Genomic DNA, 144,179 nt, shown 5'->3' on the forward strand with positions numbered 1-144,179 from the left:
CACCTCTGTGCACCCCACCTACCATTCCCCAATGATGGCCAACTGGAAACTCGATTTAAATCCAGTGCATATGCAAAGTGTCACGTAATTTCAATTACACAGCTTCAAAGACAGAGACAGTTGCACTGTGAAAAAATATGTAGTTATACTAGGAAAAATTCTAGGGATTTATTTAAGATCAATAAGAACTGAAAGTTTTAAGTACTCATCCATAAATATTAACCACTTAAAAAGAAAAAAAACATTTTATAAAAATCAGTTTTTCATTTTTCCGCAGGTTTTCCATTGAGAATAGAAGAGAAAAAATAATTTGGCTGTTTCTCCCTCAGCGATAACAAGTTTTATAAACTAAGCCAAGCGACAACGGTGCGTGCCACGCCCCCTAATGCCACAGTGCCCCCTTCTCTACTCCTCTACTGTAAAGTCCGGGAAAGTGGGCGCTCAGAACGCGTGTTGCATGTCAATCGCGGAATGCACTTGCCAGAGAGGGGGGTTAAAAGGCTTGGGCAAGAAACCAAGAGGAGGATATAGAAAAGATATAGAGAGAGGGAAGTGACAAAGCCAACGTCTGACAATGGCCGTGCGGCTTAGTGACCCATAATGCGTTTGCCAAGAGACCAATTGAGTTAGCCCACTTCCTAGGCTTCGTCGTTTGTTACCCAGTTTTCTTGTTCCTCCTCCTCTGGCCAATTGTGTTCCTCAGTTCCTCTTTGCTTTTTCTTACCCTGAAACCTTGTAATCTACATCTTCAACATCGCCTACGCGTTCTATCGTTCTTGAGCTTGAGCTCAAGCTCGACTTTTCCTGTTCTACTTATTGGCCTTGGAGGCTTGAGTACTCTTTCAAGAAGCTTTATTACTTTCAGGGAAAGTTAGAAAATATTTCGATTTAAATATTTAATAGGTGTTATGTAAACTTTGCTTTAAAATCTTATAGCTTGTACATCCCCATCCCAAGATAGTTTTCTTCAAAGAGCATTCTAAGTTTCTCTCTTCCCTAAAAAGGCACTCACCTTCTGGACTTTTTGTTTGCCACCTGCAGTTGCCTCCTCTCTCACGTTCTTTCCTAGCGTAAATAATTGGCTGGCGTTACAAATCCGTTTTAAATGTGACTCGTGTTGCTGTTGTTGTTTGGTTAACTGAGCAGGGAAATTGATTTTGTCTCGTTCGAGCTGTTGTTGTTGTTGTTGTTGCTGTTAAGTCGCTTGACATATGGACTTCCATTGATGGTTACCACCACAGTACGGGCGGCATAGTACAGCAACGGCCATAACCGACATGACCGGCGGCATGTTACCAACAACAAGCGCAACCGCAAAGCCTTTTGTTCCGCTTCCAACGACCGCCGGACATTGCTGCATTGCACGTGTCCCCGAACTCATCTAAAAACAGTAATGGGCCAAAAACACCTGCCTGGCACCTCAATTTGAAGGGCATGATGATATATATAGAGAGAGAGGGAAAGGAGGTTTAGGGAGGAGGGATGGTTCCTGTTGCAGTTTGGGGTACTTAGCGGTTTTCACTGCATCATTAATTTTGATGCGCTGATGTTGATGATGCTGTTGCACTTGCAACAGTTGGTTTAAGGTACTTAGATTTAGATTTTAAAGACTTTTTAATAAGAATTTAGATTTAGTTAGATTAAAAGTAAGAAACTTTCATGATGTTATGTTAAAAAATGATAAGAAGTCCTCTTAAAACAGTCTTTATTTTGTATTATTTTTCTTAAACTTTTTGATTTCACTCTTATACCCCCAAAGGGTACTGAAATGGTACCTTATCATCGCTTTCATTTACCGATTTGGCTGCCTGGACCAAAACTCCACTCAACTGAATATAGCTTTTGCGGTTTAGGTTGATGAACTTTTGGCAAGGTTAAGAAATGGAAGCAGTGGGGCTATGATAAGCTTTGTGGTTTATTAGGGATTTGGCAGCAAAGAGAATTAAAAGATGAGCTATATTAATCCATCTTAAAAGATGCCCAAAGCTTAATAGAAAAATTATTACGAATACTCAAATAATTTTAAGATTTTCTTGTAGCTTTTCCAACTTTTCATAACCTTAAAAACTAGCCTTTAATAATAATCTTTTAATATCACATTCTTAATAATCCAATTAAACGCAATCCTCCTCCAATTAAACCCCCTTTAGCCTTCAGTTATTTTCCCATCGCATCCCCATGACCGACCGATCAGCCAAATCGCTGACAATTTCATCAATTTGCCAGACACGACTCAGCCATACCATTTCGATGGGGGAATGAATCAAAGCCAGCCCGCAATCTGGCCACCAATTCCAATTTTTGCCTTATCACTCGGGCACAAAAGGCGGTTCTCTAATTAGCTGCTGACTGGTTAAGTCCTCCCCCACCCCCCTTTGGACTGGTCATCTACGATTCAGCCAATCCTCGACAGACTTTTCAAAGAGAGGGAAGGAGAGAGAGAAGGCGGCAATGGGAAAGGCATGCAATTGGCATGACATTGCCGTGTACAAGCCTGGGACAAAGCCCAAAAACCGAATTGAAAGCCAAAGAAGTGAGGGCCATGAGGTGAGGCGATGGTGCAGATGGAATAGTTCAGCCATGGCGTTGAGGCTTGGAGTCGCCACCGGTGGTGGCATGTGCGATGCGATGTTGATGCCGGCACGTAATGAGCGCATTACGCACTTCGAGGCGGTCGACGGGGGGACCAAGACAAGAGCTGCCTGATAACAAGGCAGTCCTTACAACCAGCTTTATTCGCAATTTTCACACGGAGAGAAATATAAATGACTCTGTTGGTGAGATAGGAAAGGAAAAGCTAACAACGGTTAGAAGAAAATGAAAGGAAATTGGTTAATTTTCTTACCTTTGCTTCCCATAACTTGTAAAATATTAAAAATTAACTTAATACCTTATATAATATAATATTTTATAGCTTAGAGTTTGTGTCCTTCAGTGCAACACTCCGTTGTCCGAAGATGCCTTGTTATCCTTGCCACATTATCGCCTTAGCCGAATACCTGGCGCATCTTGAGTGTGTAACATTGTTGCAATCAAGTCCAAGTCCCTGTCTATTACCATCTCTTTTTCGCCTTATTGCAGCCTCCGTCTGTCTGTCTGGCGTTTGTTGTTGTTGTGCACGCTCCGCTTTTCAGCCTGCGGTGAGGCTAAGGACAATGTCTTGCAATTCCCCTCCCCCATCATGCAACTGCTGCAGCCGCCCTCGTTCCACTTACGCGTGTGTGTGCTCAAGTAGCGAAAGGCCCCCGGCAAGAAAATCAAGCGGTGCAACATTTGTTTTTCCCATTTTGCGGGAGTACTTTCGGTTAGAGGGTATCAAAATTATATCTGGCTAAGAAGGTAATTTATATTCTTAAGAAACTAATGTTTAGAATATCATATAGTAATCATAATTAAGTTCTATATAATCTTTAACCTGAAATCTGTCATCATCTTTAGTACCTAAAGATCACATTAAGGGGTATTCCAAGCCTCGTTAGGTTACTTCATATTTATTTTCTTGTTTCTTTTGGATCCCCAACGGATAGTCAAGACCCCTTTTGCTACTTCAAGTTGGCTAGTTTGGCGCTTTGCCAGGTTCCAAGGAACCAGGGAGGTTGGCTTTTTCCCCGAGTCAGCGAAGAAGGAGGAGGTGGCCAGGCCAGGCCAGGCCAATATGTGTGTTGCACTAGTTTTAAGGCCAAAGACGCACAGCTGAGCTGCACATTTTGCAACATGTTTCGGTGCACCGAATGCAATGCCATGCCCCAAGCTGCAATTCCCCCAACTGCATTCTCCCCCCCGCCGTTACCGATCTGGTTTTTGGTTTTCGGTTTTGCGGTCTCTGGAAATCTCGAAATCCGTCGTTTTGCCGCTTGACTCTTGCAGGTGTGCTTCACACGACTTGTCAGTGTCAGCGCCAATTTTTTTTTTTATTTTTTCATATGCTCCGCGCTCTATTTCTTCGAGTTTTGTGGCATAGACAAAGAGTGGCAAGCTGTTTTTTTTCCTCTATGTTTGTGGAATAATTTGTGGGTTAAATATTGAAAGACCCCAAAGGAATTTGCATGGTTGAGGTAGATGGAAGGCAAGTGGGAAATTATGAAAGTATTTTTGGGATGATTTAAGGAAAACTTAATGTTAATATCAAAGAACTTATAAACCTGTAACTAAGACCAAGGGCCTTGACCTCCCACACCTCCTCGTTTAAGGCCACCGACCCTCGTTGCACACATGACACGAGATCGTTTGGCCCGGCCCTTGCAACCGATCTGCATGTGCCTGAAGAGTCACACTCAACCAATTAACTAAACTTCGCCTAATTAAATACTTAATCGAGCTTGAAACTGCCGGCTAAGAGAGCACAAATTGAAGGCAGCTGTGAGCCTAATTAGCTGGAATCTCACAGACAAAATTTGAAAGTTTCTCCACTCATAAATTTATGTAATTTGACAAAACAAAAAAAAAAAAAACGAAGGAAGAAAAAAATCGCACATAATTTCTAATGTGAGATAAAAATCTAAAAAAAAAAGAAAAAAACAAAATCAAAGGCTAGAGCGGCGCTTCCTTAAGTCCCCGAGTCTATTAATTTGAAATGGCCTGAGATAAATTACTAAATGACTGTCGCTTACGTGTGATCCATCCATCAATGCCATCATTAAGCCAAACATTTGACAGAGCGGCAATGGAACGGCCACAGGATGGTAGGTCTAACTTTTCCCCTCCTCTCCTTCGTCTTTACTTTATACACATAATATATATCTCTGCCTATATCTTTCCCTTTTGTGCAATATTCCCAGTTTGAACTGCAAAAGTTCCCAATCTCAATCCCAGCCCCCGGAAAACAACAACTCACTTCTGGTTTGGTCTTAGACGAGGACCAGAGACCCCACAGGTCTGTCTTTCAGCAACTGTCGGGGTCTCAGTATCGGAGGCGACGTCTTCGTCCAAGCCGCTGTCATTCGAAGCTACCTCTGGGATCGCTTTGGGTCTGGATCTCGCGGGCTTCGCTTTTTGCTGGGACTGATACCCTGGAAATGGAGGGCTTTTCTGTTGATCAATCGGAGGTGAACGGCGCTTAAGAATGAGGCAAAAAAGTTTCTAACATTTTTAGCTGACTAATCAAGGTTTTTAAAGGATTAATTTATCACCTAATCTTCCCTAGGTACTCCCCAGGTCGACCCCTCTCCCTCAAAATCCGCCTAGGGTGCTGTCAATAGGCTTCCCTCGCCAAAGGCAAACCGCCGGCACTCAGGCGTGTCCAGGTATTTGTTGTTGATTATGTTGATAAGTGGCCGCCACATATTTTCCAACTGCACTTGTAATAATTTGTTTGCCATTCCGCCGCTCAACCACGCTGTAATCAATGCCGCCAAAAGTGCGGTGGTTGGGGGTGGTGATGGAAAATCAGGGGACAGACACGAGAAGTGGCATTCCTTTAGACGGAATATGTTGGCCTCTGTGGGAGCCGTCTTTCTGTATATTTTTTTTTTTTTTTTGCTGTTGTTTTTCCCTCACTGTCCCCTGTCACTCTTCCCAAGTTCCAGGAATCAAAAGTATTTGGCGTGCGGGTTTATCTTTTTGATTTCGTTTCGTTACTTCTGGTATTTTAATGAGTTTGGAAAAGGTCTCCTCTCCACTCCCCCTTTCTCACATCAAAAAAGTTTATGAAATGGTTGCTATTAGCAGCATTTCCCATCCATCCCTAGCTAACTTTGATGTGAACCCAGCTGAACGCACGTGTGCCCTGAGATTGCCAATATCCGTCGATATATATTCCAGTTCTGTCGATGCCAAGACAATGGCAAAATATGCAGATATGATAATGAAGCATCTTACAAGCGAAACTACTCTAAACCCTAGGCTAAAGCCAAGGAGCCTGATGCATGCCTGAATGGCTGGCTGGCTGGCTGGCTGACTGGCTGGCTGGCTCCGTCATAAATTAAATTATTGTGTACTGAAACAAGAAAAGTGAGAGCTAGTTGTGTAGAAAGAAGGGTGGTGCCCTTGCCAAGCTGCCTGGGAATTGATAAGGAAAAGTATATGCTTTTCTTGGAAAATAGATAATCCCAAGGGTCAGCCCACGGGGGGATACCAACGCTAGGTATCAAATATTAATGGGAAAAGAGTGAAGAATAAAAGTTTAGTTTCTAGTTAATGTATACCATCTTAGGGTTATCTTTTTGGGAATATAACCTTTTCTTTTTTTTTTATAAATATTTTTCTATTTTTAAGCTTATTACAAAAATCCCAACCTTTCCTTTCCTGGCATTTTCTTGCATTTTCCTGCATTTCCAATCTTTATTACCCCTTTAAAGCGGCTGGCTTCTTTGAAATTTGCAAATTTCCATTGAACTGCATTAAAATTCGACATACCCCCACCCAATTGGGAGGGAGACTGACCCACCCAGAAAAGTGGAATCAACTTGCAGTCCAACTTTCGCCGGGCCTAGATCAAGCGACATTCGAACATTCACCCAGGGAAAGGGCGGCTTTGATTGCAATTATTTCGTGTGGACTTGGTCTTTCACTTTCCCAAAACACAAGCCGAAAGCATAAAAAAAGAACTTCGCATAATTTAGTCGCTTTGCCATTTAAATGGAGCACAAGTGTAACTAATCTCCAAGCGACATCCACTTGGCATTTTTTTTATTTGGGTGCCTTTCACAAACAAAAAACCAAAAAAAAAAAAAAAGGAAACCTGAATGGAGTACGTGGCCAAAAAGACTCCAGCCATAGTCGAGGTTGGTTTTTGCCTCCTTTTTCTAGGTTAGCCACATGGATTGGCAGAGTCTGAGAGGAGCGGAGTGGAAAAAAGGCACCTGCGGCCAACAACCAGGCCAACAGAAATATGCCAAAAGCGTTGACATTTCGTGCGGTTTCCATTGCAATTAGAAGCTGTAGAAGCCAACCCAGTGAACTTCGATCTGGTTAGAAATTGAGACGGCACTGGGAGAAAATTATAAGAAAAATTTGTTTTCTTAAAAATTTATTATATAGTTAAAGGTCTTAATAAACTTTTTTTTATTTACTTTTTAAAACTTTTTTAAGCTTAAACTTAAATCTAACAATCAAAACCATAATTTCCCTTAGTGAGTTTAGTTTTTGGGGCATTTCTTTGTAATTGATTTGCCATGTTAGTTGGGCAAATAAAGACTGCCCATAAAATGAAATTAAATATTGGCTCAGCCACTGACCAAAGGCTGTCCGAACTAGTAGTGAAAAGCTGCCGGGCCAGGCCAACATTTAAATTTCTTATAAACAAATCTTTTCCATTATCTGGCCAGGAGAGTAGCACGTGCAAACACGTGCTTTCTGTGGGTCAACGGAGGTCGGGCCATCCATAAAGCTCTCTTATGTGGAGGGAGAGAAGGAGAAGGGAACACTCAACAGCAAGAGCTTGGTAAACTATTAAAAACTTTGACCCAAATATAATAAAACAGAAATTTACTTGGACCAAGAAAGATGTGAGAGTTGTGAGAGATACTCTATGGAAGATGTACTTTTGATATATGAAAAAGTAACTAACTGAATATAGTAACTAACTTTTTTAAGATTAGTAAAGACTAGTGAAGTCTAGACGTCAATATATATGTTTTCTGCAATCTTTAAATCAAAATTTCTTTTGAAATAATCAAAAAATCTCTCAAAAAAAGAGAGAAAAAACTTAACTTTTCCAGGCTGAATAGATTGTAAGTTAGTGCAAGTCGAGAGAAGAGATGCATCTCCCCAGTCATGATGGCTCCCCCAATCTGTTAACAGCTTTTCCCTTTCCAACCCCAACTTCCCCCAATACTTCCGCCTCAACCCAAAAACCCTTTAAAAACTCTCAGCCAAAGTAGAGCAGAAAAAAGTTATGATTTAGAAATTAAAGTTTGCACATAGCAGTAGTAATTTTTTATTTTCTAATACTTTCATATGGGAAAGTTTCCGCTATAGGTAGGTAGGGTAAGGTAGTTTGGAGCAGCGTAAAGCTGCCGTAAAAAAAGAACCCTGGCTAATGACAAAAGTATAAAGATTGTCAGGTTGTTCTGGCTAATCCATATGGAATGCACTCGACGCAGAGCAGAGGAATGCATAAAAGTTGCGTGCAAGTTGAGAATCGAAAACTTTTTCCAGGCAGCAGTAGCAGCAGCAGCAGGTGCTGTCTTTTGGCCGTTTTAAACAAAGGATGGAGCAATGTTGACCGAAATTTAAGGGACTAATATAAAGGGATTGCCAAAAAAGGGGATGTTAGAATATGTTTTTTAACAAGGTTACTTTGTGGTTAGAAATCTAATCTGTAATCATTACTAAATTGTAATTTAACTCTTTTGTAACGAAAAACAAAGCCAACACCTAATATTTGCCCTGACTTCAATTTATTTTAAATTAACAATTGTTTTACTTTTAATTAAAAATAAATTCTGAACAGGCATTATATAAATATCAAAGTAACGGTTAAATATTTACATTTCCTCTAATTTACTCTCCCTATTTACCAGCGTACATAAGTGTTTGCCTTTGTTGATTGAAAATTCGCATTAAATCACCAGTTTTTGGTCCAGCTTTTCTCGTAATGGCCACGAAAGCCACTCGACATTAAAACAATTGTGAATGCATTTCGGACTCCATTTCAATGCCAAAATTAATATGCTACCATAAACTACGAGAATGGGTTGGTCTATGCACTATATTTCCCATCCCGCAGAATGATGCACTGAGGAAAATTGGGTTTACAAAAGATCATAAGATTAGTAAGTCTTAAAAAGAGCTTAAAAACTTGTTTTCTTAAACGGTTTTCTATCAATAAAATATCATTACCATTTAATCTATCAATTTGATAGTTCAAAATATCTCACTATAAATTTCTTTCAGTTCACCAAGGGAAGAAAAGAGCAGGATCCATCCAGCAACCGCAGGAGAATATTCCCCAGGTGAAAGTATGTGAAAGCATGCCATAAATCGCTCGCCTTGTTTGTGGGGGTGTGTGTATGTCTATGTGCCTGTATCTTTGTGTGTTGGCCAGTATGATAGTGTTTGAGTGGTAAGGGAGGGGGGCGTGGTGTCAAGGGGGCGAGGGCATTGGTACTGGTTTTGGCTTCAAGCGATTAGAATTGATGTGGGTTACTAAACAAACATGAAAGGCTATTACGTTAAGCGTTGCGTTGCGTTACGTTATATTATGTTCTGTTACGTTACAAGGGAAATAGGTTTTCACACTCCCTTGCTGTACTCAAATATCTTTACAGTTTTGGTTTCCCTTCTTATCAGAGCTTAATTAAATATTTTGCTAGATGACTGGCTGATAGAAGTTAAGCTAGATTTTGGTTGGGAAAGGGTTATTGATTGATGGAGTTGTGGGAGTAATTTTTAGCGGCTTTCTAGAACAAAGTTTGTCATTCATTGGAATATTGCGTTGTTATTTTAAACTAACTTTTACTTAAAAGATCATTCGTTCTTAGTTTTAATGATGTTATGGGTGAAGAGAAGGTGTTTACCTGTTTATATTCAACGCTTTTATCTTTTTAAAGCTCCTATTTACATGAAAATTTAGTTGTCATATTTATGTACTTATGTGGGAGTAGCAATTATACATACAAAAGTTTATACATATGTATGTAGGAATGCTATATATGTAACTTCCAAAAACATACGAAAACAAAATATCAAAAACAATGAGATGTCTATAAAAGCTAGCAACGAGTTGCCACCTGGCAAAAGAAGAACAAAAACGACGGAGAAGTTTAAAACGACGAAGAGTTGCCACCTGACGAAATAAAATAATCAAAACAACAACGGAGAACCTTAAGGCAAAGACGAGAAGTTAAGCGAAAGCAGTAGAAAACGACGATGAAGATTAAGACGAAGGCGAGAAGTTTAGCGAAAGAAGTAAAAAAAGGACGGAGAAGATAAAGGGATTAAGGATGAAGATTAAGGCAAAGAATTTAGCGAAAGAAGTAAAAAAAAGGACGGAGAAGATTACGGCGAAGATGAGAAGTTCAGCGAAAGTAGTAGAAAACGATGAGAGAAGGAACGAGGACACAAGGAACGAAGGAGAGAAGATCTGGCGAAGTGAAGGACGTGATCAAGCGGAGAAAAAACGACGTGACGAAAGACGGATAGATTTCAATTTGAACATTTTATAAAATAACGAAAACTAAATATTGTTAAAGAATATAATATAAACGTAGTCGTAAAAAACACCAAAATTAATATAACCCAATTTATCTAAAAAATCTGTTTTCGTCAAAATATCTCAATGACTGCGACCCATATTCGTGATTTGTGTGATCCCATCGACCGGAATCCCTTAACCCAGCTTTCGGTACCAAAAAATATTAATTACACATTATTAATTTGCCAGCTTTTGCGGACGCAGCGCGATGAACACGAAGAGGATATGAAAAATGATTTGTTTCCTCCTGTTCTGGCAAAGTGGTTCTGATATTATTTAAATGAATTGTTTTTAGCCAACCAACGTTGGATAAAAACACTTTTTTTTTTTTTTTTTTGGCCCGCCTGGTGGAAAAAGTTCTGTTTCTGCGTGGGCGCACAAAAATCCGTTGGGTTACACCATCAGAGGGGTGGGGTAAAACTCCTCCTTTCCGATCTGACCGGAGGCCTATCTCGATTATTGTTTAATACGCTGTCATTAATCAATTTGTTTGCCATTGTTTGGGGCTGTTTGTGTGTTGCGAGTGTTGTGTGTGAGTGTATTTTTTTCCCCGTTGTTGTTTGGCCAAATTAATTATGGCCCCAAACTCGGTTCTGGACTGATAAGCAACAGCAGCACGAATAACGTACAAAACCAGTGCAGAATAGTGACAAATTTTTTTGGCCAGCATAATAAATGACTTTGTTTTTTGGCCTGTCCATTTGAAATAATTGATTATGCCATCCACAAAACTAGGTGAAAGAGGTGAAAGATGTGGAGCAATATAGATTTGGGTAGGGATTTTCATGGATGGCATTTCAAGGTCATAATTGGAAGGTTTTTTTCGGGAATATTTTGGACAGAAAATTGTAGTTTAAAAAAGATTTAAGGACATATGTATATTTTTAAGCTTAATATAAATATTTCAATTTAATTAAGTCTTAAAATAAACTTGAAACCACTTTCTTTTCATATTAAAAACTGCAACCTGATTGACTAAAAATATTTATAAATATTTCATAAAATATTCGCCATCATAAATTTATGGAAACCTTAAGAAAACCTAAACAAAAAAACTAATAAATCTTATTTTCTTATAGATTTTCTCAAGCCCAAAGGCAATTTCATGGGCAATATAAGCAAAGAAAACTAGCCAAGTATTAATATTAAATCGAACATTTATGACCTGGCCTGGGCACTTCATAAGTTCAAAGAGCGAGTTGATGCATTTGCATTGCATATTTTAAATGCAAATATTTACATCAATTAAAACGATTTATTTGCGGAATGAATAGACTACAACCGACTACCAATAGACACAAATAATGGCATATGTGAGTGGGTGGAAAGGGTAGGAAGAGGAACAAACTAACTCAATTAAATTCGCTCACATTGAAGTGCATCAATTACCTGAAGAGTCCTTGAAAGAGCTTTGAGCTTTGCCAGATTCATTTTGATTTTTGATTTCTCTTTCTTTTTTTTTCCCCCCATTTTGATTTCATTTACCTCAAATGCACTTGATAAATGCAAATCAGTAGCAAATCACTGGTAAAATCCTCATAGAAATATTTGTGCATATCCAACAGATACACAGTTGGAGTATCTATCTATCTTTTTGAGGTTGCGCCTTCAGGTTGAGATTTCTTTTGGCCATTTACAAATTGCTCAATGTCTGTATGGCTGTAATAAATTATTTATGTTATTGCGGCGTTGTCAATAAAGACATAAGTGCGCACTATCAAAGCGGATTGACATCGAGCGGGGGGGGTGGTTCAAATTGCTCCGGGGGAATCGGTTTCGAGCAATTACTATATGCTATATATGCTATAAGCTTTTGGGTTATACCAGCTGCAGCAACACCAACAATGGGGGCCATAAAAGCGCAACCCAAGTGCAGGCCATAAAAGACAAAAAAAAAATGGAAATAACAAAACACAAAAGACCGAAAGAAAAAAAAAAATCCCATTTGACACCGAAATCAAATTAACATACAAAACTTACATTCCACATTACAACCCGGCCAACAACAGACGAAGCTTTTTGTTACCAAAACCAACAAACAATTGAGTTGGGGAAAAATCTGAAAATCACAGTTGGTTGTCGGAGACCTGTCATATAACACTTGTTCAGCTCACTTGCTGGGCATATTTTCTTGCCTGCCACACAGACCACAGAAATTGTTGTTTGTTTTTTTCTCCATATTTTCAGTTTTTCGTTTTTTGGTTTTGTTTTGTTTTGTGTTTTTTGGCATTTACAAAATTCTTGTAGCTGTCGCGTGTAACGACAAATTGGCATTGATGTGGGTGGTGGAGTAGGGGTGGGAGATTGTTGGCCCAAAAGTGCATTCCAACAGGTGTGCGGATTAGCTGACATTAACCAACACTGCCGGCGCCAAGGGGCATATTTATGGATCGATTAATGAACTTCAGTGATGGAGTTAAAGTGCATACATTTCCCATTTTTAACTATGAATTATAGAAATTTAGGTAGTTATCTTTAGATTATATGTTATTTCTTTTTTGGGAGTTTTTTAAGTTTTAAAACAAACAAAATATTGGAAAATAAGGACTTAACTTCTTGAAAATGAAGTCTTAAGCTTAGAAGTTTCTTGAATGCCTCAATTTCTAAGTTATTTGCTGTGTTTGTGATCCTATAAGTGCATCCCCCAAAAATGTGGCATTAAGATGGCTGCATACCGTATCAAAAACCCCCTTTCAAGGACCTTCTCCAGTGCCACTCAAACTGTAATTAAAGCCAACGCTGCTGCTGCTCATCGACTCTTGAAGTCTTTGCAATCCGTTCGCCCAACAATGGGAGTTTAATACTCCAGCCCGAGGCATTTTCAACGCATAATCATTTTTTGTCCCCGAACAGGGATAATAAATATGTCGCAGGCACTTGAGGCAGCAGCCCCTTGCATTTGTGTCGCTGCACACGAAGGAAAATCAACCCCGTGCCACCACCCATACCATGGCATTGCAGGTTCTTGAAACGTGTACGAGGCCTGCACTCTCAATTATGTCTTAATTCGTATCTAATGGATATTTTCTGTGTGAATTTTCATGATTAATCGCTGCCCAAGGGTGCAAGAGGGACAGCAATTACACTGGGAAAGAAAAGGGGATAGAATTTGTTGTTTCAACTTTGGAAAATGTTAAGTTAAGAAAACATAGGATTTCGTTTTTTAAACTTTTCTTACATTTCTTTCCTTAAATTGAGTTTGCAACCTAGATTTAACCTTAGAGGGGACAAATTTCTTTCAGTGTAACCAAAAGGGGGTGGCTTGCCGACTGCAGTTGTTCACACATGTTCACAAAAAGAGTGCAAATATTGGGGGTGGTGGGGCGGACAATGGAAATGCGAGCGATAACTCAACTCCACCGAAGCTTTCCAACTTTCTTTCCCCCTTTGATTTTCACGTTTTTTTTTTTTGAAAATTTACAAGGCGTTCATGCGGGGGTGGGGTGAAATTTGCAATTGCTGGGGTGTGGCATTTCGGCATTAACGGCATATGCACCATATATGTGTTTGTATGGGTTAAATGTATGTGTGCGTAGACGGCGACGTGTTGCAACTTCCGGTGACGTCGACATAGTCGCAAAAAGTGATTACGCGGCATTTGTGGCAGCAGCAAACCGGCGACGGTTTTTGCAAACATTTCCAAGAATGCAACCGCACTTGCCACCCTCCTCTCTCCCCTCCCCGACAAGCACTGCCCACATTTTCGTTGGTAAACAAAAAGCATTTGAAATGCAATTCTCACTTCAGTGGCACATGAACGCCATCTAGCCGCATTTAGGCGAACTATCTGAGAAGGGAGAGAGCGATAGCAAAGAGTGAGATAACGGGAGAGTTTTCCCGAGTGTTTTCTTCCCAACTAGCATTTTTATCTAAACGAGTGAGAGAGGGGCCGCCGGTTCTCTCTGTTTGATTTTTCCTCTCTGTTTATCTTTCACTGCTGCATTTGCATTCTTTTTCGGCTTTGTTGTTATTGTTTTTGCTGTGACCGCTCCCAAAAAATCAGATTTACATTTCCTTATTCTTATTGTTGTTGTTGGCTCTTTTTTTTTATTTATTTATTTTACTTAGCATCGAATCTGATAAGAATGTTATGTGTGTGCTGGGCGAGCAATGAACTTATTGGACAATCTGTGGGCAGGTCTAATTGGGATGGGTCAATGCAACCCGTGAAGGCTAATTAGCTGTGGGCGGCGGAAGTACGTCGTCTTATTGGATTAGAAAATGGATGATAGGACTAATGGAAATCCTAAGATTTTCTTTTGCTTAAGGTTTGATAAGATATCTGAAAAGGTTCTGGGTTCACTTAGCTTTGAATTTTGATTTTCGGGTTTGATTTTTAGTTATCATTAGTTACTGTTCGTTGGAAAGAAGATTTTTAAGGAACTTAAACCATAGAGTTCAAAATTTCATCCCCCCATTGCCATTTTCCAAATCTCCTTTACCAAAGTCCTTTCAGTTTCTCCTTGTGGTAACTTCCAAATTGTCTCCATGCAACCTATTAGCACACCTGTGCGCCTTATGCGGCAACCACACACCATTGTCAAATTGCTTTGGCACACAAATTGAGAGCAAAAAAAAAAGAACGCATTCAACACCCACGGGCCTCATTTTGTGGGCGAAGTTTTCATTTTAGCTTGGTTTCAAACCACATAGCCGCAACTTATCTGACTCAATGAGAGTCCAATTCGAGTCTCACCGGCTGAGATAACTCTGGCTGGCGTTATCTGAGTACCCACCTCGTGCTCTTTGAGAGAGAATTGCATATGATTTTTGCACAAAAAGCCGAAGTCCTCGCTCGTGCCTCGGCTCTCGCACACTATCAAACTTACTTCGTGTTTGCTCTCTCGTTTCTTGTTTATAGAATACTGTTAACCAATGTCGGCATTTAACAGCGGCAGAGAATCGCTGTTTTGACGTTCGTGTCGTACACAGATGCAGATACGACCCGCTCTCTTTGAACGAAAATGTTAAGATACAAGCACGAGTCATACACATATACAATACAGAGTCAATTCGAATCGCTCTCTTTAATACACAGATGCAAGAATCGGGATTTTGACGTTCGTGGCGTACACAGATACAATACACCGTCAGTTCGAAAAAAAACGCGAACGTGTATGGACATGTTGTAGAGCGCACCGTTATTTCCAATCAGCCGTTCATCAGATTCGCGCGTGCAAATTCTCACCCTTCACCCTCCGGCAACATACGTTCGTTCGTTTGTTGTTGTCGTTGTCGTTGTGCGGGCAACTGGCGTTTATTTTTCGGGGGCGGGGCAACGCGGGTCATCGCAAAATATAGTCAAAATCGTCAATCGTCATCGTTAACGGCCTCGCGTAAAAAACGTGTGTGCAGAATTAATGAAATACTCGCGCCGCTTCATCAATGAAAATCAAAGAGGAAGACTATCCGACAAATAGTATCTCAAAGATTGCCTTGGTAGTGTGCTGCTTCTTCGTTTTACGATTTGTGTTTAGGCCAACATTTTTGTTTGACAACAGTGCGTGCTAAACGAACGAAAGGCTGTCAAAAACTGACAGAAAACAATCGCGGTAAGTTTAGCTATTTGAGAATTAATAGCGAAGATTAATAATTTGATGGGTTAATTAAGGGAAGTTTAATATGAAATTTAGTTTGTTTTTTGAATTAGATGTTGATTTCGAGACTTAAGTTAGGTATTACTAAAAAACTTTACAAGTTAAGGTATCTTTTAGTACAAGATATTTGTGGAAGTAAGATTGATTTGGTGCTCGTTAAAGTAATATTATTGTGAGTGTTATCTGATAAGTCTAAAAACCTTCTGTTTTTAAATCCAAACTAAACTCAATTTGTTTTGTAATTATTTAAGTTTAAGAAAAGAAGACAAGCTTTTACCTTTAGATGGTAACTTATTTAGTGAAAAAGATTATTTTCCTTCAAGAATAATCTTACCCCGTTAACCAAAAAACCTTTTCTTAACTATCTATAAGCATTATATATTTAATAGTTATTATTTTTAAAGAGAATCCAATCTATTCTTATTAAATCAAATTAAATATCCAAACCGAAAGATAGCCTTTTTCCGAGATATAACTGTAAGAGAGAGCCAACTTTAAAGGCCTAAAATTGGCTTGACAGCAGCATGACATTCTTTTTTCCTCCTCCTCTGTTGTTGTTGTTTTTTTTGTTTCATGTTCGATCGATAAGTTTTATGAGTTTTCGTTGTGAAATTTTGAAATCATTAATTATGTCTCGGGCCGCAGACTCGGTCGGAGTTTCCGTTCGAATACCCCAGCAGTCTTTTTTTTTTGGGTTTTCTGTCTGGGGAACAGGTTTCGTTAGAGCGAAAAACTTAAAGAACTTTTTGAGGTTTGTGCAATTCCAAGAACTTGTTAGGTGCTGCCTGGACTCGTGTTTGTTCGCCCCTCTTTATGGAGATGTGAATCTTTATGAATGAACGAGGTGAGGCTCGAATCCAGAGAAGCCGCCGTTTGGGCGGTCAAAATTTCTTGTATTTTGTGGGCCTTACTCGTTGACACTCTTGAGGAATGTCCACGGACTAGTTGGCCATTTGGGAATGGGTTGGTTAGACGTGATGTGGCATAAGCCTAAAGATGCTTCGAGGTTCTAAAGTTCGTAGAATAGAATTTTGGAAGCAGAATCAAGAGGAGGTTTCCAAGGAAATTGTAGTAGGAGGTGATTTTACAGGCCTTATTTAGGCTTACATCAGGGTCTATAAGGTAAATAAGCCATATGGAAAATATTTTTAACTAACTTAGTTAAACTTTAAGGTTACAAGGCCGATCAATTCAAAGAAATGATTAGATTTCCTCGTAGTTCTTGCTTATCTTTTCGTTTCGACCTCCATTCTGGCTTTGCCCATCTACTGGTGACCTTCATTATCTTCTTCTCTGAACCTGCTCCTCTTACCCCGAAGCAAAATCTTAAAGCCCCCTAATTAAAGCTGCCAGCTTCCGTTGTTATCAGGCCCACACACACACAAACTCAGAGAAATCCCCACCGAAAGCGCCAAGGCCAAAAGCATAGAGCTACCAACCAGCATTAGCTAAGCAGACATCTGAGCAAGGGTGGGTGGTAAATGGGTGGCTAACAGAAAACTTTTTAATTACCAACAGGAAAAAACATTTAAGATAACAGGCAGGTAAGATGGTGGCAGGTGAGTCTACCTTCCTCCCACCCCTAACTGTCTTTTACATAAATTGAAAATATGGCAACTTCTTAGGCAGAGAAGACTTTATCTGGCTGGGATTTGACTTGTCCAAGCTGAAATCGAACCTTTTTCTACCCTCTCTCACACTCTCTTTTACTGACCCAAAAGTATTTATGAGTTTCGTAAATAAAAAGAAACCGAAGCAGCAGCTTTTAGCCATCTCAGAGATACAAATTTTACGGCTTAAATATATTTTAGCCATTAGATAAACAAACAGAGAGTGAGAAGAGAGGAAAAAAGAGAGAAAAATAAACGAAAATATCTTTCAAGTACAATGTTAGGTAAATATAAACAAAAGTTTACGTCTTCAGAGCCCACACTTCTTTTTACAACCTTCTCGACTCCTCGACTATGCCACCTCTCCATTTGTTGATGCTGCACTTTGCCGTTGTTTTGGTTCCCCTTCTTCGTCTTTTGCTCTTTTTTCCCCGCTTCTTCTAGCTACTTAAAGCTTTTAGAGCAGCAGCAAAATGTAATATAAATTACATTAGCTAAGTGCCAGGCGGCAATTAAAAACAAAAAATACTCCTGAAGTTTTCCACCGCCTTTCTTGTTGCTGATAATGTTGTTAATGATGTTGCGGCAGCATCTTCAGCAGCCTCTACCAGCCCCTACTACCCATCAGCATCCGCATCATCATCAGTGGCATCATCATTAAAGAACATCATTGCCACCATTAGCAGCATCATTAGAACGTCAACTTAATCAAGGTTAAAAAGCATGTGGCGTGCCTGCCCCAAAAAAATCCAAAGGAAAACTCAAGAGATGCGGGAGCTGCCATCCCGCTCTCGCAGTCTCTCTCTCTATATATATATCTTTGATTCTGTAATTATTGACGCCAAGCCAATGATGTCTTCAATGATAGACATAAACAAAAACATATTGCGTTGCCTTAGCTTTGGTAAGAATTTTCCGTTTAATGCGATTAGGAAAAGTTATGCAAGGATTGGGCAAATTATGTTGGCTAATATTGGGTAATATTTCCCAGAGCCATGATGAGGTAATTGTAAACATAAAGAGGAGCTAATTGCAGAGAGGCAAATTAAGAGTGAAAATATTGATTAATGGGAGGGGAGGAGTATGAACAGGAAGAAAATTCTGTGAATTAATGAGTTTTTGGTATCAGTTTAAGGGATTTATAAATGATGGGAATGAACAGTTTAATCTTTAATAAATAAATCAAAAAAATCTTTTAAAAAATCTTTTATTAACTCTTATCAGATTTACTTCTTTAAACCACCATCATAATCATTGCTTTGTGGCCTTTATAAGCCCTGTTTATTTTCCATTTTTCAACCACCAAATCCTAGCCTTTTATCTCCCAAACCCAACCCTATCATCTGGGCAAATCAACTTTATTTTTTGCTGCCTTGACATTTACAAAGCCCAAAACAAATACTTGAAACTCTAATGGCAGCAGAATCATGAAAATCACCCTAAATTACATGTCCGAAAATAAGTTCCACGCCGAATGACCATTTTACAAAAGCAATTATGTGATTTTTTGAGCCAAAGTCAAAGTAATTTGTGTTTTAATAACCAGACCCCCATTAAATTTTGCAATTAAATCAACAACAAACTGCAAATGAACCGAATCGAAATGGTAGAGAACCTGCTCTCCATTATATGGCCATTATTATATAGTATATATATCTGGCTGAGCATAACTATCGGCTCCAATCATAAATTTAATTAGCATAATTGACTCTGGGAACGGATGTTCTTTTTCGATTTGTTTGTGGTTTTAAAATTTCGCTCACGTAGTGGCAATTAAAAATGGGCTGCCAGCTTTTTGGGAGGGTGACATATGGCCAGAGAGTTTTCTCCCAAAAAAGAAAAACAGATTCAAGATTCAGGTGCGGGTAATGTAAAGAGTAAGAAAGAGAAGAAAGGTGTGAGAAATTCTGACAACAGCTGGTGGAACGTGCCATTGACACTTTCGAGTGAAAGACTCTCTTTCTCTATATTTAAATATTCTCATTGCCTGTCTTTCAATTTGCCGCAAATCAAAATAAACTGGCTGTTACCTAGTTCTCTGCTTATTGTTTATATTTGGCTTTTGGACTCGTTTGATGAACCATAAAAACTTAATTTCATTTTTCATTTTCATTTCCTCTGGCTTTAGTAATCAGCATTCTATGCGTCATTTGGCAAATGAGTGTTGAGTTGCCTCGGCTATCTTGTGTTTACCTTTTTGGGGCGATAAGGCGCCAAGCCGATAAGATAATGCCGCACTCTATATCTATGACCCGATAGGGTGTGACTTGGCTTCGATTTCTGATTTTCCACACAAAAAGTAATTCGCTGCATTGATGGGTGTTGTGCAAGCTGCCGCTGCCGTTGCCGTTGCTGTTCCTATTGCTGTCATGGAAATGTAACTCAGAGCTTGGGGGAGTTGTGGAACTAATGGACTGTTTACTTATTTATGGGCTCTGAATGTTGGTCAATATTTGTGGTTTCCCTGGGTATTCAAGGGGCCAAAACAAGGGAACAAAGGCAAACCACTGAGCGAGGAGCAGCGCTGAATGAAAAGACGCCAAAGCTTACTTACTCTGTTCTTTTTGTGGGGGGAGGGGCTGGGGGGAATATAATGTGGAAATAATTTATAGATAGGATAAGCCTACTAAGAAAGAATTCGTTGATTGACAGTACTTCGGGCATAAAGTGAGCTGATGATTCAAGCTTTTCATTTTCTATTGTGAAGGCAGAATGTACATATTTTTAAGGAAATTAGTCATCTTCTGGCTGAAAACTAAGCAAGACTAATGCTTACAAAATTCCTAAACATAAAATAAACATACATTTTCCCACAGCACTAGTTAGTTTCTCCCTAAAAATGAGCTACCATAACTGATTAATGAACTCATTGCTCGAAAGATAATCGTTCGGCTAATTTCGCATTAACTAAACTCACATGTTGTTGAAATTTTCATGGCCAAGTTCCGTCAGAAAACATCTGTGCCAAGTGTCAAAATGTAAACAATTCTTAAATAAAGACTCGCTCTGGCCAAAAACACAACAGAAGAAATCCATTAATATAATACGGAACCATTTAATAGACCCCCAAAACTAGCATGACGACAAACAGAACATGATCCATAAAAAACTGAGATCGGGCGATCCAGCAATTTACGACAAATATGCAAAAATTTTCAACTTTAAAGATAGATAGATAGATAGATAGATAGTGCTGTGACCGCAGCATTGGAGACGCCCACAAAAAAGTTTCTGGGCATAAATAAGAGCAAACGTCACATGAAATGTGAGGCAGAGCTGGTAAATAAATATGAAAATGGTCTGAAAACAACAAATTTTCTATATATATTTACATTTGTTTTGTGTGGTTCTCTTTTAAATTTATGGGCTTATTGATACTCTCATGGGGCAGGCAGGCAGGGTGTCGTCCAAAAAAAATTTGCTTTATCAGCAATGTCAGAAGGCGCAGCAAGAAAAGTCTCAACCTCCCTCTACTGCTCTCAAAACCGCACAATCTGTAAAAATGTTCTCAACGAAATGATTTAGCTTTCTATCTAAGAGTATCTCTGGCTGCCTCTCAGCTTTCCATTGTGTTTTTCTTTCGTGTTTTGAACAATTCTGCCTAGTCTAGCAAAAATATGTCAAAACAAATTGCTCGAAATGGGGCATCAAGGTGTGGAATGGGTAGAGGAACAGACGATGCTAAATATTACATATGTGATAATGAAAAGTGAATTCCTTTTTTTTTTTCAGTTTTTGTGTGATTTAGAAATGTTAGAAGTAGAGCTATAGGGGTATTAGCAGTAGTAGAGAGCAGGTTTCAGAGCTTTGGTTTAAGGCTGGTAAATGCTCTCGATTGCCTGCAATTTCCTATCTTCTAACTCACCCTCCTTTAAGTTCATTGAACTCTGAACCTGATTCCTTGGAAAATCAGTTAAAAAAAAAAAACAAAAACCTTCACCTGCTCAAGCACTTTGGCGTAATTCTTTGGCTAGCACCATTTAGTGGCCATTTGATTTTGCATATCAATTAACGAGATTGAGTTGCCTCGAGGGGCAGTGTATTTTCGGTCTGTTCGGTTAATCAGAGTTGATGGCGATACAACGATTAATTAAAGTCTCAAGTCTCTCACTGAAATGGCTCGTTTAGGGTTTCGACCTTGCTGAAGCCTAGACAAAAACATCATTAGTTAGAGCATCAAATAAAACTGTTTGATTACCCATAATTATAGCTTACCGAAAAGTAGTGGGGAGGGGGAACCCAAAAAAAAAAGAAAGAAAAAAAAACAGTGATAAACATTTTGTCGCCTTTGGTTTTGATGCCTTCATTAGCTGGGGAGAATATATATAGAATAGACATGGCTGATTATGTTGTGCCACACGGCGTATGCATAATCATATAATTAATTGCCATAAATGTTAATTGCGCATACGCCGCGTTAGCTTGAATTTATCCTTTTCATAAAAGGGTTCCCACGCTCACATGTCTCTCTTTGTGTATGTCCTTTGTCCCGAAAGTTTTTGCCAGTTAATTAAGCAAGTATTTTCCGGTTCTTTTCGTGTTTACCCAGTTAATTTCTGTTAAGTTTTGTTGACATGTTCGTTGTTTGGCTATAAGCTAGTTAGCTAGCTGCTACAAATTAACTTGCTTCGTGTTAAAGTTTGCGGTTAAGGCTGGCTCTGAAAAGTTGAACGACTTATTGGATTAGTCAGGTGTGTTTGAAGGGGAGTTAATGGGATTATTAGTAAGGGTAGAAAATGGAAAGGGACAGGCTGTAGCTAAGAAAAGAAATCACTCAAAATTATAATAACAAAACTCATATTAAGCAATTTTTATCTATAATTTGCATACAGTTAGTGATCTAAGTTTTCATCTTATGCACTTCCTCAATAAAACTTGGAATTTCATAATTTTATGAAAGAAACTTTCATACCAGGAAGTAATCTCTGAAAATGTCTGTACTTCAGACCCATTTAAAGTCTTGTCTATGAGCATCGACTATTGCATTGATTGCTTGTTGCTGTTGCTTTTGCTGTTAGTTGTTGATTTAACCCAAATAATTTTCGAGTCAAGCAAACAGAAAATCAACAAACAAACAAACGCTGGCCAAACAAACAAACAAAAATGAACAACAAATCAGCAAAACTCGAATGTAAGTAAAATCAATAATAGGTTTGTTTGCGAGAGGGGTGACGCCTTCTTTTCTATATATCCCCTTCCTCCTCCTATATTACATCCCTTTCCCTAACTATCTATCTATATCTTTGGATTTTCCTAACCCTTTTAAACCCAGCGAAAGAGAGAGAGAGTGAAATTTTTCCGAACCTATTTGCTTTTAATCAAGTTTCACAACATTTATCTAATGTGTGCCCAAGTCGGGCTAATTAATGGGTTAAGGCGGTCTGGATAGTTCATTTGAATATTTAACGATTGTCGGGCAGCGTACCTCCAAAGAGGGCGTGGTCGCTTAAGGGGCGCCACCTGTCGTCCGCCAACAAAATTATTAATCAATTATGCAAAGTTCTCTGTGGGGTAAACTCCAAAATCCAATGTATGGAACTTAAGTCGAGATCTGTTCAAATTCACCTTGACTGCTGGGTAATAGGAAAATCAACAACAACAATAAAAACAGAATGAAGTCATTAGCTGGGCCAAGATTTAGACTGCCAGGCATTTGAATGGCATTTTGCAAAACAAGTTTCGCTTTTGTGAGCTGGAACGAGCCATCAACACGTAAATGTGAAGCGTAACAAAATGCTTAGAAACAAAGTTAATAAATAAATAAAAATATGTGTGAGAAGAAAAACAACGCTAAGTTAAATGCAAATTATACTTTTTTACTTGCTAGAAGGTTGTGAGAGAATTTAGATGATGTAATTTGTGGATGGGTGAGCTCAACTTGAAAAATGACTAAGTTAGGTAAGTTACTGGTTTACTAAGCAGTTAAAATCTAACTTTACTTGGGACTCCAGTTCGAAACTATTAAGAAAAAAAAATGTTTTCACAATAAGATATGACTTAAAGACAACTTTAGATATCTTTAGAAGGCTTTGAACTTAATATGATAAGCTTAACATAGTTTAAAGTTAATTTTTAGTTAATTTCACAAACATTTCTCTCTCTGTACTTAAACCCAGCAATAAAGTCAATTAAAGCTGAAGCCAAAGGCTAACTTAAAGTGTCTCCGAAGTCAAGCATAAATGTGCTAAAAGGTTAGAAGAGCCAGGCAGGAAATCCCTACAAGCTAGAGGATACATATATACAACGCCATGTGAAATAAAATGCTAAAATTATTCATTTTGCAAATAAGCAGAGTAAATATTTAATTAACAACTCAGCAGGCAAACAAAAGGGCGACACAACAAGGCAGAGGGGGGAGGAAAGGGGAGGGAGGGGAATGTGTCTCGCATTTTGCGACGCGGGTCTAAGGTTTCCTCCTCGCTGAGGGTAATATAATATTTATTTATATGCCGCACAGAGCCAAAGTCACCTACAAAACGAGACGACAACGACGACGCTGACGTCGCCGCCCTAGAAATTGCCGCAAATTTTATGTTGTTTCTGTTTCAGTCCCCCTGCAGCTATCTGTCTCTTTCTGTGAATGTGTGAGTGTGTGAGTCAATGACATGTACAAAGCAGAACTAACTTCCTCATGGGATCTAACGGGGGTTAAGGTGAGCGACATAAGAAGAAGGCGATTAGGTGGAGGTTTTTTTTTCTTAAGGGAAGGAGTTTTGGGAGAAGATGAATTTTAACTTTTTTAAGACTTTTAAGTATTTAATTTATGTTTTTAAGTAATATTTATAATTCATATTTACATCTATTTCGCACAGCTTTTTTACTGTTTGTCTTCGGGAGTTAAGGCAGGCGACATAAGGAGAAGACTTTTAGGGGATGGCTTTTTGTTAAAGAAAAAAGAGAAAGAGAAATTGGAGTTCTATCTTCTTTGAGACTTCTTCAATGAGTTAAAACAACAATAACTTAACTGTACTTATAACTATTTCGCACACCTTTTCTGCCTGTTTGTCTCTGCTCCGTTTGCTAAGGGCATTATTAAACATTGTATCGCTTGAAGTCTGATTTCATTTGCCGCTTCTAACTAACCAAAGGAACCCAGACAGGGACTAAATAGCTTACTACCGCCCGACCTGAACTAATTAAATTAGTTTAGTCTGCAGGAAAAAAAAAAAGGTTTTTCCTTGTCAGCGGCGGGGGGGCAGTTATGTTTGTTGTTGGTTTTGGTCTTTAATTGCTTTTGTGATGAAGAGTCTTTAAAGCTGAACTGTGGTCTATAGCCAAGAAGGAGGCTAGCAAAAATGAAGCAATTAATAGCAAATTTGTTTATGGTTCAGCAGGGTGTAGTATGGTGCATACATGAGGGGCGAAAACCAACAGGAAAAGTGTTGGGCTTTCGTCATTGTTTCAATGTTTTATGAGTGCTCGTAAAAAGTAAGGAAAATACTTCTTATTGCTTTTGGGAGGTTTGCGTTTCCTTTACTTTTTCTCTTTTATTTTTTTTTCTTGCTGTTTTGTTCTCTGAGGATTGGGCTAGCTATTAAAATGTCATCATGCACTGGTCTGGATTTCCATCCATGGGAATGGGAAATTGCGGAGGAACAAGTGAACTGTGAGCACGATAAGTCAAGGCACGCAATCTTCCAGGTCCTCCAAGACGACGCCCGTTTTTATCGACTGGGAAAGAGCGATTCCTGGGCGTATTTATTATTTAACACCTAGAAACCTAAGCGGGAAATGGCTATAAAATTGTTGACCTTTTTTTCCCTTAGCTCATCATACTTTTTCCCTCCTTTCCTCCTTCTTTTTTTGGCACACGCATGGAGTCACTCATGCAAAAGATTCCCAGGCCATCTTGGGTGGTCCGAAAAAAGACGTTGGTTTTTATGGCTCTGGCGGTACTCCAGTTCTTTTTACGATTACAGAACATAGGTTGAAATATTTAAAAGTGCGCTTAATTATGCCAGCAAAAAACGAAGGGGAAATAAAGTTCGCATTGAGGCCGAAAAACTGCCAGAAATTCTCAAACGGCACACGGCCATTGGGTAATAAAGTTTATTTGCCTTTGCCTTTTGCTACTGCGGTAATCAACGAAGTCATCAACGGATTTGGTATAGCAAGAGGTAATCCAGGTGGGTGGGATTCTTAGAATAAGAGATTGCTAAGCATAGGAAAGCTTTTAAGCCAATTTGAAAGGGGCTAAGATGGTCCAAAGTAGCTCTTCTATGAAGATTTCTTACATTAACATTAAGTTAAGTTTTAAGCGGGATTACTATTTATTAAAACAAAGTTGTAAATATTAATTTCCCAATTTTTCACATTCTTACAGGTAACAAAAATCTTACCACATTAACCGAAAAACCCGAAAACCAACCTGCTGCATAAATAAGGGTAAGTTCTCAGACAGAAACTCAATTGCAAAACCAATTCCCAGGCATCCAAGGCTGCTGTTGTCGAACACGTTTGCCGGGGGGATAAACTCCATATAAACATATTCCCTCGTTGTTGTTGTTGTTGTTGGCCATTCATGTCACCGATCATAGCAAACACATTTGGAAAAGTGGATACATGACAGGCCGAATGCCAGTCTAAGATCGTTGGTAAATATATGGAAAATTCTGCAAGTGCAGTTAGACTGTGTAGACTGTTCGGCTCAGGTGATATATCTCACGACTCACGAAACTAGTTTACGCAACATGTGGCAATTTTGCATGCCACTGAGAGGCCACAGAGGACGTGCCACACAGCTACAGCAGACTGTGGGTAAAAAAGAGAGCGAAACAAAAATTGACATTTTGACATGCGGCTTGTACCGGGCGGTACTTCAAGATTCGCCTCCGATAAACTACAAATGGTTGCACATGGAACGTTACGTTGAGAGAGAGAAAGACCGGTTCGCCGGCGCTCAAAAGCAATCCGTAAAGTGTCTTTTAAATACAAATGTTATCTACCAAGAACTGTGAGTCAAGAGTCGAGCAGTACTAGTCCAGGCCAAGAAATAAAACCGTACGTGCCGCATTTGTTGTTGTTGTTGTCGCTGGGTAGGATTTTTAATGGATTGACGGCAGACAACGAATGCACATTAGAAATCCAATCCCTGGTCCAGGTTTACTCCCAGAGTCCAATCCTTAGATCGCGGGTCCCCCAAGTCATGAACACACATGGGTCCATCTATGTTCCTGTCTACCACCCTCCTCCCCCTTTTTGCGTGCCAGGAAAATTGTCTTGGCTACTGCAATTTTTCCTTTTTGGCTTTTGCATTTCAATAACTGGATGGGTCAGTGGCTGTGGCACGTACTGTGGCATAAAGTATCTGTCTGGGCTATCGCTTACCATGCTCGCCACGCCTCCTGCCAAAAGGGGCGTTTGTTTTTTTTAGGGGGAGGGGGGTTGCAGTGTCTGCATATATTTGCTTAAATTGCAATCGAGTGTTTGAGTGTTTTCCACTTCAGATACAGATACTCTCGATAAAGCAAACTTTGCATTGGGTTCAGGTTTGGTCAGCTAATTGGCGGGGCCAGTGAACAAGGTGGTTGAAATAATTGGCAAGGGTGGTTGGATAGAGTATAAGTTGGTTAGAAAAGTAACCCTTAAGTTAGTCTTATAGTTAAATAGGCTGTAAAAGTACCCATAACAAGTTTACTAAGCTCTACTACAGATTCAGATTCAGCCCTTTCTTAGTTCATTTAAATCAAAAATTCAACACAATTTTTATTTTATTCCAACAATAACCTCTTTTTTCTTTCTTAATTTCTAATATTTCCCTTCTTTTATTCTAATTTTGTATACAATTTCCATTTAATTACGACCTTTTCAATGCCTAACTTTCTCACTCCACATTCTGGCCAAAAATTTTTCCCAGCCATAGAATATCTCTCTGTCCAAATCAAAGCAGGGAAGGTCGAATGTTAGAATTTCCGTCGTTTTATGGGCGCTAATAGAAACGACCTTCATCAAATCGAATCAAACGAGACAACAAAAAAAACTTTATTGACAAAATGCAAGTCAATATGTCAGGCAAAACCTACCAAATCAGCACCCGAAACGCAGAGAATGAAAATCAAAGTGAAACCGGAAAATATAACCACGCCTGAAATGTCATAAATTCTGTTGATGTCTTTAATATAAATAAATAAAATCGAATCGTTTTCAAATTCAAATTAGCGACAAATCAAAAATGTGTCATCGGCAATGAAGATGGACTGGACCAGGAAGGGAAACTGTACGGGGGGTTACGGGTATATAGGGCTAGAGAACCATAAAAGCTGAACAAAAGGTTTGCAAAACCGACTACCAGCCAACGGATAACAATCACAGACCATAAACTGTGTTGAAAAAATATTTGCATACGGCCATAAAAACAAAAAATGCTGCCACTGCTGCTGTTGCTGCTGCTGCTGCAGGCTAGGAGGAGTCATTAAAACAAGTCAGCGACTATCAAAAACTAACTGGCCGGGAGACAGTTTTTGTCCCGAACTTGATAATCAAAATGGGTAACCCGAGGCCTGATGGGTTTGTCATTGTTTAAAATGTTTTCAAAAATTTAACTTTAAACTTAATTTACCATATAAAATGCGATATAATTGCCCGATTTCCTATTAATATTAACGATGGCATTAAGCTCAGTGAAGCCTGAAGTTCTGTGCTCAAACTCAAACTCAAACTCAAACTCAAAAACATTAATTTATAATTTATTTCTATAATAATTTCCATTAAGTGTTAAATTTATATCATTTTAACCCTTAAAAATCTTTTTAAAAGAGAATTAAGAACATTCTTTATTCGAGGGTATCTCTCATTCCATACCCCATCACTTACCACTTTCCTACTCGTCTTTTTCCAATGTTTTTATTTCATTTTTTTTTTTTGTATTTTTCTCTGTCGTTTGGCTTGTAATTAAAACTTGTTGGCAGACTGTCAGGCAGCGAGTTAACAAGTCGGCAGCTTCACAGATGAGGGGCGAGGTGGCGCGATGAGCAAACTGTGAGTTGGCGAAAATATTATTTAATTGTCAGGCCAGGCGCTAATTAAAGTCCAAGCCGGGCCGCGAAGTCTTTCGCCCGTTTCGGCCATAAAGCCAAACACTTAACGATGCCCCACGACCATCTTCACTCCGATATTTATGTTTATTGACTACTGGCTGGCTGGATCTGCTTGCTAGCTGGCAACTGACATCATCATCAGCAGCAGCAGCATCTGAAGCAGCATCATCAGCTGGCAAGAGCTGTTCCAGCCAAGTTAGTCATAACACTTGGGCGAAGGTCTGGCCGATACTGCCTAGTGGAGATGTCAGGCCGAGTTATGGTAATTGTTGCAAATTATTTATTTATTTATGCACATGGCATCCCAGAGTCGCGTTTGTCGCCTGATTATGTGCTTATTTATAAGAGCCCCAGGTACATACAAGGATAAATGCGGTATCCAGCGACTGCCACTAATGAGATGCAAGCAAACGGCATTCGCGTTGCATATGAATATCAATTATGAGAGGAGCTCCATGGCAGTAATCGCAATTCAAGGGGGCCAGGCACTCCTCCCAGTTTCGCCATGTTTGGGGCTAAAATTGAAGTGGCTGAACAGACGTCTAGACCAGAAGAAGCGATGCGCCTGGTCGTAACAAAGCTTTTAAGCCAAAATGTTTAGCCATTTGCATAGTAACAAAGGCCCAAAAGTGTTGGCCAAATGTATGATAGTGCGGACAGCCAGAAGATAACTGATTCAAATGATTTTAGCTGGAAATATCTAGGGAGCAGTTGGTTTTCGTTTACGAAAAGTTTAGCTTTTTAAAGTGTTAATTTATAGTTTAAGCTTCTTTGAACTAAAAAAAAAGGAAAACTTAAACCTTTTAACTTAAATAACCTTCGTTCGGTCACATTTCCAGTGACATCATCGCAGATATCAAACGTCAAACCTTTTGGGTCATTTCGACACTTGACGACAACGCCCATTGGCAGGATCCTTGGCCTGCCACGCCTCTCCAGCACTTTCCATCGCCTTCTTCTCCTTTCACTGTCCTGTGCTTATTTACAACTTGACATTTCACTTGCGAGTCGCGGGGCACTTTTATGCGCTCCAATTGCATTTTATGACAGACAAAACTGACCTACTTAAGGCTCTCTCCTACGCACACACACACACACACACATCTGCCACGCCCATTTCGTCCTTACTGGCTATTTTTTTTTTTTTCCGCTCTTCATCCTCAATCGCATTATAAATTTAATGGGTTTGACCTTTTTCCCTCGATGCTCGACCGCAATTTCAATAGATTGGCAAACTGAAATCTGAGACCAGCGGAAATCGACATAAAATTTAACTAAAATGTCCTTAAGTAGCTCATGTGTTTAAACGACGGGAGGGGGGAGGTAGGGTGCCTGGGTGTGGGGTTTACTAAGTAAAGGATCCACAAGTGGAGGGGCAAGTAAATTTGAAACTTTTTCCTGGCTTAAAGATGCGCTGGAAACTCTTTTTTTTTTATCGCGCTTTGTTTGCCGTGCGCAGGGTTGTCGCATTTTACGCTCGATAAGCAGAGGCCATGGCCACGCCTCCAGGCAGCCACCGCCGTCACCGCCTCTGCCATTGTCAATATCCTGGCAGCCATTTCCTGCTTTGTTTTGCTAGGAAAGGTCGAACAGTTTTTGCCGCCACTGTTGTCCAGTCATGGGTAAAAATTTTTGTGACTGAAAGTCTCAAGTAACTTGGGTCAAAGAGTTTTTGGTTTTCTTTTTTCTTTTCCAGCCACCCACTACTACACTACTCTGGCATTGAATAAGGCGTCTTCAACTAGAAGCAAAAACATTGAAAATTGTTTTCCCTTTTCCCCTCCTTTTTTTTCGTTCTCTGCCACTCCGGGACCTGTGGCAGCCTGTATTTGGTTTTATTTTTGTTAAATTCTCCTTGGCTGTCATCTTTTTTACTTTCTCGGCTGATGCCACTGCACTTTGGGAACTTTTTGTACTCGCCAAATGTTATTTCAATGCCTGGGCCACTTTTTCTTGCTTTGCCCTCTAGTTTCTATCTGTATTGAAATAAAAGTCCCCGAGATGCGCTTGAATGATTTTTGGTTCGTGCAAATATTTTATTGACTATTATTCAGCCAGCTCTTGAGTTCCGTTCTCGGCCGTCCTTGTCCTTATATTGTTCTCTATGCGAATCCTTCAGGGTCCTTTGTCTATATTTTTTCCTCTCAAGGGTTTATTTTGGTTCTGTTTTTCTTGATACACACACGCTTACCTACTCTTCTATATATATGTTTGTTTGTATTTTTGTTGCGCAATTTCCCAGTGCCAGATAAATATGAAGAAAGCTGAGGAAAAACTCGAAAATGGCATTTATTTTCTTCAAGCTGAGTTTGCTTGTTTGTGCTAACGTAGCAGGAAATTCAATAGGAAGGGTGCTGGAAATTGCCAAATTATGAGGAAATTTATGGCTGAATTTAAATTTATTATACGCAAGGCGTATTTTTGTTTTTAACGTTAAAAATTGCGTTTTAATGTTTGTCATGCTGTTTGGGATTAGTTTATCGCATATTTCGTTGAATTCAAACAATATGTTTAACCTTTTAAATTAACAAAATTGCCGCTAATTCAAAGCGTTTCAAATGTTTTGCACATGCCTGGAGAGTTCCCTTCCCTTTCCTCCTTTCCTCTCGATTCGAAGACCCCAATGAATGGCGGCAATTATAACATTTAGCACGCTTTTCTGTTCAGCCAAAGCCATAGCTCATTTATCATCATGACGGCATGTCTATCGGTGCACGGAAAGAAAAGGAAATGTTTATGTTAAAAAAAAACATAATTTTAGAAAGCTTGATATTTAAGGGGGAACTGCATTAAGCAACTCTTTGAAAAAACATTTCTTACTAAAAGTAAAAGAAAAACTTCCCGCTAGGTTGATAATTTTTAAAAATAAGTCATCAAAAATATTTTCTCTGCATTCAGTATATATAATGCGAATGCAGAATTTTAGAGATATTTTTCCAATATTGGTCTTCGTCTCTTTCCATTTTAATTGGCGGCCTCAAACGGCGCGAAACTAATGAAAAAATCATCATCAAAGAACAGTTGGGGATAGAAAAAAAGGCAATGAATTGGATGGTATGAGGGTGGGGGGCTGGGGTGTAATCGTACAAAAACATGGCATTTTAAAGTCATTGCTACTAATTTTATGAGACTTTCCCTTTGGCACTTTTCCTTTTTTTTTAGCCAGCTTCCTTTTTCCTCTCTTCTCGCTTCTCGTTCCACGCTTTCTTTGTACTTCCGCTTCCTTTCCTCGCCAAATGATTATTGCAAGCCGTAAAAGGAGAAATGAAAATGAAACACAAATGGACGCAGCTGAAATGAAACCATCCTTGAAATCTATTGTCTGTCTGCCAGTCCAGACAATTGCAGAATAAACAATCCGGGGGAAAACTGCCGAAAAAACAGCTAAAAAACAAAATGCGAGAAGGGTGGTGGCGAAGTAGCAGGAGGACCCTTAACATAATTGAAAAACATCAAAATCGAAATGAAAATCAAAGATAGGCCAGATGCAACACGAGTGTCTGTCTGCCGTTGACATCTTCCGAAAAATTTAAATACACTTTTTATGGCGCCCAAGTAGCATAAAAATCAGCATAAATATTTGTTGTTATTCTCGCCATAATGACGGTGTCGATTTTCCATTTTTATCCCCTCTTTTATTGGATACTGCGACTGGAACCGGGGACTTGGACTGCAAATGAAATGAAAACATGAAAAACAATTAAAAACAAACAACAAAATGACCAACAACAACAATGGTTCTGCCAGCTTGTTATTGAAAATCCACCAAGGGGTTAAGGTGGGTGGATTTGGTGGAAGGGAAACAGGGAACAGGGAACAGGGATTAAAACAACACGAGCATGTCGAACACCTAGCCAAAGGTATACAACCCATCAACATCAACATCAGCCGCTAACAACAACAACAATGCACTGCCACAACACAACAGAACAGAATACAACGCACAACAGCAACAACAACAACTCCATTTACTGCGTTGCAATGGTAAAATAAATAAATATTCATGTTGGAAATTTACTTGTAAACATGCAAATTGTAAAGCAGCCACCGCCAATGAAGGACTTGCTGGAAATATCAGGGATGGAAAGCAGCAGTCGATTGCTTTGTTTTTCCATTTTCAAGTGCAGGTCAAAGTCGGGCTCCTAAAATGTGGCAATTTTGAGAGAGAAGTTTGGAGTTGCAAAAAGTTCAATTCAATTCTCTTCTATGGTCCAAAACGAACTGTTCTTTATTATTCCGTTAGCTTATTCTATCCAAGCATAATTTGTACATGTATTGGTGACATTTGCTGATCGTGCGAGAAGGACACTCATATTGTCCGTTAGAATGATCTTTATGGAAGAGTAAGGGATAGAAAAACATTGTGTTTACAACTAAGCGTGTATAGATAAGTTAGTGTGACTGTTTGTTACTCGAGTTAGTGTGACCGCCGGCTACATTCTATTTTTGGATTTAAATTACTTTTGTAAGCTTATTTAATAATGTTTTTAACATAATAAAAATGTAAAAAAATGTATTTTTGGAAAGAAGAATTAAAATTAAAATATACTTTTCTTAAGGAATTTACAAATATGTTTCTCATATTTTTTCGCTTTAAAGAAGAACCATTAAAGTCTTCCAATACCAACGAAAGCTTTAATAGAGTGAGCGTACATATTGCATAAAACCTGCCATATCTTCCTCTATATATATACATATTTTCCATTTAAATAATACACCCAAAACGTAAACATTAATGCCCTGCACACACACACATACACAGACACTACTTTGGGTTGCTCTGTTTCCATGGCCCTTGGGGCGAAAAGCCAAAAACCCACACAAACTGAAAATGAAACTGGACTCCCGGCCCGGCCAACTGCTACGTGGGCTATAAACAAGGACACGTACGCAATTAATTGCAGAATTATTACAAATTTCATTACATGCTAAAATATGCAAATTGTTTGACGTTGCCTGCAGCTCTTCTCAGTCTCGCTCTCTCTCTCTCTCTCCCTTTACTGTCTCTTTCTACCATCCGCCATGCAATTAAATGCATTTGCATACATAATAAATAAATAATGCAGATGCAACATTGCAGCATTAACTTTGCCGCTGATGTGCGAAAAATGAAAAGAGAGCGAAATTTTCTTTTAATTATCATTTTAATGTGTTTATGAACATTTAGAATAGTAAGCGAAAATTGCTCCCTAAATTGCAGGGGCTGCATTTTCAAAAAGGGGGGAGAAGTTGGTTTTAAGGTAAAGGGAGTGTTGTGGGAGGGGTAGGCAGCTGCATTCGTTTGCACTGAAATGCCATAAAATGGCAACAATTTGCACGCAGCTGTCGCTGTCGAGGGGTGTTCGAGTGGTTCGCATTGAGTCCGAGGAATGAGTTTTAGTTCTCACCTCTTACTCCATTCTTTCCTTCTTTCGAATCACTGAAAATATTACAGTTTAACTTTAAATTAAGCTTAAAAATTGTTAAAGTTGAGAACTTTCTAAAGTTAATAAAAGCAAGAATAAATTATTAAGCAAGGTACATAACCTAAAGTTTACTTTTTAAAGGCCATCCAAAACTCAAATGGACCATGACACGGACTTTTAAAGAAATATTGTGGCAGTGGAATTGAAAACAGGAATTTTTTTGTAGTGCCCGCCCTGTCGCTCACTCAGCTGCAAATTGTTTGCAGCCTGTCTACATAAATGTTGCATGTCTACAAAATATTTGGGTTAAAAACATTTGCACAGAGCCGGAAAAAAAGGAAAAAATATATATTTGTATTTGCATGATTGCACAGGACAAGGGGGATGCCAAAAAAAATATAAGAGGGGGAGGTGTAAATGGGGCAGATGGGAACATTAAGCACGGTTCCTGTTGGCTATGGAGTAGGTGGAATTGGTGATGGATTCCGGCCTAGAGGTCACTGGAGACTGATTGCGGGTAATGGCGGATTGGCTGGACTTCTGTTGAGTTAAGTAGGTGTTCCCCCTAAAACGAATCGAAGATTTGCTCTCTGGGCCGTCGTCGACCGCCGTAGTGACCCACAAAGGTCGATGGGTAAGTTCTTCGGATTCTTCATTTTTAGATGAAAACCAGTGAACCCGTTCCCCAGGCTCCTGAACATATGGCTTCTTCTCCTCCTTTGGTGAATCCCTTTCAATGTCGCGATTGGCCCGCATTAGAGTTATTCGTCGGTGGCGTTGGGCTCGTGCTTGGGGTGCGACTACAGGCTCCGGAGGTGGTGGTGGAGGCGGTGGTGGTTGGAACACTGACTGACAATCGGGACCTCCCGAGCATGGTAATTTCGATCGCTTTTCTTGATCCTCATCCAAACGTCCGAATTCGCAGTACAGATCATCCAACTTTCGTTGCAAGCAATTTCGAAGATTATTCTGCCGACAGAGCATCCCCTCCAGCTCTTGAATCTTCTTGCGCTGCGTCTTGATGACCTTAGTGAGTTCACGGCGAACCTGCTGCTCACACTCGCAGCCGCATGGCGGTTGGGTGAAGTATTCCTGATGGTTATCCGGGCAGCATTCCGGCTGACAGCAGGGTTCATCTGTTGGGGAACCAGAGGGTTTCGTGCACTGCTCACACTTGCAGGGACACTCATCTGTGGGATGGTGTCCGCGGCCCAGGAGCAGGACATCCGTGCAGCCGGGCAGGCAGCTGTTGCGGCATCTCCTAACACTCGGATCCTGCTCCTGTTCCGCGTCCTGCATATCCTTCTGAATCTCCTTCAGTTGCTCCTCCTCCTGTGTGGGAGTACGAAGAACGGTGACCTCAGTACCATCGATATCCGGAAACGTGCCTCCTGTGTCCTTGAATTCCGACTCCTGCACAAAGATCTCCGTGTCGGAGTCGTTGGACTCCAATCGTTTGGTTATCTTCAACTCAGAATCTCCATCAGCCGATGGAAGTTGCTTTAAATTCACGCAGGACTGCCCCTTTCCGCAATACGTGGGCAGTGAAGCTCCATTGAGAAGAAGCACATTAACCGAAGGACGATCCGGACCAGGTTCTCCCTCATCGGGACATTGGCAACCTCTTGGGGCATCTGCCTCCGTTTTTTCCTCCCGTTGCCGTTGCTTATCCCGTTCAAGATTTCGCAGTTTTCGACCGATTTTCTTGGCTCTCTTCACAAAATCAGGAATGTGTTCAACGCAAACGCAACATTGATTTTGGATGCTCTCCAGGCAGCAGTTTGTGGCTGCCATGCTGGCCTGCCAGATCCTGGCCTCCTCCTCTGTCTTGGGATACGCACACGCCTCGTTGCCCTTTGCATCCTTCAACGGCGGCTCCTGGCCACATATCACACATATTCGACCGGACATGTAGGTTTTCTTTTTATTAAATTAAAGTATAGGGATAGTATTATTATAGGAATTTTAAAAAGTTATTAACCAAACGGAATTTAAACATGGGAATTTTTAAAGTGAAAACTGAGTTTTGTGAATTTGATGGTTAAGACAAAGGAGATATAAAATAGTAAAAGCCTTAAATGCCTTTAATTTTTTCTAGATTTTAAATTTCATCTTCACTGACTTGAATATTATTGATCATCCAACTTTTTTTGTAGAGAGAGATAGCGAAATAGATCGCGTTGCAATCCATGCTGCTTGCGTAATTGCTTTTCCTTTGTTTTTTTTTTTTGTGCTCGCATTTTTCGCTTTGAATGCTTTTGAGCAACTATAACAACGCACCTTGCGGTTTTTGTGGCAAGTGAATTGGGCTGTGAAAGCCGAGCGCGTTGCATGCGGATTGGGATTGCAGTGGAGTGGAGTGGAGTGGAGTGGAGACGGAGTGCTGCAGAGGCAGGCAGTTGGTTTTACCTGATGGTTGTTATGAGGTGGGAATGATTTCGAAATCGCTGTGGGACAGACCCACTCCCGGACTGCATTTCACGGCTGGTCTCTGGGGCCCCCTGAAAAAAAGAAAAATAGTGAACGGGCTCTGGTATGCCTCACAAAGTGGAGCACCGGCGATTGCTATGCTGCAAACGCATTAAAATCAATTGATTGTGGTGGAAAATTTATAAGATATGTGAAAAATCCGGATCAGTAATTACAACAAAATCTTTAAATTAAATTGTTTCGTGTTGTCGCTGGCGAACGGGCGACTTAAATTGGTTTAGATTTTCTATAAAAATATCTTTATTATAAATTCTTATTTTTGCTCTCCTATTTTTTTTTTTTAATTTTCTGGGTCACAGATAAGAATTGAGCTCACAGCTATGAATACATTTGGGCTAGCAAAATTTAACATCCTCGATAGTATAGTGGTTAGTATCCCCGCCTGTCACGCGGGAGACCGGGGTTCAATTCCCCGTCGGGGAGAGATGAAAATCTTTTTTTTGTTTTTTTTTTACTAAGGATAGAAATTTTTTTTATTTAATTAAATTTAAAAATAATGTTTAAATAGGTAGATTTGTTGGCAGAAACTAAATATTTATTTAAATTTTTTTTTACTTTCCAAAGAGGTCAATAACCTACGTTTTTAAGCGACGGAATAAAAAGACATTTTTTCCGTTTATAAATTGTTATTTATTCCTTATGGTATAAAGCAAATTTAAAAAAAAATGCCAACCAATGGTCAATGCCATTAAATTCCCCCGGGCATACGAGGTGTGTTCAAAAAGTAAGGTGACTCTTCAAATTTCGCGAATTTCAAATTTTTCGATTATCGAAACCTTTTAGAAGTTATACGAGGTGTGTTCAAAAAGTAAGGTGACTTTTCAAATTTCAAATTTTTCAAATTTTTCGATTATCTTCAGTTTTGGGAACAAGAAAAAGTCACATGGGGCCAAATCCGGTGAATATGGTGGCTGAGGCATTATTGTGGTGTTGTTTTTGGCCAAAAAATCCAAATCCTTTGATCCATATTTTTCGATAGCAAAAAATCGCCGAGCTCGCAAAACAACTTGTAACTTTACGCCTCTCACAACCAAACAAAAGAGGATGTTCCATTGAAACTTGGTACAGATGTTAGGGAAGAGTGTACCAATATAACAAAACAAAAAAATCGATAATCGAAAAATTTGAAATTCGCGAAATTTGAAGAGTCACCTTACTTTTTGAACACACCTCGTATATCGTTGGAAAAAAATCCACTAAACTGCCAGAAAGTCGCGCCAACGCCCACTAAATAATAGAGACAGAAAAAAAAAGTGCGTTTCGATTCAGTCAAGCCCAAAAATCTGCGCAAAACCGCAAAACAATAGCTACACAGAGCAGAGCGGAGAATCTATGTCAACCTGCAACAACGACCAACGGCCAGCGGACCACAAAAATCACGTTATTTCAATTTGAATGCCAAAACCATCGGAGCTGGGGAGCCAGCCAGCCACTATCAGAAATGGGTCTATCTCGCCTGGCCTGGTTTAGCATTCTTCAAATGCCTTTTTGTGGGTTAACGCCCACGGGCAGAAATTTGAATAATCTGCTGCCGTAATATCGCCAATTTATCACTGGGCCATTGGTCTCCAATCCCCAAAAACCCAGAGTTCCATTTGCCAACCCACCAGCCAGTCGCCGCATAAAATGAAAGCAAATGTGGGCAGCAGTTCACATTTCACTTTCGTTACCGAATTCGAATTGAGATTCCCATTCGGATATACAGAAGGGAAGAAAATCGCTGTGGGGGGAAAACGCCTCTGCTCTATGGCATTTTCCAATTTATCAATGGGGCAAACACGGAGGCGCTGTTAATGAAGAATTATGTTCATAATTTCCAAATTTATTGTCGCACATCTTCGCTAGCCGAACCCGATGAGGATCTGAGCGATGATCAGACCGCTGATGATGGGGGCTGTCCGACACTTAAGTGTGTCAAAATGTTGTTGTTGTTGCTGCCACATTGGGCATGCTGGCTCTTTCGAAGATCCCCTCGATGGAACCATCATCGTGTCAGTTACAGAGACACATTTCAAATATTTATGATGCGTCTGGTCGTACAGCATACAACATGCAGCATGCATCCAAAAACACTCCAATCCGCGTTCACGGGCATTCAAGGGGCCGCCTTCGATAACTCCATGTTCATAGTTCACAGTTCAAAAAGTCATTTCAAGTTTCTTGTTACAGTTTCCAGTGAAAGTTTTCCTGTTTTCCCCACACATCTTTTTTTTTTTGTTGACTGGGTTTTCTCGGCTATTAATTTTCACTTAGTCAGCGTTCTTGGGAAAGTATTCAATTTCCACTCAATCCTTTAAATCGAAACAGATGCCAAAACATTTTCATTTTGCCATTGGCAACAGTTTTTAAGTGGATTTAATTTGTTTCAGAGATTTCCCCGCGCTTCTGTTTTCCTCTTTCCCTATTTTTAGGTTCTCAACTTTATTTTTTCTGACTGGCTCTCTATCTAATTTAGTGTTCAGCTTGAATGATTTTTTTGGGGGCTGGGTCTAGTATATAGATTTAAGTGCTCATGAGAGAGCGTAAAATTTATGTGACAGCTTATTAAATTTATATGTTTGCTCTTCATTACAGATTATATACCGGCAGAACGTCAGCGGGGCAAAAAGTGATTGGATACACATGTGTTAGCGGGTAAGTGTTCGGATGAATGGCCATCGAGTCGATTTGCTGGATTAAAGAGCTTTGAAACGGGGGCTTAGGTTAAGTTGGCATGATCTCGCACATGTGTCAGCCTGTTGGCAGCCACATTTTGATCTATTTTTGAGAGGTTTTGGGTAGGAGAAGTTCTTCTTAGGTCTATCTAACAACTCTAAAAACACACTCTAAAAAATATACCAAATTAAGTCATAACCCCTCGGTTAGTGGACCATCTGCTATGCATTCATTGGCTTTGAATGCTTCTCTTAAGTACCACTAAATGTGCCTTGCCTTGAACACAAGCCCAACACGCTAACCCCATTCAATCCGTACTTAAATCAAGTAAACCTCCACCCACCTGTCAACTGGTCCGTTGGCACCTTCAGCACATGAGATAACTCAACTTGGCTCAGCTCGGCTCAACTTGCTGCAATCGCTTTATGCCAGCCATCCAGCCAGCCAGCCATCCAGAGCGAGTCAGACCAAAAACTGCAGCAGCAGACTTGATGTGAAAAATCACACTATTCGCGCTTGCTGAAAAAAAATGTCCCCCAAAAATCGTCGGCGCTCTGGCACTTCATTAAATAGACTCCGTGGCGGCGCTTTTCCCCACAAACAGCTCAGAAAAAAAAAGAAACTAAATGAAGTAAAATCCAAATGGAAAAAAATTCATGGATGTCGCTGCTGGGAGCTGACGGCCAGCCACACCCCCCACATTACGTTGAGGGCCCAGCTCGGAAAACTTGCTTATTTTTCACACATGCGCGTCAACAAAAAAAAAACCGAACGAAAGGCAGAAATTTAAGCAACAAATTCGTGGCTTTTTTTGCTTTACTCACATTGTTTATGATGACAATTTGCCGTTGTTGTTGTCGCCGACATGTGGCCATAAAGTTGTCGGTAAATAACAAACAGGCCTTTCCTCTCAACCAACTTTTTTTTCCTTTAAAAATACCGAAACAGCCGCCGCCGTCGTCAACTTTTGGAGTATCCTTTGTAGTCTGTTGAGAGGATTCCAACGCTGGAAATCCTGAGGCTAAAAGCCACTCAGTTTTAAAAAGTGTTTTTTTTTTTGGGGGAAAATGCAACCGCAAAACAGCCAGAGCCTTGCCTACCAATATTTAAAGAGCCATAAAAGGAGAAAATATTATATTTAGGTTGTATTTTAAAATGCTTTTTATGATTTGCAAATAACATTTCTAATGAATTTTTTGGCAAATTATTTCTCAGTCTAAGAAAATTTCAAACTTCTCATAAATAACTTTATGAATAACCAAAAATATTATTTCTAATAATTATCTGACATCATCATCATAAAAAAAAAACCTGTAAATAACCAAAAATTTGGCATTATTTCTGATTTGTTTTTTTATAATTTTTTTTTCGGTTGCTGGCTGAGCTCACCTTAGAAGTAATTTAAACTTGCACTTGACTAAGTGAATGAATTATAGCGCCTCGACCTTGAGGGGCTCGATTTCAGGTGGAAATAATTCCATAATTTGCCATGCTGATTACTCCCCAGCCAAAAGCTGACAACGCAATTTGTTTTGTTTTCGAAAATTCTTAACGTGTAATTGTCATGTTGTCAGCCAAACAATGGACTCCACAAAAAAGTAAAGAGAAGAAAAAAAACAAATACAGGCCGAAAAATAAACAAATCCGCAAACCAAACTTTTGGGCCCCACCCAGAAAACGCAAAAAGACGTCTATTGTTTGACGTTTTTTTTCCAACGGCTTCGGTCGCATAAATAACCAGAAATTAGCAGGCAAATAAGTCACAAGTCGCATGTAAACTCGTTTTGGCATTGAAACACCTGCAAAACGATTCTTGGCTTATTCCGTGTGCTAAATCACCTGGGGCTGGGGTAAAAGTTGAACTGGCTAATTTAAATTTATATACTAGAGATCTAAGCCAAGATGAGGCCCCACTGATTTATGCCCATCCAGATTGTCACTGGCGATAGGGGGAAATGATATATATTATATAGGAAATCCACATCGATGGGAATTGTATGCAAATGCGAAACGCAGATAAAGATTTTGAATGCTGGCATTGATGTAAGCAGAAGCCCTCAACAGGTGTAACCCTTAGCTCTTAAAGAGATATGCTTCGAGTGTCACTTGTTGAACGGATTTGTCATTGGGTTCTCTATCAGTTTTATGCTGAACTTGATTGAAGGTAAGCCCATGATGGTCGAAGCTCATGACAAAGGGGGCGTTCATTTTTGGATTAGCTTGTGGGCTGCTTACTGGAGCTGAACTTGCCTTGATATTGAACTCTCGCTTGGCTGCGGCTGAATCAATCAACCGAGATTCGAGGTAATTGGAGCTACAAAACAGCAGGGGCTGTGGCAGAGCAGTGCAGGCACGTCTAAATCACTCATAAAAAAGAAATTCATCTTCATAAAAAAGAAAAAAAAGTACAAAAACAAAAAGGGAAAACAAAAAGAAAGAGTGATAAAAACCGGCAGCTCACAAAAAAGAAAAACACATCCAGCTGCGAGAGATAGTTTACTTGCGGTAATCACGCCAAAAAATAACCAATACCCCTTGCCCTTCGCCTTCCCCTATACCCACTTGAAAAACTGTTGGAGATTTTCTGATGTACCACTTACAAGTGGATCGAAAGGTTTTCTTTCGGCATCATTCGTTTTTTTTTCATCCGAAAATTACATTTAATGTGTGTCTGAGATTTCGATAGAGGCGTGAACCTGTTGAGATACTTTCAAAAGTATCTTTTCGATGCCGTTCTCAGCTTCGATGGCTCATCTTTGGCTAAGAGGAGAAAAGAAGGTAACATAACAGAATCAAAAAGAGTATCATCATTTGTTAGAACCTGTCGATTTGGCAGCTCATCGACCCTAATCGCATTTGAAAGTTATCGCATCTACGAAAGCTATGGTTTTGTTAATTGTCAGAGAGTTTGGCTTTTCCCTGGGCTTGCTGTGTTGTGTTGTTTTTGCCTTATTCGGCTTTCTTTTGGTTAAGTTGGCTAATTGCCATATTAACCTTTTGGCCCCCTGCGATGATGACGATGATGATAACCCAAGTCCGGCTGCGTGCTCGAGTTGTAACTGCGCCTCAGACTTTGACTTGGCTTATTTGCAAGTTGGATTTGATGACGGGCCCTGGTCCAGTGAAAGTAATTAGTGGTCAGCAAACAGGCAACCGGCAACCGGCAACTGGCAACTGGCAACTGGCCTTAGGGTGAAAGCTGAGCTTTTAATTGCTTAGCTGTCGCTGCTCTTGCCGCATAATCAATCAGCTGCTTGTGTAATTGGGGTCTCTGCTTCTGTAGGCCCGAAAAAGCGAAAGTGTTGGGTTAGAAAATTCTGGTCACAGGGTCAAAGATCGTGGTTAGTAAACTTTAAATGACCTTTAACATAGAAATTCGAGAGGGGTAGTCACCAAACTAATTTCAAGAATTCTTCACAGACTTTTATTCTTAAAAATTGCATGTCTTAAACCAAAAAATAAAAAGGGAAATAAAATATCCCCTGGCAATAATTATATCTCCCGCGATCTGAACATAATTTCCAACCCAGAATCGTCATAAGAAATCGCCAAGAAAACTCCCAGAGCACAAAGCTCTCACGCTCCCTACCTTTTTTGGAAGAATAAGAACAATCTCCCCCACTTGGTTCCCATCCTGGCAACAAACTGGCATATCAACCCCCAGTTCATGGCATTCCAAAGTGTTTTCGAAAAACTGTGCCAAAGATCTCTTACTGCGATCTTTCATTCTGCGATTCTCACCCTCCTCTGCCATGTCGATTATATCGAAAAGTGACCCCATACATAGGCCCTGTTGCGGATACAAGCGATCTGGATCTGGATCGGAGATCAGCAGCACCAGCAGCCACGGAAAACAACAAAACCAAGTCAAGAAATGAACATCAAGCTGAGATGATTGTCATAATTAAGGATGTTGGATGTTGGATGTTGGCATCTGCCAGACGCATGAAGACTGGTGCAGGGGGAGATTCTTCTCCAGCACTCGAGGCACTTGTAAAACTAACAGATAACCGTAAGAACGAGTTTCTACTTGCTCTTCTTTTGATTCACAAAAGACCCGCGCGCACAGAAGACGAAGAAGCTTCCGGTGAAGTTCAGGTTTCTTCTTCTCATGTGTGTGTGTGTGTGTGTGTGCACCCCTCTTCTTTAGATTCTGATTCTTCTGGCTCGTTTGGTTCAAGATCAGCCCGCCACATCTCATAATTGCAGCTAAGCAAAATTATATAGCCCAAGTCAAGTCAAGATCCAGATCCAGATCAGCACAAAGAGTGGTAGAGAGAGGGGGAGAGGGGGAGAGCATGTGTGTAGAGGGGCGATATATATGAGGGTCTCAACTTGTCTGTGCAAATATTTCCAGGCGATCGGTCTTCGGACTCTGTCCTCTCCTCCTCCTCCAGCTGCAATCCACAACAATTACCGGACGACTTGCGGCAATCTCTGTGGCCAGACCAAGGCCTGCGAGAGGGTTAAAGAAAGAGGGTAGCCTCGCACTCGAGACAAATGTATATCATTCATCAAATTAAAAGTTCAACTGCATTGCTACGTTTTGCCAGCCAGCCAGCCAGCCAGGCAGTCAACCAGCCATCCCGGCCTGGCTTGGCCTGACTCTTCAGCTCTGACTGCCTGTCTGCCAGCCGTGAGTTAAATTGATAAACGGGTCGCTTCAGAAGTTCTGAGAATAGTGAATGGCTGATTGATTTATAGTATGGACTATATCAGATATATATATATATATTATAATCTCCTTTAATAGTTTCTTAGCTTTTCTGAAACTTTTGAAAACTTTAAAGCTGCCCCTCGTTGCCTGGCAGCCAGGCTGTCATCTTGAACATGCAACATGACCGCAGCTCTGAGGCAACAACTGTTGCCGCCGACTGTTGCTCTATTTTACAGCCTGTTCTGCGGCGTTCTCCCCTCTCTTTCAGTCACTTACCGCTATAGCCTGGCTCTTTCTGCTGCCAATCATTGGCTGAAGCTTGGGCTGCTCATCTTTCGACTTCATTCACTCAAACATCAGCTGAAGTGGTTTCTCCTTAACCCTGCCACACTTTATCTGCCCCACTTGTTGCCGCCGCTCACTCGCCAGCTCGCTCGAATGCAAGTTTTTTTTTTTTATTTTATTTTTATTTTTATTTTCCTCGAGTCTGGCCAAAACGCTTATTAAAAGGGCTTTTCAACTTGAATGGCTTTCTTCTCCGGGGAGAACTTATACTTACACTCACACATAGTTGGATTATTTTATGTTCCTAGAACGAAATGTCTGCCCTTTGACCCCGAAGACCCAAAACGCTCCTCTGGCATGGTTATTTCTGTATTTGAAAATAACATTTATGAGCTTAAGTTGGCTTAAGACTTTTTATTGGTTATTAGTCTTTGCCATTTCTGCTGCAAAGATGTGCGTGTGTGTTTGTGTGTGTTTTGAGTTCCAGGATTTATGTCTTGATTTTTCGACTGCAAAGAGTTTGAGCGGAAGGTCTACTTGAGGAAGCTACATTTTCCAAAAGAAATCAAGGCTCCTAATAAGCTTAACACGTGCTGGTCATCCATTTCAAGTGACTTTGGTTTACTTTTCCACCCAGCAAGACTTTAATCTTTAATTGCTTTTCTGGGCGCCTTTTATGGGTGGCTATTCCTGTCCTTGTCCCAGGATGTGAGTTTGTTTCCAGTTTAGTTTGTGTTTACCCAAGCGATTTTGGTAGTCCAAGCTAAAAGGAAACAATAAAGGGAGGAAACTAAAGAGGGAGTTAGGAGAATAAACTTAAACCTGTACGTAAGATACATTAAAAGTAATTAAAATACAAAAAAATCTTTAATTTAAACAACTTAACAGCCTAAAGAAATCCCTAACTTTCTTATGTCTTCACTGAATATTCGTTACACCCATAATTATGCCAAAAAAAAAAAATGTAAACCTCCCCTTTGATCGCAGACCATTAATCCGCAACCAGTTTCCCGCCGCTACATCTTTTCGAGATTTCAATGCCGGGCGATCCGTGTGGGATGATTCATCGCCTGGCAATTATCCCCAACATGGCAATTATGCAATTTTCCACCATCGTCCCCGAACACTTGTCGCACTTTAATGGCCAGTTTGCCAGTGGCCATACGACCATATCCGATGATTCACACGCCTCCCGGCCATTTAGATATATGTAGCGAATTCCACATGCCCCAAGATGCAGATATCTACGAACTGAGCACAAATCTTTGCACTTGAAAGAGACGACAATGGAAGTCAGAATGTATCTTTGACTGGTATCCGATAACTTTGGCGACCGCACATGACTAACGTAAAGATTCTAGCTGTGAGATGGAGATGAGAGATGCCAGATGAAGATACATACCTGGAGGCGGTGGAGCGGAGATCAAACAAAAAGCCGCCTTGGTTCGCATAGCTACTCCAGCTATCTGCAGCTAACTGTAATTGTATCTAACAGCTACGTTTGACAAGCAGCGGAGAGGCAGAACACCACAAAAACAAAAAACCAAGCCAAGCTATCCCAAGTTGCAATGGCAACGCGTCGCCCTGGAACTTGTCTGACTTTTTATGGCCATCGGACAACAACGGCATCAACGCGTGCTGGCAGCTTCCATGCTATAGATTCTATAGACCCCCCCTAACCCCCCCTCCAGACTGTAAAACTCAAACTCCACGACGTTGGTGGGGGCCACCCAAAAATGGTCAACGTAGCGCCAGTAGAAAAAGCAAAAAAAAAAAAAAAGAAGTAACAAAACCCGACAGATACAGATAGTTCGAACAACTAGAAGATACAACTTCCCTCCGGCGTTGGACAGCACTTTGCTGGCTTAGATACTTGGCCATCCAGATACATTTGCCCACCCGAACTTCGATTTCTGCCCGTTTGCCTTTGAATTATGGGTTGAAATCAAAAAGTAACCATTATTTAAACCTTAAAAAAGGGGGAGTGTCCTTAGAAAAGAATAAACAAAGCAAAGTTCGTAGGGAACTTCGAATGCTAAAAGTTGGTTGGAAATGAAAAGTCGAGAATGATTGAAGCTACAGCTTTGCAGAGAGAAAAATGTTTTTAAATTATAATTTTATTCGTATTTCAGTTTTAAAGGGGATTTATATGATATCATTAAAGAAAATGTTTAGTTTCCCTATCTTACTATACCGATTTCTTGACTTAACTAAGTTGAAAATTAAGTTCCAAAGACCAATATCGATTCCTTTGATATTCTCACTCTGTAAGTGCAAATTATACATGAAAACAACTGGAAAGAGAGCCCTCTGGACTTGAGGGAACTATCAAGTGGAAAACTAAAATGGAAAAGCAGCCAAGGAGCTAAGGCAGGAGGAGTAGCAGGAAAAGGAGCGAGAGGAGCATAGAGCCCGAAGTGAGGGATAAAGTCAGTTTGGGGAGTCAAGTCAACACGACAACACTTGGCAGGCCGACAACAGCCATGGGGCAGCATGAGCGACGGTCTGCATCGAGCGTCAATTGAGTGGCAAACTGGAGCTGGAGTAGTTCTACATCCTGTCCCTCGAACACTCCACTATTGTCAGAGTAAATAATAACTTATGTGTGGTGTCGGGGACCCAAAATGGAGCAGAATGGCCACGGAAATCCTAGCTGTGTTCGCCTTTCCTGCCCTCTCAATGTGATAGGTAAATATAAAGAATGAGAGAGAGATACCAACTTTAACTTCAATTCACGCTTCGTCTGATAGACCCTCCATCAGTAACCATCCATCGAATAAAACCAGGAATCGATCCTGGGCCCAAGCACATAATGCTAACCCCTCCGAACACAAACTTTTTGCCAGAATTTGTCAGCGGAACAGGCAAAATGCAAAACGAGAGGAGAAAAAAAAGGTTTTATGAAAGGGAATTTTGTATGAAAGTAACTGAAACCAGGAACGAAAAGGACCAAGCCAGAAACTCTGGCAGTTAAGTGCAAATTATTGGTTCGGAATTAGTAGAGCGAGAGGAGACCCTGAGAGCTGGCTAGATGTGGATATGCATAGACCAGGCGAGAGATACAGCCGAGCTTTTGTGGTTGCATTTGCTAATGGAAAACTGTGGCCCCCCTTCTTTTTTTTTCTGTTCTCTCTCCGCTTTCCGCAGTGAACCTAAACGTGGCAAATAAAAACGGGAAAAATTTGCATTGCTCTGCAGATAAATTTTCAACACTTCCCAAACACCAGTTACAGTTACATTTCCCAGGAAAAACCCCGGCGTAAACATTTTCACCAACAGCCGACATTTGATTACTCAATGGAAACTGCGTTTGCCAATGCAGCAGAAACGAAAGTAAACAAGAGGAAGTAGGAGCTAGGAGCAGCTTGTGATTCTTGGTTTCTCAGAAACAATATTTATGTGGAATCGACTTTATCATAGAGTGGTTCAATTTCGGAAAAGCCGGAATGGCTAAGCGCCTTAAGAGTTGTAAATAAAATCAATTGATTTCTTATTTATAAAGCGAATTCAAGAACTGCCACCTACTAAGCCCTTGGCAAACATGACAAAAGAAGCCGACTCAGAGAATCCGAGCCGGAACAAGTAAACAAGACCATAAATAAATTATTTGCTTAGGAGCAAAAGGAGAGTCAGCAGTCAGGAGTCAGAACTAGGCCTTCTTGGGGGGAGGTGTGCAAATATATATAAATACCTACTCCCCTCTATATACATATATATATATATTTATTTTTTTCGTGTTTCCGCTTAGTAAACACAACTGAAATGACAAAAAGGCAGCCATGTCTTCTTGACCAACATTGAGGAGTCCGCTATTCCCATTCCCATTCCCCTCCAGAAACATTATCAAGGCAAACAGCGGCATAATGGAGGACCCAGCCTGAGGACTGCAAAAATAAAAAAAAGACAAACTCGGGAACTATTACGCTGTGTGTGGTCTGGGCTGCTCTCCACCTCGAAGGGCATGGGTCTGAGAATAGGGCTGGGTCATTGTGATAAATAAGTAAATAGCCGGAGACAGGCTCAGACCTCAGATCGATTTATGCAAAGCTTTTCCCTGCTCCTCCTTCAGAGCGACCAAACAGCGCTTTTAGTGACATTAAGGGGCGTGGTCCTAAATGTTTAATGGCCTGCAAATAAAAGTTATGCCATGCCAGGCTGCGGACATTAACGAAGCGGAAGATTATATCAGGCAAAAAAACCACAAAAAAAACGGCTCAAAGGAAATGGAAATCCGCTGATAAGCCCAACTCATTTGGAGCTTAGTATAATTAGCCTAAATCACATGTGACTTGCACAAATATCGAACACTATTCAAAAGTTCTGCTAGTGAAAAATAACTAAAAACTGCACGTCTTTGAAAGCATAAACCAGGGCTGCTCAAATTCGTCTTACGGCAGAGCATTTACTAACACACATACAAGCGTTCTTTGTGTGGGTTTGCAAACTGTGCACTGAGAGAGAGAAGAACATCTTTTACTCGTCAATTTATCACTTATTTTACTCACCCGCCAAATGCGAAATAAACTGTAAATTGCGAACAGCAGGTATAAAGAATGGATTCCAGTGTAAGGGTTCAAGGATGATCGAAAAAGGAGAGCATGAAAAAAACAAGAACAAATTATATTGCAGTTGGCGACGGAATGAGGCGGAAAGAGGAAAACGAAAAATTTGTAGTGGAATAGCGACACCAGAGCTCAAAGCTTATGCAGCGAGCATATGCAAAAACAAATAAGCCCAGGCGTTGTGCACCCCTGGTATAAACCTATTTTAAGCCAGACAAATGATTATCTGAGTGCAAATTCGCAAAATATTAAATTTCAAATAAATGCAAAAATCAAAATCAACAAAAAACATGCAAATTAGCAATGTTGTTTATCACCTGAAAAAAAGTTCAAAGTCAAAATTAATCATTGGTTAACGATATTGTTTGGGAATATGCATGATTTCTGGGGAATCTGTGATAGGTGAAACCAGAAATAAAGCTTAGAGTCTGTGTCTATATATAAATACAGATCATTATGTCATCACTACGCTTCGGTTCGACATATCAGCACCCAATTAACCTTAGCTATAAATTTTATATAAAAATTCACTTTGCCGGCTTATCAAGGGGAACATTCCTCTGTGTTTCTATTTTTGTACATACATACATACATACATAGATAGATGCATGTTTACATAGATTCATTTTGTGGATTTGCATTGGCTGCCGAGATCCGTAATTACGCTAAACGTTATGCGCATTTATTTGCCATTGATTTTGCATTTTAAATTTGACTTCCAATGAAATAGATTTCTGTATGGGTAAAATGTTAAGCGTAAATTTATATAGTTCAAAGTTGATTACTCGACATTTTTCGTCTGCATGTTTTTGTTTAAATATGCAAATCTGCAGCTTGAACAACTTTAATATGCAGCCGACCAAAGAGCCAAAAACTGGTTTATGGTCAACGTTTTTTTTTTTGTTTTGGGCTGCATAATTCCCCTCGAAATGGCTGACCAAATGACTTTTTATTTAGCTCACATTTTATGCTCATAATAAATGAGAGCAAGTGTGGGTGGGCTAGGGTTTTTTTTTTTGGATTTTTGTGGGTCACCCTAATGAGATCCTAAATTTGGTCACTCTACGAACATTTTTAGCCAATATTCTGATGTCGTTCGATTTGTGTTTGCCAGTGTTTTCACTCTCTCTGGACTGCATTGACCCAATTTGTTTATTTATTGAAATTGCTTTTATGGGCAAGCCGAGACAGAGTGTCTACCTCGCCTTCGTATCTCTTCTCAATCTACTATAATTTTCTGGCCTCTCGGCAGACACACACACACACACTCGACTTCAATTATTATTTATCGATTCCAGCTCAATTTGTCAAATATATATTTTCCTTCACTGGGTGGCTGGCCTAGTGGCTATAATTTGGCATTCGATCCGTTGCATGATTCATTGGTACACAATTTGTTCCATCCAAAAGTTACTTGCCACAACAGATCAAATGAGTTTAGAACTGTATCTGGACTTCGAGGACACTCCCGTGGAAATTAAATTATAAATTTACACAGAGATTTATTCTAGAGATGTCCTTAGGGTATGATTCTGCCCGGCTTACCAAATCTCTGACCACCCACAAATCGGTATAAATGACTTTAGTGCCTGAGGGGGCGTTAGATGGTTGCTGTTGCCGTTGATGTTGGATAACATACAACAGCAAGCTATTTTGTGGCATCCAAAAACGTGCTGCTCCCCTTATCCCGCCCTTCCCCATGACATTGTCACCTCTGTCTGTCTGGGCGTCTGCCTCGGCCTGTTGTTGTAATTGCTTAGTCTAATTTATGCCAGCGGACGAAGCAAAGTCAATGTCGACGTACTGTAGGAAAATGAAACTGAAATGGAAAAGAGACTAAAACAAAAAAAAAAAGAAAAACAAACACTGCCCCCAGACAGCGACATGAAAAAGCGTTTATCTAAGCAAAATGTTACCAAAGTCCGTAATTACAATTTATTGCAGGTAATTATGTAATTTTCGTGACGGATTTTGTTGTTTGGAGTTTTCAACGAGGGGAGACAAACTAAGTGCGTGTGTACACAGAGAGAAATACTTTTAAAAGGTGATTCTTAAAGTAGTAATACTTTTAAAGGTACATCTATTATTCCTATTCAAAAATTACCTTAAATGAGCTCCACTTTCGGCTGATTATTTTTCTCTCTGCATGAAAGTACTTTAAAATCTCCATGCGCTCGATGCGTACCTATTTTAAATGAGTTTTCGTTTTCGAAAAACTTGGACGTCTGATTTTTAGGAGCCCATTGCATGTGGCATGCAACGTTGATTGCTGCCGTTGACCATGGCTGGTGTGGCTCCTTGTTTATTTTTTTCCTTCTTTTCTGACTGCCTTGCAAGTTGTTTGATTTCTTGTTTGCTCAGTCAGCTCGTTGTCATTTCCTGTCCGAGGTTGGAAAATGGACATGAGGATGCCGCAAGATGACTGATTTTCCAGCCGTTTATTCTTAACCTTTTTAAGATGTTCTCGTTGGGACCTGAGACACGCATTTCCTGCTGGGATTATTAAGGATGGCGACAAGTCAATCGATTAATCATTATGGGAAAGTGAGTTTAAGTTTAGAGCTGAGATTATCTTTTGCTTGTGTTTTGTGTTTTTATGTTTTTGTTAATAACTTAAGATGTTATTTAAATTTTAATCATTTAAACCCACTAACAAGATTTCACTTCCAAAGTTTTCCCATAATCAATGGAACAAAGCTCTTGGTAAAGGGAAACCTCACACTTAAGAAACATCGTTTCTTCGTTTTTTTTCTGTTGATGTTCGCCAATTAAAACCCGAAAGCTATCTAAATCACATTAGACCCGAAGAATGGAAGAAAGAAATCCCTGTTCAAACCGTTTCCGTTGAAAATTGAAATTGAAATTTAATTTGCGCAGCCAGCTGGCGAAAAATAAAAAAAGAAGAAAAACTTCAGCTCATCAACGGCGGCATTAGTTTGCACATATTCAAATCAGTTTTTTATTTGCCGAACAAAAGGTTGGAAAAGAAACGCGGGGGAAAATCGTTAAAATAAAAACAGTTGAAGAGGTGTTGGGTAAGCGGCGGAAAGACAGGAAATACGTTTGGCCAACTAAACACACGGGGGGAAAATGCCATGGCAAAAAAAAAAAAAAAAACTGGAAATCATTGTGCGCGCGCTCTTCAGGCTTCATTTTTTTTTTTACCCCTGCCCCACCCCGAACCACCTCCTTTTGCGGCATCATTAACATATATTTGAAAACGCAGAGGAATTCCGCTCTTGCCCTCAGCCAGCGGGTTTTGTGGGTCTTGGTCCTGGTCCTCATGAAAATTTGTAAGTATGTTGGACTTGTCACTTGCACACTTCATGACCATATTTGTCACATTTGCGCCATGTTCGCGTGGCCAAGGAGCCCGCGGGGCTACCCAACCAGGGGTCCGGCATTTGGGTCCGCATCCTGTGGCCCCCGAGTACTTGGAGGAAACGTCGTCGTAGTCGTCCACCTCCTCCTTCTCTTCTCTTCTTGTTCCATGGCTCTTCCCTCGACGGGCAAATCAGATGCGCAACTAACGAGCAACAACCACGACAACGACAACGACGACGACATGGAAATTCGTTCGCTTTGCGTTTTGCCATATACTGAGTGGACACAGGGTAGCAAGGGGTATGATGGGGAGTGGCTTGTTTAGAGTTTTTGTATAACTTAAACATTGAAAACTTACATTAACTTTAAGTTAAGATTTGTAAATACATTTCTGGCAAAGGTGCCCATTCCAGGGCATTACCCATTCGACTAACATTCTTAGTTAAGCATTCACAACTTGCTTTTATTGTTTTGCCGGCTGCTGCTACTCCAACTGCTCCTGCTGCTGATGTTGCTGCTGATGCTGATTCTGATGCTTTCTGCGGTTGCCGCAGACGCCTTCTGGCCATATTTGTATGAATAAATGCGTATTTAAGCACATACTTACAACACTTGCCATGTATGGAGGGAGCCAGGCAGGCACCGAAAACGACAAGAGACACAGACTGGACCAGGGGAAAAGGCTCAGGGATTGGGGAGTGTTTTGGGGGACATCCAGGGGGTAGCCAGCCAGACAAGGGACAGTTCCCAGTGGCAATAGGCGAGGCCAGGCATTTTGCATTTTTCCTCATACGATTTTCCACATTTTCAGATATATTTTTGCTGCTGGTGCTGGTGCTGCTGCTTTATGATTTCTGCTTTATGCTGGCTCACCTCAGTGGCTCCTTTTGCAGAATATTAAATTGCGAAAATATTTCAAGGAGGGGGGATAAAACACAGTTGCAGAGCCAAATTGCAGAGCAAACAATTTATTAATTAAGCTTTAACAATTTGTTAAACACCATTTTTAACGGCCAGTGGGAAGTTATTCAAATGCAAAATTGCTATTTGAGTAATTGAATATTAAATAATTATCTAGAGTTGATCTAGGCGAGATAGGGGGATAGGGGAGGGAGTTCAGAAAAAATCTAATTAATGCATGATATTAAATGGAATCAAGTATTTCGGGAAATATGGAAAATGCATATCATAGTTCAATGGAACCATTAAGGCATTAACATAAATAAATAATTAAAATTGAAAATTAAAGAAAAAATCGAAAAAGATGGTAAAAAAAATGTCTGTCGTTCCCAGAGCGATTCCACTTAATATACATTTAAATGAATATTTTAAGCAAATCATAAATTGCCGGCGCACAAACCTCTTTGCCATATATTATTAACAATTTACGATGATGCTGCTGCTGCTGCAGCTGGATTAAATAATTTATGTTCATTCTCTTTTTTTTCCATATTATTCTCGTTGCAGGCTAACGGTTGCCCTTCATCAACAATATGTTTGACAACAAGTTCCGGCATTGGAATTGAATTTAATAAAATAAATTAAGCCAAAAACCAAAGGCGGGGAGTGGGTCAAAAGCACAAAAACACACACGCAGTTTGAATTGTTAATGAGCGGCGGCAAAAAGTGTTAAACGCTGATGAGGCTCCCTCTGCCGACGCCACTGTCGCTGATTCAACAGTGCTGAAAAGTCAATTAAAGGTAATCAAATCGAAACTGATTGCATTACAACATCGGCGACAATAATTTTAATTCGCATTGATGTTGTCACTTATTTTCATTTCATTTTCTGCTAAATACAACAATTAATTGGGCACAGCAGCTCACTGTCAGTCCTATCAACCAGATACTCGTACCCCTCAAAGCACCTTCTCCATGCTTTGGCTGTCGCATTGCGGTTTTAAACGCGCTTTCTGACGAGTTGGCTATTTTTTTGGATTTTTTGGTTTTTGGTTTCAGGTTTTTGTTTTGTTTTTTTTTTAGCAGCTGCATTGAAATTGGAGGATTACGGTTAGGATTTGTTATGTTAAGGGGCTTATAAATTAAGCCTATCACATTAATATGATACAGTCTCGCTGATTTATTTTGTTTACTAAAAAAAATAAACAATGTAATGTAATGTATTAATTACAGATATGATAGATAGGGAGTAATATTTAATAAAAATAGAGAAAAACTCTTTAAAATTTGGAAAAATTTATAAAACAATAGGTATTTGACTTAGAACTTTCACTTAATACCTATAAAGTCCTTAAACTTTACTTTTTCTTAACAAATTAATCAACTACAACTTTTTAGAGGTTTCCCCCAAACCCACTAGCCCACTTACGTGCCTTTTTCGGGGTTAACCAATAACAACTTAAAGCCAACAAATAGCAACAACATATGCACACTAATTGCAAGTTGTTAATGCTGGCAAAACAGAGCGGGCAACTCAATTGAAAATCTTTGGCGACTCTTAAAACTTGGCAAAGTAATATAAATCACCCAAGGGATCAGGGGAATGACCCGGGGAGAACTCGAGAACTTGGGGCTGAAATGGTCGCCGGTTTAATGACGCAAGTAATTGCAACAGCAACAGCAACCGGCAACTAGCAACTGCCAGCAGCAACAGCAGCAGCAGCAACTTGCAACTGGCAACTGGCAACTTGCAACAGCTAGAGATCTGAAAACTGCAAAAGGGGGGCCTGGTCTAGAGACTTAATGAAAATCAAACAAAACAAGCTGAGCAGCAACAACAATAACTCAAAGTCGGTCAACTGTGCTGGGTAGGGGGGGAAACGCATTCGATTCTACCACCCCCCCCCCCACACCGCTTTCCCAAAAAGCAATAATTGATAAACGAACATGGGCGAACAGATGTACAAGTGTTCAAATGAATGAATCAAGCTCAATGACGTTGATATCGGAAGACATGCGAGCCAAATCAATTGATTTATGCAGCTGAAGTTGCCTTTGAGGACGGCATTTCGTTCGCATTTAATTGAAAGCAGTAATTAAATTAATGACTCCCTCTCCCCCGTCCCGGGGAAAAGTCTGGCTTTAATTAAGTCAAGGAATGACGGTTTTTGCAGCTCTAACTAGACAACACACAACACAGTAGACACTCTGGCATGTGCAACAAAATTGTCACGCAATTCTTTGGCTGTAAGGCCAATGCACTCGCAGCTCATTGCTGCATTTGTGAATGCGGAAGTTAATTTATATATTTTTTTTATAAAAACCAGAAACGCGCCAAAAAAATTAAGATGTACTGGGCAATGCGTTTAAAACCGAGCCTGAAACGCGCTCAAAGAATTTAGCTGACAAAACAGTCTCAGAACGTGACTTTTGTGGAAAGTGTTTATAGTATTGATTGCAGTAAACTAATGATAAGTAATTAAAGGGTATTATTAAAGGGTATATTGGAATATAGAAAACCCAACCTAATAATACATCTTTCCATTGTCATTATAGGTTAGGAAATGTTAGGACATTTTCTCTTTATTTTAAGAATATTTTCATCTAACTTATTCACCACTTTTCCATTTCCTTTAAAAAAATGTTAAATAATTTAATAAAATCTGCCATTTTATTGCATTCCTCAGCGGTTAAGTATTTTTGCTGTCTGCGTCTTTCTTCGCATATATCATTCCTCTGGTCGTCTTCGGCTTATGTATTCATAATTAAATTAATTAAATTCTTGCGCTTCAATTAAAATCTTATTAAGTTTCCGTATGCCTAGGCACCGGGGTACTACCACCGCCACACAGCTTTTCCCTTTGAAACAATGGGGGGGGAAAAAACTGAAAAATTGCCGAGAATGGTGGCGAATGAGAGATGAGAGCGGCAGACAAAGAGGAAAAAGCGGGAAATGAAAAACTTCTTACAAAGCTTACTTATTCACACATCACACAGGCAACTGCAGACTTTTCACTCGCAAATACTTTTCCTGTCTCCAGCACACACATACCCTCACACACACACTTACACTTAAACATTTATATACACACACACGTTAAACATTATTCAACGGCCAGGAAAAAATGAGGAAAAATATCGTCCTAGCCCCTTGTTGGTCCTTTTTTGGGTGCTGCCCCAACCAGCACGGGATGCCAAAAACAAACAGGACGAAGAAAAATGCTTGCCGACCATGTGGTTCAGTTGATGTTGCTGCCGTGTTGCTGCCGATGTTGCTGTTGTTGTTGCAGCCGTGTTGCAGTGCTGCTGCTGCTGATGCTGGTGGTGCTGCTGCTGCCGTTGCACATATTGCTGCTGCATTCTTCGCATAAATTTCGCCATCGCACTTAACTCATGTCTCGGGGTCTCTCTTTAAATGAGTCTGGTTAGCTCTTGCCATTCATGCACTGAGAGAAAATGAGTTGAATTTAGTTTACCAAAGGGAAAATCCATTTTCGAACTTCCTAAGGTTGTTTATAGCTAATCAAAGAAGTTAGTTTTTAATCAGTTACTTATAAATTAAAATCCACTATATATTTTTCTTAGTGCTTTTATCTCCTTTTCGCTCTCGCTTCCTCGCTTTGAGGTCGGAGCATAAACAATGGCTCTGCTTAAAGCAAAAAACCACGCTGCCCCTTGCCCCAATGCTCCCTCCAACCCCCCTTCACCATCGCTTTCAGCCACGTAGAGTTCTGCACACATGTGACGCTGTCCTCCGCCCACCGCCCATCGAGACCCCCTTCCCAACGGCCTTGCCTCATGTTAAATTCAGCGGGGAACGCAACGCCACCAGAGAAAGGGGAAGAGGAAGAGCAGTGGCAGCGGCAGCGGCAGCGGCAGTAGGCAAAAAGTTTCAACTTATTTTATACTTTTTTTTTTTGTACTTCATCGTTGTAAAATGTTGAGCGTGGAAATTTAAAAGCAAATGCAAACAATATGGAACATTTTAAATGCACAGTGGAATGGAAAACGAATGAAAATGTTGAACTATTCTGGCCATTCATCCATTTTCCCAATTCTTATCTTTTTTTTAAAGGAAAATTGCCCATTAAAAAGTCCGATTCTGGCTGAAAAGAACATTTCCCCTCAAATATTACCTTCTTTTAGTATATAAAACAAGAAAAACGGATTAAATTCATATCAACTCATTTATTTCAAACCCTTTATAATACAATCTGTTGCCAATTTCATTTGCCCTGCTTCACTGTAGCCCATTATTTTTTTTTTGTAGACGGAACCGACACCGGCCAAGTAAATCACCGCAACTGTGAAACTAAATTTTCAGGGCACTAAATTTACGCACAGCCAACTAAACCCGGAGAGAAACTGAGACCAGCCTGCTGAACCCCAGTTAACCCCAAACCGAGTAGAGCAGTGTAAGCTGCCCGCTTAGATCCCTGTCTCGTTCTTCCTTTACCCCGGCTGTCGTTGTCTCTGTCTTTCTAGCACTTCCTTTCCCTTTTTGTTATATCCTTGCCGTGCAATTTTCACCATTTTGTGGTGCACTTTGCGCCTGGCCGCGATTTTCCGAAAGATTTATGGCCCACGACATGGAAGCGGAAGCGGCGCTGTCCAGGCCACTAAGTCCAGCTGCAGGTGTATGCACCACCCATCGCCCAATGTCTCCATCTAAACACCGACCTCCCCCCCAACCGCCTTGTTGAGTCAGCAACAATGGGTCTGAAGAGGGGGGATGGCATTGTCGCGAAGAGTCCTCTCCTAATGCCTGTCAGCAAATGCCGTTGTAAGGCGCTAAGGCTTTTCCACCACTCTGTTATTCGCAATCCTTTACACAGGAAAAATCATTTTATTTTAAGTGCACTGTTTTTCGGTCCCTTTAAGTCTGGGCTCGTTTTCATTTAACGCCATTTACCTTTTTACTATTTAATGCTTAATTTAAATACAAATCCGATCTGTTTGCTGACTTTTGTCGATAAGCAGGGCCAGAAATGATGGCGAAAGTTGGCGGCTAACTTTATTCCATCTGAAAAAGGAGAAAGAAAAGAAAGGGGCAGCAGAAAAAATCATTTGCCTTGGCAATGGCAATTTAATTTGCTTGGGCTTAGAGCTTGGTAAACTTTTTGGTACTTGAAATGGGAGCTCGACCAAAGGGATCTAAAGTCTAGAGTTACGAGGCTCACTTAAGGTCTTAAGACCTGAGCACACAAATTCAGAAAAGTAAATTGGGGTTATAGTGGAGGGGGAGGTGGAATGAGATCCATTAACTAACCTATGGAATAAGGGAGTAGAAGGTAATACTTCTAGTTAACACGCATTATATTTGTTTACTTTTTTTAATGTTCATCTTATCCGTTATGTCAAAATCAAAATAGAAAGAGGAAGTCAAAGAGGAGAGTTCAAAAACACTTATTTAGTGTTACCAGCTTGCGGTTGTTCAAGAATCTTGTGCTTTTGGAAATATGAAATTAGTATATTTCCATATTGGTTTTCAAATTTCTTTCTTTTCACTAAATCAAACTTAACCTTGTTACCCTTTTTCATATTTTTTCACTTTAAAAGCTCATCAGTCTTCTGCCAACTGCCACCTCTTTCTTAAGCTAACCTTTTCAGTACTTCTTTCCTTTTCCTTAACCGCCTAAAACTTTTTTTTTACAATTTCCTGGCCACCTCCGTGAACCACCATCTCTAAATCTGCCTCCCTTTATCCAATTCCCTTCCCTATTCCTAGAATTTATGTCTGTACTTGGCTAAGCCGTGTTTGTAGTAAAATCTCCACTATCGCGCCTTAATTTTAAAGCCCTCGACGCTAAATGGTCCACAGCCCAACCCAAAGCCGGCATCTACGAACTAAAGCCCCCTTTTTCCAGGGACTCCTTGCCATCTGCATTTGCTAGAGAAGTTTATGTTCGACATGCTGTAATGGCGCCATATGCGCGTTTATCAAAAAAAAGAAGAGAAGGGAAGAGGAAAACAGAAACCGCATCCCACTCTGCTCCGAGATCCGAGAATAAGTCTGGGATATATGGGTTAGTTTTCCGCTTGCCGTATAAATTTGTTTAAGACATATAGCAAGGATCAATAGCTCGGGATTTATTGTCTGCCACATATAACTTTGTCTTGGCTTTAAACTTCCACTTCCAGACACGGAAGTGCTAAAAGGGCGGGGACCAATGCGCTGCTGCCTGGATGGCAAGGTCGATGGGCGAAACTTTTGTTACCTACTTTCGGGTACTGTCGCCGCTTTCTGGGCAGAAAGCCAACCGAGAAAAGCCACCAAAAAAAAAAAGAAAGAGAGATGGCTAGAAAATTATGGCTAAAATGGCGACGTCGTCTGGGGCCGAGGAAAAAACCTCCACGACGACGTCGGCTTGCGGTCGTTTATATGTAAAATATTTGGTTTACTTTATGACTGCTTTGGGTATTACTCTTTACTTTCTTGCAATGCCAATCCCGCTCTCCCTCTCTCTCTCTCTCTCTTTTCCATTTTGGGCCAACTTTTTGGCCAGGCTGTAAAAACAAACAAAAAAAAAGATGGGGGAAAGACCGAGGAGGAGGTGCTAGGAATTATGCCATAAAAGCATCGTCGTAGTTCCAACTTTGCCAAATTCTTGGCTTGTCGTCGACATCATCCTCTTTATCATCCTTGGTTTTCTCCAGCTCCGCGGTCTTCATTGCTGTCGCCGTCTCCTAGTCTCAATGTTCAAGGGAGCCATAAAATACTTTTTGAATCCGAAGCACCGCATTGCTCCTGTTGTTTGCCGGATATTATGGTGGCTGGAGGAGATTACCGGCAAGGGACTTTCCATTCACATCGCCCAACCAGAACAGGACCAACAAATGAGCCAGCTCACTGGGGCGCCTCTTTAACCGCTCATTTCGGGGTGTTGAACTTGCAATGGATTACATTTTGGAATGCCAACTGAGTGGGAGTCCAATTTAGGTGTTGAATTACCACAAGAAATTTTTCAGAATTTGTTGGTCTTTGTTAGGGAAACTTGAAATGTGTCTTCAAGTCTTGAAAAAGAAGTTAACCTTACCAAAAAAAGTATTTTTACCATTCTAACTTATATATATTCCTATGCTCATTGAGGTCACCAAACAGAGCCTTTGGCTATGCAAAATACAATTTGATTACGACCACATCCAATTTTTTCTATACTTATCTTGGGGATTTTCCAAACTAAAGCCTAAAGCCCAGAATTGAGGTCACCTCACTTAGGTTTTCTTTAGGCAGAGCAGGTTCTGTGCATTATTTGAAAGTGATTCCCATTCGCCTTGACTCCCCTCCAAAATTAGCTTCTCTAGCACTGATTATAGGTGCCCCTTTCCCAATTACATCGACTACCCATATCCATGTACATGGCTTTTTGCGGTTCATAAACACAAATCAGCAACAGAAATGGAGAACCAGAAAGCGTTCAATTCGTGCGCCAAATTCCGAATCGAAATCCCAGGCCAAGCCCGGCCCCCGATTCAATTGCTTCTCTGTAATGTTGGGTTTTTGGGAAGGAGGAGTATTGAGGGGAAGCCTGAGACTCAAACTTGTTCCCGATTACCATTACTGCAAAATTGAAGTAACATGTGTGACGATGCGCAATTGGCAAGCGCCCCCTGGCGGCCACTCTCTGGAAGCTGTTTCAGTCCCACCCACCCACTCAAATATACCCAAAAACCACCACCCATCTATTGTATTGTTTCGTTTTCTATTTCACAGACGAGTGGTTGTTGCCGCGGCGACTTTCACTGGCACACAGCCTTCAGCTTTAGCCTTCAGTATGGCAAAGTGGATGTGGGTGTGTGGGGTGTGGGGTGTTGGTGGTGCTCAGTGGTGCCCATGCCCCAAATACCACTACCAATTTGAAGCTAGCTGTGCGTGAGCCTGTCATGTCTTTGTTTTGTCTCCTTGCGATGGCAAATATTTGGTCTGCCCGCGTCGGTAGGAAAAAGTATCTTGCAGTTGCACACACACATACACACACATACAGGCACAAAGTATCTTTGCCCAATCTCCAAGTTGAAGAAGTCGCTGGCTAAAAACTGAAACTGTAAACTGTGCAAATAGTGCAAATGGGGTAGGGTGGGAGTTACTGTGCTATGTACATGTCTTGAGCGGAAACTGTGCCAAAAGACGTATGGCACAAAGCAGGATAAATTTGCCAAGTTTATCATAGCATACGGATGGCTAGGGGGGGTCTAGAGTTGGGTGGGACAGGACTTTGGGGGCTGTTGGCAAAACATGAGCCAAGGCATTGGGCATAAAATATTGTCGGCGATATTTTAACGCGCGCTCAAGCGAAATTGTCATATAAATAACGCCCAGCGAGAAGGGGTGGTGGTGGTACTAAGGAGACGGGACGGAGGGTTTCTGGTTTAAGGTTTTTGGGATATTGGCTGGCGTTACTTTGAAATATTAAACATTTGGCAAACAGGCAAAGTTGAAGTTTATTGCCGACGTTGATGGCTCGAGTTGAGCAAGTTTTTTTTTTTTTTTTTTTTTTGGCTGCTAGGAAAGGAAATTGGGCCAGGCTAGCTGAAACCTGGAAACCATTATGGACCCGTCGATTCCGATGCTATTTTTAAGCACCGTCAAACTTTTGTTTTTTTTTTTCAACTTCCACCACAGATAAAAGAGGGAAATGTGAGTTTGCTGCGGGCACAACTGTACTTGCCAACTCTTTCCCATTTCCCATTTCCCGCTCCGGTCTATTCTTTTTTGTCTACCATTAAATCAGAAACATGCATTTATTTAGCAATTTCCACCAACTACAACAGAAAAGTTGTGGCAAATGATTCTTTTTTCTTGTTGTTGTTGTTGTTGTTTTGGGTGCTGGCAAATTTTCAAAAAGCAAAAAGAAAAAAAACTATCTCTAGACTAAACAAAAAGCAACAACAGAAAGTGTTAAATGGGGGTGGTCGTAAAGGGTGGACGGGGTTGCGGAGCGGAAGTCATAGCGCTGGGCCAAAAGCAAAAGCAAAACCAAAATCCGGGGACCAAAAACCGACAAAAGACGGAACAGAAAACGGCACCAGACAGATACAATAAAAAGAGGTTTGTCCACCCACAACCCCCCTTCTAACTGACCCCACCACCGCCATTCCCCCCTTGGTTTTTGGGCCATGGCCGCAAGGCTGTTGGACTCAAAGCCACACAAAGAAAAAACAATCCTATTTTTGGTTACCATGAATATATATATTCCTTAAAATCTATACAGATTCCCAAAATAGTTTTGTAATTTTCATTTTCATTTGTCATTCAAAGACTTGCCAAGAATTTGTAAAAGGAAAACCGAGTACAAAGGCTGAAAAAGAATTCCTTGCAGAAAGGTAAAACTATAATCAAAAATAAAATTCAATTTAAATGATGATCAAATAGCTAGTAGATGAAAATTTTCTTGTAATTTTGGTTTCACTGTATCGAGTTCAAACGGCAGGCAAACATTTTGCAACAATGGCCGAAAAGATATAGCCATGGCCGGGGGAATGTTGACCGAGAGGGGTCAGAAAGTGCAAGTCGGACATGAACGGAACTAATAAATGAGTTCAGCAACAGCAGCAAACCGAATAAAAATGTCCTAAAAAGGCAACAAAGGCTACCAAATAAAATCTCAGCGCCAGACCATAAAATATTAAGAGCATACTTTCAATGGACGGGGGGATTGAAAGGTTTAGAAGTGGAAATGGAAAACGAAACTTGCAGCGGGTGACAATTTGAAAAGCTATACCAGAGGGGTAGTTAAATCAGATTAAATTATTACACTAAAAACTTCATTTTCCACTATGTTTAAGGAAAACTCATCTTTTTATAGACACCCTAATGTTTTTCCCACACTTTAAAGTGAGTCTAAGATTAATATAAACAGCCTAGAAAAAACCATAAAACATTATCTTATTGCGCTTTTATTCTGAATTCAGTGTAACCTATCAAGGACTCCCTTAAGTTATTTTTTCACTCCCCATTTTCCACATCAGATCATCGCCTTGGGTGCACGATGAACACCCTACCCACCCGACCCAGCCTAACCCAACAGATAACTTCTGAACTTCTCGACAGGTCGTGGCTGCTGGAGCTCATTGAAAACCAGGCCTGCGGTAACGCTTTGGCCATTTAACAGGATTTTAGCAATTTAAATATGATTTTTTCCTCAACCCATATATGCATTCCAAGCAGCTGTGCTGGCATACAAAGGGAAAAACTTCACAGTTTTTGTTTTTATTTCCTCGAAAATGTTGTCGGTTGTTTGTTCTTCGAGACGGAGGAGCCAGTCAGGAGCAGCCTCAACAAGTTGCTTTATGGCATATGCATGATAATGATGAGGAGTCGGAACCGGGACCGGGACCGGGACCGGGACCGGGATAAAGCCAGGAAGGACCCTCCACGAGTGCCATTTTTTGTGGCCTTCTTTCATATGATGGCTGCTCCCGGGTGTTTATGTGATATTTACATAATAAAAAGCGAGAGTTTTCGGCGTTCTGAGAATGGAAGTTATATGCTTTTTGGTAAAGGCAACCTTTTGCCACTCCCCCCTTAGCTCTGAAGTTCTGACCCATATCTATGATTATTTTCATAGCGCCTTTGGGGCCCGGCCACGCCCACACTCTGCGTAAAGTTGAAAAATATGAAAAGAGGGTGGTGACGATACACATCCTTTGTCTTTTTTACCCCTTCAACTCCGCCCTCCAAAAAAATGAACAACAAAGGGAAGAAAAAAAGAATTTTCGCTTTTGTTTTATTTATTTTATGGCCCGTTTGGGGAGCCCAGTGCCGATATCCTTTTTCTGGGCCCCATCCTTGAACTTCTCGCAGTTGCCGCGCTAAATTAAGTTTTGTTTTGCCAGTTGTCCCCGAGATCCCAGCCTCCTTCCTTCCTTCATCAGCCCCGAAGCTGATAAATGTCCCCAAAGCAAACAAAGTGCAAGTTGTTTTTTAAGTTTGGCCTGTCCGGGGATTATCTTTTGGCCTGTCCGGGGATTCATTGGGGAGTGGTTGGTATCTATAAGGAGGGAGCAAGGGGGGTTTTGGGCCTTAAATAGGGGTTGAGTTTGGGGCCAGGGTCTGACTTTGGGGACCTGCCAGTTGACACAAAGGGTTGCTGGGGTTGGCCCATTGTCTGACATGTGTGCCATGACTTGGGTGTGGGGGAAAAAAACTGACTTTGATGACGTTACTGGGGCTGGGTCTTCAAAGGAAGCTTCTGAAGGCGAAGGACTAAGTTCTATAACTAAAACATGTACAATAATTAAAGCTTTTTGATGAGAAATTAAAGAGAACGGCAAAATGGGAGCATCAGTGTGACCATTATGATTAAAGATAAATATACTTATAAATGGTATTTTTAATTGTTGATTAGGGGTATTCCTACCATTACCTTAAGTTTCTAAAAATAAACAGAACTTAAATGTACAAAATCTGGAAGTACCCACAAACAGAAGAATTTCCCGAGGAAATTGTTGGGTCACTAACAATCTGCTTCCATCCAATCGATAACCCAGCCCCTGTTTTCCGATCCAATTCGAGCCAACAGTCTGGCAACCATTAAGTCAGCAACAGACTGGCGGGCAACTGTTAAAGTGAAACTTGCAACAACTTCCATTTGCTTTTAGCCAGTCGCTAATTCCGTTCCTAATGTCCAGGCCGTGGCCATTTAAATTGTCTTCATTTGTTTACTGCCCGACAGTCAAATGGTGGGTATCTTAAGCGGGGAGTATGGAGTATGGATGGAGGTTGGATTGGAGGCTGGGAGTAATCCACAAAACTACCGATTAACTCCCGACGGGGGCAATGCGATTGCTCTGCAGCTCTACAGCTGCCAAATCCAATGGAAATCCAAAAGCCAAGCAATTTTGAACTCTAATGGAAAATCAATTTAAAGCGATGCCAGCTCTAACCCCGCACCTTTTGTTTCCTTCCTCTATTTGCAGGCGAATGCCGGAGGAGTCTGGACTGGAAAGCCATTGGCGAACTTGGCCAGAACGTAGTTAACGTGGTAAAGGAGAGCAGAAACCCAGAAACAGAAAGCCAGTAGAGACAGCGAGCGTGTAATGAGCAGACGACGGGCAATTACCATGTCGTTGGCCCCTCATCTTGGCCTGGCTTTTAGCCTCGGCCTGTGCATGGTTCTAGCCGGATTGCAAGTGGCCCAGGGATTGGCCAACTGCCCGAATGGCTGCGAGTGCGACGATGACACCCTAATGGTCAATTGCGGTGAGGGCACCCTAGACGTCTTGCCCATCGCCCTGAATCCCGCCATCAAGCGACTTGTGATTAAGAACAACAAACTGAAGACCATCGACTCATCCATGCAGTTCTATGCACAGCTAACATTCCTGGATCTGTCATTCAACGACATGCTTACCATACCAGAAAGATCGTTTTCGTATCACGCCAAATTGCAGGAGCTGCACCTGGACCACAATAAGATTGGCCAGGTGTCGAACAAGACCTTTCAGGGTCTCTCAACGATTAGTGTTTTGAATTTGAGGGGTAACTTGATTGCCGAACTGGAATATCGTACTTTTTCGCCGATGGTCAAGCTGGCGGAGCTGAATCTTGGCCAGAATCGTATCAGTCACATCGATCCACATGCCCTGGATGGCTTGGACAACCTGAGGGTTCTTTATCTGGATGATAATACTCTCACCACTGTCCCAGGAGAGCTAACCTTCCAGGCACTGCATTCCCTGGCAGAACTTTACTTGGGCACCAACTCATTTATGTCCATTCCCGGTGGAGCTTTCGAGGATCTCAAAGGACTGACCCGCTTGGATTTGCGTGGAGCTGGCTTGCATAACATCTCTGGAGATGCTCTCAAGGGTCTGGAGGCCCTTCGTTACCTGGATCTGTCGGATAATCGCCTTCCTGCGATACCCACTGCAGCTCTTCAAAATTTAGGACGGCTGGAACAGCTGAACATTGGCCAGAATGACTTTGAGGTGATCTCCTCGGGAGCCTTTTCGGGTCTACGGGAGCTGAGGCACCTGGAGTTGACGGGTGCCCAGAGATTGAGGCGTGTGGAGAGTGGTGCCTTTAGCGGAAACACCAACCTGGAGCACCTAAACCTTTCCAGTAACAAGCAGTTGAACGAACTATCCTCCATTGCCTTGGGTGGCTTACCCCATCTCAGTACTGTGGTGCTGAAGGCCAACCAACTGAGCAGCCTGGATGAGGGTCTAGTGCCCTGGGCTGATCTTCAAACCCTTGATCTCTCCGAGAATCCCTTCGAATGCGATTGCCGTTTGTTGTGGCTGCGTCATCTTCTGGTCAGCCGGAATGCAAGTGGTCAGTATGCCCCAGTGGTCTGCGCCTATCCAACAGCTTTGCGGGATTTACCGCTGGCCCAGTTGGCTGAACCACTTTTGGGCTGTGCCCATGGAGCGGCCAGCAAGCAGGCCATCATTGGAATCCTTGTGGTGGCTTGTGCCGCTCTAATAACCACCTTGGCCCTGATTCTCTACACCTGTCGTCGACGGATTCGGGAGGTCCTTAAGGGACACTCGGCTTTGGGAAGAAAGGAGCGCGAGTACCAGAAGACCTTTTCCGATGAAGAGTACATGTCGAGGCCACCACCCGGCACCGGAGGAGTTCACCCAGCTGCTGGTGGCTATCCCTATTTTGCCGGCAGCAGTCGGCCGATACCGGTTACCGAGCTATAGCTAGAAGCACCACCCCCGCCTCAGCTGCGGGGTCGGGGTGGTGGTGGCGGTGGCGCCAGCACTGCCAGCGGTGCCGTGCAGCAACTCCAAGTGCCCAGTGCCGTGGACCAGGCCTCCAACTCCTTCGCCCAGCTCAGCCACATTCACTACATGACCAACAATGGCCAACAGCAGCAGACCCAGCCCAACTCGAAGATGCACCACTCACAGCAGGATATGCGTTTGTTAGCCTGCAACGGCGGTAAACCACTGAATGCTACCTCGCTGCCGCGCCACCGGCCACCGGTGGTACAGGAGAGCACCCTGTCGCACTACAGCCAGCCACTTGCCAACGGGATTCGTCTCACCCAGGACCACTTTAACCACAACCAGAACCAGAGCCACAACCATCACTATGGAGGAGTCTATGCCAAGCCTTGCGATGCGATGTCTGAGCCCGGATATATCCATAATAATTCGCATTATTCGCTGCCCCTGGATCATGATTTGCCACCCAGTCCCACGCCCACACCACCGCCCCCTGCCCTGCCGCTGAGAAATGGAGTGGGCATGGCAATGATCCATGGTAACACCACCGGTCGCAGATCCTTTAACAATAATAACAACAATGTGTCTACCTTGTCCAACAACAATCATCATGGTGGTGCTGGTGGAGTGGGCGTGGCAGTGGGCAACAACAATGGCAGCCTGAGGCGGTATCACTGATATCCGGCCAAGACGTGCGGTACTTTGGGCCGTACCATCATCAAAACCAGGCCGGATCCGGATATCGAGCTGCATTACTTCTACAAGGGTTAAGAGAAAAAAAAAGGAAAAACGAAGAGCAAGGGAAATCGATCTAATTTAATCGGGTTTGTTTTGGTTTTTATTTTTGAAAAGAATTGGCGGAAATGAATTCATTTTATTTGACATAAAAAAGTATGCAGCTCTAAGAAGTTGCTAAAATTCCGCTAATTCTAATCAAAAACGAAAATCATGGCAATCCTGAATATTCATAATCTAGTTGTATATTCCTACGTTACGTGTATTCAAGCGAAAGCATTTTGTATAAATTAGGATTTAGTTCGAGAGGTTGTCGACCAGTAAAAGCGCAGGAAAAACGCAGGTGTATATAAGAAAATCTTGCGCACAATTTGGCAGGCAGTGCAGGTTGGTCTAAAGAAAATGAAAAACTAAAATATAGTCGGCCAACCTGCCGAGCGGTCATTTCATTTGCATACAGTGATCTTAATTATTAAGTTATGCTAACAAGCATTTCGATTATTGTAAATAATTAGAAGCTTCTTTAATAATTCGACAAGGAAAATCAATAAAATTTATAAACAAAAACTCAAAAAAAAAAAAAAAAACAATTTAAGCCAATAAATAATTTTACTTTATTAAATAACAAAATAAGCTACGCGCTTAAGCACCAGTCATTAAAACTATGTATGTATTTAGCCTAAAGCTATCACAAAAAATATTCCAAAAAAACAATAAAAACGCCGAAAACAAATTGAAAGTAAATATGCAAAAAAAACTAAAAGTAAAACACAACAGATTTTTATAGTTAATAGACTCAGTAAAGAATAAACTAACCATTGGAATAATAAACAAAGAAGATGTTTACACAATGTAAAATGGAAATAGCAGAACTATTGAAAAACTTCGAAATATTCATGTAGAACCTATGCCGCATTCACAAATATGAATAAGCAATTTATGCAACATAAACAAATAAAGAGTAAATCTATATATATATATATACGAATTATGCGTGTAAATAAAAACAAGTAACTATGCTCGAAAAAACATACATTTTACGTTGTTTTTCTTTTTCATTTTCCCAGCTTCGGCTGAAGATTTTTATTTCAGCTTTTGATTTGATTTTCACTTTTCACTGCAACGAGTCGGCCACAGTTTTGATCGATTGTACATATTTAACAACTTAATGGAACAAATTGCAAAACCAATACAAGGGAGTTAAAAGTAACCTACAAATATAAACGAAGAAAACAAACAAAACAAAGATTACCAAAAAACTTATTCAAACGAAAATTTCATATTCATATTTCATAACAAAGCAGATCTTTCATCTAGTTATACGACAAATACACAACTATAAATAAATTAAATCAATTTAAATTAAAATTTAAGCAAATTACAAGGGACAAGCATAGTTAAACAAGTGAAACCAGATCAAATGGTATAAGAATATAAATCAGACATAGAGTGTAGCCGAAACCAAACTAAATTTGTGGATCAGCGTCTAATCGTATCATTAAAACAAAAAGAAAAATGCAAAAACTCAGACAAGGAATTCTCTCAATGTAATGGATAAATGCAAAAGCAAATGCGAAGAAAATTCAACAGTGTTCAAGAACTAGAGGATAAAATCAAATAAAGAACAAATTTAACAATAAATGATAAGTGGTTTTAACTTTCTGGGATCTTTAATATATAATTTATTGTTTTTTTAATATTTTATCCAAGTTGCTTATGAATTTTAAATTTGACATTTGCTTTAGAATGATCGTTTTCGCAAGCAGAATTAAGGGGTAGCGTGGCCGAGCGGTCTAAGGCGCTGGTTTAAGGCACCAGTCTCCTCGGAGGCGTGGGTTCGAATCCCACCGCTGCCAGATGGAATTTTTTTTTTTTATTTTTTTCTATTTCCAGAAATTGCAACTTGTTTAGCAATCTGCTAACGATTCCGGGTGCCAGCACTTGGGGGAACTAGTGTGCGCGCCCAGTAACTGTTTGTCGGTGTCAAATGCAAATACCTAAAAACACTTTTCCATGGCAGTTTAGTTAATGCCGCAGCGGCAGAGTTGAAGCTGCACAGGGAGCGCCTGGCACTCATCTGCATAATTTAATTACATTTAACAATAACAAAAACACGAACTCACGCACACATGCCCCCAAACTCACACGCGCGCAAGCTCCCAACGTGCAACATTTTGCGCTAATAAGCGACAGGGTCACCCTGGGTCCCCCTTTCGACGCGCTTTTGTAACCCCTTCTGCTGATGCTGCTGCCTGGCAAGCTGTCAAGCGATGCCGCACTGCAAAAATCTCAAGCGAACTTCGGGCGCTGAGTTCGTGACACGAACTATGTGAACAAATATTAACAATTGATTTTTAAATAATTATTCTGCAAATAATAATTTTATTGTTCAGTATTGTTAAAAAATATAAATATTTATTTCTTGATGGTTTATTAGCTTCTTCCCTGGATTAATATAGATTTTTTCAGAACACCTTACCTAGTTTTGAGATCTTCCCTCACGATCTCATCGCCAGATTTTACAGCGGGAGAGACCGAGTTCGCTCTGGCATAAACAGTTGCACATTTTGCATGCCCCTCCTGCCCCAGGATGCCTTTGGTTGAATGTTGTTGCTGCTGCTGCTGCTTGTGCATATGCGACATTAGCGCACGCAAACAACGTACACACAATTAGAAGAATTAACAGTAGTTAAGGCAACAACAACACACGCTAAACTTGTTGGCAAGATGTGCATCGGTGTGCAAGGACGAATGAGGTGGCTGAAGGGCAGAGGAAGTGGGTAGTGGGTAGAATCTATCCAACTGCCGGCGGCTGTTGTTGTACTGCTGTACTTGTAATTTAGTTTCGAAACGAGTTCCGCTGCATGTCCGCTGCTGTTGCCGCAACTTATTGGCCACAACATGCCAACTTATTAGGCAAAAGCGCAAAAGTTATAAATTGTTTCACAAGGCGCACATTGTTGCGGCCGTAAATATGTGGATACCAAGTTAAGGACAACGGGAAGCCAGAAAGTTGCCAAGGATGTGCGGTTATCGCTTTAAAATTAAGGTGCAAGAAGATCAGAGTGAAATGGTTTTTGGTAAATGCGAATTTAACAGCAGTTCAACCATGGAGTTAGATAAGCTTAAAAACTGAAATACTTCTACAACTTTATAAAGAATAAAAGAAGTGAAACCAATTAAATTCATAGCCATTCATACTAAGTCCTTTAATCTTTCAACACTGTCTCCCCCTTAATCCTTTTGTTTCCAAACATTGTATCACAATTTCATTAAAGTTCTTCTCTCTATTTTTATTCGCCCTTGCATTCAGCTAAAAACGAATTAAAAAATATTCTTAATAGCCAGCCGTAAATTTATGCCACGAAAATTGTTTTCAAAACAAAAGGAGAGTCCTTCCCTTACAAACCTTCGCCCCAAACATTTTGTCTGCTTTGCTAATTTATATGTTAATTTTTTTTTTGTGTTTTGGTTTCATATTTCCATACACAGACTGAATATTATTTTTGTGCTATTTCATATTTCGTTGATGCGGTCGCTTTATTTTGAATACAAAAACTGTAAAGGATGGCAAAAGCCCCCCAAAAAACAACATAATGCCATCGTCTATTCAAAAAGGCGTTTTCGGTTTGGTTTTTCCTTTTTTTGGGGTTTATTTTGCATGAAATTTTTGCTGAACTGGCACAAAAACAAGTTGGCCAGGGGTTTGGGGATCTGGGGGTTTGGGGTTGGTCAGGGGCGGCAGCTCATAGGCAGCTTTTTAATTTTCAGCATGAATTAGAATAATAGTCAACGGATATTACACAATGGCAGGCCAGGGGCGAGGATTGAGGGAGGAGGATTTCCGGTCAGCTTGGGTTTGGTTTTTGGCCTTGGGGCTTAGGGCTGCTGGCCATTAAGGGAATTGCCAATAGAAGAATCTTTAATGAGAAACTAACGGCTAACAGTATTCCCTTTTTTGGCCAAGGATTAACGAAAGAGTTACCAAAAATAATTTATTACACATTCAAAGCTGGAAATTAGTAAATGTAATTTTTAATGATAAGCCGGTGGCAAGAATATATCCAGGAAAATATGTTCTTTTCTTTCCCCACTTAACATCTCATTTGCAACGCTGTAAGAAATATAAATTCAACAAAGTATTTAAAATAAAGTATCACCCACTTCGTGGAAATGCTTAAAAAAAAAACCAAAAACAAACCAAGTCAAAAAAAAAAAAACGACAAAAACAAGAACGTAAAAAGTGCTGACACCTTTGAAAAATTTTCACGCTAATAAAACACAAAACATGCCAGAGCAATGTGAAAAGCGTGAAAAGCGTGGAGGAGTCCACAGTTCCCTGCAAGGAGGCCACCGAGATGGATGGCGATAAAGTCGGGGAAGGTCCAGGTCCAGGACCAGGACCACGACCACGACATTCTCTGCCAAAGAGGGAGTTGGGCCGGAAAACCCAACAAAAGGAGCAGCAGCCGCAAGCAACCGCAATAGGGGAAAAGCTGGAAAAACCCAGGGAGCCCAGCAGGACTTGTTTTGTATTTGTCCCAAAAAAAAAAAGGAAAAGAGGAGAGCAAAAATTTGTTTTAATGCCACGCTCTTTTTATGCTTTTCTTTATAACTTCTTTTCAGCTTTTTTGTCATGTTACAATTTCTGCAGCGACAGCAGTAAAAAATAATACCGCCCACCCCGCTCACTGCCCTAAAGGCAACCGCAACTTGTGCAACATCATAAACCCATTTGCGTTTTTAATTAGTAACATCACAACTTGGCCGAGAAGCGAAGCGGCCGAGGGCGAGCGAAAAGTAAATGACCATGCACAAAATGTTGCACTGAGGCAACACAACTGAAACAGATAACAAGTCCTGCCTCAAAATAAAAAAGTATAAAACTGGAGCAAATAAGGTAAAAATTTTTAATTGCCGCAGAAGCAGAAAATTATTAAGTTGCGGTTTCATTTCAAGTAGTGCGAACCCAACTAGCCAGGGAACTGGCGGACTGGTGGTCAGTTCATCCTCATCATCGCCGTCATAAAAGAGTCCGGCAACAAAAAGTTGAAAAAGCGCAGCTCAAGTGGAGCAGCCTCCAGTCGGCGGGAATGGTTTCGGTTTTCGGACTCGCTGATGGTCTCCGGTTCTCACTTTTTTTTTTTTTGTAATTTTTTTTTTATTACGAATATGGGGCAACGACCGCGGGTCACTGCTACTGACCATTGAAGAGGATTCTGTCAGGGAGGTGCCGACAAGTGTCCTTCAAGTGGTAGGGATAATCCGCAGGAATACCGCCGCTAATTAAAGTCAGTTATAAAGTTAAGGGGAAATCATAAAGAAACGTTTAAAAAATAAGATAGGTATAGTGTAGTCTGTAAGCGTGATAAGCTAATAATCATAAATATGATCTGAACATTTAAGTAAATCTTATTACTTTCAGTTGTAAAATTCTGCTTAAAAATCTTATAAACTAAAGCCAACGAAAAGCTTCTGCAAATGATCCTTTTTGCCCTGGTTTCTTTCTGGTCAGCTAGTTAAATCCAGAAGTTTATGGCGCATCGAGCACTAAACGCTTTTCCGAAAATACTTAACCCCACAGCTAGCCGAAGTTTATGTGTGCGATGTCCCATGTGCTTGGGTCAGTCATATTTTATTTCCCCGTTTTTCTTTGCAGTTTTTCCGCTTGCTCCCCGCACGTACAAGTGGCCAAGTTGAATGGACAGAAGTCACAGCAGAGCAGTTGCCACAATTAACACGTAGGGTGGTCCGCGGGTGAAATGTGGCCGGGAAAAGTCCTGAAGTGGGTTAGTCGAAGGACGTGAGTGCGCAGTGAAATCCATGGAGCGATGAACGTGTCACCCGTCATGCCAGATATATTTTACCACCAACACCATTTGCCTTCCGCAATTTTTTTACATTTTTTGTTTCTATGTAACAAAACATTGTCAAAGATTTTACAATCTAAAAAGATTGTAATTGAATTTAATTATAAATTTTAACAAATAATTAAAATAAAAAGGTTAAATTTTGTAATACCTTATCTACATTTTAGTGAAAGAACATACAGCATATAATTTCGGTTATATTAAATTTTTGACAAATTTGTAATCCTCGTCCATCATTTTATGGCCAAGGGTTGCTCTTCCCACCAACTGACAATAATAAATTATACTTTGACTTTTACAAGCAACCCCTCATGGCGATCGTAAAATGCATACCGCCTTTGGCCCCCCCGATGGCGGCTATTAAAAATTACATAATTGCTCAACTGCAGCAGATTCGGAAGTCAGGCGCAAAAGGTCTCTCTACTTGAGTTTTCCTTTTTTCTGCGTGGCAAATTGCATTATTTACTTTTCAATACATTGCCAAAAAGAATCGGGGATGGACACTGCTGAAGGAGGGACGCAGAGGGGGCTGGCATAGAACTTGAACAAATTTGTTTATGAAAATTAATGAAATCGACCGTGACTAATCGATTATATAAACGGACAAGCCGGGACGGCTACACGAGTAATATGCCAAAATATTATTGCGAATTTTTACGATGAGAGAGGAGAGCAGAAGGTCATGAAGGTATAGAATTAAAAGCAATTATTTATATTCACTATTTTGTTTTACGGTAATTAAGGGGGGTTAAAATTTTGAAAAACAAAAAAATTTTATGTTACCAAGCAACAATTGCACATTCGAAACTTTCCGTTTTACTAAAGATTTTATTTCAATATTTATCAACTTATATTTTTATCTACTTATTAACTTAATTTTTAGGTAAATTTCAGAAATAAACATTGTAGGGGTTCTAATAAATGTGCTGTTCTCTCAAACGAAGTCAAAACGAACTGTTCTTTATTCCTTTATCTTATTCTACCTTCGCCTAATTTGTCCATGTGTCCATGTGAACAGTTGGTGATCGTGTGAAGAGGACAAACATAGTGTACGTTAGCATGATCTTTATGTAAAAGGAAGCGAGAGAAATGCATTGTGTGCTTACAATTATGTAAATGTGTTTGGCTAATTTAGTGTGACCGCCTGCTACAACATATTCATGTGTTACACACTAAGTCCCTGCCTATTTAAAACATCAAATTGACTTAAAGCTTATGTTTAACTTTTATTCTAGGCCAAACCTTTTGTTATAACATGATTTTTGTTTTCCAATTACATCAACCTCTCTGTCTGTAAATATTATTGATTAATCCCTTTGAAAATAACATTGAAAATGTACTTTATTTTTTAATAACAATAAAAATCCAGGCAGCCATGTTACACAATTGTTAACTATGGAAAAAAAATAATAAAAAAGGAAAACCCAAAGAGCAAACAGATTGCTTAAATTGCTTGTAAATAATAACAACAAACCAGAGGCAACAACAATGACCAGCAGTATATGGAGTATAATTTGGTTTTTTTCGTTTGTTTATTTTTTTTCCTGCTGGCTCGATAAACTTGTAACTGTTTGAATTTTTACTGGCCAACTGGAAAGGTGAGGGGATCGAAGTTTGGCGGAGAAACAGCAGTGGCAGTAGCATTTACACAGCAATTGAACCCTAAAGTGCCGAAGGGTCATGCCCTTACCGTCGGAGGTCGATAGAATGCGTTTGGAGCTAGAGGAGGAAAATATAACAACAAAACTGTGGCGTTTTATCGGCCGAGTTGGAGACGACGTTGCAAAAATTGCATTTTATTACACGTTCGATTGATTCCAGCGGGGCCAGATGGGGTTAACTGGACTGGGGGCCCCGGGGGGCGTGCTCGGGGGCACTCGGCTTTATTAAGTGGAGAGTTTATGTTTATATTTACAGCCAGGGAGTCATGTGCGAAGTTTCTGAGTGCCGCAGTCTCTGGGGAGACTGGGTAGAGCCCCCTCACACAACTCCCCGACTGCCCCGCTCCTGAAATTGAAATTGTCGATTTAACATTTTGAATTATCGTTTAGCAAATGGTCAATATTTCCCACTACCCTTGCCCCATCGCTGTTGTGGCACACATAAATTGTATGACCATAAACAATCAATTACTTTGTGTTGGCCCCCCCGCACTCTCCATGCTGGTTTTAAGTCCCAGCGGATTCTGCTGGCATTCCCTTTCTCTGTTCTCTGCTCTGTGTTTATCAAACAAAATCGAGTTCTTGTTGGTCGTCATAGTTGATGTGTGCTGTATGGATTATAGTTATGAGCCACTCAACGCAATTTCACAACTTTAAATGGGAGCGTAAAATAGTCTAGTAAGGGTCAAAGAAGGGCAGAAGGGAAACAGGACAGACTTAGGTTAACAAATATTAAGGAATTATAGGAAACTGCAGAACAAAATCATACTAAAAATCAATAAATACTTGTGCTTATGAACGACTAAGATAAACTCATAATTTTATTTCATGTTAATACTGAAAATCAAAATAAATTCCATTCCTTAATTCTTTAAATTCTCCCTTTGGCTACACCCAAAGCACTAATTATCTCATCAGATGTCTTAATTATTTTTCCCATATGCGGATAATCTCCCAGCCATTTGCCCCAGTCCTCAATATGTTAATGATATTCACACGCTGCCGAAAAAAGTAAAGTGATATGCAAAAAAAAAGAGTAAGAAAGAAAAGAGAGAGAGAAAAAACTTATTTCCACGCTTAATTAGGCATAATTAAAGCTCAATTAAAACCGCTCAAAGTCTCTTTTTTTTTAGCAACCTTCGACGCACCCACAAAAATCTGGGCATTAGAAAACACCTGAAGAAATATTCCCCTTGACTGTGATTTCTGGCCAATAATTATTGTTTAATTTTGATTAATGATTTGTGCGATATACGACGTATGGCGATTAAAACGTGACTTTTGCCAACTTGAACATTTTGCCAAGGCGAATAATGAAACAGAAATTGCTCAACTGTGACTCCCTGGTGGCCGTTTCATCGTTTCGATAGAATTCTATAGAATAGGAGCTTGAATCAATATGTTTCCCCTGTTTTTCGTTTGACTGCTGACTACGACTCCGAGACTCCGTTCTGTTGACTCGTTCGTCTATATAAAGTCTATAAAACGCTTTCTGATTGTAAACAATACAGACGATTTAATATTGCTCGCTCGTTGGCTCTGTCCGCCCCTCCGGCCCCCGTAACACCCCGAGAAAAAACCTCCTCGGAAACTCCCTGTACAGCTCACAACTCTCAACAGAACTCAACTCGACTAAACCGAAAACTCAGCTCCCTGCGGAAACTTCAAATAAGCAAACAACACGCTGAGCACGCGGCATACCAGGAATCAGACCCACCAGCTACAAAAAGAATCAAAAAAAAAAAAGAAAGAAATGAAAAAAAATCGGAATTGAAACGCATGTGCGCAGCAGTATTGCCGGGATCGGGGAGGGGTTTTTGTAGGGAGTTTTTCTATGTGTGCTGAATGGAAATGAAAAAAGTTTAAGTTTAATTTGAAAACGCTGAAAAAAAAAAGGAAACGAGAGCACAAAAAAGCCGAGGATGTGGAAGTGAAAGTGGGGGAGCGGCAATGGAAGAGGTTAAGTGATGGCAGCGGAACCCGGGTACCCGGAGAACCGGGAATCGGGTGTCATGTGTGCCGACAGTGTAAAGACTTATTGACAGTTGGCAGTTCCATGAAAATACCAAAATATATATGGCAATAAATGGCCAGAAGAATCCTTTAAAGTTAAGCAATGGCATGTAAACAAAATGTATTTCTCGATTTCCAGGAAGGAAAAACAAATGATCAATAGAAGCCATCCGGTTTAGTTTTCTAACTTCTTACTTTTTTACTTCTTTGATAGAAGAAATACTTAAAAATATAACAACAACAATACCAATAACTCATCTGATCACTGCATTTAAGCATCAGACTATAAACCGCCTCTAAATTAGCCAGCAACATTCCATTTCAAATCTAATCCAGAAACAGTCTTACAGTTCCTGCCACCATTAGGGGCCATAAATGGTTCAACTCTCAGCGAAAAAGTCATAAAACGAAAAAAACTATTTGATTTACGTTCTTCTAATGATGCCTCACAACAATCAGCCACAATTGAGACCTAGAACAGAAATACCCTCGGCCGGCAATAAACAGAGGAAATCGAAGCCGCAGAGCTAAAACCAAAGCCAGCAAATCAACATCGTGGAATCGGAGTAGGAAAAAAACGGCATTATCGCAGTCAGTTCGTGGCCTAAGTCTTGCTTTGATTGCCACAAAAAGGGGCAGAAAAACACAAAAATATAAAAAAAAAAAATCAACTAAAAATCCAGCGGTATTCAATACTCTTGGCACTATAAATTACATGGCCGGGCAAGAAATCGAAATCATGACCAGAGCTAGAGGAGCTCCTCTCGTCTCGTCTCTGATTATGAGACTTAAATTGAGCAGCAGTCCAGCTTGGTGGAGGGAACGATCGCATTTCGGAGTCATAAATAATCATAGTTGTGCCATTTATTATGACAAAATATCATTTGGACATTTGTTTGCAGCTCTGGGCTTTTTGCTCCCGGATGCTTCTGCCCTCCATCCTAGTCCGGCTGCTCTTCTCTTCGCTTATCGCAATTGCCGGATCTCCCTGGCATCTTTTGGTTTTGTTTTTGTTTCTTTTTATTCCTGGACTCTCTCGAATTGTTTGCACAATTTTCATTGCAATGTCTTTTTGTGCTGCGTTTTAATATAAATTATTTTTAACAATTTGCTGTGTGGCTCCTTCTTTCCCCCATTCTTTACCCCTCTTGCTCCATTCCAGTGCTATTCTCTTAGTTTTTTTATTTTCTGAGGGCTCTTATTGCGCAATCCGAGACTGGAACTTAAACTGTGGCTGAGGTCGACAATAAGGCCCAAAAAAAAAGAGCAAGGAAGTTGAGATGGACTGGGCAGTGGAGAACTTTGAATGCTCTTTGGTTAAGGGGGAAAACTTTAACGACGATAAACAATATTTACGTTAATGTAATCCCTAGGCTGGTTAAATATATAACTATAATAATGTCATTTTGACACTTCAGTTTCTTTTGATTTTCTAAGTCTATCAATCTCAACATCTTAAGTGTTTATTTACCAACTAGTAAATCAATATATTAACATGATTCTTAAGAAAAACTCAAACACTTTCCATGTGGTCTCTTAGCCCTTGAACTCTGATTTGTTTAGAGTATAGGGCAGAACTTTTTACGGCCCCAGACGCTTCAGACCTCGGGCCCTTGACCTGCCCTCGCCGACTTTGCGGCTGCAACCAAAGGCGCATTAATCTCAGCCAACGAATGTCAGGAATTGTGGCTATGCCGACAACTTGGATGGGGACTTCAGCACTGGGTACTGGGGCCCACTGAAAAGTGTAAGTTTCATTTTGTTTCGTTTATTGCCAGCAAGGCGCAGCCAAACAATGTTCTTACCTAGCATTCTCAGCCTGCTGCAATGCCATGCAGTTTTTGATAAGCTAGCTAAGAGGGGGGGAAGGACCTAAGAACTTCAGGAAGAAACAGTGATGAGGTAGATATAGCTATATATTAATATATATTAATGTTTAACCAAATCAAACTATCAATGAAAGTTTCATCTACAGTTCTTATAAACCTTTTCCATTAATATTTTTTAATTTTATAGTAAAATATTGTATGTATATAAAACTTATATAAATGTTAGCCAATCCAGCTAGATACTAGCCATTACTGCCTTCTAGACATCCAGCCAATGTCAACAGTATTCCCTGCAGTTTTACGAAAAGCGGCAAACAAAAAACAAAGGCGGCCTGAAGAGTCTCGATTCATTTCGAATCGCCTGGCATCAAATCGAGCTGAGTTGCCCTCAACTTTAGGCTCCAGACTCGGGTCTTTTGTGCGAAAAGTTCACATTGCCCAGGGCCAAATATTGTCATGATTATTATTTATGGCCAACTTTGACGAAGAACTGAGACTTGGCACGGCGACTGCTCTGAGAACTTCAGGAGTTACAACAAGGAAGTTGAAAGTTGTTAAAATTGGCATAGCTAGCTGTTCTTTTAGATATTATTTGGTTTAATTAAGTCCTTAACTAGTTAAGGTATATTCCATACTATATCTTAAGATCTTATTTAAATTTGGGTTTCAAATCTGGCAGACAAAAATCCAAAACCAATAAATAAAAACTTGTAGGCGTCGCCATTAAACGAGCTGTTCTCTTTTTTAGTCAAAAACGAACTGTTCTTTATTCCTTTATCTTATTCTATGTTATCCTAATTTGTACATGTATTGGTGACATTTTGCTGATAGTGCGAACAGGACACACGTAGTGTTCGTTAGCATAAACATTATGTAAAAGTAAGGGAGAGGAATACAATAAGTTAATGTAACTGTTTGTTTTACATGTTAGTATGACCACCTGCTAAAAATGACATTTTTCTTTTTTTGGTATTTAAATTCTTAATCTTAATCCAACATAATTGATTATCTGTTAATCTTACTAGCCATTTCCGTTGATAATATCTTAATTATTTATCCTTATCTTAATTCAGATACTCGTATTTAGCAAAAGAATCTCTTGGCGCATTGCTTGGCTTGCGCCCTCGAAATTCAGAATACGAGCATCTCGTCTAATTAAAATTTACAGCATTTTAAATGCTTGAGGAGCAGATGCAGCCTCCTGCTGGGGCAGCCTTGCCTTGCCTTACCGTGCCCCTTCCCCGCATTTGATCTCTTAATGCAGCAATACAGTTTAATTTATGCTGCAGACGCAACGTTCCCCACCCTTTCCCATTTCCACTTTCCGACTTTCCTTATTTTATTTTTAAATTTTGTTTGCACTGCTGCACGCGCAACATTTCAATGTCAGTCCCCCGATTTTCACTACACCATTATCCACCACTATCACCCTCTTCTTCAGCATCATCTGCCTTATGTAATAGACGAGAGTGGAGTTTTCCACGAGTTTTCCTCCTCTCCAGCCAGCGCTCGCTTCGTCACCTTTTGATTGTGCGGCGTTATTTTCGTAGCACTTGAAATCCGCTTAATTGGTTCCTCAACTCAGAAGTCCCCCTCACAACCAATATAGATCCCCTCTATTTCGGGGATTCCGGCGCTTCACCCTTTGGTTATTAATATTTACAACCTGGCCAAGTAATTTACAACAGTTATGAGCATGCTGGATAGCAGGGCGTTAATAAATATTTGAAATTCCCTTTGAAGTGCCCCGTTTAGGGGAAGGAGAAAATGAGTCAGCAGCTAAATGGTTGAAAGATACAAATAGGATTGTTTTGATATGAACTTATTTTTGTCTATCTCAATTGATTGGAGTTGAGCATTTTGAATAGGCAACCAAGCAGAAGATACAGATAGTCATTCATCTGAAAACTCCAGTTTGTTAATGGTTGATAACTCAAATTACATTTTATTTGCCTAAAAAAGAAGCTTCGATTGCAAATACTTTTTATATACTTCGCATTTTTGAATTCCAAAGTTAGTAAAAAAATATCTTTAATAATCAGTGCAGTTAACATGACCAATAGACATTAGAATAATGGCTAATCCATGCAAACTAGCAGAAATAACTCAAACTGTTATTCTGGTGATTCTGAAAGATTAGAGAAAGTCAAAATAAGCCAGAATGCAGTTTCCCATGGGTGGACAAGGAAGAGGAAGCGAGCTGGGGCAAAGCTAAATTTATAATATCACGTCGGTCAGCTCGGCTTCTCGGCCCCTTCTCTCCCCCACCTTAAAGACCATGGAAAATTCTAAAGAAAAACTTGGAAAAACTTAAGCATGGCATGCCAATTGCAATAAGGGGTACCATGAGGCTAGGGAAGGGGGAAGTCCACAGAACTTGAGGATGCGGGTGGGGCATAGATTTGGAAACCGAACTGCACGACTTTAACGTTTTTTTTTTGATGAATGCGACGACAACAGAGAGGAACCAAGCCGGTTGTCTTGGGGAAAAGGCAAGAGTTTTCCAAAGAGTTTTCAGCTGCGACTTTGAAACTTCCACGGGTCTTGGCTGATTGCTAAAATTCACGCGACTCGATTGTCCAACGGACTAGACAGCCTGAAAGCCAAACTCGGATGGCCAGAGTTATGAGCTTTAGTTTTAGTTTTAGTTAAAAGGTCTGCGCTGGCCCTCATAAACAAATTTCAGCCAATTCCCCTGGCCAAGTCAATGGGAAAGTAATTTAAATGCAACGCCGACCGGCCAAATTGCGGACGTTTAATGAGCGATTAGAGCGTCTGCGCAACAGGATGATAATAATGATGATGATGATGATGGCATGGAGGCACGTTACTAACAGAGAACCAAATCCAGTCTACGAACTTTACCGAACCGTTATGATTGGGAGCGAACTGAATGCCAGTACATATATTAAGTACCAATAATATTAAGAAACATGCATTATCCAGTATCAAAACTTTCGGAAATTGAATTTTATAATGTAATAAAGCTACATTCTCATGGAATTGTACTATGTTGCACCCTGATGCAGGGCTCTAGACTCATTCTTGCTACAGAAATTTGCATGAATACTTGACGTGCCTTTGCAACTCTTTCACGCCACTCGCTCATTATGCTAATCGCGAGTGCAAACCTAATTGAACTTAAATGGAAACTCATAAAATGCACTCCAGAATACCCCATTTTCCCCCCTTAGCCACTGAGAACTGTGTTTACAGCCAAGCTCATTGAAGCCGCCACTTTGCCGGCTGACAACTCCGGCTAAGCCCACGCGATTAGTCGCGAGGAAAAAAAGCACGAGAAGGAGGACCGTGGGTAAGTAGAACCAGAACGAGAGCCCAAAAACGCCACTCGAGTTCACAACTCAACTGGAGTGTCAATTAAATTAATATCAATTAAAAGCGGCTGCAACTTGTTGCATCAACTCATCAGCTCTTCAGTCTTTCTTCTCTCCGCTCGAGCTGGAAAATTATGCACACGCCATCGGTGCCGCCGCCTCCGCTTCTCCAGAAAAAAAAATAAAAACGGCTGGGAGTGGCTCTTAATGAAGGGTTGACTTGCAGCTTGTTGGGAATTAAATCAGATATTTCCTGGAAAAATAATTAAATAGCAAAGTCTTTCTATCTAAATAGAATGTTAGATAATTAAAGGGAAAACTAATATATTTCTTTTATTAAAGAAACATCCTAGAAAGAAATACTTCTTAGGCAAACCTAAAATATATATCTTTTTTCTCTTTACCTGTCCCACTTTGTCAGCGTGTGGAAGGATTAATAGAGCCAAGGAGCTGTGAGGAAAGCTGAAGGCAGCTTAGATCAACGCTCAGCTGCCAAAGTTGCAACAGAAACGAAAAAGAAAAGAAAAAACGCTCCCGTGGGTGAAGTGTCACAAAATTTGCACGCAAACGCGGAAAGCCACATGGCAGCAGATATGTCGAGTGTGTAGATACCGAAGGGAAGATACAGATACAGATTCAGATATATAGATACGACATAGGAGCCAAAGTTGATGCCGGAGTTGAACCTGCCACAAGGAATGCAACTCGAGTGATGGCTGGGAAATAACAGTCTGATGATGACAGTCACTGCTACCAGTGAGTCATCATTCAACGCGGTGGTAAAATGGTCATTAATTTGGCTTAAAACAACACAGTGTCATGTTTTCAAATAACCAACTTAAGAAGAGTTTGTTTTTGTTGCTTTAACTCTGATCAGTTGAATTATTAAAGATCTTATTCCTGAGTTCTGTTTACTGAATAGCTGCTGAAAATATAACAAGATACTTTTTCCAGTTTAGTTCTATAATCTAACGAAGACTTTTCTATTGCAGATAATATTTTTGGTAGTAATTAACACTAGTCACTGTGATCACTGGCATACAAGGAGTCTTCCCTCCTTACCCTCTTCAAGCATCACAATCGGGTGGCGCACATGTCAGCGAGTATTGAATGTCGCCGCTGGCTGCTTTAGCTATATCAGCTGCCAAGGTTGTCGCTAGGAAGGAAACGGCATCCAGGCAGCCAGAAGCACTCCCAGTTTCCATCTCACAGCTCCCATCTGTCTCCGAGTATCTTACGCACGCACACGCATGGCATCGCATCTCAGCATCCCAGCTCCTCCAGCATCCAACATCCGTGGCAGAGTCAAGGAAATGTGCAAAACTTGGGCACTGGCAAATTTATAGCGACAAATGTTGACTTGAGATACGACGAACGGGCAGGGAAAACCTGACTTTAGTCGAGGGCAGGCGAGAAGGGAGCTGCCTGCTCAAATTGAATGTCAATCGATTTTAGTTTTTAATTTAAAAAACCGCGCCTCGTCTTCACTTCTCTGCTGCTCTGGGAATCCCTTGTAATTTGGTCTGGCATGTATGCACTTGAGCGCAGTGCTGGGAAGGTCTTCTATTCTCTTGGTAAATACTATTTGCTGTTTAGGGGTTAAGTTATCCCAAGAACAAAGTTCTAACAGTTAAAAAATGATTAATAATATAACAAAAAATAATATCTTAGGTAAACTAACTATTATTTAACAACAGAGAGAAAGGTATATAAGAAGAAGGGAGCGAAAGGTTTAGAATGACTTAAAATAATAATCACAGTTCTTGTTTAGGTGCGACTAACGGTACCTTCTCATCACTATAAAAAAAGAGGTGCATCTTTGAGATGTTTCGAGGTAAGCGCTTGATTGCATCTTTTGTGGGCGTGGCAATCAGAGACTGCAGAGTTTTTCAAACTGAGAGCCAACGGTAAATGACAGTCCGGGAAGCAACAATGGTGTTGGGTTGAGAAATGTTTATTTGACAAACGAATGCGTGGGAGAGCTGTGATTCTGTGCCGGAACAGGGTATCTGAGTAGCACTTCCCTCAGAGCCTATTCAAATAATGGTCCGCTAATTGTTTAATTGATAACCAGGTAAATCCCACCACAAACTTGTCTCGCATCCTCGATGCGGTCTGTCGGCAATTTGTGCAAATTGCACGCACATCGAAACCATTCACGGCATATAGTACACCATTTTCCCAGCAATACCCGCCGCCCATTAGGCACTCTATAAACATATCAACACCTCTTATGGCACATGGGCTTGGGCCAGGTAAGCTCGTTGCAAATATTGAAAATCACTGGCCTGTTCCCCCTTGTCTGCCCCACTGAAACCTAAATAAGTTTTATTTGCTTGATTTTCCCAGCTCAGTTTTATGCAAAAATGTCGGCTGTTGATGTGTATGTATGTGTGTGTGTGTGTGTGTGTCCTAGTCAATCAATGAGACACGTCGACATGGGACGGTGGACAGGACATTTTCATGAAGTAGGACCGGACCATGGTCGATGGTGAGTGTCAGGTGAGCCTGGTGCCTGGCTCTTAATCCCGCACGTTGGTCGTTTGTCGCGTGCAAAAATATTTTTACTACACTGTAACGAAATTTCTATAAGATTTATATTTGTTTTAAAAAATAAAAAAAATACAAAAATATAGTTATTTCACTTTAAAACTTTACCTGAATTATGTCGTTAAAGAAAATCACGAAAATTCGATTATTTTCCCTATAAAGTATACGTTATAAATTTCCACAGTGCCCATTGATCCCAGCTGCCTCCCACCCAGCGGGTCCTCTCTTTTGCAGCTGCATTGTCAATTTCACACGCCAGTTGGTCTGCTCTCTCTTGACTCGCTGTTGTCCTGGTCCTTGGTCCTTGTTCCCGCCCATTGCCCTTTGCCGTTGCCGCCACCCCCTCAGCCCACTAGAGTGTATTTTGTTATTGCTAACCATTCGTGGCACGTTCAATTGATTGAATTGAAGTCGCATCGCAGCGCTTCTCATCGCAGCGGAATGAAGCACTGGGAAAAGGATTTCTTTCTTTGGATATGAAATTGGTGGATAAGAAATGTTTACCCTTCGATAAGATAGTATATATAGGATAATGTATAATGGAAAAATCATAATTATAATTACCGAACTATTAGCGCTTTTTAAGCTCTACATATGAATAGTTTTCAGATTGCAAATTTAATGTTAAAAATTGTTTTCAGTGCAAGGGGCGATTGAACCGACAAATGGGTAGTGCGAAGAGGACGGCGAACGCCGATGTCCATTCAGTGTTATTGTTATTGTTGCCTAGGCTTGTTAGGCTGCGTTTGTTTTTGATGCTGCTCCTCGTTCATATATGTTCCAACCAGCTGTCTCTTTCTTGCAATCTGCCCATCTCCCTTGCTCAGCATGTAACAATTATTCAATTTGATTTACTCTCACACATTCCATCTCTCTTACTCGCCCTTTGTTATCCTTCGCCCTGTCTCATTCTATTGGGCTTGGCACATTGTTGTTATCACACTTGAATAGCTGCCAAATGTGTCGCCCGTTGGCGGCGTCACAGTTTACACCTGTTTGCCCCACCAGCTCCCCTTGCATCTCTCTCTCTTCTGTCTGTCTAAAGCGGAAGTTGCTCCTCCTCTAACGGAAGCAAATTTAATGCGAGTGCAAATCGGATAACCGTTTAAGTAGGCGGTCAGTAACACCATTCGTAAGCGATTTAGCATTGTGAAGAGATGAAAAGGGATTAAATCTAGTATTCATTAAATTTATAACTTAGGATATGATTATGAAGAGGTTATAACACTGGCTTTAATTGTTTACTTAAGTTTAGCCAAATACACGTCTCAAGTCAAGCCGATTGATCAGAGTGTCCGTCCTTTTTCTTAAGCTACAATTGAGCAACTTAGTATAATTTATAAGCAGAGAGTCAGAAACTCACCGCTTTTGGTGACTCTGGCCACTTTACTACCACTCCCAGATCCCATAGATAAATAATCACTTTTGTTATTATTAATCTTAATAAAAAGTATAGAAATAAATCCAATATTTGACCATCTATCAAGTTCTTTATAAACTCCCAACTTACACCACTATCTAATGGAGTATTCCCTGCCATAACTTGTGTTCTGCTGCTGATGCAACTTACAATCAATCGATTTAGCCTGCCGTTTAGTACATATTTTACAAGATCAAAGCAAGCCAGAGAAGAGTGTCCCTTTTGGTTGCAAGTTGCAACCTCTACTGAACCTTAACAAATAGCGACGAAAATTGCAACAAATGTGTTACGAATGGTTCGTGATCGTGGCATGACAGAATGTCGCCGGCAACAACAGCAAAACCTAGAGAATTGTAGACCAATGAGGAAATCGTTACCTTGGCTTAAACCACTTAAACATCACGAGTTGAACTCTTAACAGCCTGGGACTGCCGTCGAAACTTTCGGCCGATGCTGGGAGAAGACTTTTGCCGCGGTCTACTGATGTTGATGAGGAGGAGATGACGACGACGACAACAAAGAAGTTGACAACAGCAACAGGCCAACAGAAACTGCAGTTACACTGAGGGGAAATAAGTTTAGTTTTACAAACAGATAACAGATTAAAAGATTTTAAAATGTAAAATCGCTACAGTTTCACGGATTAGGAAATCAATTTTAAGTTTCTATAAAAAAAGCAATGATATGGAATGCAACACCTACTAACTTCTGACCAAATTTCATTAACTTTTGGCACAGTGCAGATTAGCCGCGTTGATGAGATACAGGAATCGGGATCGAGCGGGATTGAAAAAGCGAACGGGAACGAGAGCGGGCAATTGAGTTTTTGGTAGCTACAGGCTGCTGAGGATGCTTGTTTGTTGTTGTTGGCCGGGTATCTGTATCTGCAGCTCTGGCCGATTACAACGTAACCAAGTGTCTGCCTGTCTGCCGGTCGTTGCCGTGTTGTTGTTAGTCGAAGCTGATGCAATAAATCGCCGACATTGTCCGAAGTTGTTGCAGCGATTGTGATAAAAGTAAATCGCTGGCAATGCTAGTACACGATCTGCAGGCCCTAAAGTTAGTATAGTTTCAGGCTTAACTAAAGCTCTGCAACTACAGGAACTACAGCATCATTGATATCAAATTACATCCCATTCAAATTCCATAATAGACAGCCTGGCCTTGTCCCACTTACCGGGTCCTTCTCCTGCTCCTGCTGCTGCTGATTTTCCCTCCATTCCTTATCAGTTTCATATGGCCAACACGTAGGAAAAGTTAACACACACCCGGCAAGCAGGCAACTAAACCACCCACCCACCAACCAATACGAACTCGTTCCATTTCGCGTTTGAATGGGTGAGGGAGAAAAGTTCTTGGAACCACTTGGAGTTCTCCAGCAAAATCCCCAAAAGCGTTGCGTTGGCGTATTCTAAACTTTGCGCTACTTTTTGCCGAAGCTAAAGTCATTATCATTAAAGCCATACTTTGCTCTGCCGAAACTTTCACTTGGAGAGCAGGACGAAGCGGAGCGGAAAATATTGTAAATTGTATCTAACAGATACTTTATCGAGCCGAAACAGAAACTTCTGCCATTGTCCGCGAGCGACAAAACTGACACACATGTGGGAATATACGCAGAATCGAGGGGCAGGGCTGGGAATTACATGCCAAGATAATGAGACTATAACTGGGCGTGGCAGCAACTTATTCTTCGAATGCACAGACAACTTTTCTCGAAAGTTTGCGATTCTGCAGCATACTAAAACTTGGTCAGGAAAGTGTTGTAAAAAGTATATATTGTGCAGATCCAGATAGATTTTATAGTTAGTTTTTATCATGAGCAACAATATTAAAATATAAATAGTACTAACAAAGGTTATGATCATTGAGAATACTTCTTTTTTTAAACGCTTTCATATTTAAATCTAACAAAAATTAAAAAAAAAGGAAACAAAAAGCAGTGCCTTTCTATATGAAACTACTAATAATATAGACCCATAATACACATATACAATAACAACCTGGTTGAGTTTGGACTGGGCGGCTTGGATTTCGTTTAGGTAGATTCCACATTTCTAAGGCTCTCTTCCTCCTTTGGGCCGGGGCCATTCCAACCAGGTAAAGAATGACGAGTAGTAGAAATGTCAGAGACTTCATTGTTTGGCCAAATGGAGAGTAGTTCCCCTGTTTTATAGCTGAAATCTTTATTGGATTATAGTAAGTAAATAATTTAATTAGATATACTTTTGCGGTGAAGAGACAAGTCCCTTTCTAGCTCTTAAATTTATAAATAATAAAATCTAACTAAAATTAAAAAAACAAAAAATCATTGCTTTTTATTATTGCTTGCAAAGTTTGCATATAGACACATCGGTATATTATTGAAAGCAATATGGATAACAAATTGGTTTACCTAGGCCTATAACTTGGTTGTTTTTTGGGTTTTGATCTGGTCGAATCCAAATTTCCAAGTCCCTCTTCTTCCTCTGAGCTGGGGCCATTCCAACCAGGCAAAGAATGACGAGTAGTAGCAATACCAGAGACTTCATTGTTTCGCCGACAGGAGAGTAATGCTCCTTTTTTATGGCTGAAATGATTATTTGGAGAATGGTTAGTAAATAATTTAATTAGATATACTTCTGCGACAGCTCTTAAATTTACAAACAATTAAAAAAAAACAAAAAACATTGCCTTTCTATATGAACTTTTTATTTAATTGTTGTTGGCAACGCTTCCATATAGACACATCGATAAATTATTTATAGCAATATGGATAGCAACTCTGTTGACCTTGACCTTGACCTTGACCTTGGTTCTGATCTGGTCGAATCCAAATTTCCAAGTCCCTCTTCTTCCTCTGAGCTGGAGCCATTCCAACCAGGCAAAGGATGACAAGTAGTAGCAATACGAGAGACTTCATTGTTTTGCCAACAGGAGAAGGGTTACCCTATTTTATAGCTGAAATGTTTATTGGATTATGCTAAGTAAATAATTAAATTAGATATACTACTGCGACAAATGGAATAAGTCCCTTTCTAGCCCCTAAAGTTATAAGGTTAAACATCTTGAACCGAAGGCAAAATAGAGTCAATTGCTATTAATGTGAAATTTTATGGTCTAATCACATTATATATTCTTTTTGAAATCGAAATAGGACTTTTTTTCCATTACAATTTTAGATCATTTTAACCAAAGGAGGAAGGAATGCTTTAATTGATTATTGTCACTATTATATACGCTTAAGCTTGTTAACCATTTTTTAAATTCATATGCTAGCAACAGAGAATGCCGTTTGTACTTTGTATAGAGCCATCTGTCGGTGAAGTTTCGGCCAATTTGGGGCCATATAACATTATATTCGAAATAATGGTCTTTAAATCGAATTTTGGTTCGCACCCTTATAGTTTTTGTTACAAAAAATGTATTACAAATTAAATAAGGCATTTTTAGTAGATGTCAGCAATATATGATAAAACTTTATTTCAAAAAGTTACAAAAAAATATTGCTTTCTTTTACAGTTGCTCACTATTGTGGTGGGCAATATGGGTAGCAAGAATCTCGACCAGCGTTTGTATCTGGTCGAATCCAAACCTCAAACGGTCTCCTTCCCCTTTGAGCTGGGGCCATTCCAACTAGGGAAAGGATGACGAGTTGTAGCAATACCAGAGACTTCATTGTTGTGTCAACTGGAGAGCATTTCCCCTTTTTATAGTCGATGTGTTAAATTGATTATGTTATGGAGATAATTCATTCAGACATGCTGCGCAATTCTTGTCCTAGTCAGAAAAAAAACTAAAAGGTTATATAATATATTTTTAAACGGCAGGAAAGTAAAGTCTATTTGTTTGATTGTGAAAAGTTAAGCTTTATATAATACAAAGAATATAAGAGTAAGGATTACTAACATTATCTATGCTGGCAATGTCTTGGATTGCCAGAAAATGTTTAAAATTTAAAAGGTAATAGTTGTTTAATAACAATTATTGATAGTTTAATATCTGACAATATCCTTAGTAAATTAATTATAGGCAAAGCTAACTAAAACTAAGAAACGCTTTTCTCAGATAAAGCGACTGTTAGATAATCGATACTTTACAATTATAAATAAAAAAAATTCAAAATTCAATTTAAAAAATTGTATTTCTCAACTTTTTTTTATCATTTTTATTTTTGGTATTGGCGACAGTATTGGTCCCATGGGTTACACTCTCGTGTTGGCGGTGGGTTGTTCTTATCTGGTCGAATCCAAATTTCCAGGTCCCTTTTCTTCCTTTGGGCCGGCGCCATTCCAACTAGGGAAAGGATGACGAGTAGTAGCAATACCAGAGACTTCATTATTAAAACAATACGAAAACCGTTTCTCTTTTTATAGCCGATATAAGTTGAATTAAAGCATGAAAATAACTTAATTCGATAAGGCGTAAAATATTGCTTATGTTTTTAAAAAACTTGTAAATATTCTAGCTTTCTAGCATTGAGTAAAATCGATTGCCTTAAATGTCAAATTGTTTGCTTTCGTATTACTCCGCTGCGACTATCAGATACCCAATACACTGTCAAGCTATTTGTCGCCATGTACAGTGTTACTAGCGCCATCTGTTGCTGATGGTGACATTAATGTCCTCAGGAGGAATGGGAAACTAATTATAGAAACCTTAAAGCAGGTTTAGTGGCCGTAGAGGGGCTGCTGAGACAATCCTTAGCTTATTTTTCAATAGTTTCTGAAAAACTTAAGATTTTCACATTTTTGTTTTCCTGGCTTGTAAGCGTTAAAGTTTGTTTATGTCCTTCGCAAAACTTTGTAAATACTAGAAAATTATTCTAACGTTAAATTCCTAATAACCTGCATGTTAAATAATAAAACGAAATTGTATAACATATTTTATTTTATTTTTGTTTGCACAATATTTTATAAATCATTCGTGCCCCTCTGGTTTCATTTAAAAATCGCGTTAAATAGCTTCAAGGAATATCCTGTAACGGATTAATCTTGGGTTTCATCCAGGATATGGCACGGAGGGTTCTTAATATGGTGGTGGGTATCCTCCGAAATAATCGGGGTTCTGCTTTGGCCTTATCCAAACCTCAATCTTCTTCCTTTGAGACTGGCCCATTCCGAGCATGCTAAGAATAACGACTAATAGCAATATCTTTGGATTCATTATTATTGGACTCCGAAGCTGCACTAACACCCCTTTTATAGCTGAGACTTACTATATCATTGAAACTGAAAAGACGCATTACATTTTTCACGCCTTAACTTAAAATATTTTACTTAAGATCAACAACAATTGTATTCATTATGAAACCAGAAAGAACGCAGATGCTCATTTTTCTAGAAGATTTATTGAACTGCAGAATAATTTTTAATCGAATAAATGGGCTCTTTACCAAAGGATATATATTTTGATTTTAGTTTTTAAAAACAGTAAGTACGTTAGGCATGGCCTTATTTCAATATTTTCTTTAAGTTCCTAATAAAAGAACTTCTAAAAAATTATAAAAAATTATAGAAAACTTAACTTTACTTTATTTTAAAGGAAGTGCAAAGAACGTGAACTCTTAGAGAGGTCGATCTATATTTTAGAAGGTATTTAGAAGGATAAGCTGTCAAGCTTTGACGTATTCAAGTCAAGTTTTCCCATAGGCGTTCTTGAGACATATTACCAATTTGTAATAAAACAAAGGCGGGCAATGGAAAAGCCTTTAGAAAGTATTCCAATACAAAAAAAAAGGTCGACTCCTGCTGGTCAATCAAGTTTTTTATTTAGCCTTTTCGGTGGGCAAAATTGTGGCGAAAAGAAAGGCCCACATTCTGCTATAAAAGTTGGGAGGCCGAGGAAGTGATAGATTTTCGGGCTCGTTGAATCAGGTTAGCAATTCAAAGACCAGAGCAGACCAGAAACCAGCTGCAAGTTCTTTGCCGGCCTTTCACTCTTACAGCTGCGGTTACCGCCGGACCATTCGAACATTGCAACTGCAACCATGCCTCCATGATTTCCATGGCTTGAGGCGCGGTGATTACCCCCGCCTGTTAATGTCAGTTCCCGTACAAAGAAGACATATTGTGGTCATCGAATGGTGATTTTCTGGGGCTCCTAGCTCTGGGTTAGGACTGACAGGGAGTACGGAATGGATAAGAAAATCTCTAATTTCTGGATTACGTGGTTTTAACGAGACATTAAGGGACCTTGACATATTTTATGTATTTAGTATTTACCATTACTGATACCAATCGTTAAGGTTATATAACGTATTAACTAAATATGAATTTATTTAAGTATATTTTTCAAGCTTTTTAAACTGCTAAATTGAAATAAGTTCTGATAGGGTGTTATTAAACCTTAGATCTAATAAATGTATGCAATACAAATACTATGCAAAGGTCAAAGGTTATTTATTTAATATAAGAAGTGTGACAAATTCATTGGTAATCCTATTATAGCCTTGCCAAATCCTTTAGCCGCCGTTGACAAGTAGTTAGCTCTATAAATAGTCGCTTTCCTTGGAGTTCAGCACAGAAATGAAGACTGTGGCACTACTCTTGGTCCTTGTTTGCTTGGTTGGATTAGCCTATTCCTGGGAATGGCCGTGGCAATCGCAAAAGAAACCTTGGGAACGTCCACGATTCCCAATTCCAAGTCCCAATCCTCGTAAGTTGTTCATCATTTAATCTAGATTGTCAGGCACTTATCTATTGGTCTTTCAGGTGATAAGTGGTGTCGTCTAAATCTGGGTCCCGCATGGGGAGGAAGATGCTAGCGCATATTTATTTCAAAAGTGAAATTTAGTTTATATACATTTCTGTTGAAACAGAATTTAATATATTCACTAGATTTTCAAAGTTTGAAATATTAAAATTGCTTAGAACTAAATAAAAAGGAAATGTTTTAAAAATTATTATTTCTAAGAAGCTGAAACGGAAATTTACACTTTACATTGTTTACATTTTATCTACGTAACCGTGCAACTCGTTTTGCAGTATTTTGTTGCCTACTTTTCGAGCTAGACTGAGCTAGATTGATCACAGCTGCCTAAAACTATGTGACTTAGAAATTTATTTGTAGGGAAATCTTTGAAAATATCACAAATAATCTAAGAATTAATTATTCAGGATTCCATATCGATTTACCATGGCTGACACACTTCCATAGACCTCCATAGACTTTGTCTGCTCTTTTCCTTTTGCAGCTGAAACAGACTTATGGGGCAGCCGAAGAGGCTAAAGAAGGAAGACACTGAAAAAAACAAATATTTCAGAAATTATTTAGGTTTAAAGATGTAAATATATATTTAATGTTATTTAATTTACTTTAACTTGCTCATTTTTATAAGAAAAAACTAGTTTTTAAATCTTAAACCTCAAAATGTACAAAATTTGCTCTGTGCCTGCAACTTGCCGATTGTCTGCATCTGCATGTGCATGTGTGTGTATTTGCAATTAGCAGCGCTTTATGTGTTGATGTTGCAGCAGTTGCATGCTGCTGACAAATGCAAAGCCATATGATGTCGACCGGCCTGTGTAGTCGTACAATGACCCACATTGTGATGCGCTTTTATTAGACACGCGAGGCGCAAAAACAAAGGGCCAACAATGAGTCCGTAGTCCGGAATCCGGACAATGGCCCAACAAGGAGACAGCAGTACTGTCGCCATCATCGCGCAAACAAACGAAGACAATGCAAATGTGGTACACACTAGGACATTAAACTCGCACTCGAATCGCTGGAACTTAAAGGAACTTCTAAGGATCAACAATCAAAGGAAATTGAATATGAACTTTGAATCGGAATTCTTTATATAACTTATGATATATGCTCTGAATCTGAGTTATATTTGATTTGTAATCTCAGTATGATAATACTTTCCTCTGCAAAGACTTCTCCATTTCACTCCGAGCGAAGGCAATGTCATTTGCCCTTATAATTGCATTTCTGATTAGATGGCTCCCAGTCCCAGTTCGAGTTTTGAAGCTGCTGATGACGGAGCTTCCAAAGGGGAAACAGCAGGGAAGGACCAAGGCCTTTTAACCAATGAGACAGTTAGTCAGTTCCAGTTAGCCACAGCAACAATCACCATCATCATCATCATCATCAGGAAAAGGAGGATGATGTTCGAAAGGAGAGGAGGTGGAACCACAGACGTTAACAACAAACGACACATGCAACAAAGTGGGCCAGTTTACACCTGCAGTTAGTGTTCAGGTGATTCAGGGGAAACCAAGGGGAACTACACAGTTTCACCTGTGCCGTGGCCTTTCCCATGTAATTATTTGTAATTTGTTTGCCCAAGTGCAGGCAACCGGAGATTTCGTTGTTGGTAATGCAAACCAATTGTCCTAGTTGGTCCTGCCATCCTGCCAGCCACCAACCCCTCCCTTTGAAGTTCAGTGTTCGAGTTCGGGGAAGTGCTTAGTTATGGTTGTTATTGCAGCTAATACAATATAGAGGCAGTGGGAACATGTTGGTTGTCCTAAATCGAAAATGCCAACAGCTACTTAAAAGCCTTTCCATTTGAAATATTGGACAAAGGCTCAGGAAATGCCAAGGGGGATTGGAGGCTTTTCCTTGGCCTTAACAGTACTTCTATAAATATATATATATATTTATATAGATTGATGATGGCGACGGCTGACAGCGGAAGCGGAAATGTTTTTGCCTCTCCCAGACGGGCATTAAGAAATAATTAACCCGAGATAGACAGCAAATCTGGGAGAAAGCTGAAAGCTTATTGCGTAATTGTCCAATGGCAGTGACAAAGAAAACAAAGCGCCAAAGGATCCATAAATTATTGTCGTCCAGATGAAGGGATTCTCCATGCTAATCGGCACAGAGGAGGGAGTAGTTAACAAATGCAAAGGAAATCTTATAGTCAAAGGGAACTTATATGGTTTGCAAAGAAAAACAAGACTTGATTTTACATCTAAATTAAGATAATAGTCTTCTGGTAAGATGAGACATTGTTTGAGTCCAAAGTAAACCCCCTTTCTGGCAGTGTAACTGAGTTATTTCTTCCTATGTACTTAGCTTTGGGGACAGTCTTAGTCTGTCAACCACCCTTAGTGGAATATTTCAATTACATCACCAAACCCAAAAACGAACCACAAAAGAATCGAATCCCAGCCCAAAGGCATATGCTCGCGGCCTGTCCTCCTTCGAGTTGAATACATTTCGATTAATACAAATTTGCTTATTTCCCTCTTTGAATGCAAATCGAATTATGCGCGGAATTTAAGTGGAATTTTCGTTATTCGGGGTGTGAGCCGGAATTCGGTGAAAATTTGCATCAATTTTTCTTGGCATTAACGAACACAGTGGCCGTGGGCTTGGGTATGACGATGCTGAGCTATCTGTGCCATTATTGAGTTAATAAATCACATGCCAGCTTCAATTACCACAGCCCAGCCGAAGCTTACCTCAAAAATGCTGAAAGACGACTGACAACTCACAGCTTCGCTGAGATGCTGAAGAAGCTGAAATGTCATTACCAGCCACTTGAAATATTCGATTTTCTATTCAGATGCTAAATTTGCGTAATAACTCAGACGATTCTGTGTCCTGTTTCGTCTCGTCTTTCGGCAATCTCGATTTGCGCTTGTTTGCCATTTGGCCGGGTGGAAAAAAAAAGGGGGGGAAGTGAGCGTTTTCCCCTTGCCAACCATTCTGGCTGAATGAATAGTGACTTCGATGGGCGTCTCAAGGATCCTGGGCTTAATAGGAATCGCAATGGAATTGAATTAGACATGCGAGGGTGACACACAGGCGGTTTCCCTGCTTTAAGTGCAAATAAGCAAGGGAATGGCGTTGCTTCACATATTTTATTCTGTGAAAGAAAACCCTTTTGGGTTGGTTTTTGCAATTTTTTTAACCTTTTCCCTTTTACATAACTGGTTATTTCAAATTGTGCTGAAAGACAAATCTGAAGTGATGTTAAGTCATTATAAATGGTGCCTAAAAGTATGCTATAGGAATACCAGGAAAAGGGAATTATTGTTAAGAAATTTGCAGATTAACTTTAAGAGTTTTTAATACAAGCTTAAGAAAAGTTATTTTTCTACTTTACTCAAAAAATCTACTGCAATCGATCAGTAAATATTTTTAATTTAATTTCACATTTCATATTGCATTTAATTAAAAGCCAACAAAAGGCTTCTCTTTAAGCCTTCATCTGCTGCTCATCTCTCACTTCATTTAACAGAGCACAGAGAACGGGCATTCGCGGAGCTTGGAGAGTAACCGAAATTAAAGTTGCTTATTCCCCGGGCGATTTCCAGGACCTCTGACACAGCACAGCGTGAACGTGCGAACGAACCGGACATCCGTTTATGGAGCGGATGTTGCCTGATTTCCGCCCCGTTGACAGGCCAACCAATATCCCAATAGACCAACCAGCCCACCGCCAACCCGAATTGTTTGCAATAATTTATCATCTCCACTTGCATTAAATGACAAAAAAGGCTGTTTGGGCATTGTTGCGCCAGTCGTCGTCGGTCTCATAAATCAGAGATCAAGCCTCGACTACGGTAATTGCTTTGGAAATGCGGCCAAACTGGGTTAAGCTGAAATTAGTTGCTTAGAGTCGGACTAGCTGGCAAACATTTTTGATTTAGCTTTTCGATTGGCCGCTTTGCCTGCAATTGTAGTTCAGTTCCCAGAATGTTGGCCAAACTTTTTCCAAACCCTCTCTACACATTCACACTCTCACATGCAGAACTGGCACAAACAATATTTCAGGATGGGAAAGTAGAAGTCGGTCTATGGTTTATGTTTGCAAAGGGTATTATGTTTTGGTGGATAAGTTTGTAGTTTTAACTTCTAACTTTTTACAAAAGGTGAATAAATATATATAAAGAATTATATGTCATTATAGGAATTATTTCTAATCAGAAAAGCAAGATAAAGATGACTTCCATCAGTAAAAATCAAAGTTCTTGCTCAACATGGCAAATCATATAAGGTTAAAAATGAAAAAATCAAGGCAATATAATGCAAGGCTATATATCCTATGATATTCTTATTACTATATATTATTATTTAAGGGTATTCCTGTATACCTTATCCCAAGTCACATTTTCTTTCTTCTTCTGTCTGTGATTCCGGTTGTGTCTCTGGCTTTGGATATATTTCTGGTTCTGGTACTGGCAGGGGCAACATGCACAGTAAATTTTCATTTGCAAGACAGTTGGTAGTGTTTGAGGGAGGAAAGGGCGGAGGATATGCATTTAAATACGTGTTGAATTATTGTCCTGCAACAGCAGGAGCAGCAGAGTGCGCCGAGGATATGCTCCAGTTCCAGTTGCAGTTCCAGTTCCGTATAGCACCGCTCTTCCCTCTCGTGCCTATTAAATTAAATTGCTTAATTTTCTGCAAGTGCAAGCAGCAGGCAGCGGGCAGCAGGGCAGGGGCAGAGATATATATATGGGGATAGAGGATCCTGGAGGAACATCAAACATTACAAAACTTTCATCATTGTGTGACATGAAATTATTTGTTTGCTTGTTCTTGCCGTTCCGTTGGCATTCTCTGTTGTTGCCATTTCAGTTGCCTGGCAACATTCATTTCAGTTGTTTAGATTTTATGCTTTGCAGTTTTATTTATCGCAGACTCCTCGCCAGCTTCCACTCCGGGTTATTTACGTTCATGTACTGGCATTTATATATATATATATATCTAACATATATATGCAGAAGTACTTTCTCTCATTGTTGTTTAGTTGGTCAGCACGACAATAATAGCAATAATAATTAAAATAAATGGACTGTTATGCGGTGTCATGTGTGGGTATCCGATTGTTTATGTAGCCTGGGGGAAGGAAGTGTTGATTATGCACAGCATTCCAGTGTTGGGTGATCAAAGGTAATAAGTTTGAATGGACATCAAAGTGCAGGAGGAGTTCATAAAAGTACAAAATTATAGAACATGGTGTCTGTTAACTTAAGGAGTAAGCTTGTACTCAGAAAATTTTAAAGAACTATGGAAAACTGAAAGATCTATAGGTCTATATAGGATCTGGGATGCTCATCTACTTCCTTAACAACAGTTCCGTACCCTTGGATTATATGCCAATGTCCCAACGTTTGTATTTCCTATGAAAAGCAAGCTTCTAATTCTGATATGTTATTTTTACCTCAAAGCTGTTTCTCCCCCTTCAAGCCAAGCCAAAAACAGCTTTAAAAACAACGAATTCCCAAATCCCTTGCCAGTTTATTAGCTATTTTAAGGTTACCCCCTTAGCAGTTCCCTGAAATATACACCCTCATACTATGAGCAGTGATTAAAACGAAACAGAAACCAAGGCCAAGGCAGTATAATCATTTACCACAATCAAGACATCCAACTGGCTTACCTTTACCGCCGTAATCACAAGCCATCATCGGCCGCAACACAGATGCGCTCGTCCGCAGGCGGATCGTTGAGTCCTTGAAGGAACTTCGGTCCTGGCCAACTGCCAGTCCACAGACAAACAGACGAGACATCAGACGAGACAGGACCCGGCAACATTGGGCTCATAATTCATTAAGACTTTTTTGAGTTATGCACAAGTTTTTACGTTCCGTTCTTTTATTTTCCTGTAGCGGCAGCAGCAGCACCAGCTCCGTCTGTTGCCGGAGGACAAAACCGATAAGGACCAGGACCGATGGCTGGGCTGGCGAGGTGAGGAAAAGTCTTCTGCTCCCGGATGATAACTGGCTACCGTTAATTTTCCTTCTGGCCCACCCGGTTCCCATTCCCCAAGCAAGGCTGTTTTTTTTTTTTGCAAAAAAGAAGGAAAGAAGGAAACTGCTCTCACTGCCAGTTCTTTAAGGTGTAAATTCTGAAAGCCATAAACAAAAGGCAGCTTCGCCTCGTTCTTTTGCCCCGGCCGTTCCTATTCTCGATTCTTATTCCTGTGTCCTGGCTACATCTTCCTTCAATTCTTCCAAGTCAGCTGCTACTGCTGCGCTTTTGTTTGCCAGCCTTGGAAAGTGCTGCATTGTGTGCAGAAGTTAGCCCCGATTGGTCAGAACAGTGGGAAAATATATATTTATAACTTAATTCTTTGTAATCTATGAGAGTTGCTTCTCATTTTTGCGAAAGGTTTAACTGATATCATGAAATTATAAAAAGATTTTCAATAAATCATAACAAAAACCCATTTCGCAGGACCATTACCTTGGCTTGTTATTTCTTATTAAGTTTTTTCTCCTTTTACAACCCTGGTCACACTGTGCCGTTTCCTTCATCTGACGTCCACGTTTATGCCGCCTTGTGCCTCCCAGCAGCCCAAGAGCTCCTTTCACCATTCCAGACCATAAGTTCAGTCAGCCGGCTGTGCACAAAATGAAATTGTTTTGCTCGACGTCGCCGGCCTCGCTTTGCTTTTTACCCGGCCCGGCGTCTTTTTAGTATGCCGAACAGCAGCTGCTACTCCTTGGCTCCTTGGATCCTTTGCGTCCTGTGTGCGCTGTGTCCTGTTTGAATCCCCTCCCCTGGGTCCCCCTCCCCCCTTGCTGGAACTCGCTCTCGCCGCGCTGCACAGAATTTGTAATTGCAATGTCGGTTAATTAAATACAGTTTTACTTTATGTAGCTCGCTCGCACTCGGCCGTGTTGTTTATCTTGTGTAGCCGTCATTTTTCTCTATTTTTCACTTAGGGCTTGTTACACTCTCAACCGAGCCTAGTTGTTCCTAGAAAATTTATAGCCCCAGCTCGGGGTAAGGAGCTGAGAGGAGGATTATGAGTTGGCGGTTTGGGATTTAAGTTCAATGCCAAGAACAGTTTCAAGATATCAAAAAGATTTCTAAGGAAAGAAAACCTGGAACTGAGATTGTGGCAAAAACTAAACCATTTATCTGTTAGAAGTTTTAATAGTTTTTCTCTCTGTTATATCCTTTCCCCTTAGGAATTCCCCGGCTAAACTGTTACAGCAATTACTTCAACATATGCGAAGCAATTTAAAAAAGTTCCACATACGCAATGTGTGACACTTTTTCCTTGCTCTTCTTTTAGCCATTTTTCTCTGTACTTTTTCCGTGTTAATTTCTCTTCTTTCTCATGCACTTCTTTGTGGTATTTCCTCCCGTTTTCATGTTCCTTTCATTGGTTTCCTTTCCAAACTCATTTGTTTTTCCACTCTTTTAACTTTTATTTAAAAGAATTTCCCATGGCTGTAGATTGAACAAGAAAATTCTCTTTATTGAATTCGATTTATTGATGGTTAGGAATGCAAAGAAGTTTATTAGATTTTTAAATATTTGCCATTTGAATTTCGAGCAATTTTCAATGGAAAAACAAAGCGGAAAGGAAATATAAAAACGGCCATTAGAATTCCAAACAGCAAGTTAAACAATAATTCAGTAGGCTAAATTATGGCGAACCTCGGCTCCTTCCCCTCCATCGAAGTAATCAAATATTATTTATATGCTGTTTACACATATAACATTTCCTCGCCGACCCCACCTACCCTGACCCTCCCCTTCCCACTGACTTGCTAAATTTATGCAAATTGTAAGTGGAGTGAGAGGAGAACGAACATGGGGCATAAATTGGCTTATTACGCTATAAATTGTATTTATTTTGATGAAATTTACACAGGGCCTAAACGAATCCATATAACGTGTGTGTACACATACATTCTCCCTAGATCTTAAGGCTTTAACTCATGGTCGCGGATATATATTCGATTCTCAGTATAATGAACCGCAATGTCGAAGCTGCCTTGATAAGAATTAAATTTAAAATGCGTGAGAACAAAATTTCAGATTGAGGTCTGAGGCAAAAACGGAAATGAGATCCTGGGAAATTTGTGCTGACAGTTTTGCACTTGGAAAAAATTAATCAGTACTAAGAATATAAATATATATATTAAATATATTTATGAAAAGCAAAAATAGCCTTGCTAAAAATACATTTTTCCATCTTACTAAAAGGAAAAGCCCGTAGATAATCTATACATTTCCTCAGTGCATTGATTTCGCTGCTTAGCGACATTGATGTTTATGGATTTTGATTGCCCCCCGCCACCCAGCGACATGTTACACCACCCCAGGAGGAGAAAACGATGCCAGGATAAGCACGCTTCCTTGCACAGGGGCCACATTGTCGCCACGCCCCCCCGTACCACGCCCCCCATTCGCCATTTCCTCGTTCAACATCGCAACATTTAATGAATATCGAAATTGGCAATTTCAATATTAAAGCGATTTTGCCAAGCTATATGAGCTGTGCCATGCCCGATAAGATTAGCCCAAGATGAAACCCAGTCCATATCGATATAGGGATATATAGAAATATATATATAGTAGGTATCATATGTGCGTGCCTGTGTACTTAGTCGATTCGAAAGTCATTGGCGTGTAAATTACGCCAGTCATGATGTTTTTCTTTTTTGCATGCTTCGATTTGATGATGCGGAAAAGTAAAACCACAAAATCTGGGAGCCACATTCGACCCTGACTCCGGGGGATATGCAAATGACAATGCAGTTACAGTGGAGCTTTCCTCTATAGTTTTTTTTTTTTTCTGAAATTAATCAAGCAGCCAGCCACTCGAACGAGTAAATTGTTATCCCAGCCAGGGGAAAAATCCCCCCACTCTCCGGGAAACTTTTCAATCTAATTGGCCAGCAGCTGTTGGGGACTCACATTCATCTTCAGTTGGAAAAGGAAGGGAAGGCGGGGATTCTTTAGTGTTATGGCTGTCATTTGTAGTTGAGCCAGAACTCATAAAATCCAGTCAGGAGTTGTTACTGTCTGGTTACTACAACATTCCAAGCAAATGAAGCTCGGATGAGCTCTCTGGGGTTGATTTGGGGCAAGGGATTCCTACAACTGATTCTGTTTCTAAATGAAATTTGCAACCACCGAAATAAAAAGTATCAGTAGCTGCCAGAATGTACATAAACGGGAATTAATTTCCAACAAAATGACAAAGCAAACGGCTTAACAACGGAAGGGTGGGGCCCCAAGATAGAAGTCAACTGTAGGAATCCCAAGGAAGGGGAGTGAAATTCCGAAAAAGGGTTCAGGAAGTAGCATCCCAAAAATTAAATAAGGAAAACAACTGAAGGTAACCAAGAAAATTCTACAAAAGGATCTTCGATGTGAAGCTAAATTAATTAATGAAATGAAAACAAAATTAGAAAGGAAGAAGAAAAATGGATTTTTGAACCCCTTCTGGAAAGGGGTTAGAAAGTATCTAAGGTTTTCTTTTCTCTTTATATTTATTTATAGATTTTTAAAGATTTAAACTAAAATTCTATCTTAAGTTAATCACCAAACTAGTTCCCATTACCATTTCCAATAATTAAAAAAATCCTCAAATTTAATCGCTTTTCCGACTACCATTTCCCATCAACTGGCAGTAAAGGGAAAAAATCAATCAACGCTGTTTTTTTCTATCAACTGCAATCACTTTTAGCTCGTCGAGCAATCAACATCCGTTACATTAATTTGATGTTGGCCCCCGCCCCTCGCTATGCCACCAACCATCTTCGGCTAACAATATTAAAATCTTTATCAAATCGAAATTAAAAACCAGTTGGAATTGCTTCCTCCGATTTCCATTCCCAACCAGACTTCATCTTGGCCTGGCCATAAAACTTTAAATAAATATGCAGCGTGTGCTGGCCTCGTTGCCTTCGGTGTGTGCCTGTGCAACCGATAACATCATTATTGATGAAGCTTTGGCCAGAAGTCACAGGCAGCCATCCAGTCAGCCATCCAACCAGCCGGCAAATGGCAGAAAAGGCAGTAAGGCAGCTCGAACAGATTGCAGGAATGTGCGCCCAAGGAGCCACAGCCTCAGACCCCGGACTACGAGACTCCGGGTGGGAATCAGAAACGGAATCAGACCCGTAGCCAGAGAGATATAGATAGAGGTCACCATGCCAGGAACTTCCTCCTTTCCAAAGGACCCCACTTTGGGTTGCAGCTGTTAAAAACAAGGCGGGGGGAAAGCGGCGAATGGAAAAGTCTAACTGGGGGTGGAAATCGCGCTCGTTTAGAGATTGGAAATCGTAGACATCGTCGCAGTCGTTGTAATAACTGTAATTGATTTTTGATTTGTGATTTAATTTAACACAGTTAAATGAATTGAACTGGAGTGGAGGGCTCAGAGTGCAGAAAAGAGCAGATGCGGATGCTGAAGGTTGGTCCTTACGATATTTGTCGAGGCTTAGTTGAGTTGACTTGGCTGGCCAAACAGAAAATATGCAGATGATCAAATGGAATAGAGATTTGTAGGTAAACCTACAGAGATTTGGATTTGTTGGTTTAGTTTATCACTAGAATTAGTATTAAATGTTGAATACTGTGAAGGCAGCTAAAGTGATGGTGGAATGCAAAGAAGAGCCAAGTTGAGAGCTTGTTAATCAGTTTATACCTATTGTTGCGGATCTTCGAAGTTTGTAGAGTCGCTACAGTATGTACGCCAATGTTGATGCTGTTAACCTTTTTTAGCTCTTAACCGTAACAGTTATAAGCAAGAGCAGCAAGGGCTGATAGCTCACAAGCACCAAGGAATGGAATAATATTTCAATTCATGCTGAGATGTTATGATCATCTCACTTTTCTTCCTCTTCCCTCGAGTGTCAGGGTGAAAATGAAGCTTAGGCGCGTGGTTAACGGCTAACTTAACAGAGGTTTAACATCCGAGCATAAAACTTTCGATTCTGTTGGTTCGGCGTTGCCAGATGCCGTGGAAGCACCTCACTATCGATCTCAACACTATTTATTGTTTTGGTTTGGCGTTGCCAGATTCTGGGGAAGCACCTCACTATCTATCTCAACACTATCGATTGTGGAAGGAGTTCACTATCTATCTCAACACCTCTATTAGCCTTAACGGTTTCTTGTAGTTTAAGTTTCCTCTCCGACAGAAACTATATCCGATTTGTAATAGAAATAATGACTTGAGAAATCATTTAGATGGAATTTCTCTTAAAAAACAAAACAAAATCATTAAGAAAACCCTACATTAAGGTTATAGCTGTTAGCTTTCTATAACATTTCTATCAGAAAACTTTCTTCAACTTCGATTTACACTTTCAAGCATTCACGAATCGTTAAAATTTTCGATACCCGAAGCTGTAAACATTTCAGTATCAAAATGGTCTTCTCCTCCCTGCTTGTAAAGCGCTTTATTAATTGTCACTCGGAGGAAGGACACCTTATCCGGCAAGGACTCTACGCCAGAGCACCATAAATGCCACAGCAGACAAAAACCCGAAAGTTCTCGAGCTCAGCTGGAAAGTGCGGGCTGCGATAGAGTGCTGCAATGGCAATTACTTGGCGTTGATGATGAGCCAAGATGCAGCCAAGTGCTTTTTAGCCCTCACTGGAGTCGCATCCTGGCAACGAAAAGGATGGGTGACGGCTGAGGGCGGGGTCTGGCATGTAGTGCCGTAAAAGGACAATGCTTTGATTGCCCCGTGGAAGATAAAGCAGAGAGCGGGAGAGAGAGAGAGACGCCAGACGTTGTTAATGTCTGGTCATGAGTTAAACACTTCAATAAAACGTGAGCATGTGTGCTGGCCAGGACTATAAAGCAATTGCTGCCGCCACGTTTCGTCCTTGGGCGTTAGCACTATTCTATATATTACGTATAAAGTGCTAATAAAAATAATTAAAAAGAGCAGGAGGACTGGGGAGATGCAGCTGATGTAATCAAGGCTGACGTATGTAACTCTATCTTGTTGGTAGAATGAAAAGTGCACAAAGAGTTGATTTCGTTAATAATTAAAGAATTTTTACACTAGGAAAACGAATAATTATCATATTTTATAAACCAGTTTGTGACTAACGTATCTTTTAGCATGGATTCTTAAGTATCAAGTTTGTTTGTTTGTTTCTAAATCTAAAATAAAAATCACAACCACGACTTTACCCACTTTAGTTTGGACTTTAATTGATTTAACTTTGAGTGTAGTTTTAGGGATTCGCAGGATTAACACCGAAGGATATCGCAAATCGTTGACTCTGCCACAAATTGGCAAGGCAGACACAAAGGAGCTGAGCAAACAGACTCGGACTGTATTTTATTTGGCCATTGCATGCGAAATGAGCTCTCGAAAGTTGTCCAAAGAGGCTATAGGACTTTTGGCCGGGTTATAAATTATTTCATTTCGGTGTGTTTGATTGTGTGTGTGTTGGTGTGCGTTTGTGTGTGTGTGCTGGAGAAATCGACGCAATTAAAAATCAACAAAAGTTCCACAGAGCTCTCAAGGCCTGAAGGCGACCAATCAACAAAATGGGGAAAAGGACTTGCAGTTGGTAGGCTCAGGACAAAGAGAATTCTCGAAATGTCCAAAGGAATTTCTCAGCTCTCTCTCTCTCTGTCTCTCTCGTTCCCATTACCCATTCAAAAGGCCTGCAGCTGGCAATTTCCAATTTAACAAATGACAAAAATTGTTGAGCAAATTGATTGCATTTCTTGGTTGTTCCAAGGCAGCAGCAGCAGTAGGGGCAGGGGCAAGGGCAGGGCACAGGAGCTAAGCAAATAGTTTAGGTGAAAGCAGGTGGAGCAGGGAAAAGTGAGTGCGGCATAATCACACATCATTTGTCAAAGCCTCTCTCGCTCTCTGGATGTATATCCTGTTATTCCTGCCACTCACCCCTAAAATTGGGGCTCCTCAATGAGCAGAGGAATGCAGGAGCAGGAGCAGTAGCAGGAGCTGGAGCTGGAGCTGCATTCCTTCTGCATCGCACCTAGCCACAAAATCAAGCCGAATTAATTTGTCAGTGAGTCCTCCGAGGTAGGATGAAGAAATTGGCATTGGAAATGATGATCACTCGCCCCGTTTACCCGCATCCTAGACAAAGTGACGACAATGCGTCCAGACAGGCCATAAAAAGGACCTTCCTGCCTGCAGCAATAACTCAGCCGATAATCATAAAAAAAAAGAACGTTAGTAAGTAAGTATGCAGTGCTGAGAATAAAAAGGCCAGGAAAACTAAGGCGAACCGCGGCCGGAGAAAGTCAATTTGTTAAGCTGCAGCCAGGAACAGGATCTGAGCAGAAAAAAAAGAAGGGGAAGGGTTGGGAAAAGGACCTCTGCAGGACAAAGGAAAATGTGGAAAAGTGGGGCGCAGAAATATGCTCCACAGAAAGCAAGGGAAAAGGCTAAAGAGACAACGTCTTGTCTGCAGAGAGAAAATTAATTCTTTAAATGTTCTTAAAAAATGTTAAAAATATTTAAAATTATTGCTAAGCAGTCTTTTAAGATTTTTATATATTAAACCTACAACTTTTTAATTTTCTTTCCCAATAACCCTCATTTTCTTCCTGTGCATGAATAAAGCTGAAGAACGTCAGCGGCAGCGGAACTTTCCCCTCACTTATTTTATTAGAATTAAATTGATTTCTTGTGGCGGCAAGAAGAGAGACTGAGGAAAGAGCAGACGAGCTGCGAGGACGACGACAGGCGTTGGCTGGCATCAAAATTAATATAAAATGAAAAGTTTTGAAATTTATTACAAATTGAATTGATTTATGCAGCGCACAAGGCTGGGCCAAAGGAAGGTGACAAAGTGAAAACTTTTGCTTGGCCGTAGAGTTGAGCAAATTAAATCAGAATGGCTGGGAATTTTTATGCAGCCATCGCGTTAATCAGATAAAAAGGTTCACAGCCTCTCAGTGCTCGGTTTCTCATCATGCGAGGTCATGAGTTTGGGTTTTGGGTTTGGCTTCTCCAACCCGAAAGTTATGCGACCTCACGCAGCACTCGCCGCCGCCAACACCCCCATCTATCGGACATGTTGCATTACTGCAACACAGTCAAAGGTAAATAACAGCAGCTGCAAAAACAACAGCAGGTTGCAGCGTTGAAATGCCGGCCATGCTGCAGTTGCACGCAATTAAAATAACACTTGTTAAAATATTTATTTTATGTGGGAGAAGAATCAGCAAAGAAAAAAGCTTACATAAATGTAAAAACATAAAAACGCTGACTATGACAGTTTGAAGTTTACATCTGGCCATGAAGGGATTTCTTAAATTTTTAGTACTTTAAAGGGGATATTAACCATAAGTTGTTATATTTCAAATTAATAATAAATTAAAACAAAAATCTATGAATTAAATTGCTCTTAGAGGAATAAAATTGTAGCTAAAACTAAAATCCCTTTTAAACCAAAATCAGAGAAACCGCAACTAGGAACTCCCCTATCTCGACTCTCAATTTGCACGTTTTTACCATTGTGAATTTTCACTTTGTCAATTGTCCGCTTCCGCTTGTCACAAACATCCCTTAACAATAATGATAGAGCCAAACAGGACACAGTGAAAAAATGTTAAACCGGAAGTCCATGTATGAAAAAAGGCGGGAAAAGCCATAGGTTTAATTGGCTGAACCCAATGAAAAATTCAATAAAAGTTAATAAAATTGATTTCGCTTAAATAATTTGCTGGGAAAGTCTTTGTGCACGACACGCAATAGAGCATGCCAGAATAATAACGAAATAATAGTGACGGACAACAAAGGGAATTTGAAATTCATTAAATTGAAATTGCTTTATTTGCTCTTGCTCTGGCTCTGGCTCTTGGCCCAAACTAAAACTTAACATTGAACGATGGACAAAAAAGGATACTCGTCCAGGTGAATCAAATGAATTTTGCTTAATTAATTGATTTTAAACATGCATAAAGCAATTTGCAGTATTTGCGTTTAGGTTTTGTGTGCATATTTTAAACGATTTCCTGGGCCTATAATACTCAACTATTAGTTGCTGTCTGTCAACATAATGTTTATGTTTAAAGTGGCAGAGTAGAAGTTGCTTCAGTTTCTGGTCCATTCGCTTCACAGAGTTTGCCGTTCAGACCGTAACAAACAGGAAATGAATACCCCGTTGATGGGGCAGAGAGCGGGGTGGGGGAAAAAAAAGTAGATTTCTAACGGAAATATGTTCAATTTAAAAAATACTCCAAGAACAGGAACACAGACTTCGGCACTCTCACAGCGAATTCAATGCCGTTGAGTGACACAAACATACGAAGCTAGAAAGAAGTTTGGCTATAGGAAAGACAGTTTTACTCTACTTTTATCTTAACGAATGCAAAATATTTATAACCTAAAAAACTTGACCATAATCTGTATCACAGTTACCGGTTTTCCCATACCTTAAAGAATATTTTAAAGACAAGCTTATCTTACTAACTAACTAACTTCCCAAACAGAGTATCTTTAGCAATGCCATCAGGTAACATCAACGGCTAAAATGGCGCAATGGCAGCAGCCAACAAAGCACGAAACAAACTGCAACAAAATACGGCAAAAGCAAAGGAAGGCTGCTAGAAATAAAAGAGCCAGGCCAAAACGCTACACACGTACACACGAAAAGATCCAGCGAACTGAGTTCAAGCTCGAAAAGTTAACAAAAACACAGACAGAGAGAAATGTATATACGAATAGGATATGAAGGCCAAAGGAGGGGGCCAAGAGGAACTGCCAACGCTGTTGGCCAAGTTGGCCATGACAGCGACCAGCCAAGTGGCGGCCATTGTGTGGCTGACTGTTCGGTTTGGATGACTGGACGTCCTTCGTCCTCCGGACGTTCACATGAACGCCACCAGCGGAGCATCCGGATCGGATGCCCCTCTCCCACACCCCATCCTCTTTCAATGGCAATGGGAATGTCAATTGAATCATCTTCACCGGCACTGGAATGCTTTACATTGCTTCTGCCAATTGAACCCACGGAAAAGTGGCAGCGCAATTAGAATGCCACAGGTCAGCACATGTCATGCTTCAAGGGGTAATCTGTACATTGAGGTAAAGGAAAATCTATCTTATACGGGTCATATTCTTATTAGTAAATCATAATCTCAAGAGTTTTCCTTTTATATAGACTGAATATATATCCATAAAAGTAGTTCTTCCTTCTGCAGAAATATGAAATTGTGGGTGGCTCCCAGCGGTTTGGTGGCAAGTGTCAAGCGCAGCGCTGATTGTCATTCATTATGCAATCAATATTGATTGCTTCACGGCTCGCGGAAAATGTTGAAAAGTGACTTGCCAATTTTCACAACGCATCGCTCCAAATGGATCCCATAGAGGGGGTGTAGAAAGGGGTCTCCCTCTCCATTCTGGAAAATCTGTATGAAAAGCATCAACTTCCGTTTGGCAGCCAGCAAGGTAATGGTATTCCCAGCCGAAGTCAGGCCATCTTCTTCCTGGTTCATCGGCGGCGGCGGGGGGGTATCCAACAGATCGAAACAAAACCTCGCCCTGTCCACGCGTTGATGCTTTCCTCACTGACATTTTTCATGCTGTGTCGCGTACGCTGATTGATGAATGAATAAACGAATCAAGGAATGAATGAACGCCCGACCCATCTGAGTTTTTCAACCGTAAAAATATGTCAAGTGGACAGGCGGTGGAAGTTAACGCCCGTAGAGCAGTTGCAGGCTCTGAAAATAAATGACTGTTCGATTCGGGTTCCCTAATCAAATCACATATAGTACACATGTGGTCCAGGCAGCTAACTTTGGAAAAGGAAAAGTAAAACACTCGACAAGTTGATGGGGAAAAGTATATTAGTTGTATTTGCTAACATTTTCTGATTAGATCTGGATGAGACCTCCTCTGATCTGCGATTCCAGCTGTTTAATCTTACTTTCTGTCTTCTTTTTAAAGGCTTTAACCCTATTTAAGCATTGTAATTATAAACAGTTTCAAGGCACCTAAATTTAAGTGCATTTGGGAATACAAAGCCATCGAAGTGCACGAAGGGAGATGTACATACTCGTACATATGTGTACATAACAGGGCGGGTTGGGTCGTTATTCACTTGACAGATGACAAGACACCGCTACACACAGAACAATGCCAAACCGCAGCCGTCTTGACCAGACAGCAACTTGATCTTTTACATGGGTCGAGGTCCCCGGAGAATAAACGCCTAATTAAATTAAGCCTGTGTCGAGGATGTTGACCAAAATGATTAGACCAAATTGAGTTCAGGCTGGCATTTCTAGTATTATGGCGAATTTAATAAGACGCAGCTACTATTTTTTAATAAAACTGTTTACGCTTTTAATATAATGCATTCCCTATTTAGAATCAGCCACGATGGGCTAGTATCTAAGCCAAGAGTTTGGGCCAGGATAAGACGCTTCCTGCTGCCACTGCTGCTGGTGGAAAAGTTTTGCTCCAGCTTGGTATTTCACTTCTGTCCACCCACTGCATCCTGCTCCTTAGCTTATCATTGCACTTCTCTACACGGTAAGAAAATATATAAAAACTTAATATTAAAAAATACTGATATTTTTGGCGAGACATCAAAATAGTGACTTTTTAGTAAAATTTGTAATATTTTCTCCCAGTGTTATGCTTATAACTTTGTCAAATTAAGAGCCACAAGCAAAAGGAATCCGTTTTTTTGCAGCTAACGACCCCAGAAAACTTTCTATCTGGGTATGAAGATGATTTTCGGAAATTAAAATTTTTCTGAAATTTCACTTTTTTGTAAGGGGTACCATCATCATTTTTTCGAAAAATTGAAAAAATATTTTTTTCTTCAGACTTGAATGACAGTTAAATATTTTGAAAATATATTGAAAAACAAACTCAACGATGTATGACACTCCATATTCCGACCATCTTTGGCTTTGTTATAGACAAAATACTGATATTTCCAGCCTCAAAACAGGACACATCGGTTTTCGCATTTTTTAAACGTCATAAAATTTTACGAAAAATCTCAAAAAATGTACTTTTTGAGTGTGGTACATAGGTTGACGGGAAATTTAATTACGAACTCAACAAGGTATAACATTCCATGTTATGATCATTTTTAGCTTTGTAATAAAGAAAATACTGATATGTTGAGCGGAAAATCAAAATTTCGACTTTTTAATTAAATTTGCTACATTTTTCCTTAGTATTATTTTTATAACTTTGTCAAATGAAGTGGTACAACCGAAAGGGAAACTGTTTTTTGCAGCTAATGACCCAGACAAACTTTCTGTTTCATTTTGGCGATGATTTTCAAAAGTTTATTTTTTCCCAAATTTTGCATTTTTTGTAAGGGGTACCATCATAATTTTTTCGAAAAATCGAAAAAAAATTTTTTCTTCAAATTTTACTGGCAGTTAAATATTTTGAAAATAGATTGAACGACAAGCTCAACAATGTTTGACATTCCATATTCTGACCTATTTTGGCTTTGCTATAGACAAAATACTGATATTTCGAGCCTGAAATCGGGTCAGACCGGTTTTCACATTTTTTTCGCATTGTAAAAATGTACAAAAAATCTCAAAAAATGTACTTTTTGAGTGTGGTACACAGTTCGACGGCGAATTTAATTTCGAACTCAACGAGGTGTAACATTCTATGTTGGCATCATTTTTGGCTCAGTAATGAGGAAAATACTGATATTTTGGGTTGAAAATCAAAATTGTGACTTTTGAGTAAAATTCGCGATATTTTTACCTAGTCTTATGCTTATAACTTTGTCAAAAGAAGTCGCAGAGCCAAAAGAAAGCCTGTTTTGTGCAGCTAACGACCCAAGCAAACTTTTTATGTGGTTGTGGCGATGATTTTCGGAAATTAAAATTTTTCTGAAATTTCACTTTTTTGTAAGGGGTACCATCATCATTTTTTCGAAAAATTGAAAAAATATTTTTTTCTTCAGATTTGAATGGCACTTCAATATTTGGAAAATAGATTGAAAAACAAGCTCAACGAGATATAACATTCCATTTTCCGACCATCTTTGGCTTTGTAATAGACAAAATACTGCTGCTATTGCTCATAGCTATTCGTTAGCTCTTAGTTTTTACTAATTGTTAGCCTTAGATAAATAAATAAATAAATAAATTATTAAGAACACGTCCTTTTTATTGCATTTCTTAACCTAGAATGAAATAAATCGGTTATCGGAATTATATCGATATTTTAAGGTTATGTTAAAAGGTTACTACAGTTCTCTAATATATATCGAGATCAGAGTGTAAAGAATACAAAGAAATTAAATCACAAATAAAGAATGCTATAGCGCCCTCTAAGTGTCAAATGATATCATTTTTTCTGCCAGTGCACTCGGTCACTTTTCCATTCCGTTCCGTCTGTCTTGTCTCCGTGTCCGTTGAGTGCATTAATACGCTTGCATAATACTTTAATGTCGGAGCTTGTCCCTCCATTTTCCAGACCCTTTTTCCAGCCCCTTGTCAGCTGACAAACGGAAAAGCTGCTGCAGCTTCTTCTGCTTCTGCTACTGCTGCTGCTGCTGATGATGATTCTAGCTGGCAGAGCTGGGAAAAACTTTCTCCGGACTACAGGAAGTGCAAGAAAATTAAGAAAATACTCATCGTTCTCGGCGTTGGCCAGGCTATTTACGACAGTGAGCATTGAAATTATACGCCCAGCGAACGCTGGCGCTCCACTTTTCCAAAGTAAAAGTCAACATACAGTGAACGAGTCTAAGCCAAAGGCGAATTGTCCAAAAGAAAATTTCAAGTGTTGTAAAATGGCAACATGGATTGTTGAGCAATTTGCTAGGCGAATATGTATGTGAGAGTGTGTGTGTGGCCCAAAAAAGTTTGACCCACACACAAATGGCCAAAATGCAAACTTTGCCACAAGAAGCGTAGCGATCCAGAAGAGTTCTTGAGATATGAGCACAATTAAAACTTGCCGCAAAAGGCCAGTTGGCGTTGGCGTTTCTGGGATATCTCACAAGTGCCAGCTTTGAGTGATAAGCCGTGGCGGAAAACTAAGGATTTTCCAAAGAAAAAGGGATTGGTGTGTAGTTTTGGTGGACAAGGAATATCGATTTTAGTTCTAAACGGGCGGGGAATAGCTTTTCAGGCATTGAAGTAGACCAAATCCATAAAGTGAATGTGAATTTTATTAAAGATTGATATTTTAATGATCTATTTTAAGACATTTGTTTCAACTTTGCTAATACTCATGTGTTAAAAAACAAAAAGAATCTCCAAGAAGAGGGTTTAAAATGCCATGATTTGCACTCATTTGAGTTGATTTCCTTTTAGTAAAGAACTTTTTTAACAACAAATCTCTTTCCAGACATTTTCAATAAGTGCTTCAGCCCATTTAAACTCAGCAAAGTGAGCAACCATTTCCAATGCCCCCTCCAGTGCCTGTGGATACTCATCCTTTGCGGTGAAATCAAAACTTTTGAAAAAGTCCAAGCCAAAAGCAAGGGACGGCAAACAAAGGGAACTGACGAAATCATGGCCATAAACAGAATCAATGAGCAGTAAAGCGGCAATAGATTTGAGTTATGGTTATTAATAATGCTGTGTGAGCTGCCCCCGGGCAAAGGACGAGATAACCTCGGAAACGAGAGACAGGACATGGTACATGCGGCAATGCAGACTTGTCTGGGTCCAAAAACACAATATAATATGAAGGGGAGATTCCGGACTACGATGCTTTTGGGATTGAAATGGTGAAATGGTGGGTTTGTTGCGGTGGCAGTGGGGATGATGTTTTGGCCGGTCAAACAACAACAGGCAATGAACAAGAGTTAAGCTGGCTGGCATCCTTCACAAAACATTGCATCGTGTGAATCCAATATAGGAGGAGAATCCCACCTCTCACCTCCTTTGCCACCGGAAATGCCTTTTGTCTGGCTTCATAATATTTTGCTCGTTACTTTTTAATATGACTCACAACAACATCCGAGTGAGCAGACAGCCGGGCAGGCAGGCGGCTATGGCTAGAGGGTACTAGAAAGGACATCAGAACGACAGGATCTCACAAAACGTTCACTCACAGTCGGACATATTATATCTGCACTAAGCGAGACAATGCTAAAATCTATCTATCTGGAAGTGAAAATTTTATTACCGCTTTCCGAGAGAGGCAAGAGGAGGGGAGTCCCCGACACCGTAATCAGTGCATGTCCTTGTCAGGGTGTCAGAGGATTACTCATAAAATTGCGATATCTTTTGTCACCTTTTCGGGGGTTGAACTTCAAGTGCTCGCAGACGTTCCTTCCCCTCGCCCATTCTTGACCGACATAAAGCTCATCCATTAGCGTTTATTGCTTATGATAAGCTGCTCCCTGTTTCCCCACCAAAAACTGTTCATAAATTCAAGTTGGTTTTGCATCTGATGGTTGGCTGTAACCTTCATATCTTGGCCATTGTACACCATCCCCCCTTTGGTATTTACGCTTACTCAACGAAAACAGGAAAGAAATCTGGGAATCAGCATAAATATTATTACAAAATGCTTGACCGCACTTCAAAGTGCAAAGCCAACTGGGCCACATTTGCTGAGCTCTGCAATGGAATGCTTATTCATCGTCCATGTTTTCTTAGGGGTTACCAGTAGTCTTAAGGAATGGGGGTATATCGTTTTCAGGTTTAGGAGGCAGGAGGAATGTATGAATATGTGTAATTTCAATAAAGATAATAACTTGTCTTGGCATATATTACTTGGCCATTAACTTTTGTTGGACATTTTTATGTTCTTAAAAGAAAAACAGAATTGCTAACTTAAAATTAAATGGACCTAATAGGTGCTGGGTATTTCATAGTTCAGACTCTTAAATGCAATACATTTACATATTATTTTCCTTATTCTGCTTGAGGTGTCACCGGGCTTCAGTCACACCTGTCGTCATTGTACCCCAATCAGATGGAGTAACTCAGCAAACACATTAAGAAGCAAAGTTCCTTTGACATTTTTATAGAACTTATTGAAAATTTGTAATTGAAGCGCGTGGGAGCTGACACTTATTGCAAGAAATGGTATTCACATGTCGAAGTTACTATAGTTTAAGAAAAAAGTTAAAGTTTTATATAAAAAACTAAAACTACAAAAGCTTAAACTACTTCTTTTGAAATCTCTTGCTGAAAATTATTGGAGATCATTAACCAAAATTATGAATCCTTCCCTCTCCTACCCAAAACTTTAGCTTAACACAAGCTACTCACCTCCTATTAGGGTTTTCAAATCCTTTGATGTTTCCTTGCACCACCGCAACTGAGGGGCATTTCCGCTTTTGACACCGCCATTACTGTCGCCATTTGGAGTTTGAGTAGAAAGGCGAGCGGGCGAGGCATCATAAACTTGCCCAGTTTAAACCATCTCCCCCACCCTATGCAAATAAATATAAATATGAAGCGCTGTGCCGGGCGCTATATACATATATATTATATATATACATTTTTTTTTATCCACCAACGCTTTATGCATGCAGCAGAGGGAAACATTTTATATTGCACACATATATTTTTCATAAACCGGGAAAATTTAGGTCACCACCGCGGGGTATATCCGTATAGCTGGCAAGATGGCAGTGTGGCCCAGGACAGCGTCGTCTACTATTAAACGCTAATGCTGAAGGACCCCACCGGGCGATTCCCCAGCGGTCAACGTACGGACGACGTCAAAGCGTCGTCAAAAATGAATATGCGCATAGGATGCGGCGGAAATATTAAGCATACGCCGCGTGTGCGAGTGTTCGCCGTGTTTATGCCGCATAGCGAAAATTACGAAAACGGCCACGCCAACGATGCAGGCTAGTTGATCTAGGTGGTGTTCTGATATCTGAAAACTCGAAATTCTAAAAATTAAACGTATATAATAAGCAAACTCACCTTTTTTTTATATAACCTTATTTTTTCCCATCTAATTATAAGCATTAACTAAACTGATTTTTAGTTAAAATTCTTAAATTCTCCATTGAAATGGTTTCTGGAAACTCCTTTGACAGCACACATGACGTGCTCCGCGAACTCGTCGCACATAGCCGGGGGTCTCTAAGGTTTCCAAAGTATGATTGCGTGCCTAAGCGCCATCTTACGGTTGATAGCTTCATTACAGTGCCGTGTTGCAGTTGCCGTTGATGTTGCTGTTGCTGTTGCATATTTGCCTCTTTGGCTGATGCACAGAGAACAAATTTAATAACATTTTTAATATCACCCAAGGTGAAGTATTCTTTATTATGGAAAAACAATATCTTTGATATTTTTATGGCTTTTATATTTAAATAATTATTACATTATGTTTGCAATTTAATATTTTTCTGTGTATTCCTCAACTGCTTTTTTCTTGCCAAGTTGCAAGTGCTGATTATGGCCATATGGAATGGGGAAATCTTGGACTTCGCCTGCATTCTACCCGTTTGCGTTTTTCTAATTTTAGTTAAAGTGTTTTGCTGCTTCGCTTGGCGCCTCCTTGCCTTAATTTTAAAATTGCCAAGCGGAGTTTTAGCCTGGCCTCCTTTCGGTCGTTAGTTCGCCAAGTGAAAGTTGCCATTTCTGTTAGAGCCTCGCACTCGAGTGTTATGTGGCTGTTTAAGATTTAGAAATTATGATTGGCGCATGGAGAACCAAATCACCTTTTTAGCACAAAACGGAAGGCCAAAGTGTATCCAATTAGGATTGGAGTGGAAAAAACAATAGTACTTCGTTTTAAGGGGGAGCTTTGGTATGAAATGAACTTCTAATCTGATTTATTTGACAAAAGGAAAGCAAATAGAATAGCATAGCAAAAGGATACTCCCTTGATTTCTGAAAAGAACGACTAGTTTTTCAAACCAATACATTCAATTCATTCAAAACCGAATAAATCCATTAACTAACCGAAACTAAAGCCAGGCGAAAGTATCTCCGGCTGGCCCACCTCTTCCGGCTTTAGTAAATAAAACAAAAAGAGTTAGGATCCACTTGGCCAGACACTCCCATGCGCATAAATTTCAATAGGAAATCCATAGATGGCCATGGACCAACCAACAGTGGAACCCTTCTACTCGCACAGACAGCGGAAATTGTTGAGATTTATGGCGACGGGGTCGCAAAAGGGCTGCGCCATATTTATTTGAAAGTAAGTTGCATCCCAGTTAGCCTGTTTTGTGAAAAGGACCTGCCTACTAAGCCGAGCGATTCGGTAGGAGCGAATCGTTTGCAGTTTTCAGTTCTGGCTAGAAAACCCCAAAAAGGATATTACATATCCTGTTCCTAGTCGTGTAAATGCCATTATAGATTGAATGTTTGCTCGGGGTCGAGAGTTGCGATTGCCTTTTTCCCCGTTTGATTTACGTTTTCCTTGAATCCGCATCCATTTTGTTGTGCACTAGCACCGGCATGTTGCCTACTTTTAGGAGGCGCTCGCTCGGATACCCTTGCTCGAGAAACTAGTTCAATATTATTGTGGCCGCATCTGGAAATCTAAATCTGAAATGTGTTTCCTTTTTCTCTTTTCTTTGATAAATTAACGAATCTTAAATATTTAACATTACATTTATACTTTTTGGTTATAAGGATATAAGGATATCCGAAGTTCTGCAAATAATTCCAGCTCTACTTCCTGTTTTGTCCTTTGTTTTTGAGCTCTTGGCCTTGGTCTTGATCTCGCGTCCATAGTTCCTTACTTCCGTTTCCTGTGCCGAGTGAGTTATGTATTGGAGTGCAAAATATGAGGCTATTAGAGGCCTTAAGTCCGCCGTTCATACGTGCAAGCTGCGCTTTTTCACACACATACTCCAGCCTTAAGCATTCCCCGCTAAACACGTTCCATGCCAGGACAAGAGCATCATCATTATTATTATCCAACAGCTCATGAGTGCGGCCATTAGGGGGAATGGAGCAGCAGCAGCTGTAACTGAAAGCGAAAGGCGTTCGAGTCCCAGTGTCCTGGGGTAGATGCTACTCCTGCTGCTACTGCTCCTTCTCCCGTTTCCGTCTCAAGTGACTATTCACAGTTGAAGATTTATTGAATGTGCGCGATGCTGCCAGTCTGCCTTTCCCTGAACGCCTCTGCCACGGTTTCTCTGCTCCTCTGGTGTCTGCCACTGAAAGTTGGCTCTGTCTGCTCTTTGGCATTGGTATTGAGTGTTTATTTATTTTCAAGCATCATAAAAAATACACAGGCAGAGGCACACAGAGCCAGACAGAGAAGCATGGACCTCAAAGAAGGCTTCTGATGCAAAGAGGTTCTTATTTTTGATTTCGCCTAAAAGTATGCTCCAAAAATTATAAATGTTAAATAGTTTAAATTAAAATACTTCTGCTATATTCTGAAATTTCTTTTTCTACTCTCTATTTCTGCTATTAGTTTATATAAATTTGAGATTTTGATAAACAGAATAACCTTTTCTGTAGACAGGAGGCGAGGACATTCAATAATTTTGTTCGCATTCGAGTGGCAGAAACAGCTGCAATTTTTACGCCATTTTATGCTGCCAAACCAAAGTGTAATTTGTGGCCTGGGAACTTTGTCTATTGCCTCTTTGTGGAGGGTCCTTTGCCCACATCCCCACACCCCCCTTGCGATGTTGTTTTTGTCGCTGTTAAATGAAGCATTCGCTGCTGGAGTTGAAGATGTTTGCAATTTTTATTTCATTTGCCGGTCAATGAACATGGGAAATGTGTTAAGTGCCGCCTCCCCCCTCACACCCCAATGCCAACGACTTGTCTTTAATTGTCTACAAGTTGTCGGAATGGCTTTTAATGAAGTGTTAAACGATACTCCCAGCTTGGCTTGTGACCTCCTGTTGAGAGACAGAGTCGTCGTGGCTGCTCCTGGCTTATTATTTGGCACGACCTGAAATATTAATTTCAGTTTGGCCAACAGCTGACACTTTCCCAGCTCGCATTGAATAATTCCTTGGCAATACTTTGAGTGTTGACAGGGCTAATTACCATTGATGATTCTCTGGGTGAATTGAGCAAAACGGAAACTTAAGCCGCTTAAAGTGTGCACGGTATTGGACTTGGAAATTGCTAATTTATGGATAAGATTGATGGCTAATTGTAGGGAATTTGTGACTTTGATGTATGGAAACTTATAAACAGTTGGTTGGTTATGATGTTGAAATTAATATTGCAACTTTGATGTAATAGTATCTTTCTCAATTGATGTTTTATTGGCAAAATATATGATTGCTTATTAAAACATTTCTAAAGCTTTTCAAGAACTTGGCCATATGGTGCACAGTCTAAACCGCCCTAAGATGGCCTACAAAAACTGTCAACTCAGCTGAGTGCATTTCGAAATTGAGCCACTCCCTGTTCTTGACTATCTTTCTTTGCCTTGGATGAGTTCTTTCTGAGTCGTCTGACACATAATATGGACAATCACTAACCACGCAAGTGTCAAGCAAACAAAACGAGCCCAAGGCCAGCTTCCACCTCAAACTAAGCCATGCACCACCCCCTTTTGCCACCCAATTTAACCCACCACCCACCAATCTGCAAGGGGTTCCGAAAAATTTGCAAGCAAATCCTATTTTCGTATAAGAGGAGCGGCGTACTCAAACGGGCGGAGACAAACCAGTCAAAAAAAAAGGGTGGGAGGAAGACGAACGAACCACATCTGAGTGCTGCGGGCCTTTCGATGATTCTGTGCTACCGCTTTTCCTTTTTTTTTTTGTGGGTCGGATAGCAGTGCACACACATCACATCAATCTCGTTCCAACTTTGCCCAGATACGAATCTTTCATTTTCGTATTTCCGTTCAAAATTTCGTGTAACTGAACTGGAACTTTAGAGAAAAAAGAAAGGAGAGGGCACAAAAAGGAATGTTACCACCACCAGACAGATAGAGAGGGTGGCCCATGGAGCTGGAGTGGATGCTCTATGGTGCCGGATGGTGAAGTCAGCAAAAGACTAGTATGTGGACGGAGAGAGTTGGAGCTGGAGATCGACTGTCTCAATTACCTCTACACTGAGTTCAGCCAAAAGAATCTGGTTCGTTTCTGTTGATCAAAAAAGGCGCGTTTTCAACTTATTAAACCTTTTTAAGTAATCAACTTACCGTTAATTAATATCTAATATCTAATTACTAATATCTAAGTCCTTCAAGTTCTTCTATCTCTTATAAACCCATATACCCAATTCAACTTACTTACAGGGTATGCAAAGTGGGCATCATTCACATCGTCTGATTGCCCTGGTATCAAATTTAAATTTCTTCATTTGCCTTTCGGTCCGTGTGCAAGTTCAAGTTTTTTGTCTGTTCTTCGTCTGACTCCTGTTTTCCCCTTCGAGGGGAAAATTCAGGTCATGTGCGACCAAAAGTAAGTGGATGCGTTCTTATCAGAGCATACAAATGTTTTATCTCGTTCGGCGCGTGTGCAAGCTGAAAATGCACTTGGAGAAAGAACTTTAAGAATGTATTTAAGTAACTTAAACTAGAAATATAACTTAAGCAATGAATATATCTTCCTTATTATGTTTACTAGAAAGAGAAACCCAAAAACCTTTCAATTTTGTGTTTCTTTCTTTTTGTCATCCTTTTAGTTAGTTTATACGTAAGAAAGAATCCAAAATTTATCAATAACTATACATTATAATAATGTAGTGGGCTGATTATATGGTCGCCCTAAATATCGATATAATTCTGATAACCGATGAATCGAGGCTAAGCTAAAATAAGATCATTGATTTTTAAGCATTTTTGGATTGAAAAAAATGCAAATTTATTCAAAAAATATCTTTAGTTTTATGATATAAAATCCCCTTAAAATAGAAACCAAAATGTATCTCTGTGTAAGAACGAAAGCTTGAAAGTCGCCTGCGGTTGCGCTCTGCTTCTGTCTGTGTGTGTGAGAGTCAGTGTTTTGTTTTGCCAATTGTCGGATGTGCCAGTGGGCGGGGCACTGCCAGCCAACACCAACACCAGAACACACACATGCCCAGCCAGTTAGACACTTTCTTTTTGCTACTTGAGCTTCCGCTTCCGTTGCCACACACCGCCTGACCCGCCCCCTCAGTCCGTCTGCCTCACTTACTTATGCATGGCATATAACCTTAAACATAATTTTGTTTGCCTTTTGTGCTCTGTTGTGTCCTCGTGCAATTCTATTTGCCATTGCTCGCCGAACCCATTTTCTTATCTTTGTTTGCCTCTTGTCTTTTTTTTTTTGCTTTTCTATCAAGCGCTAAATTTTAGCTCTTTGACTCGTGCCGAGGGTTTTTTCGGGGAAAGTCCCTTAAAGCTCGATCGAAAAGTATGCTTTAATTTTTTGGATTCTCGCTTTTGGCGCCATTTAACCCATTGTTGGCCAACAATTCAAGTGTCAAAGTTTGCACTTGAAATTATAATGGTCAGGCCCCAAAGCTCATTGGCCTGCTAGCCATAACAAAGGAATGTTGGTTAGAATTCAACCCAAAACCAACCGCCGCACACATCGCTCCATCCTGCCATCACCACCACCCAAAGTTGAACCCCGGGGGTCAAACATTCGCACAATGTCAGTCCAGTCCAGAATTTTGTGAGGCATAAAAACACAAAAAAAAAAAAGAAAAAAGAGAAAACAACAATTTTGAATGAAATGCATGCCCCATTGACATATGAGTGGGCGTGGCACTCTGTTATGGGCGGTGGCTCAGTTGGATTGCTGAGGAAATGGCAAATGCATGCAGCCACACGATATGAGCTATGCCCATTCCTGCTCTCAATCCTCCAGCGTTTCATTCACCCACAACAGCTCCCTACCCTCTGAATCCGTCTCTCTGTGCGCGTTGATTGTTCGATTCAAACATTTTGGCATGTTTCGGCCAGCTGAACTAGTTTTCAGTTTAACACCCAAAACCCCACCCAGCTGGTTACAGTGGGAGTGGAAGTTAAAAAATGTGATTTAAAGTTAAAGAGATACTTAAAATACTCAAAAAGGACTAATTAATCCATATTATTTCATATATGTAGTTCGTTTACTACATGGTCCCCTTAAGTATCGATATAATTCCGATAGCCGATGAACCTAGGTTAAGCTTAGATAATGGATGGCTAAGCATGATTTCGACTGGATTAGGTCTTGGTTGAGAAGATCAGTAAACGAGAGGTTTCGAGTATACCTACAAATAGACTTTTTACATATTTTATAGATTTTCATATATGACGTCTGAACTCACCTTGGGTTTTATGCAATTTTTCAGGAAAATTAGAGAATTTTCCTATAATTTTAGGTGCTAGTCAAAACTACAACATCAGGAAATCATCTTAGTAAAGAAAATGTATCTTACTTTTCCGTTATCTGTATACTTTCTTGATATTTTTTATTTCCAATATTCATAAAAATGTAATCCTTTTAGCTAGCTCCACTGTACAGTTGTCGCCCGGCTGAGGCCGAAATGTGTTAAATCCGCTATAAAAGCGGTTAACCGAGTAAACTGCAAATGCAAAATGCGGTTGGTTCACTTCGGTTCGGTGGGGTTGGGGTTATATCCCGGCTCCTATTCCTATTCCTATTCCTGGTCTGGGGCAACTCCCTGGTTCTGCTTCTGCCTCCTGACCATATTAAAGGCCATGGCAAAGTGTTGATGGGTCAGTTTCGACCACATACATAGAGTGTTGTTGTTGTATTGGCCATTCAGAAAGTATTTTTGAACATTTCATGGCATTTTGTTTTTGCTAGAGGTTAAAGCTGCGATTAGTAGGCAATGGAAATATTCTCTCAGTGTTTATAAGCCGACCTATAAAGCCCACACAGAAGGCACACGTAAGGAATACTAGTGAAAAATTCCAATAAAAGATTGTTTTTTGAATCGAGATGGCTTCAGAAGATCAAGAAGAGGTCAGGGCAATGGATTATTTCCCAAAAATTCTCAATTAATACTGACTTTTAGGTATACACTGAGGACGAGACCAACGAGGCCATGTTCTTTATCCGGGAGCACGAGCTGCCCATGTCGGAGCTACGCTATGCACTCAAGTATGTCCGCATACTACATGGAAACTATAATGAAAGTGTAGGAGTGGAACCTCAGAATCCAGTGGATATGGTGGAACCACCGGCTTTCGACTGGGAGGACAAGGAGAATGCACCGGTACCACGGCTATAAAGGTTTTAACTTGTTTTTAATGTTTGCTTTTAATTTGTGTTAAATGCCTGAAGAGAAAGGGACTTTAATGAGTAAAATCCCAAAAAGGCATTGGAATGGTATTTATTTTTAATATTTTTGAGATATAAAAATAAATTTATAGAGAAGCAATAGCTAATAATTCAGTCTGTCATCTACATCTTAAGTCGAATCAAAATACTTTTAATAATAAATAGTCTCTCAGCTAAAGTGATTCCTTGGAAAAGTCTGCTCTGCCAGGATTTTGTTTGTCAAGTTTTCTTTGTTTTTCCGCGTCCATTTCGAGATCTTTGCATTCAACACTTCAGAGTTGCGCTGCATTCGCATGGTGTTGGAGTTGGAGTTGGACAATTTTTAATTGTCAAACGCAGTCGGGTGACAAATGAAGGCATGAAGGAGTTGCGAGTTGAGAGTTGCACCGGAGAAGTCTTAATGACAGCTGATAATTTATTCAGCAAGTGCAACAGCTGAGCGACGTTCACGAATTGTTTTTCAGAGGCAATGAAATATTTAAACGAAAGCAAGGCAAGGAGCAGAAGCAGTACCGCGTCCAGTCCCTGACACTCCTGTGATGAAATACATCCGCTTGTCGTTGTCGGGATGACCGAGTGTCCAGAGATCTGCTGTAAAATGCAAATGAATTCCCGGCAATTTTCCACCCTCGCCGAGAGAGAGAGAGACTTGCATTTAATTAGGAATTAATGCCAGTCGGGTTGTCGGATTGTTTGGCGGGGTGAGTTTCGGCAATTCCGGCACTCTGCGGTTAAGTGAAAGTTGAGCTTTTGGCTTAAGCCGCCTAAGCCGCGACTAAGTTTAATGTCCCGACGCGAAACGCTCAATTTGCATTTTGCATTCTCTGAGTGGGTGGATGGTTGCTCTCTCTCTCCATCCTAACAGAGTTTTCCGCATTTGCAACCCTCCACGACGCCAACCAGTGAAAAATTTATTGTTTCAAACGGATTTCGCTGTGCCCCACAAATTCGATTACTGGTAATTGCCTATTGCCAACCTCCGTTCTGTTAGAGAGGGCATGGCACAAAGAGCGGGCTTAATTGAATTAAAAGGCGTTGCAAAGCTCAAAAGCAGCGGGCGCCGTGTTCATTGATGAAGCTTTTTAAGCCGTAAACTGATTAATCGCCGGGATTCTGGAATTATGGGATGAGTCGGTTTGGGGAATGTTGATTAAAGGGAATAAATGTGATTGTGCTTGTATTTAAAAGAGAAGATAATACTGGTTAAGCAGAGATAGCTTTTTGTATGTGTTTAAACTTCTTTTTAAGAATTATAAATTATATATTTAGTGGGCTTTAATTGGTAATATTGCATAAAGTATCATTAACGTTTAAACTGTTTGTTTTTTAAGTTTTTTCAGGGAGTAAACTTGTTATTTTCCATTTAATATGAGGGATTACTTAAAATCTTTGGTAAAAGTGGAGATATTTAGCAATATTAGCACTATTAGCCAGCTGTTATTAGTAGTGGCTAATAAATCCCTTTATTAACTCAAAAAACCCGATAACATCTCTCGTATGAAGTTCAAATTACGGGCTATTGTGCAAGGACCGCAGACATGTAAAAACACAAAACACTCAACGCTCATTTAGGCCTTAAAAGAAGAAGCCTTCCCCCTATTTCGGGGGGACAGGGACATAAACGCCCATTGTGATGGGTTTATTATTGGGTAAATAAATTAAAATTGTTTACCTTTCAGCGGCGCCAGTACGCAGAAGAGGGACAGCCATGCATGGCTATCTCTTTCAGTGTTTATTTGTTGTTTCTCTGTTAGCCCGACGTGTGCTGTTGCTGCTTTTTTTTCTCGTTTTATTTATTATTTTTTCGCAGTTCAATTGCGGTTACGTGAGTACGCGTATGTTGCGGCAACTTTATTTGCGCAAATTAATGGATAAATGTTCACGCACATGATAATGGGCGGGGTGGAGGTGAGAGGAGAGAGGAGAAGGACGACACATGGATGGCCATCGACATATGAAAATAAATAGAATTATGGGAAATTTATATCAACCAATGAAAAATAACGTGTGGAAATTTCCCTTTGAATCATTTTCGCCAGCTAAAATCGCACGTTATCTAAATATTTTGTTAAAATTAGTTTGCAAAAATAGCGAAAGCAATTAGAGAGGAGTTTTGCATTTTCATTTATCTGCCACTAAGCTCTATCATCCGTTTTCTATTTATAAACCAGTCAGGAAAAAAGAGTATATACTATACATATCGGAAGTGATAGCAAACAGTTGCGTAAACTATGCCAACTTTGGATATGCAAGTGGGCAAACTCTGAAACTGGGATACGTCTAGAGAGACCACTCCTCCTTGCTCCCCCTGACCACCACCACCTCCATCTCGGGTCCAATCAAACAGTGAACTTTTTCAAGTTCTTTGCACTTTTTCCCCTCTATTGATTTTGCTTTCAAATCAAGTTTTTCGTTGAATGGCCCAGAGTGAGCTTTGATTGAAATAGTTTAGTTTGTTTTGATAGTCATGCATACGAAAATAAATATTTTGAGGCTTCTCAAAAGCTAACACCTAAGGAGAATAAAAGTTGGAGCTAGCGAGAATGAGCATCTGTCTTAGGCTTTGGCTTAAGCAATTAAATTCTCTCTTGAAAAGTATGTTAGAATGTCAAAGTATTATGCATTTATAGTGATTGCCAAGCAAATTCAGTGAAAACTTTTCCTAAACGAGCCACACCTTTGCGCTTAAGTATCCTTATCCCATTTCCATTGCCTGACTCTCAACTATCCAATTTCAACCAAAGTTTTCTTTTATTCAACTAAACTTTAGCGACACCAAACTAGCGGTCTAACAGTGATGGTTTTGCAGAAATATCAAACTAGAAGAAAAACCTTTCTAAATATCTAAAAAAGAAATCATAAACTTAAGTGCTAAGAGTACTTTTATAACCGATAAAAATCATTTATATTTATTGATATTTAAGTTGAGGAATTCATTGTACCTAAGTGAGGTAAAACTCAAGCGAATCTAAGTACCATAACATTTGGCATCTCTGCAGTCCAAGTGCCATAAATGTCAATAGACCAGAAACCATTATGCATAATAATACCCCTACTCGAAGTCGTTGGAGCGCTGCAGCTGCTCGAAAGCCAAGGGGAGTCGTCGAGGTTCCCCTGCTTGGAATCCCTTTGCCCTCATCCTCTCTCTCTCTCTCTCTCTGGCCTTTGTCCGATGTCAGCATTGTCTGTTCCTGTTCCTCGACTTCTGTTCGCATGCTAAACAATATTTCTCCATTACGAAACAATGGGACGAGTCGCCTGTTCCCGACAAGTAGCACCTTTTACTTGTGGCATCAGTTAAAAGTTTTGCTTTTTATGTTAGCGCGTTGCAGTGGCAAGTTTCCCTTCTTTAGCTGCCTTTCCGTTGCCTTTCCGCGCATCCCGGGATCCTAGCTTGCAACTATCTCAAGTCGTTGCGGCAACTTTTGTTGCCTACTTTTGTGGGTCCTCCTTTCTCTTCACGTGGCAAGTTTTTGCTTTCGCTTATTGTCCGGCGTGGAAAAAAGTTTGGTTTTGTTGCCAAATTGAATGCGACTTGCGTTTGCTTTACCACCGTCGCTGCGTGTCCTTGTGTCCAACGTCGTGCTGACGTCCTGCTAAAAGTCCTTGAAGGTGCAAATTGTAAAACAAACAGAGAAACGAGACCTTCCCAAACAGCCTGGTCTAGAGTTGGGGGCAGCGCAGTTGATAGCTAAAGTGTTGCAAGCGGATCTGGGTCTTTAAGAAGTAAAGGAGTTTTGGTTTGGGAAGATTATAGATAATTTATTGATGTTAATTAACTTAGATTAATAGGTATTCTTAAACAGCTAATCAATCAACCAAGAATTTTATACGGAATGATTATCTGTTGCGGTTTTTAGCATGGTGTTTTCTATATTTTGTAAAGATTTTCAATGACCTTAGTAAAATGACTTTGGTAAATGGCAAAAGGTACTCTAATCTTTGCCTTACTTAAGTTTGTTACAGCGTTACACTGACTTACAAGGCTTATCTAATACTTTAATAAACCATAACTAATGAATTATTTTATGGTATTAAATATTATCCATCACCTCATTAGCTTCCTGTAAATATTACCTTCTGTCACTTTTTGTTACCTTTTTCTTTTATGTCTTTTATTCTCACAACCGCTGTTTCTCGAAAGTCAAAAACCAAGTCTCTTTTCAATTCTTGTTCATCCCTCTATTCGCTTGTCCGTTATGAATGTATATACAAAACGATCTTTTAAAGCTCACTTACATGATAGAAAGAGATAACAGTATATATGGATAATATTTACAGTTATGTTGTTTCTTAATTTATCTTACAGTGGGTGTTATACCTATACGTTATGTTAAAAATTGTACAGTGGGCCTTTATAGTACTACTCTTACTACTCTTTCGTCCATAAAATTCTTTTAATTAATTATTTTATATTAACTAGTTTTACTTCTTATTCTAAAATGACAAAAAAATGCATTAAAAAATGTCCAACAAATAAGAAAACATAATATTTATTATTCAATATCTCCCTTACTTCGATTACGCAATCCAATTACTTCAAAATGACAGCCCGCCCAGGCCAACCCGATCAATCAGTGGAGGACAAAACCGTTTCGATCATTTTGGTTTTAAGTTTTCAAAGCATTTTAGTTGCCAATTACTCTGGTCGAACCGTATAAATCGCAGTCATTACATTTAACGGCTTAATTCCGACATAGCCATAAACCAACAATAATGGCCAAAAGCACACAGAGACAGCCAAACATCCTGACATAGGACCAACATATATGACAACCACTAGAATCGTTTGGCAACTAAAAAGCTGTGGCCGAGTCCATTGCACTATCATGGAATATTTATTCAATTTAAATTTACCAATTAACTTGGACTGGGCACTGGCCCTGAGTTGGAACCAAAAAAAAAAAACACTAACAAATACCCCTAAATGCTGACAACGTTTAGAGCGGAGTTCCCCGGATCCTGCCCTGCCTGCCCTGTCGTTGCTTCTGAATAATAAATGCATAATTCCTAGATGGAAAAGCGCGTGCCATAAATATTGCATGATAAATTATAGAAAAGCTATTAGGACAACAAACGACACGACCAGGACACAGGACACAGGACAGGATAGGCTCCTCTTTGTTGAGTGTGGAAAAATGGGCGAGCCATTAAATGGCGGAGTCGAGTTGGTGTGGGCGGCAACGCCAAGTCCTTCTGTGTTTGACATTTTTCAAATGAGGTTAGCTCGAACCGACCAGTGACCCGCCAAGCTTGGCCTGCTGCTTATTTATGTAAATTTGCGTAAATTACTATGAAAATATTTACGGTAAATAGAGCATTTGAAATTTTTATAATTTAAATGGGCGCAAGCAGGCAGATTTTTCCCCACACTCTCTTTGTGGAAATTCAATGTGTGTGGAAATTTTCTCGTTTACCACCAGCTGTGCACGTAGTTAGTTTCGAAAAGAAACTTGAACGGTCACAACTTTTGCATCTAACACGATATGCAAACGGCTGGCATCAGTAGTAAAAGGAAGTATAAAGAAATACAGGAACCGGAAGCTGAGCAAACAAGTGAAGCCCGAAAAATGCCATTGACGAGAGAACATTTAAAAAGTTGAAGAAACAGGGTGGATACTCTACCAAAATCAAGAGTGTTTCATTATGTTAAGTATTTAAAATAAATCCATAGAAAAAATATTATATAAAAATATATCTCTACTCTCTGAAAAAGTCTAAGAAACTTCACATTTTTTAAGATTTTTCTTTTTAAGTTATTATGCATAGGAAAAACTTTCCTTTGTATTATTTTCAGATTTCTTAACCAAAATCTCTCAAAGTTCTCAAAATAGTACTTCTTAGCGACACCTTCCAAGGGTATTCCGTACAGCCCAACCGATTCATCCGAGTTTAGTATTTGTTCACTCCAAACTGAAATCAAATGCAAATGCTCGACATGTGTGCCTGGGTTGGAAATGGTCTTGTGTTTTTCCCCTGGCGGTGGTGTATCAGTTAAATTAAATATTCTTGTCAACTGCAGTCAGCGAGAGTCAGGCGGAGAAGAAATGTTGCCTCGACAATTTCAAATATTTGCACCGCACTTTATAGATTTTAGGCTTTTAAATAATAAAATACAGTACCAGCGGAAGACGGGGCGAAGGGAAGACTAAAACTGAGCCTGAGTGTTCTGGCAGGACGAGAGAGGATGTTTCCGCCTTTTCAGCTTCAAGGAAGCAAAGCGTCTTTTGGTTTTTCCTTCTTTTTTTTTTTTGGGTGGAAATATACTGAAAGTGCTCTTCAGTTCGAAGAGGAAGGGGAATTGTGTAAATATGTGTCGGTGCTCTATATAAAACATTTGCTCTTGAAGTACGTACTTAAATTGCATTCAAGCAGAGAGAAAAGTAATGTGCAAAGATCCTGGCCGGTCTGGCTGCTGTTTCTGCTCTGAGTTGTTAAATAAGTTGGCCGAAACGTGTGAACGAGTGTCTAAATATGTGTCGAATTTTCCCTCAAGCAGAAGCAGAGAAAATGTTTGCAGAATTCAATTGAGAAATGAAGGCAAACATCTTGAATATTTCTCATTTTAAAGAAATACCATTTCCCGTATATCTTAACCACAAAATCCTTAACCAAATAGGCACTTTCCGCTCTTTATTAGCCACTGATCAATATCGCCATGAAACTAGCCATTAATTCCAGAATATATATGATACACAGCCCATTAAAATCTATATTTATTCTGCCAAACATATTTGTATAAATCACGTTATAACGACATTAACATAATACAAAAGAGTCAGGCAATGTGGCGATTTTATTAACGATATGCCAGACCAAGATGATTTGATAGGGCCAAAAGCAATTAACTGGATAGCCCAGATCCCCGGGATCCAAAAACCCAACCAACTGCATTACATTAGCCAGCCCAAAATGGCATTAAGCTATAAAAACTGATGCGGTCATTAAAAAAAGACGGTGTAAGGGGCATGTTTATTTAATTAACGTAAAGCGCCTACCGAAATAAAACTAAATGCCTTGTGTACATTAAAATTAACCAAGCAAGAGAATGATAAAAATAAGCATAGAATTATTTCGGGCTACAAACCCTTTCAGCTGCTGCCATGCCAATGAAATATATATTTGCCGAGAACTGTAGTCAAGACACAATTAGCTTTTGGGTTCAATACAATACAAAAAGGACAAAGGCGTATTGTGCCCCCCCTTTTTTCCAGAGGCGCTGTGCAAATGCGGGGTGAAAGGTCGCTGGGTAGAGCGAGCTACAACAATTTCTCGCATTACTTCCGCTAAATTAATACCGACTGCGGCTGGACAGGCACTGGACTGGCGTCGACCGGACTGGAACCGAAAAAAAACCAACAGAACAATTTCTCCATTTTACGGACAGTGGTTCGGGGTAAAGGAAATATTTATTTATATAAAAAATTACATTAAAATAAAAGTAAAAAATGCGATTTTCTAAATTTCATTACGTATACGCACAGTTGCATCACTTGTAAGTTTTATTACTCATACGCAGAGTGGCCAATGTTACTTATTTTTATACTTATGAACACTATAAGATTGATATAGATAGGAAAATCACTTTCATTCAAGTTCCCATATAGAATTTTTAAACATATTCAATTTCCTTTTCATAATTTTTTCTGCTTAGTAAACAAACTTCACACACTTTTCCTCGAAAGTCATGTCAATTACTGACTAATTGATATTCCAATAAAATATAACAATTGCCCACTGTAAGCGGACTGCCCACTGTGCCGCAGTCCAAGTACTTTGCTTACATTTTCTTCTCTGGTTTATGCGGCGTCTGTCGCGTTGCGTGTGTCCAGTATTTCGCCTTTTCCCTGTGCAAGTGTCGTCGAATTAAAATTCATGGCAGCGCATTTAACTCGCCGGCCAAAAAAGAAAACACTGAAAATATACAAAGAAACGCGCCCAAAACACGACTCCCTTTGGTCCGAAAATCCATAGCCAGAGTTCAGAGCCAGAGCCACAGCCAGAACCAGAACGAAACCGAGTCCCGAGTCCAGTTTTGGGCTTGCACATAATTTCTGTTATTTATGGCGACCATAAAGAATGAGGTCAGATGCGACGTCAATTCCTGGGCGGCGACTTTGCCTTAATTAAAGTCGTTAAATCGTGGTGTAGTGAGAGCGAGGTGAGTTTCGAATCAAATTAATGAACAGCCCGGCCAGGTGGGCAATGGGTCATCAGCTCATAGATTTAAATGGCCAGCGAGGCAGTCAAAGTTTCCTACGAGCTCATAAAGAAAACAGCTTTCCAAGGCTGTTAAAGGAAGGGAAAAACGAATTGGGAATGCCCTGCAAGTAGTTGAGAGATTGGAGGTTCTGACAGGAAATTCAAAGTTGGATGGAAGAACCTAACTAACAGAAGCCTTCTTAGCTTAATAATATTTATAAATAAGAGAAGAACATGAAAAGGCTATACCCAACTTTTCGTTTAACTAACTCAACCACCTTTCCCATCAAACGGTTAGTAAACAATACTTGCAAAAATAAAGGAAAACAAACTTTTTCCGCAGATATAAACCTCTCACAAAGCACTCGAGTCGTTTACACGTACCTTTACTTAAGTTGAAGTTCAGCCCAGAAACACATTCCAGCGGCGTTAATCGGCTTATAAACAATTACTTAACATTATAACACAATTTGCAACTCGAGTTCTCTGCACAATTGCAGGCGGGTCAAAGGTTAAGCGACTGCACCGATTACAAGTAGGTTGTGAGTGGGTAAAAGAGGTAACAGAAGGGGCTAAACCTCTTGTTAGTTCAGGGGGGTCAGGGTGTAAGGGCATGTAATGAGCGAGAGCTGAACAGTTCAAATAATATCAATTAACTGCAACTTTACGTGCTTCGGCTAATTATCTCGCTTAATAAAGCGCCTAATGAGTGGAAACAGCTGCCAACGCCCAGTTTGCGATTCACGAACCGAGTGAAAATACAAAAAAAAAATGAAAAGGAGATGGAGAAAAGGTGTGGGACTTTGGGATTTCATTATTCTTTAGCCCCACAGTCCCTTTATTTTCGCACTTTTTTCCTTCGTCTCGGCTGTAAAAAATAATTATGCTAAAATGGCTTGGCGGTTTATGAATTTTAATTGTTATGTCTGCCAGGGAATTCCCCATTTCCAGTCAAAGGTGAGAGGGCGTGGCATTTTAACTTAAATTTGGCCTCGCCTCAAGATGTTTCATTTCTTCATCTCAAGCTTTTGCAGTCGAGTAAAAAATTTCACACATTTTAAACAGGCAAATAAGGACCAGCTAGCTAGGGGGGAAATACTAAAGGATGTGGGTAAATGGGCCTAAAGTTCAGGGATATATACATAATCTTATATATATATATATATTTGGGTGTGTGTGCTAGTGACGTTTGAGCTCATTAAGAAAATTCGTGCGGTCGCTTTGGCAACTATTTTAGCATTTGAGCGCATGAACCAAACGCCACAGGAGGTCGTCCAGAGACATGGGCAAGAAGCTATTAAAAAGGGGTCTTTTGGAAATACCATAATTACTTATATTAAGCTATAAACTATATCTTTTATTAAATATAATTATATTTTTCCAACAACTTTAGCTTCACCCCCTTGGAAACGCCTCTTACGCACTCATTACAATATTTCCCCACAAACTCAAAGTGTTTTTTTAAGCCAAACAAAACGCATGTGAACTCTGCATAATTATGCGCAAAATATACAAAGTGCATACACAGTGTGCGTATATAGAAAGCTATATATATGCCACATAAATATTTGCTTATACCAGAACGGGAAATGTATGTTTTGGCTTTGAAATCCTTTGGGTTTCCTAAGGCCATGTATTTAATAATTGCTAAAAACACTTCAGGTAATTTGTTTAATTTGGAATAATAAGTTCGTTTAGGTTAAAAAGTTAGTTAAATAGTTGTTAATGTTATTCTAAGCAATGCCAATATTATTTTCCCAAAGCAAATTGTGAAAGTGTTGCGTTAAATTAAGAAAATTTCAGCAAAACAGCAGGGAAAATTAAGAGATTTTTCTTAAATTTTAAGAACTTTTACAATTAAGTTTTTGTGTTTTTCCTTTTTGTTCTCCTGGGAGAAGATTTTCCTAATTTAGCACGTCGTTTATTAGCATTCCTTTGGCAATTATTAGACGACCGTCCAACTGTTTTGGGACAGCTCTTAGCCTTAACCTCATTTCCCACTCTTTTGACAGGTGCTGCCAACTCGGTTTGCTTTTTATTCCGCTTCCCTTTGCCATCCCTTTTCTTTCCCTTTCCCACACCGAATTGTTCTTTTACTTTCTTTCGGTTTGGATGCACTTTCTGTTGGTGCAAGAGAGAGAGGGGGAGCATGGTTGGAAAAGGGGGGCATAACGAGGGAAACTCGTATGACAAATAGCCTGCGGCTTTATACACAACGTTGAGAAGCTGTCATTGTCTAGATTCATGTTGCTTTTCCTTCAGCAGCTTTTTGTTTCTTCTTTTGCTCGCCCTCCTTCTTCTTTCACATGTTGTTTTTCCAATGTAGCCTGCAGTTGTCCCTTGCCAACCACCCGAACCCCCTCTGTTTTTCTTATTCCATGTGGGTTTTCCTTCATTTCTTTTTTTTTCTGTTTACACTAACTACTTGCTGTTGCTCGGGTTTGTTGTGGTTTCGGCTCCTCCTCCGCTCTTGTGGCTGTTGCATTCAAGCAACCTCCTGCTCAAGGACACGCAACTTGCAGCTGGAAAGGATTCGCTCCGAGTGCCATTAAAATGCACCCAGGGCTGTTGATTGGTAAAGGAAAATGTAACATGTGGCTTACCCAAACTTTTCCTTGGCCAACTAATGCTGGTCTAAGAAATTGAAGAGGGGAAACCGCATTGTTTTAAAGACCTAACACCTTCAGCATGGTTGGGGTTTGAGATCTTTACCAGTTAAGTGGTTGGGATTTAAGGATCTTTTATGTTTCTTTCTTTTAGTTTCTTACAATTTATCATGCAAATGATTGAAAGTTTGTTCAAAATCAATAATAACTTCATGAGTTTTAACCAATCGTGTGTCAACAAGAAGAAGAACTTCATGTCAAGAATGGAATTCGATTAAATTTCAAGAAATCTGAAACTTGTCATAAGATAATTATCCTTTCTAGACAAGCAAACAAAAACTGTATCCACTTTTTGGCCTGGAGGAGTCTTTGAGATTTGATTTGAGCCGCCTGCCAATGGCAGGCGTACAAATTACATTTATTTGCAACAAGGCCGCAAGAGAATATAGATATGTCCCTGCCCAACCACACCCCTTCTTCCGTTAGCCTTCAGAAATGAGATGCAGGAAAGAACTCGCATCGAGGCTGACGATGACGATGACGCATTGCGTATGCATATGTCATGTGTATGACATTGCCGCGTTTAAATAAATTGTGCATACCAGCCAGGACAGGCCAGCATTTAAGAAATGCCTACCAAAATCCAATCCAATCCAAATGGAGGAGGCCCACAGGATGCGATGGTATGAGATGGTATGGAATGGTTGGCATGTCAGCCAAATATATCCAAGTCAGTGACGACAGAGCCAGGCCAGAGTTTTGGGCCAGTTGGCCAGCAAATGACAGCGTTGATGGACAGTTTTGTGCAATTGCATTGCATATGGTTAGGCGATGTGCCAGTGACAGCCACGCCCCTTTAGCCTAGGGGCTCATCAACGTCATCATCACCAACAGTAGGGGGGTGGTGTTCGAGAGGGGGTAATGCCAAATCCGCTACAAAATGATATGCAAATGCAGCTAACCAAAAGGGAGAAAAAATCTTGGCTGCAATTAAAAGCTAAATGCACTGGACGATAGCGTCAAGTTACATGGTTACAAACCATTAACCCTCTGAAACTGTAAAGTATATTATATAAATATAGTATTAAACATTAATGAAAATTAAACTGAATTCAAAGTTTTCCTGAATTGGTAAAAGAAATCATAGAGTTAAGGAAACTGTGCATTCTGCCAAGCACTTTTTCCTTTTATTCCGATTACTGTCCTTCTCCCAGGACACCGAGCAGTAATGGGTTAATTAGCTGCGCTGCAGAAATTGCAGTGGCGAACGCAAAGGCAAAAACCGCGAGATATCAGACCAATTTAGTGTTATTGCAGTCGCATAACTCCAGAGATTGCCCACAGGACTCTGAGCGACAGAGGCAGGATGAAAACGGAGAAGGAGGAGGAGGAGGGGCAGACTGGAGGAGCCAGAGCGTTGAGCCCAGGACGCAGGACGCAGGACTCAAACAAAAGGCAAATGCGACAACGCCAACTGCACAATTAGCACTCGGAAACAACTCGACGACAGCGGTGAGGGGCAAAGAAGTTGAAGAGGGGGGTAGGGAAATAATATTGTCGACGCAACGGAAATGTAACTGGGAATTATTTAATTTGCAAACTACAATGCCCAGAGCAATCCTGCGAGCTCCATTCCGCATCTCCCACACTCACAGCCACTTCATTGTTTTATGGCATTGTTTGAGCAGGACTCCTTCTGCACTTCGGATCTGCACATTGTCTATGCAACATAATTGTTATGATAACTGCCTCGCTTTACGGCTGCATCAGGGGAGTAACTTAAGTAAATGTCAGTGCTTTTAGTTTGCTTCTTCCCGGCATGTGCAGTGCCACTTTGGACCCAAACCAAATAGAGTCAAAAAGCATTCACGTAACCCAATCTCAGACATCTCAAAGGCCGTAAATCGAGACTCGGGCCCGTCTCTTCGCTGTCCCACCTGAAGGCATTTATCAGATGCAGACAGCAGCGGTCGGCTAGAAGACAAAAAATGGCATTGACTTTCCCGAAAACGAGCGGAAACCCCCCCAAAAAAAGAAGCAAAGAAAAACAAAGAAAAATCGGTGCTCAGTCAGGTGAGCTTTGGTTTTGTCTGCCGCTGTCTCGGCTTGACATTTTTTGGAAAACCCCCAATGACAAGTTAATGAAAGTCTACCGCGGCTTGATAGTCAGATCTTTATGGCGGTCTTTATAGAGAAGGAAAGCTAAAGTCGACGTGGAAATACTCTAAGCAGAATATATATATAAGTTAGTAAATTAATAATGACTTGTTTTATGGGTTTAACATAGCTTACAGGTGATATTTTGTTAGGGAATTAGGTAAGTAAACTTATTCCTAGCTTATTTTAATCTTCAAGAACTTAAAATTCAAATTTTAACTACCTAAGACATTCTATTCTAAGATTACTTTTGGCTCTGTAATGATGGAAATACTGATATTTTGGGCGAGACATCAAAATTGTGACTTTTTAGTAAAATTTGTAATATTTTCCCCCAGTGTTATGCTTATAACTTTGTCAAATTAAGAGCCACAAACAAAAGAAATCCGTTTTTTTGCAGCTAACGACCCCAGAAAACTTTCTGTTTCATTTTGGCGATGATTTTCAAAAGTTTATTTTTTCCCAAATTTTGCATTTTTTGTAAGGGGTACCATCATCTTTTTTTTTGAAAAATCGAAAAAATATTTTTTTCTTCAGATTTAAATGGCACTTGAATATTTTGAAAATAGATTGAAAAACAAGCTCAACGAGATATAACATTCCATTTTCCGACCAATATTGGCTTTGTTATAGACAAAATACTGAAAATTCCAGCCTCAAATCGGGCCAGAAAGGTTTTCGCATTTTTTGAACATCATAAAGATTTACGAAAAATCTCAAAAAATGTACTTTTTGAGCCTGGACCCATGGTATGACATTCTATATTCTGACCGTTTTTGACTTTCTAATGATGAACATACTGAATAATTGTCAGAATTTAAAGCCCTAGTTGTTATTTGTTAGCTCTTAGTTTTAACTATTTGTTAGGCTTAGATAAATAAATAAATAAATAAATAAATAAAACCACCTAAGAAGAAACTACCAGTTTCATATGCATTTTTGTAATTGCTCCAATCGGATGAAAATATTTCTACCCCCATTTAAAGATACTTTTCAAATGCTTCTGTCCATTCAACTCCGCTTACCTTTCAGAAATGTTCAACTGCCATAATGGTTTCAACATCATCATCATCATCATGATGCTGGCAGCATCTATTTTGCATAATTTCCCATCCCCCACGACTCGAAAGGCAAGGCCAATGGCAATGCCGGTGGCGAAATGAAAAGCCATTTACCGAAAAACACAGACATGCTAATTAATGTTAACGGAAATTGTAATTAGAATTGGTTTGTCAAGCTGTGGAAAGAGCAAAATGCTTCGAAGAGGGTTCTTTAGTGTGGGGGAAGAGAGAGACAAGACCAGAGTTGGGGCAACTTGGCGCTGATATGATTATAACTTTTAGCCACAAATTCAACAAAACTTTGCAACTAAGTCGCCGCAGTCCCAGTCTCCCAATGTTACCCTATATATATGTATCAGACATATGTTAAGGGGCGGAAAAGTTTTGTGCATACGCCAGATAGTTTATAATTTAGGACGGCGGCGACGGCGCCGTGTTAAGCACACAAATCATTATGGCGGTGATACGAAAGCCAGCTCAGTTCAGTTTTTAAAACAAGGGGCCCGCTAACCAAAAACAGAAATCCAAAACAAACTGAGGAGCAGAAGGGCAGAGACAGTCAAATCCTTTTTAGCGCCATAAATTAACTTCATTTCCGTGCCAGACGCAACACGACAGCGGCCAAAATGTATGTGTGGTGGCATTCCAAAGTGTGGGTGTGAATGATATAGGGCTCTGTGGTGTCTAGGATTGGGTTTTGCTAACGAAATCGACTGGCAGCACGATTAAAATGGTTGAACAACAAGGATAAGTGTGAAGAGCAAAGCAGAAAGCGTTTACATACTTTTTATTCGAATAAACTCAGTTTCATATAAGGGCTTCTTTTTATGAAAAACAACAGAATATCTTCTCATATCGCTCCCTTCATAAATATAAAGTACTACCCTTGGCAACGCTCAATCTCTGCTCAATTTATGCTAATATCCATCACTTCATTCACAGTTGCAATCAATGGACTGGACCGATGGCAAAATGAATTTTTGCCTCTATCATTTAGCAGCAACATTGCGTATGCGTAATATTTAGAGCGCCAAGCACGTAACTCATACGCACAGGCATATATAAAAAAGGCATGAGCGAAGAGATAGAGAAAGTGGAAGAACAAGAGGTATGGTGAGAGGGGTGGGTTAGAGAGGAAGCGGAAATGCCTTCACACATATTTGCATGCTATAAATGCGACAACACACACGCAAATACTCACACATCGAAAGACAGACAGACACGGACAGGCACACGCACACGCCTACATATTACGCAAATTCCATGCTCAATTTCAGATTTGAGCAAACGGCATACCTGAGCAGCCTATTCGGAATACCCAGCCACGCCCCCTTCAAGCCAGCCCCCCTCGCCACAGAAATCAACTCTGCTTACGTGTCGCAATGATAACGTGTATTTTGCAGCACTGTAAGAAAAAGTAGCAAAATCTTACCCTATCCTTTCAGTATTTCAAGTTATGAGGAATCAAAAACCTATAAGAACACTTCTAAAAGGAGAGTATTACTAAAACTTCATCTCTAAATTAAAACCTTGTATCCAAAGTCAAAGCTTAAGCTTAGATTTCTCTCAGTGTCCCAAATAAATCGAGCTAAGTGTACCTGTGTTGGGTCCCCAAGTCGAATTCTGTCTCCGGGGCCTAGCCCAAAGTTTCACTTGAAAGCAAATTATGCTGATGACAACAACAGGATACAGGCAGCAGCAGGAGCAACATTGGCAATTGAGTACGTGCCAGAAGTTGACAACTCTCCATGGTTGGGCGACACCTATCGGGCATATTTGGCATTTTTCTCGCCGCATACTTTTATGCACCATTGATGAATTTTGAATGAATCGACTGATGAAGAGAAAAGCTGAGATTTGCCTAATGAAATGAGCGTACAGAGATTGGAACGAACGAGTGGGGTAGATTAGATTGGGCTGATGATGGGTTTGTTTGTTAGAGGTATAAGTCACACTGAGAGAAAAGCTTAGGGTGAAGTTGTTGATTGATATACAAGAAGGTTTAGTGAGTTTACTTTTTGTAAGACTACTAAGTAAGATTATGATAGAATGATATTTTCAATGAGACGATTTTTTATTAACAAATATTGGCAGTTTTTCTCTTTCTGCCCACCACTTTAACATTCTATATATAAACCGCTAGAGCTCTAATCCCAAAGCAGGCACAGATTCAATAACCTACTGCCGCTCTCAGCTTATCTGCAAACAGATTTCCCCAGTTTGCAAGTGATTTATGGCAGGCACATTTGAATTACTTCGCCTACTTCCCGGCTCACGGATCTCCGAGCCTTTGGGTAATTGTGTCTCCCAGCCAGATCATATATCATCGTGTGTAGTGGTTCTTGCATATGCCAACAGCAGTTTAAACAACAAGGCTCGCTTCTGATTTTGTCATTGACATATATAAGCCACGCCTTGTGTGGCCACCAAGTGTAGCCACGGAATGGATCAAGTATCTCTCAGCTACTTAAGTGCCCAACCGCATCCGAATCTATCACACTTGTACTAACATTTAGTTTCATTTTGCTATAGATTTTCAATGTTATTCTATTTGGAGAGGCAATAAACGAGATGACTAAGCTAAATCAAATAAGAGAGGAATATATTTTCCAAACTAAAATCACACACAATTGAGTCGAGCTCATAAATTTGCCACTATCAATCATACGCACTATTGGCAGCTGAAGATGTTAGAGAAAGAGCCAGTAAAATATTTCCAATGAAAAACCCGAAATAAAGAAAATGTCTTATTAAATACAAACAAAGAGAGAAATCACAAAACTGCATTTTTTGCATGCACAACTCGAATAATTAAAATAAACGTTTTCAGAGACAACAAACCGCTGGGAAAACACTCGATTAAAAGACATCATCAATAAATTGCTTTTGCATTATAAACAATTCCATTTCACCCCAACCCTTACCTCGTTAATATTCACACAAAAATGAATTGAAAACATATAGCTTGTATATATATTTGTGTATATCTATAAATGGTCTTGTGGGTTAAAAGCTTGGGGCCTGTGGAGTTTAATGGTTTACACATATTGATATGAAAGTGCTTTGGAGAGCTCTTTACGGCTCGCCGGCGCTCGGCTTTTTATGGGTCTGGGCAATTGTGTGCAGGCCAAAAGGCGTTGACGACCGCTCTGGACCCGGCCAGTTGGGTAATTCTTTTTGTTTTTGACAACTTTTGAGCTTCAAAGTTGGTTGGACAATGTAAACTAACTGAATATGCTTAAAGAAAATGATTTGATTTTAAGTTTTCGAAGCAAAGGCTATGTTAAGAAACAGAATAGATTCTTTATACCAAATACAAGTACTTAGATTAAGTTATAAATTAGCTACCAAAGCTTAAATTACATTCTAAGTAAGTTAAGATATGATCACAATCCTTTTTAACATTTAACATATTTTGTGGTTTAGTAGATTTTAAGCTTCAGTGAGAGCCATAAGAAAGTTATGGTACCCAATATGACACTCTTTAGCCTGGGAATCGTAAAAAAAGTGTTTACATTTCATTCATAAAATATCAATTACGGACATGTGTGACAGCTAAGCGAGCTTGTGGCTGTGTGTGTGTGTGTGTTTGTTTGGTTGTATGGGTTTTGTAAGTCAAATCGATATCATGCGAATACGTGAGGACATCAGAGTTCATTGCTGGAGCTGAGTCCTCGGCTGGGTGACATTTAGGGGCAATATGGTGCACAACACGCTCCCTGATGGAAATTTAACGAGTTGCGCGACAACAGCTCTTGTAATGCATAGCAGCAGACCATAATCAGCTGCCAGTTCTGCAAAATAAAAATGCGTGAGATGAACAGAATCCAGCTACGAAATGTTAATAAACAGCTCGTTGGAGAGCCAGACAAAAGCAATTGATTTAAATGTAATTTTTAAACAAATTAAATGGAATTTTAATAGCTGAAAAATATCTATAAAAAAGTATAATAGAAAGGCTTAGTATTTCTTTATCTTAAATAGAAAATGTAATTAAAAATAAACTTCTAAAAGAAGCTTTAAAGTAATTCCCCAAGAGCACTCCCTAAAGGCACTTTCCTCAAAATCAATTTGAAAAAACAGGCATTACCTGATTTTCAAATAGAAGGCATGAGCTTTCCTATGGAAAATTGTTTAGAACTTCTGTAAATGGCATTGCCTTAATGGCATCTCTTCAATTTGGCCTTAATTTAATGCAATATCCTTAAGCGAATAGAAAACCAAAATCAAGAACACGCCCATTCGCTTTAGTCCTGCGGCTTCTCCATTTAAGTAAATGCAGCCCACAGCATTCGCATAACCAAGCAGCTTGGATGGCTACCCCACTCATCCTTTGGACGCCTAGACCAACTATCCATCCACCCAACTGATTCACCCTCTCAACCACCCACTGAGCCACCCTATTTAACATCCGATGGCCGCACCTGCTGTCTGCAGTTTGCAGTTTGCCGGGTGCACTTTGCTGCCTACTTTGGGGCGCCACTCAATTATTTATGTGCCCCTGCAGTGCTGCCTTCCCATATGAGGGGCGAACTTTTTCGCCATCCGAACACCACGTTGGCAACATGGAATGTCTTTAATGTTAATGACTGCGAGTGCTGCAGAACTTTTCACAAAACGCTTAAGGCGGCTTTGCGGCAAGACGACGATGCCGGGAAAACTGAAAACTTTCCCATTGTTCGGCTGGGAAATCTCAAATCTCTGGTGACAACTTTCCGCTGCACACACATACACACAGACACACACAACTTTTTTATAATAGCATGCAGGCACTCATTAAAAACGCATTAACTATGCAATGTAAATCATTATTGTACCATAAGTAGCACTCTGCAACCCCGTACGTACCTCTGGCACACCCCGGGGCATCGGTATCATCTGGCAGCAGTTATGTCATCCGATAATTGCGTACATGTGCCAAGCATCGGATATATATGATATATATGTTATATATGTTTAACAACGTCAGGGGCCAAGCTATGAGTTATCATGCCGAATGACCCGAAGGTCGAAGGCCTCAGACAGACCACAGATGGATTTTATCCACAACGTATCCAAACTTCTGTTTGGCCACTTAAATTCTTAATATTATTCAAAAAATCTAAAAAAAAAACATCTTCATTGCTTGGGATTGAAAAGTTCCTAGAAATTCCAAACCAAAAAACCCATGGAATGCATTTTTCCATCAAGAGAAATGTCCATCGAAACCAGCAATTTTTCACAATTTTATTTTTTGCTTATCTGCTTAACATGTTAATAACTCCACCCGGGGAGTAATGGCATCCACATCCCAAGGCATCCAAATGGTAGAGGGAGCCCAGCATCCCATTCAGGTGGCGGTAATAAATATTTTATAAAGGCCAGACGACGTCAACAAAGACACGGCACATCCTCCACAGGTAGCGACCGTCGTAAAAAAGGCAACTTTGTAGAAAAGATTGCGCTGATGTGCTGAAAATTCCTTCCTTCCGTCTTGTCAACAACAGCTGAATAGGCCACACAATTGGCTGGCAGATGGCTAAGCGTCTGGCAAGGAACCAGCAACAACAAAGTGGGGTTGTCCTTTTGACCCAAAACACCCCGAGCTCTTTTTCTGCTCCTTACCCACATGGACCGAGTCCTGGGATTTCCCATTTCTTTAGTCATTAGCATTTCCACTTGGGTGTCGGAGAGAGTTTTCGTGAATGGGAAATCCCCACATTAATATTAAATTCTACACTGGCTTCCACACTTTTAAAAAAAAAAAAAACCTAATTTGTTAGAGTGCGGAATGTTTAACAAATTTAAATAGTAAACCCGGCAAATTAGTTTTTATATGGCCAGCAAACAAATCTGGGCCCAACCGCCTAAAGACCATTTCCGTTGTTAGCCCAATTTAACATGCATTCTATTTGTTGTTAGCCATTAGTTGTCGGTGTTGAGCCGGGCTTTACGATTTTATTTAAACATATTTCGGGCTTTTAATGTAATTTATGGTCTCATGTAAATGAAAATCTGTGCTAAAATGCTTTTAATTGCCATCCGCTAGGAATAAATCGATAGAAAAGTGATTTAATTTATGTGTGTTTAAGCCAATTTAAACTAATTTTGCCTCATTAGATTGGGCCATTTTTAAAACGAGAAAATTGTAAATTTTGTAAATGTTTCCAAACGGCTGAGCCTTCAATTCAACTCCCAATTATTCAATTAAAATATTCAATCATTTATAAGAATAACATTAAAGTATGTCTGTAAATGAAATATATATCTATATAAATTGTGAAATTGGTTGAAATTGTTTGAAATTTAATAATAACCGCAGACATGAAACAACGACACCCCGGCGACCCGTAAAAAATTACCTATCACCGCTTAGAGCCGGAGAGAAAGGAACCCCATTAACCATAACGCTTCGGCAATAAAAATAACAAGCCGCATCAAATTTTAAAGTAACGTTCAGCCAGGGAAAAAACAAACAAATATAATTGCGCCAAAGGCAGCGGCTGTCTAAGGCGTTGGCTTTTTATAGTCCAAGGACTTTTTATTGTTTGTACTTTTCCGGCAAAGTGGGCAGGACAATTTACTTGGGTCAAAGAAGTTGTCGCCTGGGAAATTTGGTGACAGAATGTGAGGGGGGAATATAGCCTTTCTAGATCGTCCTTAGCCATGTTGTTAATATGATACTGTAAGTACGTTTTAGTTTGAAATTGCTTCAGAAAAAAAAATGTCTTTAATATTATCATTAAAACTGTGTCTTAAGCTCTTAGTAATGTATTACAGTTTAAGAGTCATTGCCATTCGCCACAAGAGAATGAAAGCAATCGAATTGCCTACAATCGAATGAACTTATCTTAGCTTAACATCGGTTATCGAGCTTATATCGATAATTAAGGTGACCATCAAACGGAGTCGAAACCAATTTGTAGTTGCGAACCAAACTAAAATAGACAAGTTAATTTGATGAGAAAAGATCAATTTTTTTATAAAAATATGTTAAAACTAAAACTTAACAATAAAATTAAAAGCAAAGAATGTTGTCCTGGGAAACAGAACAAGCCTGACTAGGTAAATAGTTATCTTAGCAACCTAAAACTTGTTGACTGGCAGTCGAAAAACAGTTAAACAAAAAGCCCAAAATAACGTTTTATTATTAAACAGAAACAAATAATGAATATAACATCAGCAGTTTGGTAAGCTAACGACAAATGTATCCTATAAACACACGCCACATTATACAATACATAGTTGGTGCAACATCTGGGACAATGACACCATTACGAATGTGGGTCCCGATGTCCTGTGCCTGCGGAATGGCAATGCGATCAAGTTCGTCCACATGCAGACGAAGGTGGTCAGCTATTTTAAGGCAGACACGGTGGCCTCGGGTATAAGTATTAGTGCCTTTGCTGGTCACAACCGTTTCCCGCTTTTCGCCTTTGCTGAGGTCACCCTGCGTCCAAATATCTTAGTCTACCGCTATCCAGATATGGCCAAATTCAGTATCATTCCACGTGAGTTTCTCGGTTTTGGACGTATATTCTTTAAGTGATCATCTCCTCTGTAGCTTACTTGGTTAGCTATACCGATATTCGTTTCTCGGAGTTGGACCTTCTGATCGCCGTGGGGGGTTATCCTGACTATAATCTGTGTGTCT

The 144,179-nt window shown here is 40.1% G+C and overlaps 7 protein-coding genes and 2 non-coding genes across 9 annotated transcripts in view; 6 read left to right on the forward strand and 3 right to left on the reverse strand.

Moving 5' to 3' along the window:
- Positions 1-15,223: 15,223 nt before the first annotated feature.
- On the forward strand, positions 15,224-68,101 carry LOC108113845 (protein slit). The gene is made up of 5 exons (XM_017224556.2): positions 15,224-15,687; positions 25,666-25,727; positions 38,848-38,907; positions 53,224-53,457; positions 64,576-68,101. The coding sequence occupies exon 5, from the start codon at positions 64,696-64,698 to the stop codon at positions 66,304-66,306; it is 1,611 nt and encodes a 536-aa protein (XP_017080045.1). The 5' UTR covers positions 15,224-15,687; positions 25,666-25,727; positions 38,848-38,907; positions 53,224-53,457; positions 64,576-64,695; the 3' UTR covers positions 66,307-68,101.
- LOC108113846 lies at positions 34,099-36,532 on the reverse strand. Its single transcript, XM_017224557.2, has one exon. The coding sequence runs from the start codon at positions 35,692-35,694 to the stop codon at positions 34,219-34,221; it is 1,476 nt and encodes a 491-aa protein (XP_017080046.1). The 5' UTR covers positions 35,695-36,532; the 3' UTR covers positions 34,099-34,218.
- On the forward strand, positions 36,625-36,696 carry Trnad-guc. Its single transcript has one exon. It is a non-coding gene; the product is annotated as a tRNA-Asp (tRNA).
- Positions 68,102-68,842: 741 nt separating the features above from the next.
- Trnal-aag lies at positions 68,843-68,924 on the forward strand. Its single transcript has one exon. It is a non-coding gene; the product is annotated as a tRNA-Leu (tRNA).
- A 19,158-nt stretch (positions 68,925-88,082) lies between these two features.
- Positions 88,083-88,307, reverse strand: LOC108113858. The gene has a single exon (XM_017224568.1). It carries the CDS (start codon positions 88,275-88,277, stop codon positions 88,107-88,109), a length of 171 nt encoding a protein of 56 aa, XP_017080057.1. The 5' UTR covers positions 88,278-88,307; the 3' UTR covers positions 88,083-88,106.
- Positions 88,308-90,597: 2,290 nt separating this feature from the next.
- On the reverse strand, positions 90,598-90,894 carry LOC108113856. Its single transcript, XM_017224566.1, has one exon. It carries the CDS (start codon positions 90,889-90,891, stop codon positions 90,754-90,756), a length of 138 nt encoding a protein of 45 aa, XP_017080055.1. The 5' UTR covers positions 90,892-90,894; the 3' UTR covers positions 90,598-90,753.
- Positions 90,895-92,252: 1,358 nt separating this feature from the next.
- Positions 92,253-92,594, forward strand: LOC108113857 (accessory gland-specific peptide 70A). Its single transcript, XM_017224567.1, has 2 exons — positions 92,253-92,382; positions 92,439-92,594. The coding sequence occupies exons 1-2, from the start codon at positions 92,253-92,255 to the stop codon at positions 92,489-92,491; spliced, it is 183 nt and encodes a 60-aa protein (XP_017080056.1). The 3' UTR covers positions 92,492-92,594.
- Positions 92,595-122,096: 29,502 nt separating this feature from the next.
- Positions 122,097-122,560, forward strand: LOC108113855. The gene is made up of 2 exons (XM_017224564.1): positions 122,097-122,202; positions 122,255-122,560. The coding sequence occupies exons 1-2, from the start codon at positions 122,179-122,181 to the stop codon at positions 122,468-122,470; spliced, it is 240 nt and encodes a 79-aa protein (XP_017080053.1). The 5' UTR covers positions 122,097-122,178; the 3' UTR covers positions 122,471-122,560.
- Positions 122,561-143,692: 21,132 nt separating this feature from the next.
- Positions 143,693-144,179, forward strand: part of LOC108113827 — a 6,063-nt gene continuing 5,576 nt past the window's right edge. Inside the window, exons 1-3 of the mRNA XM_041818206.1 lie at positions 143,693-143,715; positions 143,771-144,036; positions 144,090-144,179. The exon at positions 144,090-144,179 is cut by the window's right edge and continues 449 nt beyond it. Of these exons, the coding sequence (XP_041674140.1) occupies positions 143,693-143,715; positions 143,771-144,036; positions 144,090-144,179 (379 nt within the window). The remainder of the gene's footprint in view (positions 143,716-143,770; positions 144,037-144,089) is intronic.

Source organism: Drosophila eugracilis, unplaced genomic scaffold, assembly GCF_018153835.1.
Source record: "Drosophila eugracilis isolate 14026-0451.02 unplaced genomic scaffold, ASM1815383v1 contig_2154, whole genome shotgun sequence".
NCBI classification, from domain to species: Eukaryota; Metazoa; Arthropoda; class Insecta; order Diptera; family Drosophilidae; genus Drosophila; species Drosophila eugracilis.

Bases quoted from the DNA above. Each gene is read 5' to 3' on its own strand.
- LOC108113857 (XM_017224567.1), top strand. From the start codon at position 92,253: ATGAAGACTGTGGCACTACTCTTGGTCCTTGTTTGCTTGGTTGGATTA. The intron at 92,383-92,438 runs GTAAGTTGTTCA...TTGGTCTTTCAG, and splicing joins AATTCCAAGTCCCAATCCTC to GTGATAAGTGGTGTCGTCTA.
- LOC108113855 (XM_017224564.1), top strand. From the start codon at position 122,179: ATGGCTTCAGAAGATCAAGAAGAG. The intron at 122,203-122,254 runs GTCAGGGCAATG...ACTGACTTTTAG, and splicing joins CTTCAGAAGATCAAGAAGAG to GTATACACTGAGGACGAGAC.
- LOC108113846 (XM_017224557.2), bottom strand. From the start codon at position 35,694: ATGTCCGGTCGAATATGTGTGATATGTGGCCAGGAGCCGCCGTTGAAG.
- LOC108113858 (XM_017224568.1), bottom strand. From the start codon at position 88,277: ATGAAGTCTCTGGTATTGCTACTACTCGTCATTCTTTGCCTGGTTGGA.
- LOC108113845 (XM_017224556.2), top strand. From the start codon at position 64,696: ATGAGCAGACGACGGGCAATTACCATGTCGTTGGCCCCTCATCTTGGC.
- LOC108113856 (XM_017224566.1), bottom strand. From the start codon at position 90,891: ATGAATCCAAAGATATTGCTATTAGTCGTTATTCTTAGCATGCTCGGA.